The sequence below is a fragment of the Azolla caroliniana genome, unplaced genomic scaffold (genome assembly GCF_043228905.1).
Source record: "Azolla caroliniana isolate FFs.n. ecotype wild unplaced genomic scaffold, voAzoCaro1.0.p SCAF_12, whole genome shotgun sequence".
Classification (NCBI taxonomy): Eukaryota; Viridiplantae; Streptophyta; class Polypodiopsida; order Salviniales; family Salviniaceae; genus Azolla; species Azolla caroliniana.
Genome location: NW_028230447.1, coordinates 20,935,147 through 21,079,325, shown reverse-complemented (window position 1 = coordinate 21,079,325; position 144,179 = coordinate 20,935,147). Strand labels below are relative to the sequence as shown.

At 39.6% G+C, this 144,179-nt stretch overlaps 7 protein-coding genes and 1 pseudogene across 11 annotated transcripts in view; 4 read left to right on the top strand and 4 right to left on the bottom strand.

Annotated features, from left to right (window-relative positions):
- Nucleotides 1-33,366: 33,366 nt before the first annotated feature.
- Nucleotides 33,367-37,468, bottom strand: LOC147857473 (uncharacterized). Of its 2 annotated transcripts, XM_087328061.1 has the most exons (7): nt 37,416-37,468; nt 37,228-37,370; nt 36,148-36,322; nt 35,793-36,045; nt 35,324-35,585; nt 34,804-34,967; nt 33,367-34,016 (listed from the first exon to the last, which is right to left on the bottom strand). In XM_087328061.1, the coding sequence occupies exons 1-7, from the start codon at nt 37,457-37,459 to the stop codon at nt 33,813-33,815; spliced, it is 1,245 nt and encodes a 414-aa protein (XP_087184187.1). In that variant the 5' UTR covers nt 37,460-37,468; the 3' UTR covers nt 33,367-33,812. The 2 variants fall into 2 exon arrangements, with proteins under 2 accessions (XP_087184187.1, XP_087184186.1); XM_087328060.1 differs by having other exon boundaries at nt 37,228-37,468.
- An 8,492-nt stretch (nt 37,469-45,960) lies between these two features.
- Nucleotides 45,961-49,139, top strand: LOC147857472 (mitogen-activated protein kinase kinase kinase 20-like). Its single transcript, XM_087328857.1, has 4 exons — nt 45,961-46,005; nt 47,566-47,997; nt 48,085-48,791; nt 48,937-49,139. Exons 1-3 carry the CDS (start codon nt 46,003-46,005, stop codon nt 48,775-48,777), a joined length of 1,128 nt encoding a protein of 375 aa, XP_087184983.1. The 5' UTR covers nt 45,961-46,002; the 3' UTR covers nt 48,778-48,791; nt 48,937-49,139.
- An 8,440-nt stretch (nt 49,140-57,579) lies between these two features.
- LOC147857471 (mitogen-activated protein kinase kinase kinase 17-like) lies at nt 57,580-60,046 on the top strand (annotated as a pseudogene).
- Nucleotides 60,047-64,209: 4,163 nt separating this feature from the next.
- Nucleotides 64,210-66,151, bottom strand: LOC147857470 (uncharacterized). Its single transcript, XM_087328931.1, has 3 exons — nt 65,858-66,151; nt 65,228-65,368; nt 64,210-64,618 (listed from the first exon to the last, which is right to left on the bottom strand). Exons 1-3 carry the CDS (start codon nt 66,107-66,109, stop codon nt 64,481-64,483), a joined length of 531 nt encoding a protein of 176 aa, XP_087185057.1. The 5' UTR covers nt 66,110-66,151; the 3' UTR covers nt 64,210-64,480.
- A 2,344-nt stretch (nt 66,152-68,495) lies between these two features.
- On the bottom strand, nt 68,496-72,513 carry LOC147857469 (binding partner of ACD11 1-like). Its single transcript, XM_087328859.1, has 5 exons — nt 72,260-72,513; nt 70,337-70,440; nt 70,168-70,243; nt 69,994-70,074; nt 68,496-69,111 (listed from the first exon to the last, which is right to left on the bottom strand). Exons 1-5 carry the CDS (start codon nt 72,293-72,295, stop codon nt 68,677-68,679), a joined length of 732 nt encoding a protein of 243 aa, XP_087184985.1. The 5' UTR covers nt 72,296-72,513; the 3' UTR covers nt 68,496-68,676.
- A 1,544-nt stretch (nt 72,514-74,057) lies between these two features.
- On the bottom strand, nt 74,058-100,553 carry EMB2771 (E3 ubiquitin ligase). Of its 3 annotated transcripts, none has more exons than XM_087328852.1 (37): nt 100,261-100,551; nt 99,266-99,329; nt 96,159-96,243; nt 95,808-96,034; nt 90,564-90,669; nt 89,214-89,377; nt 88,957-89,129; nt 88,805-88,871; nt 87,222-87,392; nt 86,621-87,114; nt 86,059-86,524; nt 85,648-85,950; nt 85,094-85,186; nt 84,827-84,919; nt 84,677-84,736; nt 83,895-83,993; nt 83,679-83,819; nt 83,526-83,606; nt 82,911-82,982; nt 82,252-82,323; nt 81,060-81,153; nt 80,898-80,986; nt 79,063-79,152; nt 78,833-78,910; nt 78,629-78,750; nt 78,375-78,547; nt 78,210-78,286; nt 77,975-78,088; nt 77,775-77,876; nt 77,494-77,634; nt 77,088-77,261; nt 76,947-77,010; nt 76,731-76,870; nt 76,532-76,647; nt 75,071-75,149; nt 74,868-74,978; nt 74,058-74,599 (listed from the first exon to the last, which is right to left on the bottom strand). In XM_087328852.1, exons 1-37 carry the CDS (start codon nt 100,470-100,472, stop codon nt 74,171-74,173), a joined length of 5,436 nt encoding a protein of 1,811 aa, XP_087184978.1. In that variant the 5' UTR covers nt 100,473-100,551; the 3' UTR covers nt 74,058-74,170. The 3 variants fall into 3 exon arrangements, with proteins under 3 accessions (XP_087184978.1, XP_087184979.1, XP_087184980.1); XM_087328853.1 differs by having other exon boundaries at nt 79,063-79,149; XM_087328854.1 differs by lacking the exons at nt 74,058-74,599; nt 74,868-74,978; nt 75,071-75,149; ... (2 more) ...; nt 76,947-77,010; nt 77,088-77,261 and having other exon boundaries at nt 77,525-77,659; nt 100,261-100,553.
- Nucleotides 100,554-104,069: 3,516 nt separating this feature from the next.
- B73 (molybdopterin biosynthesis CNX1 protein / molybdenum cofactor biosynthesis enzyme CNX1 (CNX1)) lies at nt 104,070-116,891 on the top strand. Its single transcript, XM_087328215.1, has 13 exons — nt 104,070-104,280; nt 107,063-107,189; nt 107,631-107,761; nt 108,718-108,819; nt 109,706-109,789; nt 110,578-110,805; nt 112,717-112,907; nt 114,607-114,711; nt 114,797-115,105; nt 115,410-115,567; nt 115,681-115,787; nt 116,115-116,171; nt 116,565-116,891. Exons 1-13 carry the CDS (start codon nt 104,107-104,109, stop codon nt 116,805-116,807), a joined length of 2,016 nt encoding a protein of 671 aa, XP_087184341.1. The 5' UTR covers nt 104,070-104,106; the 3' UTR covers nt 116,808-116,891.
- A 25,083-nt stretch (nt 116,892-141,974) lies between these two features.
- Nucleotides 141,975-144,179, top strand: part of LOC147857466 (bZIP transcription factor 1-B-like) — a 4,217-nt gene continuing 2,012 nt past the window's right edge. The window contains exons 1-9 of one of the 2 annotated variants that reach the window (XM_087328627.1): nt 141,975-142,108; nt 142,194-142,252; nt 142,472-142,531; nt 142,998-143,102; nt 143,193-143,279; nt 143,455-143,630; nt 143,710-143,764; nt 143,964-144,012; nt 144,138-144,154. In XM_087328627.1, coding sequence (XP_087184753.1) covers nt 142,196-142,252; nt 142,472-142,531; nt 142,998-143,102; nt 143,193-143,279; nt 143,455-143,630; nt 143,710-143,764; nt 143,964-144,012; nt 144,138-144,154 — 606 coding nt within the window. In that variant the 5' untranslated portion in view covers nt 141,975-142,108; nt 142,194-142,195. Of the gene's footprint in view, nt 142,109-142,193; nt 142,253-142,471; nt 142,532-142,997; nt 143,103-143,192; nt 143,280-143,454; nt 143,631-143,709; nt 143,765-143,963; nt 144,013-144,137 lie in introns of both variants that reach the window. The other variant, XM_087328626.1, reaches the window with a different exon arrangement.

The following is a 144,179-nucleotide window of genomic DNA, read 5'->3' as shown; positions in this document are numbered from 1 at the left end:
CCACCGGTTCCTGAACATCTCCGATCTTTACCGGGGTCTCCGTGGTCGCTCGGGCCCAGTGCGGCCTTGAATAGTGGCTCTCCGCCCACTCATCTTCCAGTGCCATCTCGTCGATGTGCGTCGTCCGCACCTCCACCAGTCTTTCCGGTTCCGTCTCCGTCGACAGCCTCTTCCGTTTCACCAGGTCCACAATGGAGTCGTGGAACTCCTTCTTTGCGATCCCTAGCACCTCTCGCAATGACAGCTCCACTTTGCTGTCGAGGATCCGTTCTTCTAGGACCTTTCGTAGGTCCGTAGTCCTTTCTATTTCCGTCCCCAGTCGGTATCCGCCCTTCCTGGGGTTATCTTGCGAGCTGGACCCACCGGCATCGTTCCGTCGTTGCCCGAATCGAGTCTCGTACCGTTGTGAGGGCCCAGCCGCTCCGGCTTTCCCCACCCATTTGTCTTCAACCAGAGCCTCGTAGTTCTGGCAAGCGGCTTCTACAAAGCCCGTCTTCTCCTCGACCGGATCGCTCCACCCGGTTATTTCCCGGACCCCTCTCTCAGCGCGGTCTGTTTCATCTTTCCTTAGCCGTACGCCGGCAAGGCCTTCCAGCATTGCCGACCAGAACCCGTCCTTGCTCTCCTTTCGGGCCTCGCTGCCCCCGACCCGAATACCGGCCGACGCCGAGTAGTGGATGGCCTCCACGTGTCGGGCCGCTGCCTCTTCCATCAGTCTCTTCATTCCTCCTTGCCCGTCGTTTCGGTTAAGGGCCCTCCTGGTGTCGCCGGCGTGCACCCGGCCTTCCCACAGGTACACCACCCGGTTCCTCAACGCTTCTGCGACAGCGCCGCAGTCCTTCCGGATGTGGCCGACCTCGTCGCACCACATGCACCTGTTCCCTACTGCCGGCCGTCAGTCACAAGCCGGTTCGCCGCCTTCCCTTCGAGTCTGGGCGATCTGGAGATCCTTTATCGCCCGCGTCAACTCCTCCAGCGCTGCTCCTCCGGACGAGCCATTAACCATGCCGGTCGAAGCCGGACCGGTTTCGAGCCATTCCCGGGTTTCTTCCCTTCGCACTTGCGGTGCCGGTTCAAGCCTCCTTGCTGTGACAGAGCCCGCACCGGCCGCCCCGTTGTCAGCCCATTCTCGCCGTTTGTCGAAACGGCCACAGACTCTCTTAACCGCAGCCCATTCGGTTGTCAGCCCGTCTTCGGTTTCCAGCAAGGAGCCGACTTGATCTTTGTCCCGCTCGTCCACCGACTTGACGAACAATAGGACCCGGCTCGTATCCAGAACGGTTCGGTCAAGCGTCGAAAGGCGCGCAAAGCGTTCTTCGAACTCCCAGAGGAGTGCCGACGCGTTTCTTCCCTTGCCGGGGGACTCCACCCATTCCATGAAGTCCCGTTTCGAAAGCCGGAGTGCGTCGTCCAGCCCGTATTTTTCTAGGAGTCGGCCTTCGAACTCCTCCCAGGTATGGCTCTCCGCCCGCACCTCGAGCACCTCCGCATGGATGCTTGGCAATGCCACTCGAGGAAACACGGCAAGACGCCTCTCTTCCGGAATGTCCCGCATCAGCATTTCTGCCCCGTAGGACGCCAAATACTTCGTGGCATCCTTTCCGCTGAACCGGCCGATCGTACCGACGACCGCCTCAATGGCTCTGTCGAGGGCGTCGGTGCCCTCGCGTGCACTCAATATCTGATCCACGGCCGAAGCCATGGCCTCTGCAAGATCCGACCCCTTCATCTTCTGCTCTTTTGCCGCCTCTTTCACGTCGGGTTCACCAAGATGTCGAGGTTTTCCTCGCGGATGCGTGGAATGAGGTGGGACCTCAGGGGTCCTGTACCGAAGAGCAAGAGAGAAAAGACAAGAGACCCACTACGTGCGAGCGTAGATTCACAGGGACACGGCCCTTCGACACAAAGACGCGAGTGGGACAGCAACACAGAGAGACACGAATGTATGTATGTATTAACAAAGAAAACAACAAGAACACGGAAGCAACAAAAACACGAAGTCGGTTACAACCGAACAGGCCAGCGAACAGATGCCGATGCCTGTTCGTAAACGCACAGAAAGACAGGAGCAGGTTGGAGGTGCTGCCGGAAGCACTCGGGCATTCCTCAAAGCAGCGCGAGCCTCCCAAAACCTGCACAGAAGGAAGCTATGGAGTTTGCGAACCAGAGAGAGAGAGAGAAGCCTTCGCACGCAAACCGACAGCACTTCGTCCTCGACTCTCCGCGATGCCCTCCCCCTTCTCGTCTCCCTCCTTTTTATAGGCAAGGAAGGAGCCGTTTCCCCTTTACTTCCTACCCACTAAATCTACTCGCCTAGGATCTTCTATGGACAACATTCGAGAAGAGCCGGTTCCTACGCTCCTGTGCACCGATTCCGCTTGTGGACGGTTTTCTTCACGACAGTGTGCGATAATCATGTGCTAGGTCCTCGCGTACTGCCACAATGCCTCCTCATTGAGTTTGTAGAAACCTCGGCCTTCTTTCCTTCTGTTCTCCCAGTCCGCCCGGTAGGTATGCAACTCCGCCACTTGTGTTGCCCGCGTCATCCAACCTTTGTCTAGCATCATTTTTAATTGCGCCGTAAACCTCTCCCGATTTGTTTGAAGAAGTATGCGTACGTTATTTGTTATCACTTGGGAGCAATTTTGCGCTTCTTCCAAGGTTTTTTTGAGGTTTTCGATTTCTCACTTATTAAGCGCAAACGCTTCCTCATAATGGTTTTTCATCTCTACCCATATCTGGGATTCTTTCAAGTGTAGTTCCTCCAACCGGCCCATTTCATTATTCAGGCGGACTTCTACCTGATGCTTCATCTCCCGTTCCCGTACGAGCTGCTCATCGTACCACGCTTTCTTCTTTTCCAGTAACTCCCGGAGTCCTAAGATCGCCGCTTTCGACTTTAGGGCTTCCTCCCATAGCTTGTTGTTTTCTTCTTTCGTGCTGGTGTGCGCTGCTACCTCCGCTTCGAGTTCCTTCACTGCCCTTCGGCCTTTGGCCCGGATGTCCGTTTCTCTATCAGAGGATTGGCGGAGTTCGGCGCGGAGGTGGTAAATCTCGGACTCCGCAAGCTGCATAGCCCTTTTTGCTTTAGCGGTGATGGCCTTTTGTGCTGCAATCTCCTCTTGTAGGGTTATCGATGTGTCTTCGCCGGATGCTGGTTTATGGTTTTGCAGTGCCATAGTGATGTTGTGTTCTAGCTTCGTAATGCGCTCTTAGGCCTTCTGTAATTGGGCTTGAGTTAGCTTGACTGTTTTCCAAACGTTTTTATTCTTGATAGCCATATCCTTGGCGCCCATACTGACTCTAGCCAATTCCCGATTTGCCTCGACAAGGGCCGCATTCAATGGGGGTAGTTCAATGCTCATATGCCAAATCCCCGCGTTCCGCTGCCTACCTACCTTGGCTAGAGGCGCCTCATCCTCGCTTTCCGCTGTTTGCGTTAGTGCGTGCTCCACCATCTGCTACTCGGCGTGTTCTTCGGCCATTCGTTGTGACACCTTGATCTAGTGAGTCACTAAAAATTCCATGAGCTCATATGTGGTACCATACTACAATAACGCACTGAACTCATGTGTCGTGTTCCGAATGTCCGGATATGTCAGGACTTCCCTTTCCGCCGTAAGCACTCCTTTGCCCCGTTGAGATTGTGTTGTAATGATGGGTTGCGGTTCGCGGAATATCTCCAGTGTCGTAGTGGGCTCTGCAGGGGCGGTCGTTTCGGTGGTGAAGGCCGTATCTTTTACCAATCTGCGGCCGTCCTTTCGGTGTAATTGTCGCCATTTGGGTCTGGGACTGTCACCGGCGGGCTCTTGCTCCGCTGTTGTCGTGGAGGGTTGCGTCTCCGTGTCTTTGGCCGGTGGTGCCTTCTGTGTCGTCTGCTGGGTGGTAGGAGAAGGTTGTGCTTCTTCCTCCCATTCGGTGGTAGCTAACTCTGCTAGCCGTCGTTTCGCGGATCGCAGCGGAGGTGTCGGTTCGCTTGGTGTGGGGGCGGGGAGTTCGCGAGGAGGAAATAGTATGGTAAGGTATTGTTGAATGATCGGCCAGAGTTTTTGTCTAGCTTGATACGCGTAGAGTCCTTCCCTCATTACACCCTAGTGTACGACACGTCTTTCAAAGGTTTCGATGATGACGCTTGGTTTTTGTTTAGGCATCCCGTATGCATTGATGTGTACGCACTTGACCTCTAGTAGGAACTTGGCGACTTCCCGAAAAAATGGATTTGGAATATCCTTCATTCTGTATGCTTTAGCCAACGTAGAATATTCTCCAAAATATTTCCTGAGCATTTCTGTAGGAGAAATGTCGAAGTGCTTTTCCCCTATCGCCGATAACCCGAGTTCCTTCCGAACGGTGGCGTTCGTCATTGTGTCTATATTCAACTTCTTGGCTATGTCAAAAGCCTCAAGGTGCAGTGACGCTTCGGCGACCCTGATATAACCCTCAAACCCCTTTTCTAGGAGCCATTTGTGTAGAGTTGTAGAGATAGTGATCGACATCGGGGGTGGATGGGGCTCGTGAAGGCTAGTTGAAGATTGCAAGTTATGGTGAGCGCGAGCTCTGTTGTATGGTGGAAAGCGAGGCGAGCGAGAAGAGCGAAGAGAGCGAGGAGAGGTTTGTTGTCTGTAATGTGCAGAAAACCTTCTGCTTTCCTCTTTTTGTGGTTTAGGGTGCATTGGTTTGTGTGACATCGTAGTGTCGCGTGTTCTTGCCCTAGAAGTTTGTCCATGCATAAAGCCCCTTTTAATAGTCATCACTACCTTCTCTTCTCTTTCTTTCTTTTTTAACGGTTAAATACATGATTATTGTTTACAGTATTTTACAAGTGGCCCCTAGCTTATTAATTAATGTACGGGCCCCTCTGGTGTGGCAGTCACAATGTGGAATGGGTTTGGAGGCGTAGGTCCCAGATAGGGTTTCAACCGGAACCCATTTACTTTCTGTCGAAGTACCTCTTTGGACAAGGTGTCTAATTGAAAAGTGTTGTTTTCCGCTCCAACTATCCAAAACGGCCCCGTCCAGCGGAATCTCAATTTTCCGGGCATTTGACCCATGCGTGTTTGAAAGACCAATACAGTCTTTCCGACTACGAAGTTCTTCCCCCATGTGACTCGATGTCGATCGACGAATGCTTTACGTCGTCTCTATTCCTGCTCCAGTATGTCCATACTATCTACCCGAGCGTCTCCTAATTCGAGGAGTTGTTGTAACCGTAGCTACTCGGATTAGCCTTCCACTAGTCGGTCTCGCACTTGAATCCGCAGACTTGGCACCTGGAATTTGACGGGCATTACGGCTTCTAACCCAAATGCCAGCCGGAATGGCGTAGACTGTATGCTAGTCTTATAGCTGGTCCGATACGCCCATAAAGCGCTGTGTAATTTAGTATCCCAGTCCGTTCTATTTTCATTCACGATCTTCTTCAGTATTGTCTGCAAGGTTTTGTTCGTGGACTCTGCTAGTCCATTCGCCTGTGGATAGTACGACGTGCTTTTCTTATGGACGACGACGTAACGATGCGTGAGGTCGTGGATGACTAAATTCAGAAAGTGATTCCCTTGATCACTGATGAGCTCAATGGGGCAACCAAAACGGCACCAGATGTATTCATACAGACATTTTGCCGTAGATGCCGCCGTGTTATCTCGTAACGCCTTTGCTTCCACCCACTTAGTGCAATAGTCCGTGGCTACCAGAATATATCTATTACCTGTTCGCGCTGCTTCCGGTGTAAAGGGTTCCACAAAATCAAGACCGCACTTCTGGAATGGATCTAGCGGAAGAACGGGTTGATGTGGCCTTCTCACACCCTCCATGGGCTGACCCAATCGTTGACATAAATCACACTGCTTGCAATAGAGGTGCGCGTACTTTTGCGTGGTAGGCCACCATAGACCAGCTTGCCATATTTTTCTGGCCATAACATCTCCCACATAGTGCCCCCCTGCCGTACAGCAGTGAGCTTCACGCAAAACAACTTCCTTCTCATCCTGACGTACCCCGCGTCGCCAGATTCCATCGATGCCCTTGTGATATAGTGTTCCTTCAACCAGGCAAAAGTTACGGCTATGGACAACCAATCGCTTCTTTTCATCCGTCCTTAATTATGGCGGAGGCACTCATGTAGTCAGAAAGTACGTCATTTCCATCAGCCATCGATCTGGAAAAATTTTCTCTTCCTGTAATGCTATCATCGCGACCCTCAGCACATCTGCATCGGGAAAGTGATCGTCATCTTTCCTTGCAGTTTCCTTGTTATCCACCCTGCTTAAGAAATCTGCTACAACGTGTTGCGTACCTGGGCGATGCTGAATTTTGAAGTTGAATTCTTGGAGTAATAGCATCCATCTAGCCAGTTTCCCTGCCAGCGCCTGTTTCTCCACAAGGTAGAGCAACGCCTCATGATCTATGTGAAACGTTAATTTTCGCCCTAGCAAATAATGGCGGAATTTATTGATGTTGTATATCATTCCCAACGCCTCTCGTTCTGTTGTGGAGTAGTTACGTTCAGCCGTTGATAGCTTTCAATTGGTGTAATAGACTGGTCTGTACCAATTCAGCTCCGTGAGCTACATCAACGCGCTGCCCATTGCTATATTTGAAGCATCCACAAAGACATGGAATGGTTTCACCCAATCCGGTGGTTGTACGACCGGTGGTTGTGTTAACATTATCTTAAGTGTGTCGTATGCTTTTTCTTCGATCGCCGTCCATTTGAAAGGTGTGAGGTGTACGACGGCGTGTAGTGGCGTAGCGAAATCTGCCAAATACTGTAACATACAACTATGCCAACATATTTGTCCTAGGAAACGACTAAGTGTTTTGGTAGTCGTCGTGTTTTTGCTTGAATGATCGCAGAAATTTTATTCGGGTCCACCGCTATCCCCTCCTTGCTTACGATATGGCCGAGGAGGACTCCACTGGCGACGCCGAATGTGCATTTAGCCGGATTCAGACTTAAACGTGAAGTACAATAGCACTCCAGACAAAGCCGTAAATGACTCAGATGTTTGCCTGTTGTCCCATACACCGCGAAATCGTCCAGAAAGACTTGCATAAAGGCGGGTATGTATTCCCAAAAAAATTCCGTAATTGTCCGCTGGAATGTGGCAAGTGTCGTCTTTAACCCAAACATCATGACTACTGCGACATAAACCCCCCAGTTAGTGACAAACGCCATTTTCTCTTGGTCGTCAAGATGCATGCACACTTGATTATATCCGCTGAAGCCGTCCAAAAAATTGTACATGTCATGCCTTGTGACTGCGTCTAGTACGCTGTCGGTGAAAGGTAAGGGGAACGCATATGTAATTGTTACAACGTTCAATTTCTGATAGTCTACGCAAACGCGGATTTTGCCATTTTTCTTCGGTACTATGACTATTGGGCTTAGTCATGTAGCTTGCTTAACTAGTCGAATAAACCCTGCCTCAAGAAGTTTGTCAATTTCCTCTTTTATGTGAACCGCGTAATTCGGATTCATTTGACATCGACGTTGTTGTATGGGTTTTGCCTCGGTAGCTAAGTTGATCTTATGCTGGTAAAACTTCGGGTCCAACCCCTTCATGTCTTCGTGGGACCAAGCGAACACATCTTTATATTCCTTGAGCAACATTATCATCGCTTCCTTCTGACTCAGGGGTAAATCCTTTACAATCGAGAGTACTCATTGGATCTGTTGTCGTTTCGACGTTGATGTCTTCTAATGCTGAGCCAGAGACTCGCTGTGAGATTTCCATTTCCCGGTCAAATGTTGCTCGTGCCCTACTTAGCTCTAGTAACGATTCTGTATCCGGCTCGTACGCCTCTTCCTAAAGCGTATTACTGGGCGCGTAATCCGCAACGGTTTCTATAATATCAATTTCAAATAATGGGACTATCTGCAGGTGATTATCAAGGTATGCTTCCAGCTCCGCATCATCTACCCCTTCTAGCATATTTATGTCTTCTGCATATAATGGTGTTATGCCCTTGGGTTGTGCAACCATTTCCTGAGTGGGTAGGCGGATTTTGCTGCGTCCTCGTCGGAAACTGATACAATTATGCTGCCAGTCCTGTTTGATGTTAGCCGCCCGAAGCCACGGTCTGCCGAGCAATATTGGGTACACTCCTGGCACGTCAAGTGTTGATACCACGTCTGAAATGTCAAAACGATGACCGCCGAAGATAATGCCTAATTTCTGGATCAACCCTAAGGGTCGGACATATCTGGTGTCTGCCATGCGAAGCCAAAAAGGGAAAACTTCCCAATTCGAAATTCCTAATCGTTCGCATGTAGTCGTACTAATGACATTGACGCCGGAAGCCCCATCGACTATACATCCATCGACTTCTTGACCCTGTATCACTAGTTTAATGGCGAGGTTGTGATGGTCTACCATCGTTGGACTGGAACTGGTTTCTGCAAAATTTGTCGACACATCTATCCCAGATGTTTGTCTGCAAGAAATCATAGATCACCGGGCGTGCCAAACGTGTTACCAATACGGGACACTGTCTATCTCAGTCCTTCGAGATAGACCTCAAGGTGATTGCGTGGCAAGGTATGCCGTACTCCGTTGGTGGCGTAACAATGTGTATCTATGGGTGAAGGTTCACGGCTACGACCGAGAACCTGAGTGCGCTACTACGCTACTCGTGCCCTATGCTTATAGAGACATACTTACAAATAGTATAGAGATTACACAAGACAACACGGGTATCCCAGACACATAAAATTAGAGAAGATAAGATACTGTTAGAAAAGAAAAACCTCACGCTACCTCTTATAGAGGATTTCTGCTCTTTATATACACAGGGCGTTTAGCCGTTAACGCTTCCCGCGTGAACCGTTACATTTCTTTTCTTAATGCTTCTAATATATTTACGCATTTTGTCTGGCGGTTACAATTCCGACGGATAACAGAATGAAATGAGAATCCCTAAGGCCTAGTAGCATTTTCGTGCATAACAAGGGGTGCAAGTAAGGTTTGAACCTTGCACCTCCAAGTTAAGACACAATTGACTTACCATTAGGCTAAGTTGTTACTTGTTGTACTCTCATCATTGTATTTTTCACATGTAAATGCTCATACATCAGAGCTTGAATGGGGGACATGGTCATCATGCACGGAATGGCAATCATGCATTGCATGCATCTCATGCATTGTATGCATGTCTTACACCCTCACATGCATCATATGCATGGGGGCATCTATATAAGAAAGAATGGAAGGGAAAAGAAGGGGGTGATCAATCTATGAATCAATCAAGCTATGTATTGAATCAACATCTTAATATTAAAAAACCTAGTTATCTTATTGGTTACTTGTCTTGTTTCTCAACATTAATGTCAAGGGTTCAAACCTAGAATTGGAATTTCCATCCATATATCTATCTAACTTAAACACTTCCTGAATTCCCGTCTCTCTCTCTCTCACACACACAGCCACATTAGTGCGTCACTTCAGCTACTACAATTTCATTTCGTGTGGTCATTCACTCTATCTCTGGAATTGTCTTCAAGAAGGAAATAGCACCGGCAAATATCATTTCGTCGTCGTCGTCGGCCGCTAAACGTTGCACACCACCACATTACTGCCGCTTACACATCAATCCACCGTACTACGGATTCTAGTTCGGGTGCGTCTTCGAACAACAAAGAACAACCCGACAATAAACCTAAAACAGCTAATTCATCTCCTCCATAGCCATTAGCGGATAGAGGCCCAGTGCTTGTCTGCACTTGTGTGACACGCACATCGTAATGTTTGGCACGTGTGTCATGCGCCACGCGACAACACGACAAAAGCTCGACCCGAAGTCGGAGAAATGTATCTTGGTGTTGTACTCACTCGAACAAAAGGGGTGCAAATGCTACAACCCATCTACCTGAAAAGTTCGAGTAAGTTGAGACGTCGTTTTCGACGAGTTCGCATCTTGGTACGCACCAGAGTTGATTCCGATTTCAACCCCGCACGACCCATAATTTGTCGAACAAGAGATACAAGAAGAAGATAAACTCGGACACATGTACGAAGATAGCGGTCATACAACATAGCTGAGTGGCCCACAAGATCCCCCGAGTGATCACAACACATCTCGACCGAGTTCAAAAGTCGACAGAGGGAAGGACAAGATGTCTAAATATGAAGATCTGATGGACAATGAGACAACTCACTCCCTCGATAGTAAGTTTGGAGGCCTCGACATCTGGACCAATGGAGCGAAGAAAGCATTAGGCTTTGCGAACAAGAAGCTACGCCGGTCCACCCATGAAAAGAACCATGTATGTCGATTCGATTGTGATGAGTACTTGGCGTATCATTACACCTTTATTATGAAAATAGCAACTGTCCGAGAGGCGGAAGCATTTTTTGAAGCCATGAAAGACCCGCGATGGGTCGATGTGATGCATTAAGAAATGCAGGCCTTGTGCAAAAACAAGACATGGGATCTTCTTCCCCATTCACCTCACATGAAAGCGATTGGTTGCAGATTGAAAACGTGAGTGTTTGCGGAAGCGTAAAACAGAGAACAACACAGAGAGACAGAGACAGAGAGACAGAGAGAGCAGAACGTAATTTCAAAATTATTTTCAGACTCTGTCCACACACTCTGCCTCCGGTAGTTGACGTGGCCTATCCGCTTGTGCCACAGGTCGATGTCCGACTCGACCTTCTGTCGTTTCGCGAACAGAGCGGTGCCAAAGTCATTGGTGTTGAGGATAAACATCCTCCCGTCTCTGCGCCCTTGCGCAATGACTTCGCCCTCATCCTCAATGAAGCACCCGAGGTGCATAAACCGCACCTGCATCCCCTGGTCGACAATCTGACCGACGGACACCAGGTTCTTCGTGATTGTCGGAACGTGTAATACGTTCATCAGCTTCCCTTTCTGTCCGACGTGGCTTAGAGGGACTTCTCCAACGTGCACGATTGGGTGAGCAGTGTCGTCTCCGGTTTCGACTACTCCTGGTTGATCTGGTTTCTCCAGAAAGGAGAACCACTCTTTGTGGCTCGTCATATGGTTCGACGCGCCAGAATCAACATACCACACTTCCTCCGTTTTGGAAGTGGTCTTCTTCATTGAGTTTGCCTTGTGATTCATCACCAAGGCTGGCCCCTTACCGGCCTTTCCGGTTCCGGATCCTCCTGATCCGTTTGCGTAGTGCAAGTTTTGCCGGCCATCCTTACCGGCCTTGCCGGATCCGAATTTGTCCGAATCGGCATGCTTTCTCCAGCACTCGCTTTCCCTGTGGCCTTTTCTACCACAGTACCAGCATTCCGTAGCGGATTTGTCTTGCCGGCCTCCGGCACCGCCTTGACTCCCCCTGCTTGTGGAAGTCCCGGAACTGCTGTCGGCACGCTCATAGTGCCTCCGTTCCTGCTCTTGCCAGTCGCCTCCACTGCGTGCCGACCCACCTCTTCCACCACGCCCATGGAGCCGATCCGTTCCCGTGTATAGCATTCGGTTGTCCGGGGATGCACTGGTAGATGCACCGGCGTGGTTCTCCTCTACAAGGAGCATCGACTGTAAGTCGAAGAATGAGGGGGTATTCTCCCTTGTACACACCGCAGTCCGGAACGCTCTGAACTTGGACGCCAGGCCTCCGAGACATACCTGCACCATCTCGTCTTCCTCTACGGTAACATTGATAGAGGCGAGTGAGTCGCAGATCTCCTTTATTCGGCCCGTGTAGTTTGCCACGGACATGTTCTTCTGTCGAACATTGCTCAACTCTCGTCTGAGTTGCAGCTTCCGGGCAGTGGTGCTTGCAGCGAAAACCTTTTTCAGGTTCCCCCAAGCATCCTTCGGTGTCTTGGCGTCACGGATGTGGCTGAGCAGCTGATCGCCGACACTGGACGCGAAGCAGTACATCACCCTGTTTGCCGCCTGTTCCCATACCGGGAAGTCCTTGTGTGCCGAGTCGGGCGCCGCATCATTCGCTCCTTCGACATAACTCCAGTACCCGTGTCCAAGCAGGTACTGGTGCATCTTGTAAGACCAGGATGCGTAGTTGCTCCTGTCGAGCTTCTCCACCGGGAGCGACGTAGCCATGCCTCTATCCATGTCTTCTACTGTGTCTGTTTTCGACCTGTTAGGGTTTTCTTCTCAAGAGTAAATGTCTGCAGCAGAGGTTCTCAACCCTCGCGCTCTGATACCATGAAAACGTGAGTGTTTGCGGAAGCGTAAAACAGAGAACAACACAGAGAGAGAGACAGAGACAGAGACAGAGAGAGCAGAACGTAATTTCAAAATTATTTTCAGACTCTGTCCATACACTGTGCTAAGTAGCACTATTTATACAAGTCCTCTTGGGACTGACAGAAGTACCATGTACTTCAATGCTCACACGAGCATCTGACACTTACTACGAGACTATAGCTACCTAGTAGTCTATCCTATACTAGGCTTCCGATTGGACTTCCGGTTACGGATTGCACCCGGCCTCCACTGCTTGACGGTTCGGTTGCTCACCGTCATACCGATCCGTTTCGCCCGATCGGTCTCGCTTACCGGCTCCGGCTTATTCAGCCGATCCAGCTCCGGTTGAGCTTGCCGCTCAACATAGATGGATCTATAAGGTCAAAAACAATGTCGATGGCTCTGTAAATCGCTTCAAAGCACGACTCATTGCAAAAGGCTACGCACAAACGCACAGAGTTGATTATGAGGAGACCTTTGCCCCGGTGGCAAAGATGACGACTATGCGGACCGTAATTGCACTTGCAAGGGTGAAAGGATGGCATCTCCACTAGATGGACATAAAGAACGCCTTTCTTCAAGGAGAATTAGAGGAGGAGGTGTGCATGGTACAACTACCCGGATTCGAATAAAAAAATCATCTGAAAGCAGTATGCCGACTCAAGAAGCCGCTCTACGGCCTTAAGCAAGCACCGCGTGCTTGGCATTCGAAGATCACTCAGTATCTTCATCAAATTGGCATTCGAATGTCGAAATCGGACAACTCCCTCTACATTCGAAATGAGTCGAACAACCCAATTGTCACCATCCTATACATGGATGATCTTATCATCGGAGGAAAGGATCTTGCCAGGATTAATAAGGTCAAATCATTCCTATCCTGCAGGTTCGAAATGAAAGACCTGCATGAGCTCCACTACTTCCTCAGTATCGAAGTAATTCGGACACCAGTCGGGATAATGATCTCTCAACGACACTACATTCTCAACATACTCTACAAGTTCGGAATGACCGAGTGCAAACCTGTGTGTACCCCTCTCGACCATAATCTCAATCTCGATGTCGATTCCTACTGTCATTCTTGAAGCGTAACTTTTTGAATAATATAGTTACTCTATTCGTGCCTCTTGGTGTCTTTGTCTCCCTCTCTCTTGTTGATCTATTCATTTGATTCTTCTGTTTTCACTTCAACTCAGTGATCGTCAAGACTATGATGTTGTGCTTGTTTCACCACTAACGGTCTCTCGTTACAACATCACCAAAACCAAAGCACTATATTGTTTGCCAAATGCAAAAGAGAATCCTTGGGCCCAATCAAAGGGTGAATGAGAGGATCTCGGGGATAGAAAGTTTGGTGTCTCAACAAGTTCCATTAAAACTTGTGCTTGTGAAGTACTTGTTCATATGTGTCACTGCTAATGAGGATATCAACATTGGTACTAAGGATGCAAGTGTAGGAACAAGAGAAGAGGACACATGAGAGATCACTAGAGAGTTAAAGCCTTGTGGCCACATTAGTGTGAAAGGGCTAACACTTCGTAAAAGAGTCAAAGGTTGCTCGTTTAGAAATAAGTAGCACATCAAGGTCAATGACACAAAATGAGATCAAGAATCAGGGAATGGAAAGTGGGGAGAAAGAAATCACAGAAAATAATAAAGAAGACAATGATGGACTCCACATTAACCTAATATGTGCATCCCATACACATGAGACTATCACCGACACCAAAGCACTATATTACTAGGCCAGATAGAACTTGTGCTTGTTGAGTACTTGTTTGTATGTGTCATTGCCAATGAGGATATCACCATTAGTACTAAGGATGCAAGTGTAGGAACAAGAGAAAAGGACACGATATGGATCGCGATAGAGTTAAAGCCTTATGGCCACATTAGTGTCAAAGGGCTAACACTTTGCAAAAGACTATAAAGTTCATTTAAGTTTTTCTTCTTCATCCGTAAGACTTAGTCTCTCACTTTTCATGAGAGTAATGTTCAATTCTTTTTTCCAAGTCAAATACTAATATTCTTAGGTGTTATCTGGTTTCTTCTAACTAATTTGAGATGTGGTTTTCTCATGTGTGTACTTTGCATGTCGTTCGCTATTAGGTTTGACTGTAAGTTCCAATGATGCATTGATTAGCTTCTTAGGTATTATTATTACTATATAAGAGAGAAGAGGGAGAGTTTGATTGAATCACAATATAGGAATGTTAGTAGCTCGAGGGTGCTTGTCAACCAATCTCTTATGTTCCCCAAAGAAAGGGTATACAATGACATAACATCCACATATGATTTTCGTAAGCAGAAATAACTCTGATTGAAGGGAAGATGTGTGCTTGATGAGACATACCTCAAGGTGACACATCTTTTGGTGTTGGTGCCCAAGATAGAGGTAATTAGTTGAAATTATACACAAGCTTTTTGTAAGCTCTCGAACCAAATGTTTCTAATATCTATCTTAAAAGTGCATACTTTGTTAAACCTACCCCTAAAAATAAAAAATTTTAATTAGATTGATATAAAAAATGAATTTGCATGAATATATAAATATTAAGAAAAACATATCTCTATGCATTTCCCTATTTTACTCATGCACAACTAGTCGGATAACATGAAATTCTGGTAGATTGCCTAGGAATGCACGATAATGGCTAATTAGAGACACAAATAAAGGTTCCCATTGAGGATCAAGCTCAAGTCATGTGAACATGTGCTTATCGAGAAAAACACGATGTGTGAAAAGTTGCATGAGCATACATTGTTGTAATCCATGCGAATTATCTAGTTACACGACGAACTATATTATGATATTTAGTTAGTTGTGAATTATAAATGTGGTAAAATAATATTAGATATTCTTATGATAGAATCATACTCGAGTGGATGTCTATGAGTAGACTTCACCAACACATTTAATGTGGTAGTCCCTTGGGTATTTGTATATAAAACCCACTTAGCCCATTGTGTTTTGTTGATGATTTTTTAATGATTAATGTAGTTTTCTCTTCAATGCGTACGTTCTCATCCCCGCTCATGTGTATTCTATTATTTTTGGTTCTCTTCTCTAATTCCTTCTCTTGCTCATACATGCACTAGCACACATGCACTATGTTTTTGCACACCTCAACTCTTTACATAGTACCAAAGTGTGCGGGTTGGAGATCCTCCACTAAGCTCTACCTACTAACTATTGTTGTTGCAATGTTGTTACACAACTAGACATGTGTGTCGAGAGGAGCTTAAAAATCAAGCTAAATTAGCAAGATGAATACACTAATGGGTAGAATGTTTCCAACAAAGAAGTCAAACAAACACAACTACACATCATGGGAGTACAAGATGCACTAGTACATGGTCAGGCAAGGTTATCATAGTTATATCGAGGCTACTCAAAAAAATAGCCCTGACCTCATAAACCTAGAACAATCCATGTGGCAATAAGGTGCCAGTGAGGTAATGTACTACTTGGAAACATGTGTGCAAGATCACACGTTAAGTTGTATTCAAGATTGAAAGGCAATGAAGGAAGTAGGGGAAAACTTGAAGAAGATTTTATGGCTTCGACCACGACCTAAAAACTTCAATTCTAGCAATAGTTAAACAATATTTAACCTACTAGCGATATGTCAATGACACACAATACCCTTAGGATTAAAGACTTGTAGTGCAATTCACTTGGCTCCATCAACATCATTGCTTCAATTTTGGCAATAGTTAAAACAACATTTGGCAGAGGGATATGTCTGTGACAGACAAGACCCTCAGGATTTAAGACTTACAATGCAATTCACATGGTTCCATCAACATTGTAGTTGACAAAGATCACGATGAGATGGTGGTGTATATTTACCACAACAACCTTTCACATACATATGACACATTTTGGAATGTCATAACAACAAAGGAGAGCCCCGCGAGATTTTTGGTCTTGCAATCCATGTTGATGGTGGGGGAGAAGCATATGTAGTAAAAAAGTGCAACATATGATGGGCAAATACTATATACACAAGAAGATCCTGATTGAGGTAATCTGTTATGTACACATGACGTAGGTAATGGTAGGTCACTAATATTTACATAAGTGAAGGGTATGTTCACTAATGTTAAAAAGGGGACTAATGTGATTGGATAGAAGGAATGATAGGTGCATTCACTATCATGATTTGGACAACCAATAAATGGAGAGCCTTTTAAAAAGGCACATCTATTCAAGGGGCCTAGGAAGAGGTATAAATATGAGGCTTAGCTACCCTCATAAGCTCATTACGTCGGAAGGCTACTCTCTTAGACACAAGTGATGTGGGCTAGTCTTTCGTCATAATATCCGGCAATATGGGACGTTGGTGGTAGGTTGGCTATGTCTAGATCATAGCTCGAGGGTGGTTGGGTGGAACGGGTTCTTTTATCCAATCTATTTTCCTTCTTTTTACTTTATTTTGGTCTATTGATTAGTAATAGACTCTTAACAGTGGTATCAGAGCATTTACTAACAATGTTTTTTTGTTGTTTTGATGTTTTTTGCATGTGAGCGATGGGGATCTAACAAGGCTCGCCATGCTCTTCTCAGGATCAAAACAACATTCTAAATCCGATATTCTTCTTTCTCAATCTCTCTTCTTTTCTATGATGCATTATTCTTGGTCGCATGGAAATTGTATTACGTTTTCTTTTCTTTTCTGTCTTCTTTCCACCATGATACAATTTCAACTATTATTGTGCATCGGGTCGAGCGTGTTTGCACTAATCACACACGCTCAACTCATGGCCCTTTTGCATATTACGTTGTCTATCCCACTCTCCCCTAATGGCCCTTTTGGGTCACCATCTCTTACGATAATAATTAATCTTGTGCATCGGGTTGAGCGTGTTTGCACTAATTGCACATGGTCACCTAATGGCCCTTTTGTATATGATGTTGTGTATGCCACTCTTTCCTCTATTCAACCATCTTTTGGCTATTCTATGGGAAGTTGTGGTCTTGATGAGGTGTATGTCGATTTCCGATGCCACTAGACTAGTCTCTATTGAGCCATTTCTTGGACGATTATATGGGATGTGGTCATCTTGATGAGGTGCATGTCGACTACCCTAGGGTTTCTTACCTTAAGGCACACTTAATGATACATACATCTATTTTATTATTATCCTAAGTATTTTCTAACTATACAAATGATCTTTTCATTTTGTGATGATTTTCTTGTAATTGTCATTTACCCACCCACAATTAACTCTCTTTCTTACCCTTATTTTTATGTTCATCTACACTACTTATGTACGTTTAATGGTGTAATGATTCATGTAGACTATTTTTTCATATTGAGTGGGCATCATGCTACTTTTTGAACATTGTTTCCAAAGTGTTCTCTACGTTTAACTCATGCTACATGAGTTCCCCTATTGATGTTTTACTCATTAATTTGAGTACATCTTTGCACACAACACCACCACCATTTGTATCAATTTGTGGCTTATGTCACAATTGTGCAAATTACAATCACCATATTGGGATGGATATGTGCATACCTCGCACCATCCATTTATTTGTGGCACTTTTTTTAGTAGGTAACATATGGTTTTTTTAACCTTGTTTTCGTCACTTCTTGACTCTTTTATTTAGTGACTTATTTTTATCTCTTTTTTCATTCATTTGCCTCTTACTCGCAAGACTAGCATATTACTTGCGAGCGCACTTTATTTTTGCGTGAAATACACTTTCTTGACCATATCAATACATGTTGGTTTGACATTTTAATATAAGGATACCTAGGAAATTATGTTGATGCTAGAACCATGGTTAAGCCTCTGGGAGCCTCCATGATTATTCAAGATAGAGATATGTGAAAGACATCTTAACTATGTTTTCCCCCATGGTTTTTAAAACACCACAGTGTTACAATAGTTATCAGGATCTCAAATCACATCTCATATGTCTAGAGGGGTAAAGACATGAGATGCTTTCTTGGATAAAGTTCTTCCAATAATAATTTCAAGCATTCATTTTTCTTGTGTATTTTCTGAACCTCCTTTATATTGCGTACACACAACTTGCATCATGGACCAAGTTTTGAACACAATTGGAGCGATATCTCCGACTGAGACCTCTCAACTCCAATATGCATCTCTCTCTTGTGACCGCTCCTTGTCGAATGCGGGTCTCTAATGGACGTATTCACATTGTCCTATTTGTGCACACTAGGTTTAGGCCATCTTTTTAAATACCAAGAAGGGAAGTTGCCCTAAGCTAGTTAGTATGTAAACTGACTTTGTAACCTAGAAGTGTAGTAGTTCATTTTGTACATTGAGCCGTTGAGCTTGAGTAATAAAGTTTATCTTGTGCCTAACTTTCTGCGCTCTCCTTCTTGCATTCATGTTGATCTTGTTACATGCTTTAGTTGCTTATAATAATTAAGGTCGATTCGACTTGTACCTACTAATGATCTTTCACTAGAAGGTTGTTGAGATTGTTCCGCACTAGACAGCCGCGATCTCAACATCTAGTATCAGAGCCTGGTGTTTCTGATTATGTTGTCGCCATCTACTTAGTCCCATCAGCAACTCTTCCTCTGTACACCTACAAGATCTCGGTTGGAAACTCTCTACAAGATCATTTTTGTGAAAGAGAGACACCTGCAAAACCTGCACTTCATTGTTCTAAATCACCATTAAAGTAAACAGTTGGTTGTACTTTACCCTTGTGATTGTAGCCACTCGGAGTACGGTTTTGTTTTGAAGGCTCTGCCTCAATCGTGTTACATCAGATTAGATGACAATCAAATAGGTCAATCGACGCTATTTACTCACTCGTAGTAGCTTGAAATCCAGGGAACAACCCCAATCCATGCTTCACTCGGCTGAACGACATTTAGGAGGACCAACCGGCTCCATCCCTCTCATCGCTGCAGTCAACCGAAGCAGGATCAGCTTGGATAATCAGCACATAATCTGTGGTCTACGCCTTAAAATCGACCTTCGAAATTGAATCGACAAATTCTAGTCCAATTCGGCTAAGTCGATTGACTATAGTCATTTCAAACAAAATCTGCCAATAGTCGAAATCGATTCGACTTGTGTCCAAATCTGACTAGACGATATCGGGTGAGCAAGTTGGCTGCACCACCACTATTCTTAGTCGACTATTGTAACCGATTACTTGTGGAAGCGTTAGAAAATAGAGAAGGTAGGGAATACACAGAGTACACGGGAGAGACAGAGAGAGTAGAACTTCAAGGCTATATTCAAAAACGATAAAAACACTCTGTACATACAACTATGCTCAATAGCATTATTTATACAAGTCCTCGTGGGACTGACAAAAGTACCGCGTACTTCAATGCTCACACGAGCATCTGACACTTACTACGAGACTATAATTTCCTAGTAGTCTACACTAATACTAGGCTTTCGGTTACTGATTGGATCCGGCTAACCGGCTCCCCAGCTCACCAGCTCTGTTGCTTGTCGGCTCGGTTGCTCACAGCTTACCGATCCGTCTCGCTTGCTGGCTCAGGCTTATTCAGCTGATCCGGCTCTAGGTGAGCTTGCCGCTCAACACTCCCCCTCAAGCTCAACTTGAGGTTGGATCTTAGTGTCAGTCTCTGTGGCAGTCGGTTCTTCCAACCGACTTCTCCTCGCGTCGCTTCGCCTTGCTCGCGCTCCTCGTCCGGTCCCCTCTTGTTCTGCGCGCCTCGACCTTCTCGGTTGATATGTCTGCTCAATAGGCCCCTCTCAGCTCCTTCGTTGCTATGACTCCGACGCTTATCGATCTGTTGGTTCCTCCGCGATGGCATCGACTTCTGCTGCATCCGTGTCTACTTGGCCTTGAATTGATCTAGTTATTCTGAATCTGTCTTTTGAACCGAATCGATTGTCTCCGATTCGTTCCAGCTCTTGTTCGAATCGGTTGCTCCTGATTCATCTTCTAGTTCCAAGCCCATTACCACATTGGACCATGTCCGGGTCTTGGCCTTCTTCCTTCGGTCGGCTCTATCCTTCTTGACTCTGCCGCCTTCTGTTCTTCCCTCACCGGTGCAATCGGCAGTCTCTTTGCCTTTGCCCGTTTTGGTGTCTCTGCCCGTTCTCCCCCTCAAGTGTAGCACGTCGAGATGTTGAACACCAACCATGTTGGTAAAGTGATGCAACTTGTCCGATCCGAGCGGCTTGGTGAAGATGTCGGCAACTTGCCGATCCGTGTGAACATACCGTAGTTCAACTTCATCGCTCAGGACCCACTCACGCACAAAGTGATAATGCACTTCTATGTGCTTCGTGCGAGCATGGAACACAGGGTTCTTGGCAAGCTGCATGCTGCTTATGTTGTCGCAGTAGACCAGAATCGGGGTCGGTACCTCAATCCATAAGTCTTGTAGCAGTCGCCGAAGCCAAATGGCTTCATTTGCCAAGTCCTCACACTGGTTGTAGTATACAATATTGTCTGAATGTTCGTTTTCTTGGATATTCACATTGTGTTCTATCTCTAGCCTCTGTAGCTTCCATGGCTCCACAATTGATAGATTGGTGCATTCATCCCAAGCTTCATCTAAACACGTGGAACAAAAGCATGATAAACTACGGAATAACAATTGTGTTGTGTCCTTGCAACTAAACCATAAAACATAATGGGTCTTGCGCGTCCCTTTCACGGTTTTACAACCGTATGATTTACTCCTATCCACCTCATTAGCATGGACCTCAATAAACAATCCATTCTTACCATCATTTGACATCTTCCATGTGAGCCACTCCACAACATCATGTGCATTTTGTAGCTTAGCACCTTTATTATCCAACTGCTCCGATGTAAGAGCACGCTTGATCACAGCCCCTGCACCATCGTGCTCTCCCTTTCCATGTCCAGACCCGAAGTAGTTCCATTGCATCCTAATGTTTGTCAATGAGAAGTATCTGGGTGTTTTGCATGACAGTTAGCCAACAAACATAATTAATTGCATGACTTAAACCATAATTACTACTTATGCATGAGTGAACAATACTAATATTTGAATCAGTATAAATGAATAAGAGATGATAGTACTAAGTTATTGATTAGTACTAATGCACGAGAGAGGATAGTACTAAGTTGGAGATTAGTACTAATAGGCGAGAGAGTGAAGTGGTAAGTTATTAATTAGTACTAATGCACGAGAAAGGATAGTACTAAGTTGGAAATTAGTACTAACAGACGAGAGAGTGGAGTGGTAAGTTACTAATCAATACTAATGCATGAGAGAGAACGGCCATAAGTTATAAGTTGGTCGTAATGAACAAAGTTGGAGAGTACTAAATTATTAATTAGTACTAATGCATGATAGAGGACAGTCCTAAGTTATAAGTTGGTCTTAATGAACAAAGTTGGAGAGTACTAAGTTATTAATTAGTACTAATGCATGACAGAGGACAGTCCTAAGTTATAAGTTGGACAGAACTAAGTTAATAATTAGTACTAATGAACAAGGTTGGATAGTACTAAGTTAATAATTAGTATTAATGAGAGAGAACAATCCTAAGTTATAAATTAGTACTAACGAACAAAGTTGAATACAGCTACGTTATGAATTAGTACAAACATTACTGAGAGGGGGCAATGTAAGTATTAATTAGTGCTCGTGCTTGCCAGATGGCAGTCCAAAGTTATAAATTAGTACTAATGAACGAAAGAGGATAGTACTAAGTTATTCATTAGTACTAATGCACAAGAGAGGGCAGTGTTGAGATATAAATTAGTACTCATGCCAATGAAGGAATACAATCCTAAGTTATAAATTAGTACTTGTGCATGTGGGATTTGAGTACTTAGTTGTAAACCATTGACAGTACTTGTGCATGTGCACCTTTGGGGACAATACTATGTGGTAAATTACAGATACATTACAAGGCCTCAACCTTAATTAGTACTTGTACACGTAGGACGACAGTACTAACCTGTAAGTTAAGTTTACTTAACATGGTTATTACCATAATCAATACTAGTGAATCTAGGAGGAGAGAACTAAATGGTCAATCAGTTCATATTCACATTCCAAGACAGTACTGGTGCATGTAGCTAGAGAATTACTAATTCAGTATTTTATACAAACATTTATAAGTACTATGGAGTATTACCAAAATAGACTTCCATTTATAAGTACCAAACATATGAATTATTTCCTCACCTTGCAATGAAGTAGAAGGATCAGGCCGCCTTAAATTGCGAGGCAGCACCATCAGACCAAACCCAATGCCAATTAAAGTTAACACCCAAGGATAATAAATCTACATGATGAAGCTTAAAACAATGTTGAACAAATTGTGTATCATGCTTTTTATCATCTGAAATGTAGAATATTGATTTCTTATGTAACTCACCGTCTTTTCTCCAATAGCAAATATGTACAAGTATTGTACATTGGTCATTGTACCAATGCATTGATTGAACCTCATTTTGAACTTTAAATGTATAGTTCTCTGCAAAGTCAATAACATATACTATAACATCTGGTGGTAAGTTATTTATACATTCCTTGAACTGTGAATTTTGCCAATAACTCCTAAAGTTATGTGGAATGAACTCCTCGAGTTGGTTCTTAAACTCGGAGGCAAGGGTAGCAGCACATGTCTCCTTATATACTTCCTTGATACGCTTACTAACAAGACACTTACCTATATTTTCTGTCACATACTCTAAATATTTCCATTTCACAATATGACAGTTATCTACATCAACCTCTTGTCTACAAAATGGTGGTTGTGGGCAAACTTTACATGTTCTTAGAAGACATGTACGATTATGCCACTCAGATGATGGTTGTTTTTCACAAACAAAAGACCTCCATAACTCAGAAACCGATGCATAAGTCATGTTTCGCACATTACATCTATTATCATTCCCATTTGGTCTACATACCTCACAAGTGCAAACACACCCATCCCCGTGTAAACCCTTAGAATCAGTATGCATAGTGTTCAGGCCAAGCCTTAGCATGTCCATTTTAATGTGGTACACACAACAACATGTGTTCCTCTCTTTTAACTTTCTAACAAAAAACGATTTCAAACCTTGGAACTTGCGAAATCCAAGATTGATGTTAGGATGTTGGTCTTTGAAGTTCATGAACAATTCTGCCTACATCACTCAATAAATAACAAACGGTAATAGAATCCTTTAGTAAAAAAAATATTTAGAAACAAATAGATAAAAACAAAAGAATTACCTCAGTCATCTCCAAGAAGTATCTAGGGTGAATCCGGTACCTACCCCGACTTATATGTTGTCTACATACATCTTTTTTATTTGGTGAGACACGAGTGTTTTTTGTCCAAAAGGAATCCACTTTTTTCAATAATCTCATGAGACAAGGCATCACATCGTCGTCTACGGCCTAACCCCAACCACTTAAATTGATTTGATTGTATATTTGTTAGATGATTCCTCAAGTTTCTTCTTTGAATACCAAGGGCTAAGGCAACTTTAGTATCACTATTTATTTTTTTCTTGTACCATTTATAACCATGTGAAGGGTTGCTCTCTTTGCACCAAGCTTATCTATGCTCTCTACCCCTTTCACTAAGTGTAGCGATGACTTCATAGACTCTACAATATCCTCTAAAACACATTGGTCCCTAAACTTAATATTCTCCATGCACTCATTCAAAAGCTGATGGTGTAACACTCTAGAGATAATATCCCTACGATCTTCCTTGGTAAATCTCTCAATTACTTCTAGTAAATAACTAACTATGTGAAGAACCACCCGTCTCTTGCTCCTCTCAGACATAGAATTGCTACATGACAACTCACTCTCCTTGACATCTACCATTGTCACTCTCATGTATTCCAGCACCTAATTTCTTGTTATTTTAGTACTTAATTAATCAAAATAAATGCTTAATACATCGTAGAATAAACGTACTTAATACGTCAATGCAAACCACATCAACCAGTTTTCGAATAAACATGTACGATAATACCACACACATATATTCCTTTAACAAAACAATATAATACTAAGAAAGAAAACCATACCAATAGGCTAATATAAAAGTCAAGTTTTAGGTGTTATCCACATGTGCCTAACATCATTGGCAGAAGATTATCATTCTATTAAGATCAGGAAATAATACAAATAACAATATGCTCAACGTAATATGGTAACAATGAACAAGTAGATGGAGATGATAATGACAATAATAATCATGTTGATGATGAAGACATTATCTTTTCAGCATAAATAAATCTTAAAGTTTCCATTTGAAAGGATAAACAATAAATATTAAAGCTTAAAAAATAGTTTTGAAGACATACCGAGGGAAGGAGAAGACATACCGACGGAAGGCAAAGATGGCTCAGATGTGTGACACAAAGAACGCTTGATCATTTTCACGTAGGTTTGATTCGTAGATAAGGAATGGCAAGATCCCAAATCTTGGGGACATTCGCGTGCTGTGAATACCTGAGATGCAGAGAACGACAAACAGTGAATCTAAGATGGGCTCGGTTGGAAGGAGGAAGGGGATGCGCCAAAATGGTGAGAAGCACCAAATTCAATTAATGCGGCATGCTAAATTAAAAGTGAGGGGGAAATAGCCCCCAAATCAGTCTTGACTCCTGAAAACGCAACAACTGTCTCCCCCCATAAAATGAAATGTGTACTACCCCCACCCCACTCTCTAAAAAGATTATAAATTTTTTCGATTTTTTGGAAAGCTTTTTTATAATTACTTAGTACTAAACATACTCATGTTTTTCTTGGCCAAAAACAATACTTTTTTGGTACACCGTAGCATGCTTCAACCCCTCTTCTTCTTTCTTTGCCACCCCATGTAATAGAATTGAGACTCTTCTTGTTGTATTTACTTATTTTCCATGAATTTGGTGTTTCTAATCAATTTAGTATATTTAATGAATAATTCCTGTCAAATGTTTCGTGATCAAATGAGGAACGTGTTGGATTTTTCGATTTAGAATTCCAAGCTCGAGAAGCAAAGTTACAAATTTCTGGGTGAAGTGGTAGAAAATGCATTCACCGAACAACCGTCTCAAAAAACTCCCCATGCCAAAATGAAGAATTCTCTTGGAGGGTTGCGATGGATTTTTTGGATCTCGATTTAGATCTCCAAGAAAAAATATGTGTGAATTCAAAGAATTTCAAATGGTGAGAATCAATCCCGCTACTTTGATGGCACCCAAAGAGGTCTACAATCGTAATTTTAATATGTTTATTCCTGCGCATAAGCAAGGGCTATATTTGTATTGTATTAAAATAATAATAATAATAATAAACGAATGTTCGCCTCCCTCTAGGCGAACATAGAACATTCACATACATGTGAGGTCACATGTCTCACTTCTCTCTCTTTTGCATTTCTCTCATTCTCCCTCTTTTCTATCTCTCCCATTCTCTCTCTTCTATGTCTCTTTCATTCCTCTAATGCTTATCCATAGTATGATTGCTTGATTCACCATGCTTTAACCCCTCTTTGGGGATTCATTGGTCGAAATTCATCTTATCTCATGTCCTTCTTGTCATATCTTTGCTCTATCCTTCAATCTTTTATATATGTTTAGATTAACCCATTTCCTCATGTGTGATCCTCACATCACGACAATGTGTTGTTGTGGAGGCATCATTGGAGTGACATCACAATAGGTAGGTTGTCTTGCTCGCCTATTTCATGACTATGAATGATACCAACTATTAGAGTTATGATCTAACGTAAGCATATGATAAGGATTTAAAAATATAGATAAACATAAGAAAGGAGAGAGAGAAAGAAGGGTGTTGATCCACCCGACCACCCCTGAGCGAAGGGATCGAGACGGACTCGAGCCTCGATCGGCGTCCCATACCACCATCGTGGCGTCAAGTCGTACCTAGTGCTGGTGCGGACGCTACAAGAGTTTACCCACCACAACGTAGAGTCTCGACGTTGTCAAAAGAACCGGTGTACCAAAAGTTTACTTGTGGCATTATATGGGGAAATAGATGAGGGTTTGATCACCTTATGTACGTCAAGTTGTGGTGCCCCCTATCATATGCCTTTTTCTATTGTTGTTGCCTAATGCTTAGGTTATCATGGATTGCTCGTTATAATAAGGCTTGAGTTTTTTGGAGGTTCAATTGTTTGGTCAGGTCATTGCTTTATGGGTGGTAGGGGACATAAAGTTTGATAGATCCAAAAATATGCTAAAAGAATGTAGAGGACTTTAGGTAGGAATTGAAAACCATGACCAAACAATAGTTCTAGTCTGCATCCATGTTAGAGTATAACACATTGTCATAATTCAAAGGCAAGTGTTAAGATCTGGGAAGCTTCACACCAACATGGTGGGCATTCAGTGATCACTAGAATGCACTTGTTGCTCAAATTGGAGGTGGGAAAGGACCCATAAGGTCTCAATCTTGAATAGTTAAGAGATTGAAATAGGGATAAGGTGGCCAAATGGTTTGAGATGTTGGTATGTTTTGCACTATTAGAGATTATCAAATTACTTCTTCCACATGTATGGCGAATAATATCGAAGTCACAATTTTTCTAGGACTTTTTGGAATACTAGGTGGCCTGACATTTGATGGTTTTGGTAAAACTTCAAGTAAGTTTGTTGATGCACTTGAGGGATTTATTCGCAGTGCTTGGAGTTGTTACTGACAAAATAGATGACTTGGTTTTTTATGATAAATCTTTCTTTATGCAAGGATTGACTTGGGGAACAAAGTGGATTGGTGATTTCCTTTATTGTTGGATCTTGCAAGATTTTTTTCTAAGCAAGATTGAAGAACCTATCGGTGACATTGAAGAGGATTTTGTACAAGGTTGTGTGTGGAATTATTATAGATATGGTATGATAGTTGACGTGTTGGGGTTATATAAGTTCACAATACACATTCCATCTCTCAATCATCTTTCTCTAGGACTCATGAGATTCAAAAACAAATCTAGCTTTAGATTTTATATACGAACTATGGCAAAACTTTATATGTGTTATTATTGTCGGTGTCATACTTTCGATACATGTTAAGTTGCAAAAGAACGTGGAAGTTGGCACAATCATGTTCATCTTGCCCTCCAAATGGGTAAGTTCATCCGGTTAGAATAATACGAATAACGATCACTTGACAAACAAATATAAATATCTCCATACTATATGGTTTTCTTAATTAAGAACTTTGAATCGATATAAAATAAGTGAGACATCTATTGGGAATGGACGTACACGCTATTCTATTAAACGTGCTAGTTGCCCACGTCGTAGTGATCCCTATTTTGCTTCTAATAACATATCTTTCTTTCACGTATTCCCAATCCATTTGTCTCTTTTGAAGTTCTTATGTTTTCTAGCAAAAGTCATAATATGTATGACAACAAGAACAAACCAAACATAATGTATTAAGGTTGCTTTGAAGTGGTATAAATATAGAGAGAGGGAGCACATCATATAAAACAATTACATATATAACATACTTCTAGGGTGGGGGCTAGATTTATTTCTAAATTTTTATCAACTTCTTGACGCTAATTGTCTGATGTACTATTCTTATGCTAATTTCGAGTCATTTTTGTGAATGCCTTCCAAGTTCTATGGTTTTTAACTCAATTTGGGTGTATTAAAGTAAACCCAAGTTTCTAGTCAATGTTTATCCTGAAGGTAATGGATTAGTTTCGAACTTCTAAACTGATGTACTCAACAATTGTTTTATTTAAATTCTTTACTGGAAGGAAAATGTCAAAGCATTTGTTTTTTAAATTATGCAAATGATTTTACTTTGACACATGTGAAACCATCGTGGTGCATTTTCTCGCATTCTTAAATAGTATCCAAATCGTGCTGTATTTTTAAGTTCAGAGTTGAGAGGGGGATGGGAGAGAGTAGATTCTGATGTACATTAAAAGACACATCTACAAGCCACACTAAACGAATTCGACAATTATGATTTTTCAACACAAGGTCAAGTTGTTGTAAGTAGACAAAGCCAGGTGCTCTTATTTTATAAGAATAAAAAGGGTTAGTTCCATTACCGATTGAGAACACACCAAATTCATGTGCAATCTCATTCGAATTGTCTCATTTTTTATTTTTAACACAAACTTCATTTCTAAGTTTGACACTCGTTTTCATTCAACTTGAATATGTACATGTATTAAGAGTGTTGAATAAAAGGAGTCAATATACAATCCTAGTATGTTTTAAGGTTATAATTAGTTCGAAATGTTTCTTGACACCAATGAAAGAACCCATTTAATAAATGTATATTGTTTTTACCCAATAGATCTTCTCTTATCCATAATGCATAAAAACAACATGCTCACATGCTCCTTTCATTGATAAGTTTGATTAATTACATTGCTTTCAATATGTTCATTATTGAATTAGGATGACCAACATCATTATACTTAGCCCCATAAACAAATTCAAATTTACTATATGGGGGTGTATGGATTATAGCATACCATGCATTATATGAACATTGGTTTCTACTTAAGAGTGTCGTCAAAACAAATGCAAGTCTTAAAATAAGAAATCATGATAGATAGTGAGTCAAGAAACATGTTCATTTCCCAAATTCTTATAGTTGAAAACCAAACATAATAACATGTGTTTGTAATTGCATGTTATTACTATACTTCACTAGCTAGAAATGATTAAATCCCAAACCTAGAAAAACAACATAAATGTTCAAGATACAAAAAGTCCAAAATATGCAATATACAAACTAGAAGATGTCGTAAAATGTGTCACTAGTAACTTTATTGATGTATTCTATGCAAGACAAGTAAGTAAATTTAGACATAGGATCCTTGGATCTTGGGATGCTACACATTATAATGCAATAGAAGCTAGGAAGTCATCCAAGATGAACCTTGAGTTAACAAAGGGATCTTATAGAAATATAAACCAATTTTATTCAAGCGAGCATAAGCATTTAGACCTTGTATCTTGACATTGGACACCCCCTCATCATCAATATGCACATAAGAGTTGCATTGCTTCTTCTTCATCATCTTCCTATTAACCTAGAGTATGATGGTTTTGGATTCTTCACAATAATAATAATAATAATTGTCATAGAGACAGTTAATCATACACCATACTATTGTGATGTATGAGATATTGACACGATTCAACCATACAACCATTCTAGAGGAGTCGCTCTAGCAAGGTAGTTAGGTTGAGTCGTGCCAATATCACATCATTTAGTTAAGCTAATGTATTCTGATTGCTTATCCTTTATTCAAATAATTCCTATTCATCACAATAGTGTTAAACTATGTTGAACTCAATTATAAAATTTCTTGTTATACATATGCATATATAAATAGATAGATGGATAGGTGGCATTCTTAATTACTCATTATGATCATGGTACCATCTATCCAAACATTGCATATTAATATGAAGCCATAAGTATCCATTGTTGTTATAAAACTAGTTCTTATTTCAATAAAAATAGTAGATTAGTGTAATAATGTTGAATTAATTAGCGTATTATACTAATTACCCTAATTTTGCATTTTTGAATAGGAGAAAATATTGATAGTAATGGTAAGGTGCTTGAATGAATTATACATGTAGGATTTGAATATTGGTATTAAATGTGATTCAACAACTAATTTTGTTTGTTATAGTTGATGGTATAAGGAACAAAGTCAGAAAAAGCAAACAATTTGAGAAAAGCCAGAGGATGGTGTCAACACCAAGGCCATAAGGTTTTGGACATATTAAAGCTATGATTTTATAATTGCATTATGCAAGAACTCTGTCATCATCACATTCCAAATGAACCTTTGTATGATGAAGCATTTTCCAATTATAATCAATAATTTTGTATGTAGAGATTTTAGAGCTAGTGGTTGTTTAAATTTTATTGGGCACCCCTACATTTTTAAATTACAATTAAACACCTGATAGTTTATAACTTCATAACACTTTACAATTATCCACTATCACATTCCAAATGAACCTATTTGTCTTTGTATGATGAAGCATTTTCCAATTATAATCAATAAGTTTGTATGTAGAGATTTTAGAGCTAGTGGTTGTTTAAATTTTATTGGGCACCCCTACATTTTTAAATTACAATTAAACACCTATAGTTTATAATTTCATAACACTTTACAATTATCCACTTATTTTTAATGAAATTAAAAGAAACTGAATTATTGATTGATCTTATCGTAGTTAAGTCTTCTCATCAAATTGTTTATGATTCCATTAATAGACTCTATAAATCATATGCCAAAGATTTGGTTTTGTAGGTTATTGGTAGTTATGGGATCTTAATGACTCCCAACTTGAAGGGCTTAATTCTTGGAGTGATTACATGTGGAGAAGTGTCCAAAAGGTAATCAATGAGGAGTGTTCTTTGTCACATGTTGTCTATTCAGTCATCGATGAGATAACATCCTTGGTCGTAGTATCGCATCTTATTTGGTTTAGACTTCTTGAAGGTTATGGAGGAGGGACTTGCATAAGAGATGTTGACATTGTTGCACCTATGGCTTATAAACAAAGATTATGTAGCCTTGAACATCAAGTCAAGAGGGTCTTGACTCTTGAGTATAGAGTGATTGGAATGGGCATTTTTAAATATTGTGTTATGGGATATGTAAATAATAGGGAATAACACTACGTCTCAATGTTTATGAAGTGGCTCAACATGTCAACTTGATATCATTATTTGCTTGATGGTATGGTCGAGACACATACTTTGTCGTTACTAATCTTTTGTCTCTGAATAGTAAGGACTCATGAGATCTTCCAAAGAACTAATGTTGTACTTTGTTTAACATGGCTTGTGAATGATTGCCCTCGATAATATAAAGTGTTGGATGGGACAATCATGGTCAAATAAAATAAAATCGATGGAAGGATGAGGTGTTGTCGTACAATTGAGAAGGGGTGGATTTTCATGATCAGCATGTTATATAGATGATGATGACCATAATATATTGTTGCCTATGTTTATAGTGGGGACTAGTCCTATAGCACAAGTTTCTAAAAGGCCCTTTTGGTTATGAGTTTCGATGCTTCTGCATGTGTGACTTTTATGTATAAATGTTGAAATTATTTTTGGTATGTGTGGCCCCATGCAATTGTAGCCATAATGTGTAGTGTTAAGACACAAGCTCATCGTGTGCAAAAATAGGGGCTTACGTTCAACACAAAGTTTTGATTGTTGAATATGTGTGAACATTTAATACATATATTTTTAGGAGTTAACATTCGATATTGTGCCTTCTTTAAAAAATATTTGGAATGCATAGAAGTTAGGCATTGCATACTAGTAGAAGTTTGTCATTGTTTTTTATTCTTTCTGTGTTCCTATCTCTTCCTGATTTTGTGTTTCTAGTTTTTGGTCCAATGTGGTATCAAAATATTGAGCTAGATAGGCAAAACTTCATTTCATATTTATTTTAGTAACACTTTTATTATTAGTGGGAAAACTCAAAGTGAGGTGAAAACCCACAAAGAATAAAGAGAAATATACAAGTGTCTATTTGACACTAAAGAGCTTAGAAGCACTCAAAGTAAAGAGTGTAAAGAGTGTAAATTTGCAGTGTGATGCAAAACTTCCTACATGGTAAACCAAGGTTTGGTGAAGAGTGGAGCTTAAAAGTTAATTGAGAAGAATAGGTTGTGGAAGACCTTACACAAGCGATTCTTAGGTCACATAGTTGAAGAAACCTAGTGTGGAAAAAAACATGGGGAAACTTTGGTGTCTTAAACTAGGGAAGACTAGATTACATAGTGTTCTACTTTTATTTTCTTTTGAAGTTAAATGGGTGATGGCATATGAAAGTACATCTAGCAATTTCCCTTCCTAATGTGTAGGAACACTTAACGTTGGGTTAATAAACACAAAAGTGTGAGTTTACGCGTGTGTAGACTTAAGAATGTACATGCTCAAAGAGGTCCAAATATAGTTACTTATGTATTATTGTGTTTGTCTAATTAGATGTGTGTAAGTATGCATGCAAGTATTAAGAATGTGTAGTTGTAATTGTGTGTGAGAGTTGTAATGTATGTGTTTATAAGTGTTTACTTGTGCAAAAATAAAGTGGATATTATGGATTAGGATGATATTAGCTATTTGGTGTATGGTTGTGTTTACGATGTGAGTATTGTATTCTCATCATTTTAGTAAATCATAGTTTTCTTGTCTCTCTTCTCTTCTTTTCTCTTTCTCTCTTTCTTTTTTATTGTAATTAGTTTACCCTAGTGGTAAGTTGATAACACTACAAGCATTGTATCTTCAGTTTGAAACCCAATTTCCTCACCTCTCTATTATATACTTCATATATATCTCTATTTCACTAGATGCCATTGTGGAATGTAGGGGTTGAACCCATGACCACCTGGTCTCCATTGGGAACCTTACCAAGTGAGCTACATATCTCTCTCTCTCTCTCTCTCTCTCTCTTCATCACTAAGGATATGTTAGGCATCTAGGATGATTTTGTAGTGTGGACTCAAGGTAGGGTGATTGTGTTGGGTGTTGGTAGCATTGACCTCATCTTGATCTTGATTTTCTAGGCTTATATCATTGCCATTTAGACTCTCATACGCGGTGTCAATAGCTGAAACTCAACCCACTATGCCAACATAGGCCTCCTCAAATAATGTTACATATTCAACCATTGGATCTTTGTAATCCAAAAGACATTGTTGCCCTTCCTCTGGCAATATTGCTAGTCAATTGAGAGCCTTCATCGAGATGTAAAAATCTTCATCTTCAATTACCATTGCTGCAAGAGTTAGGAGAACTTTAGGGACAAGAACCCTTCCTCTATGAAACATTATTTCTTCATAAAACTACAATGCAAGTTGATGCAGAGTCTGAATGGAGATGAAGAATCCACGTTATATGGTACTACGTTAATATCAATTGTTTCAATTCTATAGATGTTCTAGATGTTCTAGAAGTTCCATTTTTTTAAAGTGCTCCGCAAGTGACAACCCTAAACTAAAACATGGAAGGGAGGAATGCAGAGCATAGTAAAAGCTTGTAAAATCAAGCAAAATACAGAATAGATGACCAAAAATGAGCAAATAAAACTTATTAAGAATAATGAAGCAAACATAATGAATAGATAAAGCCAGATAAAGGATAATGAACCAAAACATAATGAATAGCTATCTGCAATTTGCCTTTCGAGATTGAAAGACATGAGAATTCACCACAAATAATTTTTTGGGCAAAGAAAAAATATACGGAAAACATTACCAATTTTGTTTCAGAATATTCAATAAATTGTAGGGTCCATAAAAGTTTATGGTTTAGGGTTACATCAAGTCTAATAATTCATAATAAAACTCTCCCATCGAAGAACCGATTCAAAACTTTCCACTACTTTCCACTCCATTACTGTAACCAGCTGTAGTCAGTGTCGCTAACATCCCTTGGCATTTTAGGGTTTACCATAAACATAAAAACAAATACTTACAAGAGCCTTTAGAGGGACTCAAGGGGCTGCATGTTCATTAAGACCCACTAGAGAGTCCTTTCAAGTAAACATTTACAGTAGGAAACACCTGATCTAAATACCCAAAACGTATTTCGTCCTACTTCAAGAAATATGGGTTTTTCTCAACAAATTGCACTGATAATTATCCCTCATTGCAAATCAAAGAAGAATTGGGGATATTCATTGAATTAGTGGCCACGATGAGCTGCGGTGTATTTGATGATACCAGCATTCTCTTCCAAATGTGATATTTTTGACATACCCACAATGGCGGTTGTTACACCAGGTGTATTTCTAGCAAATTGGAGAGCACATTGTGCATCCGTACGAAGGTCTCCAAGCTCTGGGAATTTATCTTTCACATCTTGAGATAAACCTTTGACAAGAGTCCCCTATACCCAAAAAAATGAAAACAAGATTGTTTTAGCAACTTCAATAGCCATCACAAAGAATTTATACATTGTTATGAGCATATGCATAACTAGGTAATTACGATTTAGTAGAAGCCACATCCACTAGTTTTGGAATTTATGTTTCACATGACATTGTCGAAAGTTATAAGTTATAACCATATCCTATCCACGTAACAAAAGGTTCAAAGTTAGTTAATAAACGCTCCAAGTGGGTCTATTTGCTTGAGAACTTATGTTTCACATCGTGACATAAACCTTTGGTAAGACAAGCGTTCATGGCATGCATTGTGCAAGTATGGAAATGATTTATATAGTTTCTTGAATATCCATCACAAAGACCTTGCCTGCAGTCATGACCATACTCATGACTCTGTAATTAGAAATTCGAAACTAATGAAAGCTGGAATAAGTTACTAGCCTGGGAATTCACATTTGGGTAATAAATTGGGAATTCGATCACATAATTCAATAATTAGGAATACATAAAAATTAGAGTAAGTTCATTAGCTCGTGGGCCAGAGAGAGTCTAGGTGTCCATTCCCTAGATATAGCCTTACAGCTTGGAGAAATATAAAGGGCTAAAATCTCATTCTTGATTCTCTAGAATCATGAATCTCCTCCGTGGTAATGGTTGGGTAGTTATCATTGGGTGGTGAGTGAAACCAAGCCATGTGTGTTAGGTTAACCTAATTTATTAGGCAAGAGTGTCCACGTCAAACAATGATGTTACTATACTAGGACCAAGATGGGCAACCGAAAAACTAACCTGAAAGAATGGTGCCGATGTTACTACATTAAGACCAAGATGGGCAGCTGCATGCAAAAGAGGAAGTCTTCTGCCCCTGATGTTCTGTACAGGTGTACTTGCAACTTCTTGCAAATGCAAGTTAAGAGGTACCATAAGCACTTTGAAATGATGATCCTCTCCTCCTGTGTATATATATGCCAAGAAATAGGAGTTATCAGATGGTTGATCAACACACTGTAGGTGTATTTAAGTTGGGGAAAACTGTGAAATACCCTATAATAATTTTGAGGAAAAGTCCAACGAGTTTTTACCCCCTCAGGTTTCCTCAATTCCCCAAATGCTCCTGGTCTCTCCTCAATCGAGGGAAGACGAGGATGAATTGACCACATAATTTCAGAAAGACCACATATCATTGTTCAAGATGGATTGCTCAAGGCCATTTGGGGAGATAACTAAAACATAGGGCATATGTGAAAATAGCAAAAAAACTTAAGAGGTATTTTGGATGTCTTCCCTAGTTTTAGTGAAAAAGCATTACCAGCAGCATCTTTCGCAAAGTTCACCAACTCTTCAAGCTGTAGATAGTTTCTGCCCCCAGAAGTCACCTTAAAAGCATGCCAAGTTGCTAACCCATACATAGAGATTAGACCATCAGTTACAGCTTTTTCAAGTGACACGAACAAGGTTTTTATTCTTGAGAGAACAGTCTGCCGAGAGACAATATCAAGCTCCATCTCTGGGTTATGAAGGAAGTAGCAATCGATAGTTTTAAGCCCCAAATTCCTCCTGCTTGTCTCCAGCTGCATTAGACAATGAATCTCTCTCTCTCTCTCTCTCTGACAGTAAATTATGCCAACTTTCTAAGTGATATACCTTCTTATAAAATACACCCAGAGGGAACTAGTATCTACAGGATAGATAATGAAGGTGGAATTTATGCCAATGAACAAATAGTTAACTGTATCAATAGGTAAAATTGTATCTGGAATATCTATCTTGCTTCTTACCTGATTCATTATATATGGCACCGAGAGACAGTGCACACCTCCAACAAATTCATCCCACTGAAAAAGACCTGTTTTTATATATTTATCCTCAATGTGAGTTCGGGGTTCAACTTTCTCCCTGTAATCATAAGAAAGGAATCCTCCCTTTGAGCAGACGATAACTTCATTTCTCTTTACTATTCCTTCATTTATAGCCTGCTTAAGGGCTCGTCCAACAGCAAGTTCACTTCGCATACTGCGATAATTACTTGCCCTACAGGAACACAAACTTATTCAATCTCTACCGACTTGACTAAAAAAGATACATTCTCCAGAGTAAATTTTAAGAATGATATAACTTGAATGAAGAACTTACGTGTCAATAAAATTAATACCATGCTTGAATCCTCCCACTATCGTGTTGATATAACCTCTGTCCACCTCTTCATTTTCACTACCACCCGATGTTCCAATACCAAGAGAAGAAACATTGAGATCCCCAAGATTACCTCCAACTTTTAACATTCTAAAATGACCAGGTCCTGAACAATGTAGATACAAATAGCTTAGATAAAAAAACATAAGAGTATCACAACCAACTATTATAGCATTGCTCCAAACCTATAATATATATTTGTTGTTTCAGTTATAACGCCACAACAAGACACTAGTACTACAATCAAGCAAAAGAGCTGTCAGGGCCAATTATCACCTATTCTTTAATAAAAGCAACTTAGCAATCCCTATGTTTATGGAACTTAAAAGTGTCAACCCTGTGAACCAGCAAAAACTACAAAAACTATGGTGCTGAAAATGGATAAGCAGTCTAATAGGACCAGGGTATGAAGAATGACTATCATTTAATTTCAATACATATGATTATCATATTGTCCATGAGGTAGTCTAAACCCATCAATGACAAGGCAAGTCATGTCATGGGCATTAAAAATGCCACAACAAGACACTAATACATTTAGTCAGCAAAACAATCAAATCCAAGAATTTAAGCCTATAAACTGTGTTTATTTATAGGATGAAACCAGTAATAGTAATTCACAGAGTAACAAAAGCTAAACAACTAAAGAATGAATTTGATCCATTTAGGGTTATTTAGGCTAAACAGAGGAATCTCTGCCATCGTTGTTAGATGTGCATACATTGTCCGAATGCATGGAACAAAAGAAAGAGTAGGAAGTGCCATAAAAGTGAAGCTGAATATGCAAGAAAGAGAGAAATTCAACTTATAAAACAGTAGGAATCTGAATATGCGAGAAAAAGAGAAATTTACCCTAAAGCGCCAAAAGAACGACAGTATAAGATGGTAAATGCAAAGGCAAAATAGATCCTTAGGAGGCAGCAACTAAAAGATAAAGTAAAAGAGGTGCTGGAAAAATGCCGAGAGACAAAAGAAACACAGGAAGCAGGAAGCGGCGATGGAGGAACTTGCCTGCAGCAGAGCCGATGCGCTGCGCGTACTTCAGAGTGCCAGAAGCATCTGCACGTCCAGGGATGAGGTCATCAGCAACGGAGGGCTCTGCGAGTGGCTCAGCGGGGGGATCTTCAGCGAGCGACTGGGAGGAGGTCGAGAACGGCGATCGTCTGCTGCTACTGCTGCTGAGCTGAAGCAGATCTGAGAGGGAAAACAATGCTCGTCTGCTGCTGCTCCATCGCACCAGCGCCATCGCCATCACAACAGAAATTTCTAAAGAGATTAAAAAGAAAGAGACCTATTAGAAAACAGAAATAAAAGAAAGAAAGAGAAACGTGAAACTTCACAACACATTCTGTTTGCATGATAGCATTAGCAGCTGTAGTGATCTCTGGGTTGCTCATGCACATAAGTCTCTGACAAGAAAGAATGCAAGAAAACAGAATTCTACAATCAGTGTTTTCATAAGAGAAAACATGTGTAGTCAGCAGAGATTTTTAACATGGAAGTTTCCCATGTGAAAGTGAAACCAAACAAGTAAATATGTCAAAAGCATAGACATCCTTGTGAGATTTTATATACAAAGAATTTCTACCACAGGTACTCTTACATAAGAAAGTACACCAGAAAGTACAGTAAAGAAATCAGAATCACAAGATTTCTTCCATCAGTCCCCTTATAAGAAGAAATGATGATTTCACAAAGGCATAAGTTTTACACTAAAAAATGCATGATATATAATCAAATTGGGCTGCTGCAACCATTCAACTCATGCAAAAGCATACAAAGAGGAAAATATGCCAGTTGACAAAGAATTCTATGAATATCCAAAGATTCCATAATGGAAGAACTGACAAAAGATATCTAGATACACTACATTTCCACCATCAGCATTTTCTTTAAAACAAGTACACTGAATCAAGGAGTTTTCTGGATTAACATTACTGAAAACAAATTATATTGAACTCTTCATAATCATGCAAGCAATCGTCTGCATTGAAGGTCTGAGGTATAGACTATGGATTATTAAAGGACAGAACCTAAAAGAAGTGGAAGAAGGTGATGATAAACCTCAGGATTTATGCAACATTGCTCAAGAAATGGACTTTGAAAATATTAAGAAAATTTAACATTTACATGTGGAAAGCAGACTAGCTCAAAAGAACAAAGAAATTAACGAAGAGGAAAACAGTAAAATGAAATACCACAGTTCAATACTTACATGTGGAAAGCAGAATAACTCAAATGAACAAAGAAATTAACGAAGCGGGAAACAGTAAATGAAATACCACACAATCACTCAAAAAGCACAATAAAGAAACAAAACATAACGTGAAAAAAGGGAGCCAAATCCATGGATCAAAAGCGTCCATCTGGGTTTTCGGGAACGGTAGAAATACATCAAGAAGAAGAACAAGGAACTACAAAGACATGACAGAAATACACGCTCCAAAGGGCACAAGAAAAAAAGAAATAGAAACAGAAATCAAATATGAAGAAAATACTGTGGCATGAGTAAATCATTGATCAAGAGATTCTGGAATTGATCTGGACGGAAAGAAAACACGCATGTAGAAATGCAGCAAAGGACTGACGAAAAAGAAAAAGCAGATAGATGATTGAAAGATCAAAGGAACGAGAGAGACAGAGACAGAGACAGAGAGGGAGGAAGAAAAGAAGAGACTTACCGGGTAGGGGAAGAGGAGGAGTTGCGGAGAGGGAGAATCAGAGCGAATGGAATGAGACCATGCCAAATCCTGCAGACAGAGAAAAACACAGAAAGAATACAGAGAAACCCGATTTTTTTACTCTGTGCTGTGCATACACAGACACAGAGTAAAAAATTTGGGTTTAGGGTTTAGGGTTTAGGGCTTAACGGTTCGGTTCGGTTCGGTTCGGTTCGAGCCGAAACCGTGCCCATTGCTATCTCTGTTTGTGTGACAAAAGTGAGACAAAAGTGAAGAAGGAGAAGAAAAGATTTATATCGACAAGATTTATTTATTTTTTTCTTCTTCTTTTTGGGTAAAATCACACAATTGCATGTAAAAAAACCCAGTATTACATATCTACAAACCATAGAGAGATACATATTCATATCATTACAAACCATGAATATGTCTCGCAACATCCCATAACCTTTCTTATCAGACCAAATGACGAATGTGATGCCCGACTAACTTACATACTTGTCTCTCTTCATGATTGAATATACTACTTGACATCTCCAACAATGAAAATTGCCATAAAAGGAACCCTTTCAATCTCTAACACATAACAATGTACTTCCCCCCCTTTGTTCATCAAATATAAAAGCATTTCGCATATGCCAAATAAACCAAAGCCCATAATACCTCATATAATCCAAAATAATCTGAAAAGAAGGTGAAAGACCTCCTCATTCCACTTGTGCTAAAACCCCTTTGAAAGGAGATTTTATCACTCCTATCAAGGACATCCATATTGCATTAATAAATCTCCAAACCATCTTCGTAACATGACATGAAATAAATCGATGTCGATTGTGCTCTACTTCCACCGTACAAAAGAAACAGAAGCCACTAGCTATTTTTCTTTTGCATAAAGCATCGCCCAATGGTAATCCACCAAACATAACCCTCCAAATAAACACCTTGGCTCTAAGTGACAAATGTGAACACCAACCCTTCTGGAGTACATTTTTCCACCAAATTGTTGGCCTATGAAAAGACCATACCTTAATTACCCTTTTTTCTAACCACATATGTTTCCCAATAATTGTATGATAAACCGCATTCGTTGAAATCATACTTAAGTTGTTCCCCCCTACAAATGTCCAATCAAGATATAGAGAATCTTCATTTAAATGTGGCACACGCCCTTGCAACACTGATAATCCTTGTAATGTATCCCAAATGCGTCGATAATTGCGTGGAATTCCAAATGTTGACCTAGCAATACAAAAAGCCATCAACCTTTTTCTAGAAGACAAATTTGCATCTTTTAGTGATACCAATCCTAATCGAGCCATTTGATTAAATTGATGTTGCAAGGATTACTTACTTTCCCAATCCAACAACCTTGATGTTGCCAAAAACTCTAGTTGTAGGGAATTTGCATGCTCTCTATATGATGGGGATCCCACTTGACAAATTCTAACACATTCTGCCAAGATGATAATAATTGATCAACAACCCAAGACATTGAACACTTCACTTGCCTTTTGGAATTGACTACATTCCACCAATGTGTTTCTACTCTTACTTTTCCAAACTTGATGTCAAATTTCTCAATAAAGAGAAAATCATCGTTTCTATCCATGGTTGTGCGTTTGCAAACATAGAAATGAGTAATGAAAACCTCCGAGCTACCATATGCTCATATACATTCAATAATCTGCTCCACCAAGCCATTTTGGAGTACAAATATGATCCCATGCCAACCAAGAAATGCCATGTTTCCCTTTTTTCTCCCGTAATAATGAACGCATTGGTTGGGTAACCTTTTCAACAGCCTTCTTAGACCATGGCAACAATGGAGGATAATAAGAAACCATGGGCATCATAATGGATTGCACTTCTTTAACCCTTATATGAAATGGCCATGGCTGAGATCTCCAATAGATGAACTTATTTTCAATCTTTCTCGACACCCAATCAATTAGTTTAACATGTAAAACTTCTACTCCAATAGGGTAACCCAAGTGTCGAAAAATTTCCCCACGATTAACAATCTTTCATGGCCACCCAAGCTCCAATATATTTTGTTCACTACATGAAATAAGAATTGATTTATGCATATTAATCTTCTTCTTCTTTTTTCCAAAAAATACTACTTCGCATTAGTTAGCAAACAAAATTACATCATAGAACTCTCAAATTCCTCTCAACAACCCTCACTCTGGCCTTCCCACCAAAGCGGACATAGTCCCCACCTCATTTTCAACAAACGTATCCTAACAACTCCAATAACCTAGTTATTTGTACCATAACTATACAAATTTACAACACCTAGACGCTGTTGGAAACTATTGAGGGAAACAACCATCGGGGTGCTTGGTAGTGCCATTGAGGCCCTGATGATGATCTGCCGACCATAGGAGAATTACCCCATTTCAATAAGAACTTTGATCAAGATCTTTCAGCTGCATCAGATTCCCCCTTAATCGAGTCGTATCGTCCCCGCAGCCAAGAGACCAACTCAAACCAGATATTTATGAATACCTCACCACTAGGGATCTTTTGTTGTTGAAAAACAAACTTACAGCGGTTGGTCCAAATGTGCCAGACCGATAAACAAGCCACCATCCTCCATATCTCTTCAAAAAGTTATGAGTTAGTGCCAGGTCAAACTCCAGCCCGTTGAAACACCTTGCCACCTTGCACTATAAATCCATGTTCGTGAGGGTTTAACTGTTCAGCCCAACCTTCCCCTGTTAACTTTAGCCCCTGTACGGACCCCCATACAACTCTCCCATTCACGCCGCATGCTGCCACTATCCGGAGACTTCTACCCCAAATGTTAATAGCCTCGTTACAATTCCAAAAACAATGAGGAATTGATTCCAAAGGGTGACCACAAATCCTGATGCAAGAGAAAACAATTCCCACACCTTTGTAGCCTTTGTAACATTATTATTACATGTAGCTCCCAAAAACATAAAATGATCATCTACTAGCACTTTAGCAATACACTGTCTCCCAAATGGCAATCTTAACCCAACCAAATCTCCATCCACTGCCATATTATGTAGCTTAACAAGTATAGAATGAGTGACAATAGTAAACAAAAGTGGACTAAGGGGGCACCCTTGTCTAATTGACCTTCAAACCGAAATAGGTTGTGTTACTCCTCCATTAAGCATGACATGTGACATTGAATCATCCCCCAATGTATATATCAAAATTGACAAACGATCACCAAACCCCATTCGACACATCACCTGACATAAAAAAGACCAATTAACATGATCATATGCCTTCTCTAGATCCAATTGCAACATCACAATCTCGTGTTTAGTTTCCACAACAAAATCTGTTGCTATCTGAACATTTAAAATATTATGCAAAATATCTCTTTTGGCCAAAAAACCATATTGAGCATTAAATCATCCCCCAATGTATATATCAAAATTGACAAATGATCACCAAACCCCATTCGACGCATCACCTGACATAAAAAAGACCAATTAACATGATCATATGCCTCCTCTAGATCCAATTGCAACATCACAATCTCGTGTTTAGTTTCCACAGCAAAATCTATTGCCATCTGAACATTTAAACTATTATGCAAAATATCTCTTTTGGCCAAAAAACCATATTGAGCATTATGGATAATAGTTGGCAATACTGTATGTAATCTATTAGCCAAAATCTTTGTGAAAATCTTATAGATTCCTCCCATCAAAGATATAGACCTCCATTGAGCAAAAGACATTGGAGATGGCACTTTAGGTAACAGTTTTATTAAACCAATCTTCCAAGATTGTGGCATGTGCCCTGTGGACCAAGCATTCTGGAATAGAATTGCAAAGGACCTCTTCAAGTTTGTATTATATTTCTTGAAGAATTCATTTGTTAAACCATCCCAACCAGAACTCTCACCATTCACAAGATGAGAAATCACATTTTCTACCTCAACCTTTGATATATCTGCATCCAAAACATTAGAAACCTCTATTGATACATGATTTGTAACTTCCTTCAAGAACACCTCTCGAGCATAATTAACAATTTCGTCAACATGAGTTTCTACATCTAACAATTGCTTATAATAATCCAAATATTTTGTCACAATCATATGAGGATCCATAATCATCCTCTCATTTTTCTATAATCACACCACATTATACCTCGCATGTGATTCATGAAGGGCATGAAAGAAATTGTGTGATTGACAATTACAGTCATCCACTTCTTGTCTCAACTTATGTAGTCTAGCTTGTTGATAACTCTTAACTTTCATATCACATAAAGAGGTTGATAATATTTGTGAATATCCAATAATTGCTCATCCATTGGCCAATAACTTAGCAATGCATTACATCGTCCCAACAATGTAGACAAAGCCTTTATTTTTCTTCTTCTCTTAAAGGCATTATACATTCCATAAAATCTAGATAGCTTTTGCACATTTACAACAAAAGCCTCAAACCCAACATGTAACCCAACATGTATTAATCGGGATTACTAATAAAATAATGCTTTTGGCTTTTGGCGGTACGCTTGAACATGTAAATTGAATTTCTCAAACAATTGACACATGTAACCATGAAATACTTCATGTTCTAAAAAAGATGAATTAAAACGAAGAGGAGGTTGTCTTAAGAAATATTTAAATAGGTCAATTGATTGATGCGCAAACTCAAACACTAATGGAAAATGGTCTGAAAGAACCAAGTCATAAGAAATGGAAATATCCAAAATCTCTGGCAAGAAAGAATCAGTATGCATAATATACATGCGATCTACCCTACTCCAAGTCGATGTGTATTGCGCTGATCGATGTGTATTTTTATTTGTCTCTCGAGTCTCATCCATAAAGTTCCTTTTTAATTAAAAAGAAACCCTAAACTCTCTCTGAACCCTAAACTCCAACATGTCTCACCAAGTTATGACAACCCTTGCGTGTATGTTGCCATTGTGTGCATATACATATATCACACATATCTCGCCAAGTTATGACAACCCTCGTATGGATGTTCCATGCCATTAACAATCGTCAAGCTTCTCATGTCTTCCCTCCTCCTTTGTGTCGTGCAAGCTAAGGTGCCCCTTCTCCATCATCACATGCATGGTGTCATTGGTTCAATTCCCTAGACATGTCGATATCATTGGGTTATTGATCCATTGGAATCATCATATCTCTCTCTCCATGTTGTTGACATGGGTCATAGGTGGTATGGGGGCATAGTCTTACAAAAGTGTGCCATATGGCATTTGAAAAGAGATGTTGGGAAGATGGTTGTCCACTACAAACCCTTCATGCATTAGGTATCCCAATAGAAGGGATAAAATATGGTATCATGTTGACAATAACGCACTAGTGATGATGGGTTGGTTACATTTGGTGCGGAGATGAACACAAGAGTTCTTTATATTTTGGCATTAGATGTAACAACAATCATGAGAGTTTAACTAGAGGATAGAATTTATCAATAAAGTTACGATATTAATCATGCATAAGACATGGTTATCAAGCAATACTTGGATGAAAAATGAGGAATTTGGGCCATGTATTTAGAGACAAGGGGATCTAACGGGAATCTTGATTGAGGTTGTAGTGAGTTTGATAGTATATTATTGATGGTAATATTATATTCCATCGATTATATTTCAACTTCCATAACTCATACATTTACTATTTAGTATTAGGGTTAAAAAATGGAGCCATGTATTACAAGAATCGAACGTGTTACCAAGCATGGATAAAAAGTACATTCAAATCATCAAGGAATTCCCAAAATATTGGGAGGGATGAGGAGTATAATTCAACCAACATCCCACAAGCTTTAGACTGAGTAAGAGGATAGACGAAAGAAGTTGGCGAGAGATTTTGTGTCACGTTTGGTGGTTGGCTACTACCTTTGCTTTGACCAATTGTCTTACCTTTCCTATAGACGCTCCGCTCTGCTCCCATCACTTTGATCCTACGAAAGGATTGATCCAGAAACACATGTCTACTTTGTCGATTTGTTAGTGAGCTGAGCTAGGGGAGATTCTATCCAAGTGGATGAATAAATCGGCTTCTAAACAACAACGTTTGGTGGTGGCACGTTGAAACTATGTTAAGTAGCCTGGGATTGGCTTACGAAACAACATTGATGCAACTTAATTTGCATTCCCACTAAAAGTAAATAAAATCCCCAAACCCCAAATTCAAAGGTATCAAGGGATTTCATTATTGTTGCATGAAAATGGTTAAGAATATTCTATACAAAACAAATCATGTTCTTTGAACGTGCCAACAAAGGAATAACAACATATTGGAAAGGAGATAGGAAGCCCAAATGGGTTGTAGTTCATTAGGTTGGGTTCTCCAACGGAGACCCAATGGTCATATGTTCCACTCTTACATACATTCTACAATGGCCTTGAAGGCCTCATGTTGGTAGTTTAATATATAACTAATTTAATAACTAGCTAACATTCACATGTGCCAAGTGTTTGTTCCATAACACCAAACATTGTTGTCACTGATTATTGAAGAAGAACCGTTAATTGATGACTTCCAACATGATTCGTTCCTCCTCCTCCTACATATTATCGTCAATTACATATTTTATGTACATACATACATATATATGTATCTCTCGTATGTTATGTACGACCTCTCCTTCTTCTTCTTCTTCTTCATATCATCGTAGCTTAAACTCTATTTTATATTATTTTTATTTTTACTTTCGATGAATGGGTAAATATCCCATTTTTGTTGTACACCATTTGTCTCATGGGCCAATTTTGGCCTTAGAAGACGTTAATATATCTTTCTTTCTTTCTTTCTTTCTTTCTCATGTGTATTTGGCGAGCACATACGAACAATTCATACGCTATACGCTATACGCTATACACTATATGTATGTATTTGCAAATACGCTATACGCTATACACTATACACTATGTATATGTATGTATTTGCAAATACACACGCTATACGCTATAGACTCTCTTCTCTGTGTGTGTGTGCAATAAAACGCAAATAACTCCACGTTCTTCTATTCTTGTATCGCGCGCAGAAGCATTTTGGAGTCTCTGAAGAAGCATTTTGCAGCTCCATCTCCATCTCCATCTCCATCTCCATCTCTGCAGCTCTCCTCCTTTCGCCATGGTAACCTCTCTCTCTCTCTCTCTCAGTCTTCTTCTTCTTCTTCTTCTTAATCCTTAATCCTTCTTCTTTCTTATTAATCCTTCTTCTTCATTCTTCTTAATCCTTCTTCTCCATCTGCCTCTCCTCTCTTCTTAATCCTTCTTCTTCTTCTTTCTTCTTAATCCTTCTTCTTCTTTCTTCTTAATCCTTCTCCTTCTCCTTTCTTCTTAATCCTTCTCCTTCTCCTTCTTCTTTCTTCTTAATCCTTCTTCTTCTTCTTTCTTCTTAATCCTTCTTCTTCTTCTTTCTTCTCAATCCTTCTTCTTCTTCTTTCTTCTTAATCCTTCTTCTTCTTCTTTCTTCTCAATCCTTCTTCTTCTTCTTTCTTCTTAATCCTTCTCCTTCTCCTTTCTTCTTAATCCTTCTTCTTCTTCTTTCTTCTTAATCCTTCTTCTTCTTCTTCTTCTTCTTTCTTCTCAATCCTTCTTCTTCTTCTTTCTTCTCAATCCTTCTTCTTCTTCTTTCTTCTTAATCCTTCTTCTCCTTCTGCCTCTCCTCTCCTTCTCCTTCTCCTTCCGCTTCCCCTTCCCCTTCTTCTCCTTCTCCTTCCCTTCTCCTCTTCCTCTTCCTCTTCGTTTCTTCTTCTTTCTCTTTCTCTTTCTCCTCCTCCTCCTCCTCCTCCCTCCTTTCTTCTCCTCTTTACTTACATTTCTTTGTGATAATGTATGTACTCTTCCTCTTCGTTTCTTCTCCTCTTTACTTACATTTATTTGTGATAATGTATGTACTCTTCCTCTTCGTTTCTTCTCCTCTTTACTTACATTTATTTGTGATAATGTATGTATGTTTGGTAATAGTGTACGTATGTTTGGTAATAGTAATTGATGGAAGCGTTACCTCTTCCTCTTCTTCTTCATCATCAAAATTTCTTCTCCTCTTTACTTACATTTCTTTGTGATAATGTATGTATGTTTGGTAATAGTAATTGATGGTAATAGCCAGATACAAGATATGAATAGACATATATATACAAGATACCAAAAGGTATTTGGGATACGGTTATTTCTGGATTCATGTGAGTTAGTGTTCACATTCATGTGAATTAGTGTTCACATTCATGTGAATTAGTGTTCACATTCTCCCTATTTTTTTAAGAATTATAAGCTATGGCTGTTTCTATTTGAAGTTACATTAATAAGTCCAATAGCTTTGCAGCAAAACTCAAGTTGTTTGGGTTTAGGTACTGTTTTTGTGTGTTTGTTAATTGATGACGAGGATTGGTTGATATTCTTTGTTTCTTCTATCCTACTCCTTTTTATTACTATTTTTTATTTATTTATTTTGGGATGTTTAGAATTGTAAAAACGACATCCTTTCTTGCCAAAATGGTCATCACAGTCATATACATATGTATATATTATTATACATGTAGCAATCATTGATAGAGTATTCATTTTTGCTTTTTTGTATTTATATACACACATGTACATTGGACGTATCATGGCATCTATGTTTAAATCAATCATTTTTTCACTTAACTTGACATAATCAATTGTTGTTTTCTTTTGTCTCTTTCCTCAGGCCCTTCACCTCCTCACCAATGATGACAGTGCAACAACACTTACCATTATTGCTGAGAAGAAGAAGAAGAAGAAGACCTCTTCTGTCTCATGTTCCATCTCCCGATGGACTCATCAGTCTACTCTCGGGTCAGGGTCGTGTGGCTCTGTCTCTCTTGCCATCGATCTAGATGACGGGCTCATGTTTGCGGTGAAGTCTACCTCTGCAGAAACCATGTATTCCTATCGCAAGTCACCGGAGCTAACAGCCATGGAATCAGAGATCTCCATCCTCCGAAGCTTGAACTGCGCTCAGGTCATCTCGTATCTAGGAGATGACACTTCGTACGACAGGAGTGGCCATGCTTCCCGCAACCTCTTCTTGGAATACATGGAGGGAGGAAGTGTTTCTGACCTACTAAAGAGATGCGGCGGACGCCTCCAAGAGGAGCAGGTACGGAAGGTTCGCCTCGCCGTGTTCATAAGAAACAGTTAATAACTATACTAATATTATTTATTTATTTTTCGCTTATTATCACAGGTACGGAGGTTCGCCAGGGATGTTGTGGAGGGTTTGGCCTACCTCCACGTTCAGGGGATCATCCACTGCGACATTAAAGGACAGAATCTTTTGATCGGTTCTTCCTCGGTGAAGATCGCAGACTTTGGTTTAGCCAGAAAGCTGTCGGATGATGTGGGCGTTGATTCCACGCTGCCCAGCAAAATAGATGCACGTGGAACCTCCAGGTCTTCATCTGATTTCAAAGGGACACCGTTTTGGATGGCTCCGGAGGCATTGCAAGGCGTGGAACAAAGCTTCCCCTCGGATATCTGGTCTCTTGGTTGCACCGTGGTGGAGATGTGCCAGGGATGCCCACCTTGGGTGAACTTGCCGCTGTCTTTCGTCTCTGTCATATCGAAGATTGCCTGCTCCGATGAGAATCCTCCCCTACCTGAAGATCTCTCTGAAGAAGGCAAAGATTTCTTGGACAAGTGTTTCCAGAGGGATCCTCGTAAGAGATGGACCGCGTCTCAGCTTCTCCACCATCCATTCCTTAAGGTGCCCCCCGCCGCTAATGATGCTCCTGGCCTCTGCCTATATACTTCTCCTCCTAGTCCCAGGAGCACTCTAGATTCGGGAGTGCTGAGTGGTTCGCTGTCCAAGGACAGTGAAGACGACGAAGATGGTTTTGTTACGGCGATGTCTTCGTTCTACATGCCAAGCTGCCAGTAGACCGAGCTTCTAAGGTATAGCTTTGTTTTCTTCTTTTGCTGTAAAGTAAATTCTTCATGCTTTGCTCACATACATTGGATGCTTTTCTCATATAAAATAAGGAAGTATGTTTTTGTATTTGGTTTGAGAATGATCGTGGTGTATTTATCTATCTTGCAGGTCTACGGAGGAGTATATGCATCGTGACCATTCATCCATCATTGTGAATCTTCAGATAGCCCAATGATGAGACGATGCATGCCATCACACTCACTCTATCTCTTTCTCTTGTGCATGCTCAATCCTGATGATGAAGAAGTAGAACATCTTTTTCTTCTTCTTCTGCACATGAAGTTGGGAGTGAGTACATAATAAAAAGATGGCCATCAATCATCCCCACACCCATGTGTATGATGAGAAAAGCAGGTAATAATTCCCTGCACCTCATATGTAAAATGAAAAGAAACGCAGGTTAAAGAGTCATCTCAACTCTGCCTGCCATACACAAATCTAATAATAAAAGCACATGGTCGATTCTGTGGGAAATATCTGTCTGTCTGTCTGTTCACTTCAATTATGTCTTGTTGTCTTTTTGTTATTATCACGATATTATAATTATTCCGAAGAGGAGGTGGAGTTTATCGCTCTCCCTCTCAACGGAAACCAAAAAAGATGTGAAAAATGTAAACAAATACAAAATGTAAACGAAATTTATAGTATATATGTATAGTATGGACATATCAAATTCTAAAAGCCAATGTAACTCATTGTTTGTCTTTTAGAATTTGATAACGTTAGTTGACTGACCCATCCCATCCCATCTGTGAACACACTTCCAACCTTAAAATGGTAATTTACCCTTCTTAATTGAAGGGGATTCTTCGTTCCTATTATGCACATATATATAATTGTTTTTGAGAAACGTTTAGGATGAAACAATAGATGAAAACAATGCATTACCTTCCTAGTTAGAGTTAGAGAAGAGCTATGCACCCATACTGACTATCCTTTACTAATTGAATCCATGAGAATCCATAATGCTAACACATGAGTGATGGCTACATCTCCTTTTCTATACTCAAATGATGACATATCTCACTGCCAATGCCAATGAATGGTGCACTTTTCCATTGCTTATATTACCATAAGACTTTGAAATTGATTCTCCATATGTACATGCTGGGTTTTCTTCCTTGATCTGAGCCCCTAATCCTGTTTAAGCGTGCCCCTAATCACCCACTACTAATCCAGATTGAGCATGGCAAATAGGCACGCTGTAGCTTCCCTAAATTTCTGGTAAATTATGTTGGATTGGTATGGAGCAGAGGATTATATATCAACACCACCTAACCCTGATTTATCTTATTTCGATTCCTAACCCTAATACGGATCATATCCCTAACGCTAATACTAATGCTGCTCAGAATCCTGATCATCTCTTTGCATCGAATAAACCACAATTCCACCAAAAAAGCGTTGATTTTGTTAGTTCCCTTTCTTTTTGTGTTTGATCATCACATGTGGAAACACCTACCTCTCTTTGCTTTTGTACTATCCATTTCATACCTACACCTAATTTGCCATGGTCGGAGATTTAATCAAGGATTCGCCGGTTTTACGTTGGCATTCACATCAAATATTTACATTCAGTTGATGCCCACTCTGCTCTTCCATGTTTGACAATTAACATCACATGTCACTTAATTCCATGGATAGCATCATGTATAACAAGATTCAAACAGTTACAATTTATTCAATTGTTTCCTGAATATGGTTCCATCTGGCACACTATTTTATGTCAAGCAACTATTGATTCTGTACATGTGATTACGTATGTTTTTTTATTTGTGCATTTGTGCCTCCCAAGCATTTTGATGCATGTCTTGTACAATTGTCTTCATAAGATATATATGCTATGTGCTGTCTTTTTGCTTTTCGCTGTTTCAGTACAAATGTTTCCCCTCAGGGTTTACTGTGAGTGTCTCACCTCTTCTTGCGAACTTATGGATTGAAAATTTGCCGAGGCTATTCGTGTGTGAACCTTTGGAACTTGGAGGAACAACTCGGTAGGAGAGGAATGAAGGTGTTCGTCCATCTGTCCTAGTATCCTATTATCTACTTGGTGTAACCAGTGTGTTGGTTGGTTCTTCATTCAACTTTCGTGAAACATTGTATCCAAATTTCTGTGCGACACTTCCTTCTAGGCCAAAAATGCTTGACATTCACATGAGCATTTCCCAACATGTCATAGCGATCCTCAAGAAAAATATGTTATCTTTGTTGGATCTTTTCATTGACCAAGCCGATGATCATGGCTAATCAAGGGTTTGAACCTGACCACAGAGATCGTCAACCCTGTTCACTATTGCATACACCTCAGTTTCTTCGATCCTTCGGATTGTATTAGACTTGCTCTTGGCTGCTAGTGACAATTTATCCTTTAGTTTGGATATAAAGGATCCAATGAGCCAGTAAAGAAATCTGAAAGCTGGAAGGCTCATGGCCATCTATCAAAGGTAATGCATACAATCTCATTCTCACCAAGTTGGGTGTATAAGGCGATTAATGAACTCCATGCCATGACATTTGGGCTCAAAACCTTATCGAACACAAGTTGTGATTCTTCGAACAATCTGCAATTTGCATACATGTCAACTAAAGAGCTTTCAACACAGAGGTCACTTTCCCATCCTTGTATAATCACTTTTGAATGTATTTCATGTCCATGATAAAAGGCTCCGATGCCCCCGCATGCCTTCAAGATGCAAACAAGTGTAGTGATGTCTATCAAGAGACTACCCTCTCTTTGCATTTGTGTGAAACAGTGGAGTGCTTTCCCATCCTTGTATAATCACTTTTGAATGTATTTCATGTCCATGATAAAAGGCTCCGATGCCCCCGCATGCCTTCAAGATGCAAACAAGTGTAGTGATGTCTATCAAGAGACTACCCTCTCTTTGCATTTGTGTGAAACAGTGAACAGTGGAGTGCTTTCTCACCATACCCATGCTCTACATAGCCGGAAATCAATACTGTCCATAACACAACATCTTTATGCACAAGTTTGTTGAAAACGTTTTCAGCTTCTGCAAGAGAGCCACATTTAACATACATATCGACCAATGTGCTTGCTACAATGCATGAATCCCTCAATAGAAACCCCTTTTTCATCATATCTAAATGTACTTTTTGGCCCTTTTCAATGTCTTATATACTCCCACATGCTTTTAAACTACAAATGTACATGACTTGATCTGGTGCGAAACCCGAGTATTCCATTTTATCAAACAGATAGAGTGCCTTTTTACCCTCGCCACATTCGGTATATCCCGAAATGATGGTTGTACATGATACCAATGTCCGAAGAGGAAGAGTGTCAAATACTTGCTGTGCATGGCAAAGACATCCAAGCTTAATATACATATTGATTAAGCTATTCCCTACAAGAGGTTGAATTTCCAATGCTTTTATCACAATCTTAGCAGGTAATTCTTCTCCTTTCACTAAGGACCCTTGCTTACCACAGGCTTTCAATCTATATATGAATGTAACAACATCTGGGGATATACCTTGATACTGCATTTATAATAAAAACAAGATAGAACTTTCTCATTATCACCACTTCCAACATACCCACTAATCAATGAATTCCAAGCGACCACATTTCTCACTTCAAGTGAATCAAATACCTCTTCTGCTTTGTGAAGAGATCCACATTTAGCATACATACCAACCAAAGCACTACCCATGAATGGATCTCTATCATTCGCAGAACCCATCTTCCTCACCATATCTTCATGAATTTTGCAACCCATTTCTATCTCTTGTGTTTGTGCGCAAACCTTCATATAATGCCACAAAGGTGTTTGAGCTAGGCTGGAAAGATGAGTTAAACTCCTGCTGATGCATCTGTTGGTATAGTACCAGAGGTTCTTCTCCATCCTTATGCTTAGCATAACCACATATGAGAGAATTCCAAGAGGAATCATCGTGATGAAGAAGCTTATCAAACATCTGGCGTGCATAGCACATTGCATTTCCAATACCCACAAATGTAGAGAGAAGTGGGTTTACAATGAAATCATAGCTTTCAAGGCCATGGCTACACACATATATCTGGAATCTCAAGGCTTCAACTAAGACTCCTCTCCTTACTACATCTGTATAGAATGGAAATGAAGTCTTCAATGGGGGGTATCATCTCTTGAAATGAATCTATGGTTATGTGGGGACAAGACAACAAACACCTCAAGTTACCATATTTACAACGATACCCCTATGTTTTCTTTTCCAGGGAAGTCAGGAAAAAAACTCTGAAATGCCCAATGTTTATTTATTTACATAAATACCCTTCTGACAAGAGCATTTCCTTGTGGTATTTGGGCAGCAATGATATGGTTACTTGCTGTTCTCTCTTTCGAGGATTGATTAAGGGTATTGTGGGGGAATAAGCAAAAATCAAAGCGATATGGAGGAAACAATTTAGGGCATTATGCCAGGTTATGTAAATTGTTACAATGTGAAAGGGCCACCCCAATGTGAAAGGCAACAACCTTTTTGTACGTGAGCCATAAAACTCACCATTGTGCCTTTTTAGCTCCTTTGTGTGAATTTTTAGTTTTCTTCCCCCATATGATAATCTACAATAGAGCTCTCTCTCTCTCTCATACTTTTGAAGTGAGTGATTGGTGTTAAGTGTTATTTAGACAATATCTGTGCTCCATTAATTTACGTGCGGCGAGTTCAATTGCTCGTAATGTATTTACTTGCGTAACAGTGTATGTATATAATGCTCGGGTCTATTAATACACTAGTGAGATTCTTAGTAAGGTTAGTGCTTTTGAAAGAGGTGAGTGAGAGTTCGCAATATTAGGATAAGTGAGGCTAGAGGCTCAATAGTGTTTGACAAACACCATCACCCAACTTACTATCAATGGGGAATATGGTTATCCGGACCCTTCAGTGAATGATATTGGCATGGAGACATATAAATTCCGCTAATCCAAAGACATGCATTCAAAGAGAGCACCTAATGTCGACAAGTTATGAATGGAAACAATATATATAGCAATGTTTAGGACAATGGGGCACATTTAACTTATTTCGTAATGACTTAATGGATTCCCTAGTGAATTTGAAGATGTAAAAAAGAGAGTTGTTGAATCTGATGCACCACACATTATAGTACTACATATTACACCAAACTACTAAACCATCTTCTTCTCCAAAGGGGCAATGTGCATGCAATTGTAACCCATTCAGCCTCGTATACCATCCAAAACATTTATTCCATTGATTTTCTCCCATTAGTACTCAATGAGTGACAAGGTGATTGATGGTGTTATGGTGTTTTCGAAAGCCAAGGTGTTCACAAGCTCTCTTACCATTTTTGTTCGACCCATGCACTCACTTACCTTTGGTTTCATATTATACATACAAATAGTTTTGCCATTAGTAAGGTGACCACGATGGCTCGAATATTGTTTTGGATGTTACTGTTAGAGCATGTGGGGATCATTTCTTCAAGTGCATTTTTAGGTTTTCTTATGGATTTACAATATATTCCTCTCTCTACGTAGGTAGGCAGAGTAATAAGTTGTAAAAAGTGGGTTGTACATTCAATTAATATATTCATGTGCTCTTACCATAGACATGTAAATGGAGAGTATAGTATATAATAGATGTTTTATCATCCATGATGAGGCCAAATTTGACCTATGCAACCAAATCAACATATCATCTATGTGATTGCTCTCTAAGAAGGGAGTTGCTACTATGTAGTAAAAAATATGTGAAAATAATGCGCACACATATGTGCTTGCATTTCTTGGTGGACATTTGAGTATGAGATTTACATTACCAGGCCCATCTAAAAAGTCATCATATTTTTCGTAAATTACCTTATACGTCAAGCATGCGATAAGTAAGTGATATTTATCCTCCACCAAAATAAAAGATTTCGGTTTTCTAAATATCCATGATCATTACTTGAATGCAATGTGGTGGAATGAAAATGCCTCGCCCATAGTGAACAAATTGTGAGAAAAAGAGCGCTCGGCCACAACCAAGACTTAAACAACGAATGGAAGAAAACAGACTCACACAGAGATGACACAGGATGTTTACATGGAAAACCCTAATAGGGAAAAACCACGGGAGCCCACATACCCCAAACTATCACTATATATGAAAGGTACAAACAGAGACTTCGAGGGCAACGACCTCGAGCTCTGTATCTTTGCTAGCCGGCGGTTACAACAGAGTATCTCACTATATCTCCTCTCTCGCTACTTCTCTCTATATCACAATAAATCAACACCCTAAAGTGATTGCCCTAAGTCATATTTATACTTATATGAACTTAGGGCTATTTACAAATATAGCCTCAATAGGCTTACTCAAAACATATTTACAAATATGTCTTCACTTCCGGCTGACTAGGTCCATCCGATCCGGTTTCTGGATCTCTTCATTCATAACCGGATCCCATCCGGAGGTACTGATTTCCCAACACTTTCTTCATTTTTTGTCCCTCTTAGACTTACTTTATGTAGTATGCTAGGGTGATATTTAACATATAGTTGCATTAATATAGTTAGGGTAGGGCAATACGAGGATGCATCCTACATCGCTATGAATGGTGTATCCATGTCAAATGATAAGGAATACAATTTTTAATATTTAAGTTTTGGATTGACCTTGTTTGTTCAGTAGATTTAAATGGGTAGTTCAATAATCACAATTATGTGGGTAAAGAAACCTTGGCTATTTCATCCTCCAATACTACAAAGCATAATGTGAATGTCAAATGTTTGTCGGACATTGGTAACCCTCAAGATCCATAAACCTTTCAAATTCAATTGATTAAAACAACTCGAGAAAGTTCCATGCTCATTACAACATTTAAAAAAGGACTATGGAGATTTCTGGTTAGGAGAGAGGGAGGAATTCTCTAGTAGATAGTAAAATGTGATGCACATTTCAACTCATGCACATGTTTGCTTCATGAAGGTTCCATGTTCATGACGAAGCATCATATGAACTTGAAATTCAAAAAGAAATCATGTTGCTTTATTAATAAGAGATACTAAATTGAAGTCATTGTTGACTTGACGGGATCCCAAATAAATGATTAACATGATGCAAAAGACCCATTATTATCTTGCATGATGTAATAGAGATGTGTCACAAATGGGTAGATATAGAAACAATGTGTCACAACCACCATCACAATGACATGCTTGGTTATATGGCACACGATAACACCTTGAATTTTCTTTTCTAGGATTCCTCTTTCTAATTTCCAACATAGGGTTGGGGTATTGAGGCTAGAGTTAAAATCTAATCTGCATGCGGAGATGAAAAATACACATGGAGCAATCCATAGCTCGAGTTCTAGAAGCTCGATTCTTGTAAAAATCGAGCACACAGGAGGTGTTACGGAACTCACATCGTGGGTGGGCTCAGAAAACCCACACGATCGACCGAGCCACATTCATGTCCGAATCTTTGTCCGGCCATTCGCGTTGGAAACGCTATTACGTTGAAGACATTCTGCTGTCGTGTGAATCGATGGGTCGGGACATCGTTAAGACGACGATGGACGTTCGGGATGTTCCGGAGAGCTCCCCCCCAATAGGGTTTTCTGGAAAGTTCCAGAAGAAGAAGAAACAACAAAGAGAAATGATTGAGACTTTAGAAACCCACACCATTGAGTGAGCCCACATTCATGTCTGAATTTCTGTTTCCTGACATGAGAGCTTGATCAAGCTACCCACCTACTCACTAGGCTCAAGACTTCTGCGAAGCACCATCACAAATTTTCCTGAAAGTTCGAGAAGAAGAAACAACACTGAAAAAAGGATCTAGAATCATCCCCACCCCTTTTTCCTTCTTCTTTTTAACTGATGCTTATATGCTATGCTATGCACCACTTCCCTGATGGCAGCATGTTCTACAAGAAGAAGATCAGGTAATGCCTTCTCTCCTCCCCATTTTAAGAAATTTATTTGTATAACCTGATTTTAGTATAATTTAATTCTGATCTAATGGATTAATAAACTAATAAATTTTGCTTTTAGTTTTTCTCATGCTTAATATTATTTATCGCCTTTCATAGGACGTGTTTTGTAAATTATAATGTATATCTTGCATCATTTTTTCCTCCTTTCTTTCCATGAAGAACGTCCAAAAGGATGCACTACATTTGGGTGTGATTTAGTATGCTTTTGAATGAATTTACATTTAGCCTTTGATGTGCCTTGCCTTTTTAATTTGGTCCGTTTCTTAGTGATTTTATCATATGAATGGAAGTCCTTGCACCATTTCCTTAATCAATATGAAAACTTTTGAATAGCATGGAACCAATCCTTGTTATAAGTATTTTTTTGGATGGAACATAATAAGCCTATTGACCATGGTTATGCCTTATGTTGATACTACAGTTCATTTCCTAGTGCTTTCTATATTGGAAAATTCAGTTGATTTTAATCCGTTTCTGTAAGTAATTTGTGGCCTGTGTGCACAAACAGCTAAAGGACCTGCACTGTCACCATTGCCATTGCCTACATTACTTGATCTTCTTTCTTCATTCTCTACATTTCTTCGCCTTCTTCCCCTTTTGTCTACATTAACTCCTCCATCCTCTTCTTCTTCCCTTTGCCTTGCATTTTTTTCTAACCTAAACGCTTCATCATTGTCTTCTTTTTCATCAACTAAGCATTTCTTCCTACGATCATCTTCAACTAAACATTTCATAAATATATTTGTCCCTCTTGACTTACATTTCTTCATTCCGTAGTGTTCTTTCTCCTCTTTTATCCCATGTTTCTTTCTAAGGTAAATTTGTCAAAGTCTTCTTCTTTGCCTTTCTACTTCTTCTTCTGTACATTCAATTTCTGTTTCATCCCAGGTAAAACGAATTCCATTTCATGCCAGGTATTTCTTTATAGTAGATAGCATAGTTTTAATTCTTTTTCTCTCCCCTCTTCTTTCTAACCTTAACGTATCATAATCATCATCTTCCTTTTCTGTCTTCAACTAAACTTTTCATAATCATCTTGTTCCCTTTTGACTTACATTTCTTTATTCGGTAGTGTTCTTTCTTCTCTTCCGTCCCGTGTTCTTTCAAACGTAAATTTGTCATCATCTTTCTTCGCCTTAAATCTCCTTCTTTTTCTGTACATTCAATTTCTGTTTTATCCCTAGTAAAACTAATTCCATTTCTCCCCTCTTTATAGTAGATGGCACAGTTTTAGTTTTATATTGGTTGCGTGTGTATATTTACATCGAAATGTTTGTTTAGTTTAATTAAATTTCTCCCACAGTTTGTTTTCTTTTTTCATTTCTGCTGCTTCAGACATCTTGCTCTATCTTATGGTAGTTTTTTCTTTATCGTATTTATATACACACATGTACATTGGATGTATCACGACATCTATGTTTAAATCGATCATTTTTTCCCTCAACTTGACTTAATCGATTATTGTGTTCTTTTGTCTCTTTCCTCAGACCCTTCACCTCCTCACCAATGATGACAGTGCAACAACACTTGCCATCATTCCTGAGAAGAAGAAGAGATCTATCTCATGGAGGGAGCCATCCAAAACTGTGTCCCTTTGAAATCAGATGAAGATCTGGAGGTTCCACGTGCGTCTATTTTTCTGGGCAGCATGGAACCAACGCTGACATCATCCGACAGCTTTCTTGCCAAACCGAAATCTACAATCTTCACCGAGGAAAAACCGATCAAAAGGGTTTGTCCTTTAATGTCGCAGTGGATGTCTCCTGAGCATGAAGGTAGGTTAAACCCTCGACAACATCTCTGGTGAACCTCCGTACCTGCACCTCCTTGAGGCGTCCGTTGCATCTCTTCAGTAAGTTAGAAACACTTCCTCCCTCCATGTATTCTAAGAAGAGGTTGAGGGACGCACGGCCACTCCTGTTGTAGGAGGTGTCATCTCCTAGCTACGAGATGACCTACGCATAGTTCAAGCTTCGAAGTATGGAGATCTCCGATTCCATGGTTGTTAGCTCCGGTGACTTGCGATAAGAATACATGCTTTCTACAGAGGTAGACTTCACCATAAACATGAGCCCATAATTTTTTCATTTCTGCTGCTTCAGACATTTTGCTCTATCTTATGGTAGTTTTTTCTTTATCGTATTTATATACACACATGTACATTGGACGTATTACGACATCTATGTTTAAATCGATCATTTTTTCTCTCAACTTGACTTGATTGATTATTGTGTTCTTTTGTCTCTTTCCTCAGGACCCCCCTCACCAATGATGATAACGCAACAACACTTGCCATCATTCTTGAGCAGAAGAAGAAGAGCTCTATCTCATGTTCCATCTCCCGGTGGACTCATCTGTCTACTCTCGGGTCAGGGTCGTGCGGCTCTATCTCTCTCGCCATTGATCTTGATGATGGGCTCATGTTTGCGGTGAAGTCTACCTTTGCAGAAAGCATGTATTCTTATCGCAAGTCACCGGGGCTAACAACCATGGAATTAGAGAACTCCATCCTCTGAAGCTTGAACTACGCGCAGGTCATCTCGTATCTCGTATCTGGGAGATGACACCTCCTACGATAGGAGTGACCTTGCGTCCCTTAACCTCTTCTTAGAGTACATGGAGGGAGGAAGTGTTTCTGACCTACCCAAGAGATGTGCAGACACCTTGAGGAGGTGTAGGTACGGAGGTTCACCAAAGATGTTGTGGAGGGTTTAACGTACCTCCATGCTCAGGAGATCTTCCACTGCGACATTAAAGGACAGAACATTTTGATCGGTTCTTCCTCGGTGAAGATTGCAGATTTTGGTTTAACGAGAAAGTTGTTGAATGCTGTCGACATTGATTCCATGCTACCCAGCAAAGTAGACGCACGTTGAACCTCCATTTCTTCAGATGGTTTCAAAGGGACACAGTTTTGGATGGCTCCAGAGGCATTGCAAGGCATTGAACAAAGTTTCCCTCGGATATCTGGTCTCTTGGATGCACCGTGGTGGAGATGTTCCAGGGATGCCCACCTTGGGCGAACTTGTCGCTGTCTTTCATCTCTGTAATATCGAAGATTGCATGCTCTGATGAGAATCCTCCCCTACCTGAAGATCTCTCTGAAGAAGGCAAAGATTTTTCTTGGACAAGTGTTTCCAGAGGGATCCTCGTAAGAGATGGAGAACGTCTCAGCTTCTCTACTATCCATTCCTTAAGGTGCCCCCCGCCGCTAGTGTTGCTTCTAGTCTCTGCCTATATACTTGTCCTCCTAGTCCCAAGAGCTGAGTGATTCGCTGTCCATGGACAGTGGAGATGAAGATTGTTTTGCTACGGTGATGTCTTCGTTCTGCATGCCGCGCTGCCAGTTGAGCTTGCTTCTAAGGCATAGCTTTATAGGGTTTGTTTTCTTCTTTTGCTGTAAAGTTAGTGAATCTTCATGCTTTTCTCATCATTGGACGAATCAATAATATAAAAACAGTAAGTATGTTTTTTGTACTTCGTTTGAGAATGATCGTGGTGTATTATGTATCTTACATGTCTACGGAGGAGTTTTTCTATCGTGATCATGCATCAATCCATCATTGGGAAAATAAATAAACATGAGTCTTCAGATAGCCCAATGATGTGAGATGATGCATGCCATCTCCATCTCTCTCTCTCTCTCTCTCTCTCTCTCTCTCTCTTTGCGTGCTGAATCCTGATGATGAAGAAGTAAAACATCTTCTTCTACACCTGAAGTTGGGAGGGATACAAAATAATAAAGATGGCAATCATCCCCACAGCCATGTGTATAAGAAAAGCAGGTGATAATAAATAATCATATCCCTGTATTGCATGTGTAAAAAAACAAAAAACAAAAGAGAAGCAGGTTAGAGTAATCTCAACTCTGCCTGCTGCCTCACACAAACACGAGTGATGTCTACCTCTCACTCTAATTCTATACCCAATAAGCTTGGGAACACATCTGAACTTGGGCATGTCCAATTGTCTAGACAATTCTCCTAGATCAAAGACTTCACTCTCAGCCTTGATCGTGGCACGGAATCAATCACTTTGTCTTTCTGGTTTTCAATGATTGTGGGTTAGTTGAATGTATTGGATAGTAGTACAAATCTTGCGACATCTTTGAGAAATAAAACATCTTCACTTAGCAAATGATTACCAACTCTATGTGCTGAGAAAATCTTCTTTAAGTACAGTCATGATAAAGATGGCAATTATCTGCAAACAAATTGTTTTCTTTGGAATAGTTGCATTCAATTGTATTGTTCCTATGTGTGACATTTGCACACAAATTTTATGGTCATCATTGCAATTGATTGTCAAGATCATGCCTCGATTTTGGTCATTCATATTTGTTCTTCTTGGGTTGTTTTCAATTTCAATGACATTCTTCCTTGGGTTGATTCTTATGTCACTAACATTGCGATACCCCAAAAGTGATGACATATCTCACTAGCAATGAATGGTGCACTTTCTCATCGCTCATTTTCTCGTAAGATTTTGAAATTAAAGAAAGAACATGGACTGCTTTCTCCATATGTACATACTACATGTTGGGTCTTCTTTCATGGGCTGATTCATATGTCAGTGACATTCTAGTTTTATGTGTGAAGTACAACACGATAACCCACAAATGATGACATATCTCATTCACAATGAATGATGCACTTTCTCATCGCTCATTTATTGTAAGATTTTCAAATTGAAGAAAGAATATAGACCGCTTTCTCCAAATGTACATGTGGGGCTTCTTCCTTGGGTTGATTCCTATGTCAACGATATTCTAGTTTTATGTGTGAAACACAACATGATAACCCACAAATGATGGCATGTCTTATCGGCAATGAATGATGTGTTTTCTCATCGCTCATTCATTGTAAGATTTTCAAATTGAAGAAAAAATATGGAGCTACCATTGAAAGCTTATAAATGGAGAAAAGTGGCATGTGTGCATGTCTACTAAGGAGAATTTTGTTTGTTTATAGAATAGGGAACTACATTGCATTTTACGTGAAAAGAATAGCCACATCAAAGGACAAGTATATTCAGGTAATAAAAGTATTCAAATTTCATTCAATTCTCTCCGACATCTATTTTGCATAACCTCACACTCTTTCCCCCAACCATCACATTTATTTATATGTTCTCCTCTTGAATAAAATCTTGGCAATTTGATTTGACAACCATGACCTACACTAGAGCGATATACCAAGAACCCAAGACTTAAAAGTTCCCCAAGTTCCCCAATGGATTGAGCCAATGAGGGACGAGGTGCGAGCGTTGGTCGACAACAATACTTGTCCGAAGCTAAGAACAAGTCAATCATTTGTGTTTGGGCATTCAAGATCAAGCACAATGTGGATGGCATAGTTAATTGGTTTTAAGGCTCATTTACTTTCCAAGGGGTATGTCCAAAACCACAACGTAAACTGTGAGGAACATTTGCCTTGGGGAAAAAATGACTTATCGTGCAGGCACTAAATGCACTCACAATACCAAAAAGGTGCCACTTGCATCAAATGGACATGAAGAACACCTTCCTCCAAAGCTAGCTTGAGGAAGACGTTTACATGATGTAACCATTGGGCTTTGAATCAAGCAAAAATTTGGACATGGTTTGCCGGTTGAAGAACTTCTGTCTATATACTAAAGCCAAACCCCAAAATAAGCCCTCTCCTCCCCTTTATATACTGAGAGAGGAGCCCCTTTCATCAAAATGCTAGAAAGGGTAGTTCGGTGACGAAAAAAAAAGAGGTATTGCATGATAGTACCGCCCATAGACAAATGCTAGGCCTTCAAACTCCAAATGTTCTCCCACACAATCAATAACCTTAACCACTAAGCTATTGACACCTATTTAATACAATTTATTTTAACATTTACATATTGGAATAAATGGGGAGTCTCCCATCATCCATGGGATAAATTAATATGAGATGTTTGGATAGGTTCATGAAACAATCTAGGTAGTTGGGTAAGGATGTCATGAGTTTGTATTTGTGTCAAGAGAACTCAATTATGTGGGCAAAATTAGGACCTATTTGAGAAATGTCATGACAATGGGTTATGAATTAGATAATGAGAAGATGGTTTGTGTAAAAAATCTAACTGCACTTTTGTGACTTTACAAAGTAAATAATGTGATGGTTGTACATATAAAATACCCATATCATTGTCAATTTTCTATGCAACATGTGATAAGCGATGAGCGCAATGAATTAGTGTATGACAATGAAATAATTATTTATTATCACCAAACAAAAAAGATATGGGTTTGGTGATGCTAGTACATATAGAGTCCTAATTGCCTAGCTAATTTGTGATGATTAATGATATGGTGCTTCGTTTGATCCAGTGATACTTCATTACTTGTGTTTTTTTATGTGGACAAGCATCTGGTATATAGCCTAGCTATCGGAAGAGTTTGAAAAGCTATTCGTAAAATTTGGTTCATTGTCGTCGTAATTTGTACTAGATATTGATGGTGTTGGCTCTAAAGAATGGAAGTGTTGTAAAGTTGCTTGAGATATATTCTTGTGTACAAACCAAAAACTATTATGAGTTTACACTTGGCAACCAAATTATTGTGAATTTTAGTTACATACTAAAAAAGTCTCTCATGAAAAGCTCATTGTCATTGTTAGTAATTTTGAACAAGAATGCTTAATTAGAGAGAGAGAGAGAGAGAGAGAGCAAACGCTTGTAGTGTGCTTTTATCTTTAAGATGCTAGGCATTTTTACCTTTTAAACCTTAGTATGATACAATTAGTAAGATCGTTCAAGAGACACCAAAACATCATGACTTTAGAACCTATATTTTGTGATAGTATGTACGTAGATAGTTTTACTTGTCACGATCAATCCCTATATTATCTAAGAACCTTTCTCCGTGTTTACATCCCTCTCATTATATCATACACCTTATTGACATGATACCCAATTACAAACTTGTATGTAAACTGCCTTACCTCTTTCCCTTGAGAGAGTCCCAATCTCAAATGTTAGAGAAAATGGCACACGATCATTGTGTTAGAAAAAAAGGCACAAACATTTTGATTATCAATTATCAAGCGTGGAATGGATTCAAGATATGGAAAAGCACAATTTCAATGCCTACCACAATATGCATTCATGATATGGGGCAGCTGAAACTACTATGAGAATGAGGTACTTAAATGTTCAAGTGTGACTAACAATTCAACACCTTTTGCTGGTCTAGTTTTCAATCATATAAAGCCTCTTTTCTTTCTCCCTTCCTCTTAAGGTGTGATGGTGACATAAAAGAGATGCAAACAGTTTCCCTTGCTTTTCGAGCTAATGAGCAGTTCGACTCCTCTTTACTGCAGTTACTTATGCCAAGTAACTCAAATGCAAGGTTTCTCAAACATAAGGAGAACCACTTCAACATACAAATATATAGGGGCAATGGAAATATTGCCAACAAATAGTTGGTCGTTGGCAAATAATGAATCATCAAATTATGCTTACAGAATCCAGAATATTTCGTTCAATTTTAAAGAATGATTTGTGGCTTTGTAATGTGCAGTAAGTTCTCATATTCAATATTGAGCGACCTTTGGAGGCAATGACCCTTAATTTGCTAAGCAAACTTCTTGATTAGGGTTAGTGGTGATGAGTCTTAATGATTGAAAGAAAATCATGATTAGTGAGGATTATTCCCTTAATAGTAGCAATTGGAAAGTTGAAAGCCAAAACTTAGAGCTTGCTCCAATAGTACATGGTGTGCCGACCTTGAGCAATGATCTTCCCCGTACTCTTATTTGTAAGAACCACAACCGCTACACCAATAGGGTTTGCATAATTCAAAATCTTGGCTTCGATCATAATCTCATCCTTCAAATACATATAGCCAAAATTCTCTCGATATTTAAGACGATGTTCACTTCAAAAATGTGTTTTAGCAAATATATAGAATGATTTTGTCATTTCATTTCCAGAGTCAACGAGGATATTGCATGGCATTTAGGTATTTAACTCTTTCAAATCCAATGCAATAAACACACACACGCACGCACATATATATACATGTTCATTTTCTAGTATATATTAAACAAGGATATATAATGCATTTGATTTCACTCTTTCACATCCAAACCGACTGAGAAACATATAGATAGGTAGATAGATCAATAGATATGTTCATTTCTATGTATTAATAGTGATGTATGCTGCATTGGAATTTCAATCTTTTGTATCCAATATGAGGAATACGAATATAGCTTATATTCATTTCTTATGAGGAATACAAGGTATGCCATTTGGGCTCCTTGCTTGTTTTTCATATCCGATATGAGAAACCATAGCATGAAAGCAAACCATTAAATCGAAATCACATCAACAATGATTGGACCAATCCTCTTAAAGGCCATAAGGTATAACGACTACAGTAACATAGATGGGTAAAGAACAAAGAACCTTGCAACAATCACAGGAATAACTTACATCGATCTGTGCAGAAGACACGTAGGAGACATTAATGTCAACGGAGACCCTGATGTGTCCATCGATTGATGCGAATGCGGCCACCCCAATGTTATCCACAATGCTTGCAATGACACCCTCGTGCAACATTTGGGATGAATTCTACATCAATTCCACCAGCTCGGTATCAAAACAAAACCTACACCGTATTGAGTTTCTTGAATCCACAGAAAAAAGCCCTAATTTTTCCAAAACAAAAAGCCTAATTCATAAAGACCCCAAACTCCAAATTGAAAGCCTTGAATATTCAAAATATCCTAGCCTTTCAAAACCCTAAATTTCCAGAACTCCGAATTTTCAATTAAAATTTTTCCAAACCCTTAATATTCAAAACTCTAATCTTCCATAACTACTCAATATAAAGGAGGCTTTAAAATCCCAAGGAAAAAGCCGAAATTCGTAAACAGTATGAAAACCCTAAATCCTCAAAAACCTACATCCTGGAAACTCTAAATTCTCAAAACCCCTAAAAGTTTCCATCAAGACCCTGATTTTCCTAAAAACGAAGAAGCAAAACGAAACTCTAAACTATTTAGTAAAACTCTTAAGTTTCCCCAAAAGACGAAGAGCAAAAAAAAGCTGACTACTCACAGTAAGTGAAGCTGGGACGCGAAGGGAGCAGACGACGCGGCCAGGTTCGATGGTGTCGACGCGAAGAGGGCCGAGAATGAGACCCTCATGGATCTGATGAGTTGTGGGAATGTGCTGCACCATGGTGTGCTTCTGAGAAAGCCATAGCTCCACGATTTCCTTAGGGTTTGGTATAGGAGAAGAAGATGATGACGATAATGATAGTGATGGTGATGAAGAAGGAGAAGAAGAAGAAGAAGAAGAAGAAGACATTACCACAATGAGACTTTCTTCTTCTGAGATTCCTTCTGTACTATCTATCTATCTGATACAGTAAAAGATGGTAATGGTCATAGTCTTTCTCTTTCTATATTTATCTTCTTCTTCTTCTTCTTCTTCTTCTTCATTTTCTCCATCATGAAGAGTGAGGTCATCAATTCCTCTTCTCTGTTTTGCTTGAAGGGAGGAGTATGTACAAGTTCTCTCTTGGTCCCTAAGAAGGCTGCTTGCTGTGTGAAGAGTCAAGCAAAAGTCAAGCCCGGCCGTCATTGACCCACGTTAGTCAAACCAATGCTTTCCCATGAGTCTGGACCCCACCAGTCCTCATAGACCCGGCTTTAGGATTCTACAACCCTTTTTCCAGAGCGAGTCCGTCTCTCTCTGGTCCCCAAGCTATGCTCGAGAGTCAAGAAGACAATTCTAGTCGGGTTCACGTTAGTCTTCCAACGCTTTTCTAGAGTTGGACCGGCCGGTCCTCATTGACCTGACATTACGACTCGATGGCCCCTTTCCCGGAGCGACTCAGTCTCTCTGGTCCAAAAGTTGTTCCGAGCCAAGAAGTCAAGTCCAATCTAGTCCACATTACTCTTCCCACCTTTTTTTGGAGTCGGCCAACCAAACCTCGTTGACTAGACAATAGGATTCGATGACCCGTTTCCAAACCGAAAGAAAACTGTCGTTCCTCATTGACCAACACTAGAGTTTCGGGATTAAGCCCTCCGAAAGCTCTTTCAAAGTCACGCAATTGGTCCTCATCGAACTCGAGTGGGAAACCTTTACCCATTCGCATACAATACATGGATTGAGTTTTTGGGTGGAAGTAGCATATGCCTATTGTTCGTAGACAAGCAACCTTGTGGAGCGGTCATCCAAAACATGTAAGTTATACCATAATCCATCTCTTATATCCATAAAATATAACAACTATAAACTACAACATAAGTTGCCAATTGGTAGGAATTAATAATGAGAATGAATCTAGCAATCAACAAATAATGATTGAAAATACATACCATATACATCTTTGATATTGGCTCATTGTCTCGTTATGAGGTGCAACTTATTTTCAATTTTTTCCACCGATGTGCAAGGACGACTAAACATATTGAATAGTAAATTTTCACACAACATATCCAATTGTTACAAGCATTGCAAGACAACTTGAATCAATCGGTGGAACTCTTTTATTTGCCATTCCTTGGCAATAGATTTACTGCATGTGCATTCCATATTGCACATCCTTCATGAGAAAGGTTTGGTTTGTTACTCCCTAGTGTGATCTATGAGTTGTATTGACCTACATGGTAACCATATGCAGCTCAAACTTGAGCAGTACAAAGATGTATTAGGATAGGTACTATACCAACTTGAAGTGGAACGTTATGTAGGCCCATTAGTGATAGCAAGAATATTATGAGGGCCCATCGATGAACTTATTCAAACTCAATTGACTGAAGACTAAATGGCTCCATAATAAACGGATCACAATCCCATGTAAATCAAGTTCAAGAACAACATAGTGAATTGTGAAGGGTTTTTAATCATTAACATCACATTAAAAATCAATTTAGTAGAGCCCACACAACATTAGTGTTGCTTTACCACTACACTATCACATCAATACAATATCGAGGATCAAACAATGCAGCTCACACTACCATTGTGTCACAAACATAACACGGGAACACAATCAACTGGTCCTTCAAAGAAAGTATTGTGAACCCATCTTTTAAGACTCAACACTGCTCCGAAGCCTCTTTGGAGATGTTGATCAAATATGAGCAGAAACATACGTGTGTGTGTATGAGGACCTGTCGTATGTGTTCAGCAAACTACACAGAATGGAGGCAAGAAGATACAACAAAAGATAGACATGGTTTAAGTTTTAATGGAAGCTCTGTTATTGCATTCATTCTCTCTCTCTCTCTCTCTCTCTCTCTCTCTCTCTCTCTCTCTCTCAGATCGCTATACAAGACGATCAAGAAGTTCTCTCTCTTTTACACCGTTAGGTTATTGCTTATATGTTAAGCCCTAACCCAACTAGGATACAAATTGGAAGGAGTCAGCCTTTTATGCCAACAGGAGAATGAAATAAAATAAAAAACTACTTCCCTAACCCAATTAGCTAGACAGATATCGGTCATGACGATCTTGGCATAAATTCTACTACTTGAAATGAACCCATCTAAACAAGTCATGCACATGGACATATCACATCTAAAAGCAGAAAACAAGGTAAAATAGAGCAGTCTCAGAAGCTCTTAGTGTGCCACCGTTACTAGCTTCATTTACATATACATATCCATATCCGTCACTCAAAGCTAAAAACCTAATGTGCTGCTAGTAAAGACCCAATAAATTCAAGGCAGAACACAAGTCCTGAAGAAATGGAAAATATATATATACACACATACACCTTGAATCATTATTGGCTCCAGATAAAATTTTCCAATTTCTAGCTTTCACAATGATGTGAATCCCCACATTCCAAAAAAATAATAATACAATAGCATGTCAATACTATTATCTGCATACCTAACTAAGCCTTCTTTCTTGCTTCTTCATCCAAAGTGTTTCTGGCTTGTTTCTCCTATTGCTGTTTTAGCCACCTTGTTGAAAGCTCCCGTGACCCAGGAAGCTCCAGAGAGCACATAATTATTATTGAGAATAGCTGAACTAGCATTGGTTACTTTCTCTTCAGCGAAAGAAAAAGCTCGACGAGTTTTTTCAGATACTTGATACTTCTCATCTAATGCTTTCACATGTTGGTTAACGACCGACGTACCAGAGGTGATGGTTTGTGTAACACCAAATCTGGAGTCTAATGAAGATATCGTGGTTGTTGCATTTGATGAAATTCGATGCCTCTCGTCAAAAGATTTTGCATTACCCATTGCATCTTTTCCAAGAATATAACCCGTTGCGAGCATTGAAGTCACCACATCTTGTACCTTGGAGATAGCACCCAATACTGGGCTGGCTTCGACACCAGCAGGCTGTAGCATCAATAAGATAGACGTAAAAAAGTGAACCCTGAATCAAGCAAATGGATAAAGTTGAGGGGAAAAAACTCATACTAGACCCTAAACATTACAGAAAAACTGAGGCACCCTTTTTTTTTTCTTTTTTTCCCCAAATTCTCGTGGTTAACCCCAAAAGAGTAATTAAGTGTGCTATCTGAGCAATTACACTGTCAATTCATCCACATCTGGGCGAAAAAAAAGGAAAAACTTGTTTTGGAGTTTTTCCCTTGAACCTATATTAGAATCCACATTCAAAAAGCTGTATATGACACATCTTTGCATTTAGGAAACCTAACACATTGAGCTGAATGTTTTTTGTATATTTAAAAAGCCATCACTTTAGAACCCACAATCTGAGCTCTCTCATCTCAGATGAGTATACACAAACCACATTAAAAACACACTGGAAAGAACTATTTAACAACTTACGTATGTGTTTAAACACATCACTAGTAAGACATATATACAGTAACATGCTCTCTTATGACCTTTGTTTATTTAAAAATGACAGAAAGAAATGTAATAAGCGTGTATATGAAAACATAAATCACATAACAAAGAGTTCTCTTACAACCGATTTTTGTGTATTCGGAAGCAATCACATCAGATACACTTCGAAATAAGCTCTTTTTATGACAGATTTTTGTGTATCTAAAAATCAAACCCCATTAAAAACACACAGCGATGAACGCTACTGTCACATATCTGAATATTAACATTATACAAATACATCAATGAGCTCTCTTACAAACGACTCTCATGTTTCATCATAAACACAACAATAAATACTCTTATGACATATTTCATATGTGTTTTAAAAATCACATTAAAAACAATTGGAATGAGCTCTCTTACAACAGATGTTTGTGTATTAGCATCCTCAGGAAAATGATCAACATTGGTAATGGTCACAACTTGGTTGACAATTGTTGCACCCTAGAAAAAATAAATAGAGACAGACATATTTAAGCATTTTCCAGTGTAAAATGAAACTAACATGAACGACAGATAGCAAAGAAAGTATTATACAGATAATAGGACAGCAGTCTCCAAAGCATGTGCATGCCTGAAAGCCACATATGCAACTTTTGACTCATTTCCAGCACTATCAAATGTAAAAGGATAAATACTTAGTATGATAATAATATGGTGTTGATAAGAGTTTACTAGTGTCGTAAAAACTATGAACAACTCTAACCTCTGAAGAGCAATACGTTCGATATCCCCACAAAACGAGAAAAAGTCGTGGATGTCACGTTCAACGGTATTTGGTGATAGGTTGCTCACTTTCACAGTCCTCACCTGCAAGAGAGAATGATTTCACAAAACAAATAATTGAGCAATCGCAAATACTTATCATCCTGAAATGTAGAATTTCCAAACTAGGCTTCTTGAAACAGTAGGGATAATCCTCTTTGCCCCTATAGAGCTCGAGAGCATATTTTATATAATGCAAAAGAAAAAGCATGATGTTCCTAGTTCATGGCTGTGAAGAGGATACCTACAAATTCATTCTGAAAATCCTTACAGATGATGCAGTTTATTTTGTACATTTTTAACAAGATCAAAACAGAACTCATACCTTTGAACAACGTATGAAAATGATTAGTTCAACATAATGTAGCAGTTTAGACAGAGTGGGATTAAAAACATTCCAAAATAAATGTGAATGATGCAAATAAGCGAGGATATATATACTTTCAATCCACAATCTTGTGTTATTTATCACAAGTGTTTGCAATTACAAACATCTACATAAGATGTCATTGTGCACCATTCAAGAGAATATGTAGTATGGAAGAAAGTACTGCATGATTACATTTACAATATAGGCAAGATCTTAAACAATATTCCATTTGACATGGTCGCTAGAGTATTAAGTATATACAGTTACCTGAATCAAGGTGATATATAACATAGAACATCTATCAGCACATAATGTCTGTATATTAATGTACACATGCAGCATTTATGTGCCCTGAATTTTAGAATATAGATATATGTTTGCAGACTTTATAAGCATGCATGTGAATAAGTTCATGATGTAGAGTAAAAATATATCTCTTTAGATCATAGTTAATCGTATCTTCCAATCTAATATCTATTTTATTCAATCTCATAATTAGAACTTCTTAATGTAATGAGAATATCAAGTTCAAGCTTCTCTCTCATTAGAAAGGCATATTATTCAACATTTACAGAAATGTCATCGATGTGCATCTATCAATGCTTAATCATTTCTTATAATGCATATGAAACATCAAACAAAATGATGCATCAAACAAAAAATCTATATATCCTTTGCAAAATAGACAGCATATTTAGTGAGCTTTTCTTGCAAGAATCTGCAAGTTCAATTCACGATATAGATGCTGTTACTGTATTATGTTGGCAGAATTTTACCAAAACATTTATAGCAAGAATGTCCAATTCCACATAACAACATAGACACCATTACAATAAAATTTCTGCAAAAGATTCCTGAATCCGTACATTCAAATGTGAGGCATCAATGGATAGATAAAGAAAGAGCACATTAAATCACCAAAAAAGAAGGCACTTTCTGAATTTGATGAGATACTTATTATTTTTGGCAAGACGGTGGACATTCTCATCAAAGGAAAGAGTGGATTGATCAACAAAGGCAGAATCAAATCACAGAAGAAATGGAACTTTTTCCTCAATTTCTCTGGAAATACTTACGATGTCTTGCTTTATTGTGAAATCCACATGAAAACTAACAAAATCAGTAAAGAAGCAGTGGATCAAGCGGGAAATCAAGGCAATACGTGGAAAACGAAATAACATTCTTCTTCTGAATGTTTCAGCAAATACTGAGCATTTTGTACCAGATAACATTCTGCCGTAAAGTGTGAAAATTCAAATCTAAAGAAACATTGGAAGGATCGGATGGGGGGGGGGGGGGGGGGGGGGGGGAGAGGGAGAGAGATCAAATCAAGAAGAAAGAAACGCCAATATTCCTTCTTCGGGCAGCACATGAGTAGCAATGCCAGCAAGGAATGTGTGCAAATTTCCGGCACCAAAAGAAGTTCGCAAAGGAAAACTCATTCAGAAGAGACATGGCGTAGATCCAAAGAGGGAGAGAAGGGAGGAGACTTACTGCTCGAGATGAGATCGAATCGCCTGTAGACGCCATGGCAGAAGAATGGATGGATAGATGTATGTATGTATGTATGAATTAATGGATGGATGGATGGATGGAAGAAGAAGAAGAAGAAGAAGAAAAGAGAAACAGTGGAAATGAGGCTTTCCTGTGTGAATGGAAGCTGCCTTTACTTTCTTCCATTCATTTGACTGTTGTAAGCCAACATGAGAGAAGCATACCCTTCCCAAAGCATGGGAGATTGAGACCCATGTATGTATTTAAACGTATATACATACATACACGTATATATGTATATATGTATATACATATGTACGTACGTACGTATGTGTGTATACGTATATGTTTATGTATATGTATATGTATGTAAATATTTATATGTGTTGTATATGTATATGTATTTGTATTGTATTGTGTGTTTGTATGTATTGTATATGTCTATGTACGTAAAGTAGCTAGAGGCATGGGGTTACTTTCCACAATTTGGACACACAGACGCAGACTTCTTTGCGGACATCCAAACACAAAGTGCACAAATATATTCTAAGAGCCGATAAAATGAGTGGGTTTGAACCAAAATAAAGAAAATGGAAATGAAGGCAGGCTCAGACGATCGCACGAGTGGTTCGTGTCCTTACCGTATTGAAAGAAAGATATATTAATATCTTCTAAGAGAAAGAAAGAAGCAGAAAGATATATTAATGTCTTCACATGTTCCCACGAGTCCATTATTTGCCCATATGATCATATTTTATTCACGAACATGCAAATAAAACTCATCGTTCCTCCTTGAAATATGTGTACTCTTTTTAGAGCCAGCATGTTTGTGAGCAATTGCATTAACTTCCGTTATGGCAATGACAAAAGAAACATAACTTCCATGTTCAAAATATACACTTTTATGTTTTTCTACTTTGCTGCCACCTACAACATGAGAATACAAATTTGTGAGAAATTCCTATTTGTCGCACCACCATTCAAGCGGAGGCTTTATGCATACATGTGACAATGTATAGATAGCCTATTTATTAGCACTCCCAATTTTGAGAGACCTAAGATGTTTGAATAGTTATTAATGATTTTACTTGATTAGCATTGAATAATCATTAATGATTTTGATAGTTAGTTAGCATGGTCTTTTTTTAGAACTTTGATTAGATTGCATTTTTTAGAGGATGGGACATATAGTTATGATTTATAAAAAATATGACGAATAACTTTATGAATTATGTAATATGTAATAATATTATTAAGAAATTTTAACTTAGTTTCTTTATTGAAGTGTTAAAAGTTGAGCGTACAATTACCAATGATTCGATTTGACTGAAAACCAAAATATGAACTCATAGCTTAAAACCTTGAACCATGTCATTTTACCAACAATTTTGAGATCTCTTGAACCATGTCATTTGAGCATAAGAATTCTTCAAACTGTTTTGGTTTAAGGTTTCACAGTCTTGACTCCAAACAAATTTTTCAAGGAACTATGTGTGAGCATATGCAATAATAGGTAACCAATATCTTGTCATCCCTCAACACCATCTAAACCACCCCACAGGAAAAGACAGCATGTGACAATTTCCCATATGCTTCCACATTTGTCAGATGAATTGAGGATGTGACTCAAGGATCTGTGATGCAAGGCAACTTATAATCGGATTACGAGTATGTGACATGTACCTTGTTCAAAGTCGATACACTGCACAGCTTGAACCATCAAACAAAGACCGTAAATTGCACATAGGTTGGGAAAATATAAATACAAGTATGTTTATGGGCAAAAAGAAAGACGAGCTTTGTAAAAATCATGGCAGCAAATATTATTATGATAGCTTATTGTCAGTAAGAAAAATACACTTCCGAATCAAAGAACCATTGATATGGCTTTTTCTTTTTTGCCTAGATGGCTCAAGAGCTACTACACAACAACGGAGAGATTTGCGTTAGAGCTTTCGTTGCTGATCCAGGGAACAATAAAGCCAAGAAAGGCAAAAGGCTTGCAGTATCTGTACTGATGGAGCTAAGAAAAGGTAGGCAGCCCAGCAACTGATCGAGGCCATTGCTGATTAAAGACGGCCGTGGAATGTCGTACCACCGCAGATATTGCGAAACTAAGAATGGATCTTTTATATTTTTCCAGCCATCTTCACTGATGAAGTTCTTCAAATACGTTTGAAGGTCATTCTGTAACCAGCCACCTTTACTTTGAAAGAAAGTGGCATCCAAAATGTGATCTATCTGCTTTGAAAGAGCCAACAGAAAGGTCTGCTGTAGCAATGGTCCTCCTTGGAGTTGTAGCGCTCGGGATACGACTGCCTCACTATATACTAGTGCAATCTGACAAAAAGAAACAGAAAGGTCAATTCAATTTCTACAATCTCACAAAAAATGTTGGGTTCCTTTCCACCTTCCTCAAATTCTGAATATTTTTCTGAGTGCCTAGATTAACATTGACTACTGCACTGGGGAAGCCCCTCTACTTCTGAATATAAGCAGATAGGTACAGCAGTGTCACGTTGGTATTCATCTGATTAAAATTTTGCCCTAGGAATAATTATTATATTCTGTTCTGCAAGGACATAAAGAAAAAAAGCAAGCAACCTACTTTCAGGCTACAAAGTGACATAGATCTACACCAGTGGTTGCTTGATGTTAAGGTATGACCTCTTGTACTGTCAATGAATTCTTCAACAGTAGTGTAAAAAGAAAGGTACACCTGAAAATGAAAAGGATTCACAAAAAATAGTGCTCATGTCAAAGATAAGCTCATGAAAGGAATCCATTTAAACTTGAGGTTTCAATACATACATGTAAAAGTGCAGGCTTGTCTGAGCTCACACATTCAAGCAATGCCTGTAAGCAGAACTCCTGAAATTGATTGTCCGTTCTAGAAAGACAACATACACCATTAAAACCCTTAAGACCAATACCAGCGCCAATATAGGAGAAAACTAGCTTACCAAATAGAATAAATGATCCTATAGAAACAAACATTCAAATAACAATCTCAGCAACTCCAGAAAGGGTGATTATATTGGAGTGAGCAATAGTTCCTAAAATACGCATACAAACAGCTGTTGTATTAAGAGCAAATGATATCTCAAATCTATTAAGAATTTTTTAAAAGTGTTACACCAATGTGTCCCTCAAGTAGCTTTGATGTGAACCATTTCACTATACGAGGGCACTTTTTACATGTAATCACATATACATGATATAATCATATGTGGTGGTACATAGTACTTAGGCAAGTTAGCATTTTACATGTAACTCTAACTTCATTCTTACTTCTAATGGTTGTTCATATTATTAATAGTGAGCTCTTCCAGTCATCCAGTTTTGCTTACTGTGACCCCCTTCTCCGCTCCTGTATGTGCTTCTATCCGTGATCATTCACTCTCTCACATAACTAGCATAAAGAACGGACTTCTTTATCGCAAGCTTACTCCTCCCATTTCATTTTCAGGAAGATATTAAGAATAAGGTTATTCACAAGGCCTTAAATACAGTTATCCATTTGTTTTAAATACAGTTATCCATTTGTGTTTGCATACATGTTCATTTTATACATCCATTATTCTTCTCTCACTCCCTATCCTCTCTTGGTCTGTCCTTCACCTAAGAATCAGCAACAGTTCTGTTTGGGCCAAACCGAGCCAGTTAAATGGCTTAGCCGGTTCAGTTCAGTTTGGTTCAGGTTCGGAGATTTGTAAACAGTTTGATTGGGTTTAGTTTTGATTGGCTTGGGGGTTCAAGGGTTTAAGTTTAAAAAAAATTAATAAGCATTTACTGAAAAATTAAAATTGAGGAGTACAATCACCAATAATTCACTTTGAGCCGACAATCAAACTGAGAATCCTTGGCATACAATTTGTAAATCTTGTGAACCATTGGGTTGAGCTCGAAAATCCCTCAAATTTTTTTGGTTTAAAGGTTTCAAGGTTTGGTTTGGTGTGTAAGATTCAAAAGTTTTAAATTATTTGAGTTTGCGACTCCTGGACCAAATTGTGGTCAATTACTACCTTCATCCTCATCTTCATTCTCCTCTCCACTCTCATTTAAATGATCATCTTTCATTAGTTACATAAGTAGTGTTCGAAATCTATAGCACATAGTGCAGAAGAATTAGGGTTCTCTTCTGTGTCTCTCTTCTTCCATGTCCTATGTTACACCACCCCATGAAGGGAGAGCCACCAATTGTATCTTTCCCTTCAACATATTTGTACACAAGCCTTTTAAATATAGAATCATAGTTAGAATGGTGCATACCTTCTCTGGCGATATGTGCAGAAGAACTGAGCAAATGCCAAAAGGCTCGGATCGGCGGAGAATGTGCTCACTAACTTGTCTACCTCTTTGTCTCCATCACTATCATCCTTCAAGTTCTGAAAGAATAAAGATATAAATCTACTTACTTTTCAAAAACCCCATATGAAAAAAAAGACTAAGTGGTTTGTGACCATCTTACCTTTTGCAATGTACGAGAAAGAAGCGAACGCCTCCCTATTGGATCATCACCATATGTTCTTGACGCAACCTTACGCTTCACAAGAATTACACCCTTTGGAAAGGGATGACTCATGTCAGTAGAGTGCCACCATGGTGAATCTGTCAAGTAAGATTAGAATGTCATTATCAGGATAAAAACTGAAACTTCTGTCAAATCCTTAACTTTTTTGCTCACCACAAGGAGACAGCCTTATATCCTGAGGCCAATAACGTGGTCCACAAATACGAACACGTTTAAGCTGGAAAGGGCAATGTTATATGTTGAATTAAGAAATGTACAAGTGTTCAAGAATTGGAAAATGAAAGAAAACCGTACCAGGCAACGTTCTGGCAAAAGACAAGGAGAAACTTGGCAAAATGTAGTTTCAGAATGTGACAAGGTCTCTTGCATTGTTATTTCAAGCGGTGCATATACTGGAAGACCTGTGTCAACATCAATTGTCTGGATACACCGTGGCTCTGTGGCCAGGACATAAAGGTGCCGAAAAGCCTATATATGGAAAAAATAACCTTTTATACAAAAATTTGTCATACAAGTTCATAAATTAGCAGATACAAGTCTTTGGTACCATTGATAATGATACAAGTATGTTTTAGACTGAGAGAAATATGAGTACTTTCTTACCATATTTTTCTTTCTTTTAGACAAAAACGGGATGCATATTAATAGAGTCACATTTAAATTATTACAAGCACACTTGGGAAGTTCAAAATGAAGGAACCTGCAGATGACATCGATGATCATTTGGAGCTGTTGGAAATCGGGGATATAATGCAATAAGTAGAGCTGCAACTGCATTATTATTTGTTGAAAAGGTTGCAGTACCACCTCCTAAGAATAGGAATCCAATAGCCATGCTGATCTGAGAATCAACCAGTGCTTTTGAGCTTTTCAAATGAAAAAATTATATGAAACAAAGCCACGGAAAAGTCAATATAAACCTAAATGACAATACTGCACATCAGGTTGGAAACAAAACACAGCTTAGTTGGTGGGACTTACAGCTGTATGATTTCCATAACTGATTGCACCATCAACATCATTTCTTCTTCGTAAGTATCGAAGGAGCTTAAACGTACCTACATGACCAGTACCTGCCATTACCTGTAAAAATATAATGTCAGATATTGTTCCAAGTGATCCCCATAAGTGCAAGTTTTCTTCATAATAGTTTCAAAAAGTTGGCAGTAGGATCCCATTACCACGCTGAGAGATAAGATAGTAACATTCAAGCATGTTTCTAATGTGCCACGATCAACATAAGAGGATCTGCCATTTGGACCAATTGTACCTCCTAGGACAGCAGCGGACCTTTTCTGTCGTGATGAATGAGATATATAAATGAGTGAGATACTACTACAAGCTCTTGCATTCTACAAAATGTTTACAACAAAGATTGGAATTCATCTTTGAACATAGAAAAGCTCTGTATAGGACCTCTTTAAGAAAATAAAGGGCATAACGATACAGTAATTCCTGAGCATCAGCGCTTGCAGTCCCAGCAAACCTTAAACCTGAGAAAACAAAACACAAAAATTAGTATCTTGCTTAGAGCTTAGTCTATCATTTAATAATAAAGCTCATAAACACATGGAATCATACCAATAGACAAGCATGCTCCTGCTAGAACATTCACATGTGCTTGTGCTAGGGCTTCCATGTCTACATCCCCAGCAGGAAGTTCAGAATCTTCTTTATCCTTTGATGACATGGCAAGATAATCCTTTATTATTGCAGGTATTTGTGCTTGAACCCACTCCTCTGTTGCCTGAACACTATTTCCGAACATGTTTATTTGATGGTAGATATATATTGGGAACCAATTTATGACAAAACTCAGTCATGAGGTATGTTACCTATCCCATAAGATCAAATTGCGTGCAACAACACGGATAAGTATGAAGTCCGGGCGAACATATTCCAGTGCGAAATGAGTGTCAGGTGTTGCAAGTCGAGCAGCCACTTCCTGGTTATTGGTCTGCCATTCAATCCATATAAATACTATTTTGCTTTCTCTGGAGAAATCAAGCCATTTAGAAGTTCAGGAATTCAGACATCACCTTCAAAAACATCAGACCAAGTGCAAGGGTTGCTCCGGGTGCTGTGACATCAAGGTTCACTATTGAACCTTCCATGACCTGCAAAAATATAAAAGTATCAAAACAGTACACAACCAAAGCAAATGGCAGAAGTCTTGGTAGGCAAACATCTAGTGTCCAACATCTAAAAGTAGATATTACAAGAATCCAGGTTTTCCCTTTCGAATACTTTTACAAGTTTAGAGAGATACCTGCCCATTATTTTGATAGAGATCGTCGACGTTCTTAGCATTATTCACAAAACTATTGAATAATCCATCATGCTTATAGTGGCATCCCTGCTACAAAATCAATTTTAAAATGCATAATAACATTAGGGACATTAGCAATCATAACATACTTTACTTCAATACAACTTCACAGTATCCTCCATGGCCATGATTTTCAGTCATTGTAGTTTTCCAAAAAGAGTAAAATGATGTACATAAAATTTATAACATAGAATATTTGCAAATACATTCATATAAATTTGAACATGCTATATACTAGCTAAACTCGATAACCATATTGTTGGACACGGAAGAGTACCTACGTATCGAGGTTCAAAATCAAGACATGTGAACAGCATCTCCATTGTATAACACGTCGCAAAGAGGCTGACAGTATGTGTTGGTTTAGGGTTTAGGGGGCAAATCAATAGAGGGCCCCAAAAGATACAATACAAGAAAATGAAAAGCAGGGGGCACCTGGCTAGTGCCCCACAGTTGCATAAGGCACCAAGAATGCACATTCCTTGAGTTCTAGTAAGAAAATCCCCAAGCATGGTTGGTTCTCAAATTCCATTACCTTGCATACAGGACTGAAGCCTTGCTTGAAGAGGCAACTGGTATCTCCCCCTTATTTCATAAAAAACAGCACAATCACAAACATAGAATTCTTCCAATCCCACTCCCTGATGACACAAATCTTCTAGAGGTATTCATGCATATTTGACTACCTCAAATCTTTACCTTATTTGAAGACGTTCGCAACTGCCCTATCACATTATGCAGCGCATACAATAGATGTATGTCCATATAAGAGGGCCTCATGATGAATTCATCCTCCAATGTGTGCAAAATGTGTCTTATAGTGTACTATCCTCCTACCAAGTGATCCATGTTATTTTGTTTTACATCTTGATAATATCAGTTCAGATCACTCTATTGTTTTCCACTTTGGTCATGTTTAAATGGGGACAATCCAAGCTATATTGGTGTAGGGGTAGTGGATTAATGTTTATGCCATGTGACTCTTAACCATTATTGCCTTTCAGCACACCAACAATGAATATCTCCATGTTCAGCAAGTTGTTCTGACAACATAAGTACCAATATTAAGTACCTTTGTTTAAGGAACTCCCAAAGCCATTGGATATTGGTCATTAACCAAAATAATGCCTCGGTGATTAATGGGGCATGCCCCATCTCTGCTCAGATTATTTTGTTTTCAAAGTTGATAACATCAATTTGGATCACTCTATTCTTTTCCACTTTGGTCATGTTTAGATAGGACAATCCAAGCTATGTTGGAACAGGGGTAGTGCATTTATGCTTATACCACGTAATTCAAACCATTGTTGTGTTTCAGCATACCAACAATGATTATTTCCATGTTCAGCAAATTGTTTGGATGACATAAGTGCCAATCTTGTCTATATAGAGACCAAAGAGAGTAGGTGATAGTAGAGTATACAAAAAAAGCCTACCCTAATCTCTTCTCACACTACGTAGTGTTCAGAATTTGACTTCATTTTCCTGGAATAAAGATCATGAATGAAGCCTGAAAAGATTCATTTTTGCAGGCATATAAAAATAGAGTATGGATGAGGATAGCTTAGAGAGCAGCTAAATTTGATAGAAGTATTGTAAGCCATTTGCTTACCCAGCTGTGTTTCTTATCAACTGCAATAATATGAGCATCTAAGATGGAAGACATCTGCTAGTTCATCTAACTCGATCTGTATGCACACACTTACGATTTGAATCGAAAAATCAATTTGGGTAACTTTATTTTTGAAAGCATGTATATTTAGATTTCCGCTTACCTCACCAGGCTCCGACCCACCAGCCATATAATAGAGCAAGTGCTCTTCAATTGAAAGATCAGCTAACCCCCAAGCATTTTTTCCCTTTCCTGCAATAGAAAAGTGATCAAAATATGCTTTCTAAAAAAAACCATATTATATGCCAAAACAAAACATGTTTACCTAATGTCACTAAACCCAATGCCAAACCTGCCGCAAGAGCATAGCCTTCTCTCTCAAGAACATTATCACTGCCAGGTTTACGGCCAATTTCTGCCTGTTACATAAAAAAAGAGCAAGAACAAATTTATTTCAAAAAAGTCAATAAGGATTTGATTAGCCTCAATGCTAGGCAGAGATTCCATAGGGTACTGGCTTATTGCCATTGCAATCTAAACATCAGTTTCAATGCAATTGCAGTGCCACAAGGAGGAAAATTGTGTTCCCTCCTTAGGACTTGGATAAATACTACCCTATATCAAGAATTGTCACAGTTTTTTCATGACATTCAATCCACACCACTACATGCTGATGGAGGTACTACCTCTTGCATGCAGCTCTATTTAGTGTCCACTCCCAATAGATCTCTACTCCATATATTATACATGATTTCTTTAGCTTCAGTAATCACTTTTGTACCCCAAGCTTTTTGGTTTAGTATTTCTCAGGTCCTTAGATACATGCTCTACAATTTTCATTTATGGGTTTTTGACATAGTGCTTTAACATTTGCATTGTGCATACATTGCAATATATAATTCAACTGACATGTAACACACAATTCAGTCATTCAATATAAGTATACCAGTTTCTTTCGAATTGAGGGAGATGTTAGAAAGCATATTTGTAAGAAACCCACAGTTTCCTACCTTTTCAAATGCATATGAAACATGAACGAAGCCCATTTCCTCTGGTTTCCATGAACAATGCTAAGAATGCTACTCTCTAGCATCAAAACAGAAGGATACCTTCTCACATGCAGACTAAGGTACAAATTTCATGACAAAAGTGGTGCCGATGCAAGTATCATCCTTGTCATGTATTATTTAGTCATGGTTGATCCACTTTTGGTCTTCCATTTGTTCTTCACTGAATTGTATTCTTCTCACCTATATCTTTTCTGAATTGCTTAATGCCTATCTACTTTCAATTATGCTTGATAATCAATGTTCTAGTGAAAACATTAATTCAAGATACTGAGTGAACGATAGTTACTTTGCTTTTACAAAGTTTTGGGTGCATCCAGGTGTCTTTAGAGACTATAACTTAAGGATACCACCAGAAAAAATAGTATGCGCCAGAAACCACATTTTTCATTGGACAAAGGGGGTCATTTTACAGTATTCAACATAAATCCACAAGAATTGGAAACTTACTAGCAATATTTCTGTTGTCAACCGATGTGCGGACCCTTGATAAAGCATTCCTACAGCCATTAGAGCTGCAGACTGGTACAAAAAAAAAGCAGTATATAGTTTATTTTGCACAGTTCTGATGGATTCTCAAGCTTAATTGACATGTGCACTTTGAAAAATAAATTAAATCAAAATTCCAAATGAATACCTTGAATTTGTGTAAAAAAATCATCTTTATCCAATTTCTTATATGAAAGAAAACAGAAAATTCATAAAATAAAAAATAGCACACTAAACACAGTACAAGCATGCATTATTCTAACTTCTAAGATAAGATTCTATTTCAAACAAGAGAGTGCTAATCATAAAATAAAAAATAGCACACTAAACACAGTGCAAGCGTGCATAAATAAAATGTAAATAGTGAATATTGAATATCCGTAGCTCACCCATCACAAGGCACTGTTCTAATTTCTGAGTAGTGCTTTAAATACAGTACAAGCGCACATAACTCAAATGTAAATGGAGAATATCCGTAGCTCACCCATCACTAGTCACTGAGGCTGAAACTTCTTATTTTGCTATAACAAACCCTCAGTAAACAATTTATGCTTTCAAGTGGCAGCAAACAATCAACTAATGTTGACAATAGATAAGTATATAAATGACATAGACTTTACCTGCATTAATGTCGGAAGCTCTAACTCTGGGAAGGAAGGAGGGTGCCGTGCAGGAATATGGAGATAAAGTATCTGCAGTAAGGAAATGAAGAAAGAAAGATATATTAATGTCTTAAAACATGGCAAAATGGTCCATAAAACCAAACAAGATATTTACATCTTAAATGTTGTCTCGTTTTTTAGAACAATAAAACAAAATATGTGTAACTACGAAAGAAAGAAAGATACATTGACGCCTTTTAAGGGGCAAAAATGGAATATAGGACGAAACAAGAGATTGCATCTTAAAATGTTGTCTCATCTTCAAGAAACAACCAAAATAAATAAGAGAAAACCACATATACATAATCAACCTATGCCTGCAAACTATTTGGCTATGCATTCAAAGATAAAATGGTCTTCATTAAGGATGCACCATACAACTATATTAGCCAACACCAAGAATGATCGACATATATGCATTCAATATATAAGGAAAATCATTTTCAAAGACATACAGCAGTGAATTATTTCACTACATATGGATAGAGCAACCAATTAGTATTATACCATATACGAGCAGATGGCAATGCTTTAAAGAATAAACTGAAGTAATAAAGGAGTTTTGAGAATAGCCTTTGAGATTGCAGGATCCATCGTTCCCCTATAAGCTGCAGCCATCCCGAGCAATATGCCAACAGTAGTTGCTTCATGCTCCTGGAATGAAAAACAGGAGTCAACAAATAAATTTAGATCACTGGATATCAATCTATACCACTGGTTACCAACCTGTGAAAGATATCGATATACATCTGTTGCAGCAAGAACTCTTAGATGACCCTGAAGACCTAGAGACATGAGCAAGCCAGCATGTGCAAAGCTTGGTTCCTCTGGTCTGTTATACACAATCCATGTTCGGGTAATCTTATCCTGAAAAATAATAAAACGTTAGAAAGAGATATCTTGATGGATTCCAATTTGATATTCTGAACAATTAGAATTCACCTGACATGGAGCTAATCTCAATCCAGCAGCAACACCATTATGAAATTCTGGCCATAATGTTAGGTCAGACAAATTCCCTGTGCTAGAATCTAAGTTAACCTACATATATAGCACAAATAATAGACTCTTACTCAAACAATATAATCAGGAAAAGCAAACACAGTTCACATCAGTTTTTATCAAGTTGGACAAAAATAGATGTGTCTAATCATTGATGAACATATTCATTTTTAAACTTATCATGAATGCCAACATACTTTTTACAACAGCTTTTTTTATCACTACAAGAAGGCCTTATGTAATGAGAAATCACAAAACTCACAGAGGTTACCAAGAGGATCAGAATTTTCGCTAATTACAAGCAGCTAAATAAATGCTAAACATTCTCTTTAATAATTGTTAAGAAATTCTAGGCAATGATCTGGTGAGGCAATTCTAGGGCAGTTGCACCTGTTCCACAACTCACTGGGGAAGATAGTATAATTTCGAGCCCAAGTCTAGTGAATAACTATACAACTTATACAAAAAGGCTTCTAAGTATGACATTTGTTCAGTGGTAATTGTTATCCTCCATGTGGCTGGTTGGAGTGAGGAATAAGGTTCAGAACTCAATATGATTTTGTTTCCAGTACATTCTGCGCAATTACCTACAACATGTATGCATCACAAGCAGTCAACAAGCCAAATGCCTAACCATTGCCCAAATGCTGAACAGAATTGCGTTGTGGTTAATTTCATATGAACATATCATGTTATTCATGAACTTCACGTTGTATACATACAGTAGCATCATGCTGTGAAGGAAGCCGTCCAGCCAATATTAACTTTGGAATAGTTAGCACCTGACACAAGACAGAAAAGAAATTATGGTTTGAAAGCTCACTTTGAGATGACATGAATGCACACTCCAAGTTATAACATTCAGTCAATACCTCTGTAAGAACTGTCCGCATAGTTGCTAGAGTAAAAGCTCCACGACCAAATGATAATGCAGTTGTCCTCTGAGCAAGCTGCCATAGTTGTGCCTGAACAATAGTACATGATACTTGAATAGCTATGAGCGCGATAAAGAGAGAGAATCAAGAGGCATAACTAGGCTAAACAATGTAAACCACTAAATTTAGACAACAATTTTCCTTATGAGAAGACAATCTCATAGACCTCATCAATCAGGATTAAGAAACATGACAGACACATACCTGCTGCTGTGCAACAATATCCGGATCACTAACATCAGGCGGGTTTGCCATGCGAACTGCAACTGGTCTTGATGAGCACAATAGACGTCTAACCTGAATAATACATCCCATTGTCATTACACTAGCAGGAAGATTTGATCATTTTCATGAAATTGATTTGCAAACAATTTTCCAACCTTTTCTTACAACAGGATTAACCAAATACCCAATGTTATGATTAGCCAGATACACAAGCACACAGACATCCATGTAGATAAAAACCACATTCTACTCTAGATGAGACGACATTTTAAGATGTAATCTCTTGTTTATCTTACAGGCCATTTTGACCTCTTAAAATATGTTTATATATATATATATATATATATATATATATATATATATATTTCTAGGAATATTTAAGATACTGTCTTAGTGTGAACATCATAATCTTCAAGTTCAATCATGCAATCAATATAATTTAAAATTCATTTCTAGATAGAAATACCACATGGAGAACAAAATGTATCTCTCTATTCATTTCTATAAACCTCTGTACAGTGAACATTCTGTACCTCATTCAGACGAAGGTCAGAGCCAAACCGAAGCTGGGCTGTCCCATTAAACAAGCTTTCCATGCCATCACTTATATTGTCCACAGTCGTGATGGATTCTGTGTTTGCATTCTCGTATGTATCAGTTTCAGATGAGAACAGAGATATTGGGCGTAAATGTAGCATATATGGTGCTGCCATTTGTGATACATTGACATGTGAATGCCTTTTATTGCACATAGAAGCCAAGTCTTCACGACCAACAAGAACAAATGCAGATTCAGGCCAATCTTGAGGAGGTGCTTCTCTGCAGTTGTTCAAAGCCTGTAGAAAGCATGGTTGACAAAATGGTATGATCAGTATTCATCATCTTTCTCATCACATGAAAAATACAAAATTATGGCATCCAGCTGAATGAATTGATGTAATTACATGGCGCAGAGGAAGAGAGACCCCTGCTGGCAAACGGTCAAGATCTGTCAGACCAAAGTTCTCTCCCACCATTGCTAGTACTAGTTTTTGCTCAGCGGTTTCAAAACTACCAGCAGCAATGTCAATATGTACTCCGCATGAGACAACTTTTGAAACAGCTTCACTGCAACAAAGTAACCCATAGAATCCAATAACCTTCCGAGAAAAATTTATACATGTAGCCTCTCTATTCATGTACAATGAGGGTAAGCTATCAGAAAAAGGAGAATTTTGTGCTCTCATGCAATTCGCCAGCCACTGGAATATGTTGAAAGGAACTTTTAGAGACTGCCAACTTCTATCACATTTACTCGCTTCAAAAAGTCCAAACAGATCAGGGAAATCTCGGGCATAATGATCCAGATAATTCCATTCACGCAAAGAAGCTGCTATATGACCTAGCAAAGATCCAAGAGTGTGCAATTCCCTGCTTAACCAAAAACCTTACTAGTTATTAAGAAATCAACCCAATCGACAAATTAATAGAGAAAACAAATTTCAGTCCTTTTTTTTAAAACTTTACCTCCAATGCAGACAATCTAATTTGTGATCTTCATATACTATGTGTAGAAGCATTAGTATTTCACCCAGCATACTAGCATATTCTGTGCATTTCTCAGTAAGGCCTGCTCTGTGACCTCTAAAATATGAATCTGATTTTATTGGAATAGAAGGCAGAGAGAGTCCAGGAAACATGTTCCGGTTCTTTCTGTGCATGGTGCTATGTAATAAATACTCCCATGCAGGATATTCGGGAGCAGCCTCGAGAGGCTCAGCTGCACTATTTTTATTGCACCACAGCATCAAAATGTCAGTAAAAGAATCCCATTCTGAATCACGATTCCCACACACTCTGTTTTGCATATTGGCAGGACCATTCACTGATGAATTATTATGTGCCCATAGAGAAGAAAGAAACTGGTCATATAGAGAATTTTCCAATCCTTCGTCCAATGCTCTAAGGCATGACATAGTAAGGGCAGAAGCTGGTGGACAACTAACTGAACACCGATAAAGCTGCAATTAAAACACAATTTATGATTTTCAAACCATCAGGCAAATCTAACATGACAAACAAGGATTAAGATAGTTCAAAATCAAGACACTGGAGCTAGAATAAGCACCTGACCAGTAGAAGTTACTATATTCACCCGACCTTGAACAGGATCACAAAGGCCTATTACTTGGTCATTTGTAACAGGAGATTCAAGGTTTCCACCATCCACTGCTGATAGTCTCAATGCACTTCCAAAATTCCAGGGAAAACGAAGCTCACAAAGACAATACATTCCCCTCTGCAAGCAAACAACAAGTTTATACCCCCAAATGAGGCTCTCAACTTTAGTATGTATATGCAGATAGACAAACAAAATGGAATGAATTAATGCTATTGTCTGGCCCATAAAGCCAAACATCACAAAACATGTTTGGTGACTGTTATTCACAATTACATATGTTCAATTTGTTTAGTTTTACAAAGCTAGAATACAAAGACATTTTTCTTTAGCCACTTGCACTGACAAGTTACCATTAACAGTTAAAACCTTTCCTAGGTCTCATATGCCACAAGGATCCTTTCTTTCTTTCTTTGTTATTGACTTAGTTACTTGTTCAAGACTAGCAAAGAATGCATTATCTTTCTCCTGAAAGTACTTATGGGAAGAGATGGGTATGCCTCCAGCACTAGCCAGGAAACAAGACCACTTGTAGACTGGCAAGATGTTTTTCCAGACAAGAGCATTCGAAGATATTGCATTTGTTATTGTCTAGAACCCTCCAAGGTCTAAAGGGGAGTGGTGTATATTATCATAACAGACCACATGAAGAGATTGCCAGCATGAAGTATCATTCACTCCCGTACCATAACCCATGTTTGGGCAAGGAGTTTCCAACATTTTGATTGAAGTTGCAAACAACTCATTAATTCCAACATACTGGTAAAACACACAAACTCAAGTACAATTAACTATAAATGGTCTCGTTCTAGTCGGGTATTCTGTGGTGTATATTATCATAACAGACCACATGAAGAGATTGCCAGCATGAAGTATCATTCACTCCAGTACCATAACCCATTGGGCAAGGTGTTTCCAGCATTTTGGTTGAAGTTGCAAACAACTCATTAATGCCAACATACTGGTAAAACACACAAACTCAAGTACAATTAACTATAAATGGTCTAGTTCCGGTCGGGTATTCTAATGTATTGATAGGAATTTGGAAAGAAACATTAGAAACAAACCAGAACCCAGCCCAATGTTTATCTTGTAGCGAGATATTTCATATCAACACATTTGCAGTCATAACATTCAAGATCTACTCCCTGAGACGATTTCCCTGGAACCCATGTAAGATTCCAAAAATGAATATCCTTAATTGATTTCTATAAAATAAACAATCCCTTGTTCAGGATTACTTATGAGTTGATCATGAATTCGTTTAACCAGATTGTGAGATCTTTAACTGAACTGAGGAAACATACATTTGAAACTAATTTCATTAGGAAGTAACCAAAAATTTAAAAACTCAACATTGGTTTGGTATCACTCCATTTCCAGACAGCAAAATTAAATCTTCAAATAAACAATCCCATACATGAAGCTGTCTGTACATGGCAGGACATAGAACTTAAAAACCCATATATCTTCTTTTAATGCCGTTTTGAAAATGAACTGCACCATTACATGATGGGGATCAGATGATGTACGTGTAAATAAAGGTTTCCCTCAGCTGTCAAAATTATCAGGTCGAACTGTTTATGTGATTGCCGTAGCCTACATCACCATAAACACATCCAGCATTAGCACTGGTTAAGGTTTAGCTGCAGAAGGACATTCAATAAAAATGTGTTCATAATACCAGGGTCGTGTAGCAATAATAGGCGCGGCTGCAATTGCAGAAATATTCCATGTCAAGCTTCCCTCTAAATTTGTCATCTCCCCCCTAACAAGCCTAAATGCAGAGAGATTTTGCAGCACTTTCGTCAAGAAGCAGAGGATTGGCACACCATCACTATCTGTAGCCAAGAAAACCTGTAGCAAAAAGTAAAATGCATCAGAAAAGAACCTATAAATATCTATTCCTTGCTAGTTGAAAACAGACAAACGCATAGGTACCTGATCTGCAACAAGTTTACCACCCTCACCCTGCCATAGACGCTCTAGGCAGACAGTAGCACCACTATTGAAAGAATGTAGTTCCACTAGTTTCTTGCTCTCAAATGAAAACTCGCCTTTAGCTTGAACCAATTTCACATGCCATATTGAATGTTGTAATTTCACTGGTAGATAAAATGGCATGTCATTAATTTTACTGGTGATACACATGATAATAAAATATTACAGGTTCGTGCACAGTAAATACTGCAAAATCAATATTGTAAAACGAGCTTTTACTTCGTTGGCAACAGTATGATAGTTCTCCGAGTAACAAGACAATAAATAAAAAAATTCTCAATAAGATAAAGCTAGCAAAACAAAACAAAAAAATTCAGGAGAATGGAACTATTATGGGGATAATTCAAGTCATAATTCCTAGTGGAAATTTTTATAAAGCTAATCATTGTTTCACATGCAATGAAACCATTCTCAACCACTGACGATGGAGCAACATGTAGCTCTTCCAAAGCACTTTCACTGCAGTTTCTGGGTACAATATGACAGATTAGGTACAATTGATGCATGATGAAGAGGAAGGCCATATAAACATTTGACCAACAAGAAGTAATGGTATGCTATTCACCTTATACACACGAACTCAAGGAATTGATGATGCTGAAATTGTTTTTTTGCAGATTGCAACAGAGAATAGATAAAATAGTTGACACAAAAATCAAAAGAGATATAATTAATCTGCAGAAGATTTAGCAGATCTGACAGGCATTAAACTTCATAGTTCCATAAATCCCAGTTGCGTGGATGCGACACTCAGATTGGAGAAACAATAATACACACTGTTTAACAAAAATAGATGACAATAAATGCATGGTCATTATAGCAAAAATAAATCTAGGTGCTGGTTCTGCAATCTGAAGGTGATAAGTACTATTTTCTGACATATTATAGGAGCTACCCCACCTATGTTGATGGGAATAAAAACGGGGTTTTAGAAAAGGTAATACCTCTTCCCATCCAGCAGGTTATATTGACTATATTCTCAAAGGCTATCATATATACGATGCCTTTCTGTGAGCATGCTTATACTTATGTCACAATTTCCCTAGAGGACAGTGGTAAAAATTTATACACTTTCAATTTGTAATATTATCTTGATGTCAGTAACTGCAATATATGCTGTATTGCCTCCTTTTCTTTAGTCGCGAAAAGGAAAGGCATCACAAAGAATCTCCAGAAGACATAGCTTTATTTTATATTTACCATAATAGTCTATTTTATGTCATTATTATATCATACAGTAGTTCAGGAATAAGTTTAATCTCTGAGGGATCATTAGAAGATCTGGCATACCATTGTGATAAGATACAACATAAGGCACGTCACTGCTAGTCCAAATAATTTGCTCTTCTGAACCAATATTACCACATAAAACGCTACCTTCCTCCACTTGCAATGCCTGTATGATTAGTAAATATTTATAAGACATCACGAGAATAACTAAGCATAGAAAAAATGAATAGTCTCTCCAAAATTGCAAAACGAGATCAACAATTAATTGCTTGCTAACAAAAACAATAGCCACAACAAGTATCCACCCATTCATGCATGCATGAATATCTTTGCATAAGTGAAAAATATTTTTCTATTGATGAGTAATAATTATACCAACAGGATAAAATTCCATAAACACTGCAAGAAACAACAGCAAATACTTTTGACAGCACATTATTGATCTCATTTCACTTCAACTGGAACTTAATGCTAGATGGTGGAACATCAACTGCCTTCTTACCCTCCAAATAGATTAATTGAGGATCTCATATTCAATTATCATGGTTTGACATTGGAAATGTCCCTAAAGACTTCCTTGGTGTATCATCCCTTGCAATAGGAACCAATTCTGGTTTGTTGTTTGCTTGCATCGCAAAAGGAAAGATTGTGTTAGCCATTTGTGTGCATACGCATAAGATTTATTTTGGTCTTTTATTTTCTCCTGTTAACTTTGTCCTTAGGGGGGTTTCCTTTATTTCTTTACTTTTTTTCTGCTCTCCTTTCCAAGAATTCTAAGATTCAACTATTACTTGGCCTTATGATGCTATAGCAAGCATCAATCACCAAAGATGTGTGACTTTGCAAGAAAAGAATCAAAGTTCCCAGATAATTTTTGTTCTTTTCCTCCCCATCACTCCTAATGCTAGAAGTCAACCCCGGGATGCACAAATGGGCTTCAGACCAGGACATAACAAAGGGGTTACAATTGATCGGGCCTCGGCCCCATGGACCACGATCTCAACACCCTTGTCATCAACAGATAAAAGCCATTATCTCCCGCCATCGTAGGTGCTTCCCTTGCTTCAGAGACATTTCCATTCTGGATCGACCTATGCTAGAGATCTTTCGAAGACAAAAGCTACAATATACCTAACTTGAGGATCTCACATGTGCCAAAAACCAGATTCCCTCATTAATTTTCTTTTCATGTTATTTACTTTTATATTTACTGTGTAATATTTATTTTATTTTGATTTGTTCTCAAAGACGAGACAACACTTAAGATGTAATCTCTTATTTGGTCTTATAGGCCATTTTGGTCTCTTAAAAGACGTTAATATATCTTTCTTTCTTTCTTCCTAGGGAATAAAAAGAGGGGATCTTAGGGAGTTATATATTGCACTTTGCTACTTTCCACCTGCCTACTCAAGGTTTGCACCTCTAGGTGAATCACCATATCTACCACTATATGATGATATCAGAAGATTTGCTACTATGGGGGACATAATACTATTAGGAGATTTTAATGCACAAACCAAGGATGAACAAACAACTATGTTTAACACCAACGAGGCTGTTCATGGAGAAGTTATGGCGGAAGAGGTTGGTCTAAAGCGACAAGCTCAAGATATGAGTGCTATAACTGAATATGGAAAATACTTTCTACTCTTGGGAAGCACGCATGGATTTGTGATAATAATGGCTTGTCATAGTGGCCTGGATAAGATGCTTTGACATGTTGGAACCCAAAAGGGGGTGCAAGCATAGTCGATTATCTAATGGGATCTCCATCTCTTAAACCTGAAATAATAAAGGCTTGTCACAGTGGCCTGGATCAGATGCTTTGACATGTTGGAACCCAAAAAGGGGTGCAAGCATAGTCGATTATCTAATGGGATCTCCATCTCTGGCTTGGTAGCTGATCATGCATATCTACGCTTCGAGGTAAGGGATGGATGCACAAAGGATGTATATGCTAAGGAGAGTGGTCTGGCTAAGTATCTATTTACTCACGAGACAATTGATGTGTATAGTTGTGGTGTATACAATGGCATGCTAGATTTGGATCCTTTCGCACCCCTTGAAGAACTTACCCAAGGATTACCAAATCATTGCATAAAGCAACCACAAATGCTTCCCTCACACAGCGGCCAATCCCCCCAAACTCGGTAGAGTAATACAAAATAGTTGGTATGATGAGGAATGTCGGGATACAAGGAGATGCTTGCAACGTGATGTAACTCGGGGCATTTATACACACAACCAAGCGAGAGCAACCTTCCAACGCCTCGTAAGGAAGAAGAAGAGATTGTATTTGGCTAAATTTGAAGATCATTTGTATCGCTTGTTTCTAGGACAAGAGAGTAAAAGAGCATGGAAAATGTTTAATGAGAGGCAACCCAACACACAACTGACCTCACCTCAGGTGTGGCACGAATATGCAAAGGTTCTATATGATATCCCAGGGCAACCTCCTCTTCCCCACCCGAATGCCTCACGCCCACATGAATCAACCTTCTTTACACCACAAAATGTTAGAAATGCCATTGATCGGCTACAATTTGGGAAGGCCCAAGATCATGATGGATTGGTGGGTGAGCACTTTATCTATGCTCGTGACACCTTGCTCCCATTGCTAGCACACATCTTTAATAGAGCCATGTGTGAAGGTTTCCCTACTAGATGGACTCAGCATACCATTGTGCCAATTCTCAAGACTGGAGACCCCATGATTCCAAGCAACTATAGGACAATCATGATTGGCCATTACTTGGCTAAATTATATGGCTTGATTCTAGAATCCGAATTGAGTATATGGGCAGAGCATAATGGCTACCGTTCAATTGGACAGGTAGGCTTTCGGAAGGGGTTCACAACTTTGGATCACATATTCACCCTCCGAGCCCTTATTGAGGAGGGCAGAGCCCACAACAAGAGGATTTATTGCTGCTTTGTGGATTTCCGAAAAGCCTTTGACACTGTGCAATACACACGCTCCTACACATGCTCCTACACATACCTAGGAGTAACATTTACAGGACCTAGGTTCTCCTTATAGGAGGCTGCTTGTGCCCGACTTTCTCATGGATATGCAGCCCTTGGTGCCCTCGAGAGAATGTGCACATCTGCAGTTCCAAGAGCCACAGACTAAGCTATGGTTATTTGATGCACTTGTCACACCAACTCTTCTCTATGGAGTAGAAACATGGGGACCGAGTCTTAACAAGGCAAATCATTGGAAAGATTTAGAGAGACCTTTAGTGTCAATGATTGCTCGCATGATAAGGAGCAAAGCATCGGTGCCCCACGATATAATCCGGGCAGAGATGGGAGCAGCACCTATAATAACCGGGCATTGTTCCGATCAGTGACATTTATCCAACGTCTTTGGGAGCTCCCTAAACGAAGGTACCCAAGGTTGGCACTTCTGTCATCAAGACAACTGGCTGAAAATGGAGACACTCATTGTTAGTATGCTGAAATGTGGCAATGGTTCGAGTCACATGGCATGAGTATAAATGCACTACCCCTGTTCCAATATAGCTTGGACTGTCCCCATCTAAATATGACCAAAGTGGAAAAGAATAGAGTGATCCGAACTGATATTATTAACTTGGAAAAGAAGATAGCATGGATCAACCCCAGCATACCACTTGGTACAACAATGGCCCACAATAAGACACACTTCTTACATACATCGTAGGATGGATTTGTCATCAGGCCACCTTATATGGACATACATCTATCCTATGCGTTGCGTAGTGTGATAGGGCAACTACGAACTTCATCACATCAGTTACAGATTGAGGTAGGCAAATATACACGACTACCTCTAGAAGAGAGAATTTGCCAATTGTGTCATCAAGGAGTGGAATCTGAAGAACACTATGTTTGTCATTGTAGCGTCTTTTATGAAATCGGAGGGAGATACCATTGCCTCTTTAAACAAGGCTTTGGCCCACTACGCAAGGTAATGGAATATGAGGACCAACGATGCCTAAGACTTTTCTCGCTAGAGCTCAAGAGACATCGGGAAAAGTTGTTGAAGAATACAACCACACAAGCTCATCCACAAAGAACAATCACAACTTTCTTTAGCCCAATCACTCCTACTAATGCTACAAGTCAATCACAGGATACACAAATGGGCTCCAAACCAGGACATAACAAAGGGGTTACAATTGATCGAGCAATGGCAATTTGTTGTGCACGTAGGCCCCAGTCCCATGGACCACGCCATGGACCACGACCTTGACACCCTTGTCATCAACAGATAAAACCCATTATCTCCCGCCATCATAGGTGCTTCCCTCGCTTAAAAGACATTTCCATTCTAGATTGACCTATGCTAGAGATCTTTCGAAGACAAAAGCTACAATATACCTTACTTGAGAATCTCAATGTGCCAAAAACCAGATTCCCTCGTTTCTTTTCTTTTCATCTTATTTACTTAAATATTTACTGTGTAATATTTATTTTATTTTGATTTGTTCTCAAAGACTCAACACTTAAGGTGTAATCTCTTATTTGGTCTTATAGGCCATTTTGGCCTCTTCATAGACATTAATATATCTTTCTTTCTTCCTTCAGTAATACATTATACCATTGGTGAGGTGAAAAGCCACAAGAAGATAGTGAGAAAGAAAAAGATATATTAACGTCTTTTAAGAGGCCAAAATGGCCTATAATACCAAACAATAGTTAGAATCATGGAAAGAATGCCAAGATTTGTCTGCACTGCAAATTACAATACTTCTATTTTCCAATAATATAGAGTTCTTCTATATATTTTGGCCCCAATGCTTGATTTAGTATATAATATATCCAGCATCAAATTATTAAAGCAATTACTACAGCATCCAGTTATTATCAACGAGAATTGAAATGTCTTTAATTGCACATGCAATGGGTAAGTAGAGGCTTTCTGTTATTCTGATTTTCCTTTAGAGTTTCAGTATGAGATGCCGTATCAGCTGACATTGGATTATTTTTCCTGAATATGGAAGGGAGTGCTCTAAGTGAAAGAAGCAGGCTGGATTCAAATTTACAGCTTCCATGGCAAATAGCTTGAGTGTTGTTCCTTGGGGTAATAAACCATATGCTGTCGTTTTAGTAGCACAATTGTATCACTTAAACTTCAATGTGCTCGAAGTTATTGATAGCAGCAAAATAAAAAATGAGATGTGGAGATACATAAGAAAAGTGAATGAAATCTTAGCAAATAGCAAAAAGAAAATAGGAACATTTAGATATAACTGCCACACATTATGTAATGAAATAGAATAGGGTAACAAGAACAGAGAAATGAAAGTAATTCGTAACCTGAGGCTCCTCAAGGGGATGCTGCAGAGCAAAATGTGTGAAATTGAGATTATTTACTGGTATACTGGAATGGAGCAATGAATTCTGACCCACTCTGCATTCATTGGCAAGGTTCATTTTATTCCAGGATAATACATTTCCTATCGATCCACTCTGGAGCAGAAGCCCAAAAGGTACAGGCCATAATGATTCCATCGCATGAGGTAGTGGTACAATGGTCATCTCACCTTTGTAATCCATCAACGTTTCATATTACAATATATTAAGAACAAATGTTCTTTTAACGAGAAAGTTCAAGCATATCAATCATCAATAATGTGAAATCAAGCTGAGAAAGGAGAAACAGCTTACCTGCTGGTGTGAAGGTTGCTAAACATTCAGAATACAGAATGCACAATAATGGCTCCATGATAGAATCAAATCGGCACCAAGAAGCCTGCTAGATTCAATCTCATAGTCAAATAAAACCAGAATTTTACTTACATAAATAACCATCAAGTTTTATATCGCAATGGCCCTCACAACATTCAAATTGCATTCAATGTGTTTATGCCGAAAAAGAAAGATAGTTACAGCTTTTATGATGCTAAAATGGGCAATAAGAGTAAAAAAGAGACTACACTTTACAATGTTTTCTCATCTTTGAGAACAAACCAAAATAAACATAAGAAAACATAGGGTACTAAAGAATCTATATCCCTCTTATTTAATGACCTTGCATAGCAATGCAATGCCATATTTGACGAGGCAATAATATATCCTTCTCATTTCATAAGAAAAACCACAATTGCAGACAATGTTCTGATTCCATAGGTTTGCACGCATGTCTTTGTATCCCAATTTATAATTTATGCAAAGAGGTCAATCCAAAATGGAGAGATCTCCGAAGTGCAAGAAGCACCTTCGATGGTAGGAGATAATGGCATTTACCTATCAAGCAGGTGGTGTGATAATGGTTCACGAGGACAGGATCTACAAGTATGACAAATTGCTATTGCCTACTCTATTGTCACCTCTTTGCAATGTCTTAGTCAGGAGCTCACTGTTGTAGCCCTAAATTGACTTATAGCATAAGGAGTGATAGGGATAAAGAAAGTTGTGATTATTCTTTGTTTGTAAGCTTGTGTGGTTGTATTGTTGTCCTTCAACAACTTTTTTCCCTATGTCTCTTGAGTTCTAGAGAGAGAAAACCCATGCATAGTCACTCCTCATATTCCATTAACTTGCACATTGGGGTCAAAGCCTTGCTTACAGAGGCACTGGTATTCCCCTCTTATTTCATCAAAAGCAGCACAACGGCAAACATAGTGTTCTCCGGATTCCACTACTTTATGACACAATTGGCAAATTCTTTCTTCTAGATATATTCAAGCATATCTGCCTATCTCAATCTCTAATTGATATGAAGAAGTTCACAATTGTCCTATCACAGTACACAATGCATGGGATGGATGTATGTCCAAAAAAGAGGGCCACGTGATGAATCCATCATCCAATGTGTGTAAAAGGTATCTTATAGTGTGTCATCTTCCTATCACGGGATGTTGTGGGGCTGATCCATGTTCTTTTGTTTTCCAAGTTGATAGTATTAGTTCTGATCACTCTATTCCTTTCCATTTTGGTCATGTTTAGGTGGGAACAATCAAAGCTATGTTGGAACAGGGTAGGGCATTTATACGTACACCATGTTACTCCAATTGTTGTTGCATTTCAGCATACCAACAGTGATTATCTTCGTGTTTAACAAGTTGTTTCAATGACATAGCTTCAAAGTGCCAACCATGAGTGCCATTGTTAAGGGAGCCTCTAGATCGTTGGATACCAATCACTAATCGAAATAATGCCTCAATAATCCTCATTGCCTTTCCGCATACCAACAGTGATTATCTCCACATTCAGCAAGTTGTTTCAATGACGTAACTTCAAAGTGCTAACCATGAGTGCCATCGTTAAGGGAGCTCCTAGAGTCGTCAGGATTACATCATGGGGCACTAATGCTTTGTTCCTTATCATGCAGGCAATCATTGAGACTAAAGGTCTTTCTAGATCTTTCCAGTGTTTTGCCTTGTTAAGACTTGGTCCCCAAGTTTCTACTCCATAAAGAAGAATTGGTGTGAAAAGTGTATCAAATAGCCAAATTTTAGTTTGCGACTCTTGGAACTGCAAATGTGCATGTTGCCTTTCAAAACCACCAAGGGTTGCATATCCATGAGTAACTCAAGCACAAGCATCCTTCATAATTATTTGTAGACAGATTGCTTGTATAGATGACTGCCATGTCCAAAGAGTTCGAAATGTTTGATGTCGATTGGGGTGATGCATATCACAGTGAAGGGAGGTATGGCACAATCCATTTTTTAACAATGTATTACCAGACTACAATGAACTTAGAGTAAGTCAAGCACAAGCATCCTCCCTATGAATGTTACTCCTAGGGATGTGTACAATCGTGTGTGCCACCTTTTCCTCACCCAATAAGAATTCTGCTTTTTGTTACCCATCCTTGAGTGGTGTTGAATACCATTACTTTAGTTATATCGTTTACCAACAAACCTTTGTCAATTTAAAATACTTTTAAGGCGTTGAGATGTTTTTGTTGTACCTCTGCATGTCAGAGATCAGCACAATATGATCAGCATATAGTAATATTTGTATGCCTTCTATGGCCCTAGACATGCTCCATGTAATGAGATGCCTCATCTATACATAGACCAAAGAGAGTGATGGAAATGGGTATCCTTGGTTTACTCCAATTGTGCAAGCCACCACCTCAGACGACCGATTGGGAGGGAGGTTGCATTTTTCCTATCATGGATTCATATAATGCATAGATTCCCCATTGCATATCTACAGGGACACCAAGGGTGTCTAGCTACCATATGAGTTGAGTGTGCAGTACAATATCAATGGCTTTAAGAAAATCCCCAATGCAGCAACATATCCTCTTATTATGGGCTTTACCCTCCCCAATAAGGACTTGGAGGATCAATATGTGATCCAAAGTTGTGAACTCCTTACAAAAGCCAGCTTACACAGCTGAACGGAAACCACGCCTCTCTGCCCATACGCTCAATTCTGACTCTAGGATTGAACCATACAGTTCTCCTATGATTCCTCAGCATTATGAGGTCTCCACTCTTGAAGATTGGCACAATGGTATGTTCTATCCACCTAGTTGGGAAACATTCATGTGTAGCTATATTTAAGATGTGTGCTAGCAACAGGAGCAAGGTGTCACAGGGATATATAAAGTGCTCAAATACAGAACCATCATGATCCTGGGCCTTTACAAATTGCAAATCAGCTTGAATTGTTTGCGGAAGAAATCAGAACCCAACTAAAAAACTACTATTCATTATACATCCTCCAGAATTGGGCCACACAACAATTCTGAAGGATCAAAGACAATATAAACCTTCTTTTCAAAAAATAAAACCTATCAACTGTTTTCAGATGACCTGTATGACCACAGAGGGTGAACTGAATCGTTTTCGTACTTCTGAGCCAGCACTCCAGATAACACTGTCCAAACAACCAAAAAAAATGTGTGGTAAATTAAATAGCTTGGGAGCAGCAGCAATCAATTTTCTGAAAGGTTTCATACTACAAGTGTAAAAGTGACAAATTCTCAAGTTTAAACAATAATAAAGAACTACTTTCTAAATCGCAGAAATGGCAATGGTAGCCTGCCAGCATCATATAGAACGGGCATTTCTTGTTATCATAATTTACTGCCGCCAAATGCTTGACATCTTATCCAAATTTAGCAAGTGATCTATTCAAAAAAGGGTGTCCTAATTGTCACCACAGATTGCCACAAAATTCCAACTTTCTTACTGCAAATTAGCCAGTCTTTGCTTCACAAAACAACACACTTTCACTAAAAAACTGGCAACAGTAAATAGTCACATTCAAAAGAGATGCCTTACAATTATCATAAAACACTATCATCAAATTCTCAACTTCTTATACCGAATTAGCAAGTGATTGCTTCACATGAATATGTTCCATTCTCATATGACAATACACTGGCATTGAATTCTAAACTTCCTATACCAAATTTGCAGGTAATTTCTTCAGTAAAAAGATTCCTACACAATAATACATTGTCACTGAAACAAGTTATAGTAAAGTTCTATCATCGATTTTAGCACCTAGAATTACTGCATTCTCAACTTCTTATCGGGCTAAGCAAGTGACCAATCCAAGAAAAAGTTCTTTTTTGAACATATGATATATTGTCACTGAATTCTGGATTTCCTATCCCAAATTGGCAAGCCATTGCTTTATATAATATGCATAATTCTTGTTACCACGACACATTGTGACTGGCGTATCAACTTCTTACGTAGCACCATTCCAAGCTTATAACACAGAAACCAAAAGTCTTGTAGTAAGGATTTGCGAGCATAGACAACACGAGCGAACAAACAAAATCCAAGAATAAAATTACCAGTTTCCATGGATGAAGAGCTCTTCGTCGTAGTTGTCATCAGGGAGAGGTTCGACATTGTCAGGGTTTCTTCTCGCGAGGCGAGGGTCAAAAAGAGTGTACGAGGATTTCTCTTCTTTTGGCCATTGTTCCACGGTGAGACCGAAGGGCTGGAAGGCACCCAGGACACAGAGGGGGCTCTCCTGTTTCTTCGTCTTCGTCGTCGTCGCCATTCCTTCCTTTCGTCTGTCTGTCTGTGTATTGTGTATCTCCCGCCCTTCTCTCTCTCTCTCTCTCTCTCTCTCTCTCTTCTCTCTCTCTCCTTTTCAAAACCTGCTGAGCTTCGCCGGTGGGGATTCTTCCCAAATTTGAGCGAAGAAATGAATGACCGGGAAACCGGCAGGCCACCGGCGGCAGAAATTCTTCATGATTTCGGTGTGACCGGCAATCCCTTTAACAAGAAACCTTCTTCCATAACAGCTCTTCCGATACATCTATACTCATCATGGTAGCAAGGCGCTCTTATTGTCTATTTTCCGTCTCCATCTTAGCGTTTCGTATAAAACCAGCATTGCAATATTGTAGAAACAGTATCAATAGTTGTGAGAATCGGTCGGTCGGCCGGTCGGTGCGTGATCGCCCATCCTGCCCCCCACCACATCCAATCTCCAGGTTCTTGTTCTGCCTACCCTTTCTGACCACCCGAATTGATTGCAATTAGTAAGCTACCTACCCGAACTTGGCCCTGCTACACCCCGCCTACCTGCTTGCCTACCCATGATGCACACAAACACATCAAATGATGTATCTCAAATAGCGTGGACCACCACGAGGGACACTTGTTACAAGCAACAGACTCGATTTGCTTTACTTGAGCCTAAGCTTTTCTTCTGGTTGCTTTTCTTTTGGTTCTACAGCTCACCCTTTTTTAAACAATGCTCGAATCATACAAGCATGCAAAAGAACAATACCCTAGATTATGTAGCGCTTTTCGTTCTTGAATTGTAAAGAAAGGTTGTATTTTGGACAATGTGAATGCCCCCATGTAGTTTACCAACAATAAACTTTTGTTTGTTGGAGTAGGCTTGCTTAAGTTTTATTCTACTTGTTCCACTTCCCTAGTTTGTCCGCTCAAAACAATGTTTTTGGACAAGGAGTTTTGTGTGTCTCGTGTTTCTTGCGATTATTTTATGAATTTACACCAAGACAATAAATTGTAGTAAGTACCTTCCTTGACCGAACCATGATGCAAACGAGGCTATCAAAAACTGTATCTCAAACTATGTGGGCACTCAAGAGAATCACTAAGAACAACAAATTTGATTGCTAACTTGGGTTTAAACTTGTCTTTTGGTTGTGTACCCCCTCCAATTTTGAAAACAAACAAAGTTCGTGCATTCACAAAAACAACAATACTCCACATACATAATATTTTGCATTCTTGACTTGCTTTGATGCAAAGCCCCATCAAACAATGTTGATGACCATTTGGTTACTACAAACAAACATTTGTGGTGTTCATTAGGCTTGCTTGAGTTTTATTGTTATTGTCCCCCCCCCCTTGTTTGTCCCCTCAAAACATTGTTTTTGGACAAATTGTGTGTTTGTGTTTATTGTGCATGTTTTATGACTTACACTAGGACAAAAAGCTTCTTGCCTCAAGTTTTTTTCCATGCGTTCTAGGGTTGGGAAACGTATTGTTTGCCACACTCAAAGGTTTGTGAAAATTCAAGTGATTATCTACATAAACTTTAGCGATCGAAATGGCTACATTGTCCACTCAAAAACACATTCTCCAAGTCAACAATATTGATGGCAAACATTTATCTTGTGCAAATTGAGAACCCTTTTATTGCAGATCAAACTAATGACAAACAAAATAATAAGACATTAAAGGTGTTTGACAACACCGACCAACCCTACGTGAAGGACACGAGACAAACATAACATGCCATTGATGTTCCATAACACCAATATTACTTTATGCTACACCTTGCTTGTTGAATAACGAATACAAATAAGTGAGATTAGCCGTACCAATAGAGTCTCAGGAGCATTTCAAGATGCCACAAAGAATGGGATAGCTAGTCCCCTTTAAGTAGCTATTAGACACCATGTATGTGTCATATGTCACCATGGGTTTGGCATAATCCCTACAATAACTAGTTTCCAAACTATCATACTCTAACCTATTAAAATTAGTTGTAGAATTGGTCCACAACGTCATGCACAAAACATCTTTGTAGTGTTGTTATTTTCATATTATAATTCCTGTTAAAGCATATATTATCATAAACCACACCTAAGCTCATGGTATGAAGACAAAGTGTGTTGGCAACTTGATTGATGTGTTAGCTCAAAAGCTATGATCATAGATGATAAGTTGTTAAACCCATCTCGTTTGTGCACATCAACATAGATTTTCATCCCAATCTTCAATCTAAGCTTAATTGTATATATAAACCATCCATAAACCCCATGGTTGCACGAGAAAGTACGTGACATTACATGATTACAAAAGAATAACATAAACAAAGTTATGGGAGTTTACAAAGAGAAACATGTAATGGTATTAAATGAATGGATATGGCAACACTTTAGGCAATAACCATAAAGTTGGGCGAAAATTTGAGGTATGCTGTTGAAAGCGATGATCACATGATTAATGCTATCTATACACACATACCCAAATAAACACATGGTTAGATAGATAGATAAATACACACATACATATAGTCTCACACATTATTAACATGTATAGTATGTATGTCCGTTTCATGGATGTTTTAATATACCAAATAACACGACATGGATGTTGTAATGTCCATTCATGCAAACGAGTGCAACATTACATTGGATTGACATGAGATGTTTCACCAACTTCATTTCAATGTCGGGATCAACAAGGTATCACTCGAGAAATTCTCACAAAGTTTTGGGTTAAGCTATGGGAAAGAAAACAATGACATCAAATGCTTCGCGTGCAATGGATGCTTGTGCATCGAGCGTTGCCTATTGGTACATGGATGCACAAAATGGGCATATCCTCTAATTGTGGTCATTGTCATTTACAAATTGAATCACGTAAACATTGTCCGTGGGATTGACTTCAAACACAATTGGTTTGGAAACACCAGCTCATAATATTTGCCAATTACTTTCTCCCATCATTATTCACATCGGACATGGTGGTTTGAACATCACTTGTCCGCTCTATTTTACCTTATGATGTTGAGTTTCTGAACCATGCTTTCAACAATAATTTCAGAACAATTAACGTATTTCCTTTAGTGGCCATGCATTTTTTAGGAAGAAGGCGATGCAACCATTATGGAAATTACTGAGTAGTACCACCATGTGCTACATGTGAAAGGCTCGTTGTTCTTTCATTTTCCATCACGTTAGAATCTCACAAGTTGTAATGGTATTATGTAACATTTGGTTGGACATGATCCATATACTTTAGAAGGACAATGTGATTGCCTTATTGGAGATTCAAACGCTGAATAAGTGACTCCGGTTTATTACTCCGTGGAAAGATACTCCACATTTGTCCATGAAAGCTGGTGACCCGTTATGGCATTTACACTTGCGAAGATGCCTATACATGTATTACCTCGGCCTGGTCACTCGAGAATCACAAATATGTACATAAATTGCTTTATACTAATGAATTAACTGAATGGATATCTTAATTAAAGACAAAAAAGAAAACAGTATGTATGTACATAGGGTCTACCCACACAAGACACAGTAATGTATTACAATTTACAAGGACCTAAAGTTAAAGTTAAAGTTACATACTCCATTGGACTAACCAGACACAGACTCAGACTGAGAGAGAGAGAAAGAGAGAGAGAGAGGGCCATGGCATCCCCAGACCCTGTCCCCGTCGCAGAGGCTGTACGCACCGTCCTCTCGTTGGCCCGCCGTCTCCGTCTCCCGCCTGTTCCGCTACCCCTCCACCAATCCCTCGGATTGGTTTTGGCAGAAGACGTCGTCGCCTCCGATCCCCTCCCTCCATTTCCTGCTTCCGTAAAGGTAAGCTTTTCGCAGTTTCTATGAAGCATGACGCAGAACGCGTATCTTTTGATGGAGAGATTGTTAATTCTTTTTCTTTTTAAGGTTGGAAAAAGAATGTTCCTTCATTTCACCTAAACACGGTTTGTTTGTACGCACGAAGAAAACGAGTTTTAATCAAAGGAGATGAATGTTTTGTTTATTTACCCTCTGCATGTTTTGTATCAAAGAAAACAAGTTTAATCTCGCAAATGAGTGCTTTTCCATTTAGCTATGCACGGTAAAAACATTCATCATGTGAAGGAAACAAGTACTAATCCATGATATACATTGAAGCGGAAAATAATTCTAGTCTTTAATTTGACATATATGTCATGAGGGTACCAAATTTAGTCTTGCAAATGGATGTTTTTTCATTTACATAAGCTCGATGTAGAATATGCTTGATGAAGAAACTAAGCTTAATGTTGCGAGTAGATGTTTAGTTATTTCTCAAAGTATGATGCAAAATACGTCATCATATATGTTGTCGAGTGCATGTGGTATGAAGGCATACACATAGCTATGCATCCATTTTGCAGCGAATTTAGGTTAGAGATTGGCTGAACCATAACTATGCATTAGAGATATGCCCAATCGGATCCATGCATCTTACAGATATTGCCAATTTCAAGTACAATGCATGGAGGAAGTAAATAAAGGATCAGTATAGGCCCCATGTTATTTTGGAGGCTATATTACTGCAAAATACAATACAGTTGTACGAGTGCAGTCATGTGATCATGTCCTGCAGGGATACTTTCCAATCCGTACACATTCTTTTTATCATGAACTTTAAATTTGAGCTCCAAATTAAAAAATCTTAAGCTTGGGCTTCTAATGATCTAATATGAATTCAAAGCTTAAAAAAATCAGGTTGTAAAATTATCTTGTACAAATTTTAAGAGATATTATCTTGGATTGTCGTAGAAATGATGCAAATTTTGTGACAACCATGCTTAACGATTTCTTGTACGCTTGTCCATTTGTGATTAACCTTCTGCAGCTACCATGTAGTGATTAAGCCTTTTACAAAATGACAATTGCTCCTCTTCTTGTTGTTCCTACAAGATGAAGGTTCAACATCAGACTGAGAGTTGCATCACCTTTCCTTTAAGTTTGAACTATAAGAGCTCGACCAATCCCACCATGGGAATAGATCTATTGCTTGTCTTTCACTCTTCTTGCAATAACAAGCATACAAACTACTCAAGTGGAAGCGATTCTTCCATGCTATGCATTTATAGTGTACCATTATGAAAACCTTCTTAGGAAGGTGGAAAGAGTCCAGAGTCTTGTTGAACATTTCTTTATCTAGGATGATATCGTTGATATTGAGTAATTACTCTTGTAGATCTTGCAGTACCACTGCATTAGCGATCATGCTGTTTTCTTCCTTCACTAGGCAATCTATTTGGTTCATAATAGATTGCTAATATTGGGAAGATGTCATTGATATTTCTTTATTGATTATTAATAGAATATGATTTAATATGGCAGGGCCAAAACTCCAAAAGCAGTAAACCGTTTAAGATTCACCTATATGTAGAGCTTTGAAGGTATACTCTACTGAGCATTGTTGAAAAGAAAGCAAAGAAGCTATAACATCTGCAGATTTCAGCACTCTAAAATGATTCTGTATCTGCTCTAAATTTGGTTTGTGTATGAAAAGAGGTTTCTTTGTCACTCTATCCATTCGAAAGCAGAATTTTGAGGTCATGCTGCCAAGTGTCATCTCTTCTAAAAAATCCTAACTCACTCTTTTGTACGTCTTAAGTGACCTTATGTCAGGTCCAACCTTAAGTGACGTTATCAAGCACACAAGTTTACAATTAGATGTGCACACCTCTGCACACATTGGAATCCAAGTTTATTGAACTGGCCATTCATATTAGCCATGGTCATCTAATGTCATCTTTGCTGATTTTGAGAGTTCTGACAGAGTAAGTAAATAATGTTGTAAAAGAACAAATGAACAAAATAACAACTTCTTGGTGATATGCACATTAAAAAAATGTATTTTCATGCTTCTCATTTGCATGAAAAGAGATCAAAAGGTATTAGCAGACTAGGAGTGCATTAAGTGAGCTAGTTACTCATTCCATGACTCCTTGGTTCTATTTGTCTTTGTGTGGAAAGGAACGAGAGATATTTGCAAAGATTGAGATGCAATAAATGTACTTTTGGTGCTACAACTTAGCAAACTATGAGTGCAAGGTTCTCATTTCATTATAGTTGTCATTTTATTATTCGTTGATAGAAATGGCTATAGATCCCATCTATGTTTGTGTGCAAAAAGGGATGGGAAATAGGGGCAATAGTGGGGCACATTAGATAAACATATGGTGCAAAACAAACTGGGTATACGTGATCTGATTCCTAGATGGAAACACCCATTGGCTCATTTGTGAGTCTGAGCAAAGAGGAATAGAAATTTAGTATTTTGAAGATGTTCTCAATAACGTAGCCCTGTGCAAGAAGAGACTGGAAATTAACATGACTTGATTGCATTCAACAGTGTACACATTTCATAGCCATATTTCTGCATTTAGCAGTCATATTTTTCAAGATCTTTACTGCTAAGATTTTTGTGCTTTAATTTGTGGAGGTAAAGCTGGTAAGTACTTGGTAGAGCATTGAGATACGGTGTCATTGTTGATGGGCAGAATACGATCTTTCTTGTTATCGCCAGCCTGTCATCTTGTCTATCATCGTTAACACAAATGCAATCCTAATTATTTAGAGTTGCATTTTGACTTTCCAGGATGGATATGCTGTTGTTGCTGCTGATGGACCAGGTGAATACCCGATTATTGCAGAGGCAAGGGCAGGTTATGACGCTTCAAATATCGTTCTTCGACCTGGACATGTTGCTTATATCACAACTGGAGGTAGTGACTGTGATCTTATTTGAGTTTAATGATATTTTTTCCTAAAAGAAAAAGGCCCATCCTTATAGTCAACATATCCATCCTTTTTTTTCTATGTTGTGGGTGCAGTATTTACATCTCCAGTGTGTAAGTGCTTTTGGGTTGGTTCATATAAAATTTAACCTACACAACACATGATGAAGCCTGTCTTTACATTGCTTTCGGTGCATAGGCAAGCAGTTTGTCTAAAAGGTCACAAAATAGTGGTGGGCATGCTGACCCTATTATGATGTACCTGGCCTTCCTGTGTACTGTTGCACGTGTTGGTGCACTTTGTAAATTGAAATATTGCTAGTTTTATGATGTCTTATCTCTTGTAGCCATTTTCTTTTTAGGGCAACGGCAGATATCTAAGTTGTGGGTGCAGTATTATGAAATATATGTATGTATTTTCACTTTTAGGACCAGTACCTGAAGGTGCAGATGCAGTTGTGCAAGTAGAGGATACAGAACAAATTGAGCACAAGCCTGATGAAGTGAGAAAAGTTCACATACAGAAGAAAGTATCGGAAGGACATGATATTCGTCCTGTGGTTTGATGCCTACTCTATGGCTTATGTCATTCTCTATTTTAGGGTATTCAAGTTTTCAATTTGCAAGTTCTATGTTGGGAACTAACAAAAGAGCATACAAGGCAAAATCAAATTTCTGATACAACCCTGGAACATTTCATATGCAAGCATGGACATTAAATAGATCATATCATTATCGAGTGCATTTAATATTTCATGATCAAAATATGTGCTTCAAAATTCATGTCAAAATGTTGAGGTCTCATTTTAGGTCTTTATTCATAGCTACGTTTTCACAGGGTAGATGTATTCTAGATAAAATGATCACACTTTTTATGAGGCTGCAAAGATATCATATACTCTCAGTAGACTTTACAAATCGTTTCTTGGTTTTGAGAAAGCTTATGGTAACATTGAACAGGCTTCTTAGAGTGTATGATGAATATGATGTTTTTTGTCACTGGGACGCATGGATCTGATGAGTGTCTTTCTTGTAGAAAGTCTCCTATTAGCTCTGTTGACAAAATATGTATTTCTGAGGTGCTGATTTCCACTCAGAAAATTATTTTTAGTACCTTCAAGATGGTCTTGGACCATCTATGATCCCATCATCTCCGATAGCAGGTCTGAAATTAACTGCGTGAGATCTCTTAGAAAATGATCCTCATCTGGGCTATTTTGCATACTTGTACAATCGTTCATGCCCCTTGGCATAGATGTAGTTGTGCATGAAGAAAGGAAGAAAGAAATATTATCGTCTTTTAAGATGCCAAAATGGCCTATAAGACCAAACAAGCGATTACATCTTAAAATGTTGTCTCATCTTCGTTGAGAACAACAAAGCAAAATTCATGTGACTAAAGGAAAGAAAGCTGTATTGAAATCTTTTATGATGCCAAAATGGCCAGAATGTGTATGAAGGAAAGAGACAAAGGGATAAAAACAGAGCATGAAGAGATCAATTCATTTTTTTATAGGGTTTCGACGTTGCTCAAGGTCAGACAATCTTGAGAGCTGGTGACATACTGGGTGCATCTGAAATTGGGCTTTTGGCTACTGTAGGTGTTGTTGTTGTGAAGGTGAGTCTTACAGTGATATTCCTATGCTATTTAACTGTTGGATTATTGATGTTTGCTATCACATAAATGTTTCCTTTTGGATATAATTATGATTGAAATAATTATAAAACCATTATTGTTGTAGAATTATAAAACCTTACTGTGTTTATGAACTTGATTCATGAACTAACTTTGTTCACTCTACCATATGGCTCATTGCATGGAAGTTCCTCAAAATGCATCAACGTCAAACTGATCCCTGTTATCTCCAGATCCTGTCGGCTGTATTTCATAAAAAGCCATTTTCATTGATTGTCACGTGCTGCACTTTCCACCTAATACTCAAAATGAAATGTGCAACCTGTCATATAGGCATGCAGTTTGAAGCATCCGTAATCTGAACGATGCAAACTATCAATTCTGCATAACATTGTCCCACAATTTTGCTTATTTTTATGCTCTTTTCTAGAAAAAATTGCCTGTGTGCCATATAGATTACTGTATGAAGTTATGAATAGTATTGGTATGGCATAATGAGGCATTAAATACTGGGTATAGACTGCCCACATTCTTGACTCAATGTCTTCATACCTCTATTCTGCATTACCTTTTACTGCAGAGTTTCTGTTTTTTTATGCTTGTTCTCATCTAGATTGGTTGTTATGCTGATGTTATGTATGTCTATAAACTATCTTCATGGTTACCATGTAAACAGTCCTGTGCATGTAAGATTCTATCTTTTTTGCTGGTCATACTCATCGCATTTGAGTCTTATACACACAGGCATATACGTATTGTAAGGGAGTGGATGTTATCTGTTGTTAGATGATTTCAGACTGCTTAGAGCTTGTATCATTGAATATATCATCTTTTTACAAACACAAAGATAATATATTGTTTATGATAGGTATATCCACGACCACTTGTTGCAGTTCTCTCGACAGGAGATGAGCTAGTTGATCCAATTACTGTATCTCTTGGTAGAGGTCAGGTGGCTTTACTTTTGCCCTTTCAGCTATTTTCATTTCTTCACTAATTATCTACTGTTTTTTTGTTCTGTTAACATAAAGCTCCTCTAGACTCAATAGATTCATGAATGCGTTTGTTTTATTATTATGTTTTCATGATGAACTATCTGTTATCCTGTTGTCCTTGCTGGGTTTACACTCTCTCGGGACCCTCCAATTATATTTCTTTCGCTCTACATAATTCTGCTGTGCGAATATCGGATATGCATTTGAGACGGATGAACAGCTCACTTTACCAAAACCAATGGATATGTTTGTTCATAATGTTAAAAGAAATAAAATATTTATCCATCAGAACCAAGACTTCCAAAGGGAAACTTGAGAAGAAGCTCTTTAAGTGCAGCCCAATTATAGATATCTCAACTTCCAGGTTTATGGTAAATCAGAAGTGATAATCAGAAACCCATAATGATTGCTATAGTAAGTGTCTTCTGGGAATTAATTGGGAAGAGAGTTGAGAGATTCAGGTGAATTCGGTTTCATTCATTGATGGGTTTATTTTTATAAAATTTCTGTAATTAGAACAATGCTAGATTGATCAAAATCAGATATAAAATTCTCGAGTGGAAGTTTCATCATGAAGATTGGTTTAAGGTTACACCATCAAGATTGGTTTGGTATAAAAGAGTTTGGCAAGTTATTTATAATAGAATCAAAGACTTACACCATAAACTTCATCAAGGTTGGAAGAGGAATGGAATTCTTTGATATTGTTGGTACTTCTATAATGACATGGAGTTATTGCATGCAGATCCGTGACTCCAATAGAGCTATGCTACTTGCAGCAGCCATGCAATATCAGTGCAATATTTTGGACCTTGGTATCGCAAAAGACAACAAAAGTGATATTGAAATGCTATTTGACAAAGCCCTTGCTGCTGGTGCACATATTCTCTTATCATCAGGCGGGGTGTCTATGGGTGACAAGGACCTTGTTAAACCCATATTGAAAATGAAGGGAAACATTCATTTTGATAAGGTATGTATCATCATATATAGTTTGTTTAAGATATTTTGAAATGATCCATTTATCTAAAGCATATAATTGTGCCTTAGGATAAGATCCACTTTGGTGTTACAGAAACCTAGGTACTCTGTTCTAAGTTTTCATTAATTTAGATTGAAGACACTGTTTAATGGTACAAACATTATTACAAATAGGTGTTTAGTGGTGCAAACTTCGGCACAAATAAACATTGTAAAAGGTGAGTATTTGATGCAGCTAAATGAAGTCATAATACATATTCTAACATAACATAAAACTTCAGTGATGTATCACATAAAGCAACTTTGAGAATGACAGTCATGTATTCATGTTTAGTTTATTGTGACCTTAACTAAACCTACAATGGAAGTTTATCTCGCCAAATTGGATGGTGTGTAACACCCTAATGTTGGGTGGATGGGTGAGGAAGGGTGTATCGACGGGCTGATCTAGCATCACTTTATGAACCATCCTCTCACATTAACTCTCAACACCTTAGTAAAACATGTTTAATGAAGGGTTTAATATATGTCTGAAAACTATTTAATCATTTAATTAGTGTGTTTAGTGTGGGGGATTGGGGCACATACGCTTTGTTGGAGTATGTGAGTGATTAGTGACATTGCAAAGAGGCTACAATATATCGTGCAATAGCAATTTGTTGTTGTATGTAGACCCTGCGAACCACCCTTGTCAACGATAGATAAAATGCATTATCTCTTGCCATCGCAGGTGCTTCCTGTGCTTTGAAGGATCTCTCCATGTTGGATCGATCTATGCTTGAGATATTTCGAAAACAAAATTTCATTTATCTCTCCATTTTATGATGTAATCTCTGGTTTGGTCATGTAGGCCATTATGACCTCTTAAGAAGACGTTAATATAGTTTTTTTTCTTTCTTTCTTAGGAGATCATATCTTTGTTTGTCTAAAATTCGTATATTAGTATCAAAGTCTCTTCATCTAGGCGTTACCAGTGTGAAGTCTAATGAAGGAATGTGTTTAGTCTTTGAACTTGAGCCAATTAGGTAGACTATGTGGGAGCAATCCTCAACCAGGATCCCTTGTATGTTGGACTGTTTTTGTTCTGTTGGTGGGCTTGATGATCAACATCATCCTAAGAGGGTGGTTGAACACGGAAATGAGTAGCCTAAGAATTTATTATCTATTACATTTTGCCTCACATACTCTTGAATGTTGTGATTAAACAATGCAGACAGATGAGGTTGGAATCAACCGCGCATTAACTTTATTGTATGTCAGATTCACCTTAGCTGTATATTGCATGTATTTGCAAAAATGAATATTTGAAAGAGCAAAACTACCAAAAAAGAAAGGAGAAGGGTTTAGATATTTCTTGTATGCAAATTTAGAATTGGTTGGGAGAGATATATGAAGTCTCTAGCTATGTATATACCTGTGCCATAATGGCTATGCATATGCCTACACTTTGTTTATAGTTTTGTTAAACATACCCCTTCCTTCTATTTGAAATAAAAAATATCTTCTTTATTCTACGACAAGTTTAAAGTTGAATTTACCTTGTTGAAGTGACTCGACTAGTTTAAAGTTTACTTTCAACGAATCATTGTAGTGGGGGTTTGCTGAAGTTGTGAGAACTTGCCTAAATGATTTTTTAGTTTCAACAAGCCAAAGTAAGTTTTTTTAGCATTGACAAGTTATCAAAGTTTGCTTGTCAATGCGAGTTTTTTGTTTCAATGAATCATTGAAGTTGTCTTCATCAAAGTTTTGTGGACTCATTGAAGTGAGTTTTTGGCCTCACAGAAGAAGTTGTTATTATTGTTTGTAGTTTTGATAAATTGCCAAAATTGTGGACCTGTAAGCCCAATTTGTATATAAAACAAATGTAAGAAAATTGTTAAAAACTCATTAGCAGCTTCTATAGGTTCTGATGAAGCCAGGGAAACCTGTAACTTTTGCAACAATTACCCATCAATCGGGGGGTTCATCTACTGATCAGCAATTGCTAGTTTTTGGTCTACCTGGGAACCCTGTCAGTTGTGTTGTTACTTTCAATGTTATTGTAGTACCAGCAATCCGTGCACTATGTGGATGGACGAACCCCGCCCTGCCGAGGTAAGTTTACTAGGCATGTTAATTCTTTAAAATCAGAGTTTAGAAGTTAAATTTATGCTGTTCGTATAACCTGTTAGTACTTGCAATATCATATTTTTTGCTTTTCTTACTCATACTTTGTATAGGTTCCCATTCTGTTTCTATCCTCTTCTGCAGCATACCCAACCTGTTTTTGTGTATTCGTACTTTAACATAACTTTCTTCACATTTCCCTTGTCTTATGCATTAAACGGAAACTATGAAGCATTAATGAGTTGCTAGGCTCTGAACATCTTCTGCAGCATACCCAACCTGTTTTTGTGTATTCGTACTTTAACATAACTTTCTTCACATTTCCCTTGTCTTATGCATTAAACGGAAACTATGAAGCATTAATGAGTTGCTAGGCTCTGAACATCTTAGCACACAATGCAGAAATATACTGGTCTTTCCTTTCTAAATATTGATGGTAAAGCGATGCATATGTAAATATCTTCGATTGTGTGCAAATATTTCCATGGTCCTCATGTCTAAGGACATAGTTACTAAGGCCAAATACGAGAGCCAACTAGAAATGGACCGAGTTTCCTCCCACCTGATAGAGATTGAAGTAGCATGAACATTTCACATACCTAGAGCTGAAAGGTTCTGCAAATTATTTTGAAGATGTCGAGAGAAAGTAATAATTTGAGGCAGGTGCCTAGCTTACGAGCAAATTGGAGAGAAGTATGCCACCTCTCTGTGGACTTGCCACCATTTGACAAACGATAGAGAAGGCTGGTCTACAACACTTGGCCAAAGCTTGGTTGAGCTTCAAAAGGATAGGGAATCAACTCTTCTGTTAGCACATGACAAAGCACATTACTAAACTTTGTCCAATACCCAGACCTCCACTGAAAATGGGCCAAATTGTCAGCTTAGCTTCGTCAGAGGATTGCTTATGACAATGAAGACTGGGAGTACTGGGATATAAAGCACCTGGGCCATACCATCACCAGATTGTGAAGATCATTGCTTGCCATGTCCTATCTGCACAAGGACACCTTAATGCACCCGGTGAACTTCATTGTAGCCCCAATCCGATGCACCAACCAACCTTGGATATTATGTCCCCTCACAATCAGTGAACACATACATAATTAGTTCATTTATTTTATGCTTGTAAATAAACTCCAAAATCATTCCACTCTGCATTAAGATCATGGTCATGGATGTCTAGGAAATGTAGAGCTTTTACTTTTGTTTCATTGTGGACAACATGAATTCACCCATATCAGTAATCAAGGTTTGTCTCCAACGGCACGGGCATTTATCCTTAACTGTTTTCTCATTTACTGTGTAGATTCGCCATAGTGTGAGAGGTAAGGATAGCATGGGGTAGGTACGTAGACAATAGGAGGGCCAGGTTGATGATGTGACTCTATGAAGATATGCTTCCAAGTTTGGAACTCTTGTAATGACATATTTGTGCTGAAATAATACCCTCATAAAAGCATTTCGATTCTTGAAGATACTTATATCAGTTCCAATCAGTCCTTCAACACATTGAAGCTTATGTTTTACATAACAGGTGAAATGTTGAATATATCTGGAAATTTGATTCAAATAAGGGTGTATTATCTGAAAGAAATCTTTTAAGGACAAGTAAAATGATTCTGAAATGCTAAATCTATAAGAATCAAGGAAATTTCGCGAGCAAGCAAGTATGTTACATTTGCAGGATTCATGCTAGAGTAGAAGGATCAATTAAGTTGAACACGACTAGTCCAGAATATCACTGTGCAACAGTCCATTGGAATGGTGATATTAAACATGGTGGTCCTAGGTAAATCAAAATACGAATGCATTTCATTTGATTGATAAGCACTCATAAACTCAACTGCCATTTTTTATTATTATCCTAATCACAGTTTTATTGCCCGGAGTACTGGTAAACAAGCGAGCAGTCGATTGCTCAACATGAGATCGGCAAATGCATTATTGGAACTTCCAAAAGGAGATGGTTTTGTTGCTTCTGGTGAAGTAGTACCTGCGCTCCTGATTGCAGATTTTATTAACTTGCCTTCAGAGACATATCTACCTCCGGAGACAACAAAGAGTTCGAGTCATGGTATAGAAAAACAAGTAACAGATGATATTATAGATGCTCAACCCAGGATGACGGTTGCAATTTTAACAGTGAGTGACACTGTTGCATCTGGGCATGGTGTAGACCGCAGGTAAACTTTTGACAAACTGAAATTCAGTCAGGAATTAAGTTAATAGTTTGCTTTTTAAAGGTGGTTTCTCAGATTTTTTCATTAACTTGAAAAGAAGTGGCCAATGATGGATGTAAGCATTTTCAACCAATAGCTGTAAGAGATTTTCAGAGCCAGGTTAACATAGCTTGATACCATATAACAATATCTACCGGTGCCTTTAACCAACCAACATGATCCATTATTTGGAAATATTTCTTTATGTTCAGAATTTTTGTTAAAGAGGATGCGTTATTCGTTAATTAAACTCATATTTTTCCTATAGTGGACCAAGGGCAATAGAGGTTATTAAAAACAATTCAGATAAGCTTGGTGGGGCAATGGTAATTGCAACAGCTGTTGTACATGATGATGTTTCTGAGATTCAGCAAATTCTAAAGAAATGGAGTGATGAAGACAAAGTCAATCTTATAATCACATCAGGTTTCTTAATATGCTTATAAATTCTTGAGTGAAATTCATGAGAAAAGTTGATAGTTGTGTATATGAATAAGCAAATGGGACAGATCATGATTCATTGTATAACCTGACTACAGGTGGAACAGGATTTACAGAACGTGATATCACTCCTGAGGCAACGAGACCTTTATTACATAAAGAGGCACCTAGTCTTGTACAAGTCATGTTGTTAGAGAGTCTGAAGGTGGTGTATAATGTCATTAATCTTACGAGGAACTTAGAAAAGCTTTCTTTCTAAATTGACAGAGTTTGCTTTTGATCCAAGAAGTGCTAGGATGTATTGCTTTACAAGTTTTCTATTTCATGCATAACATGATAGTAAATAATGAGGATTTACCACAAATTTGTATGAGGAATTTCCAACTGGCAAGCCCCCCCCCAAAAAACAGCCTTTTTAGTGAATGAGGGAAGTTTTATCCTCAACATCTGATGATGCATACACAACACACTATAACCTGGATATTTCTCAGTACTGTAGCACCTACTGATTTTCCAATTTCCTCGGTTCCAGGTGACACCAACTGCTGTATTATCACGTGCTGTTGCAGGAATTCGTTCATCTACTTTGGTAAGAGGAAAGTTTTAACAACAAAAGCTTGATATAAGTTGGCGAGAAATTGGAATAAAGTAGATAAGCAGTAGCATGTGACTGATTTGGTCGTATAACCATAAACGTGTGCACACACTTGGCTGCAGCTTGGTATAATCGTTTAGACTCTGATTAGATATATTGAGATATAGTTACTGTACCCCTCAACCTCATTTAGAATAAATCCTTTGAATTTTTTGAGATATTTAATTAAAAAATTCAACAAATCTAGATGAAGGCTAATTATCTTTTTGGTCATTTTATGTTTCTGAACAACCCTTACCTGGTTACAAAATCAAGAGTTGGAAAATCCAATTACAAGGCTAAGTTGAATGCACTAATTGAAACCAAGTTTATTTTGTTAAAAAACAGATCATTAACATGCCTGGGAACCCAAATGCAGTAGCAGAATGTTTGGAAGCGTTGATGCCATCTCTACCACATGCCTTGAAACAAATCAAAGGTGACAAGAAGGAGAAACATCCATTACATGTGCCTCACTCTACACTAACCCATCCACAGAGTGGTGCACCTCGTGATGTATGGGCAGCCAGTTATAAGGCAGCACATGGTGATAATACTTCAAGTTATACTGACAAAGGCTGCTCTTGCTGATATTACACCTAAATGATAAAACCCGAGTTTAGTGTATTTGTCATTCGAGTTATTTTGGAAAGTAGTCAAGAGTTTTAGCTTGTTTGACACTTGCATTATTAAAAAAATAAACTTGCTTGTGTGTATTTATCACATGCATTATTGGAAATAAACCTGAATTTTGAAATTGAAAAGTATCCATGCCTCTAAATTATGGGAAGGTTTTAATGAAGTTAAATAAAGAATTTGAACAAAGTTTGATTTGAGATTTACTCCATTATAATTAATATTTTCAGATGTTTGAAACAAAATAGGATGCGTACAATAGGTGAACTTTAAGAGAAAATTGTGTCTTCTCTCAATGAGCTTCTTTTGTTTGATTTACAAGAATGTGGATGATAGTTGATCTTCAAGAATGTTGATGATAGTGGATGTTCAAGAATGTGGATGTTAGTGGATCTTCGAGAATGTGGATGATAGGGGATCTTCCAGAATGTGGATGATAGTTGATGAATTGATCTCCATGGAACGTAGCACTGGCAATTTCTTTTGAGAACATCTAAATTTATTTACTGAGGTGATTAAGTGATTGGTTGGGTTGTCTAAGGAGCCTGAGAAATGAGAAGGGAAGATTTAGTGTTGGGCCAAAGAGCAAGTTAAATGTTTCTCATAAATTTTTGCATATTTAATCTCGACTAGCTTTACGAAGATCAAACCTTCTTTGTTAACAATGTTTCTAATTAATGTTCGGATATTTAATCTTGACATGTCTCCTAATGGAAATCTTACCCTTCACAAGGCAAATGCAAATGAGAGATGTACTAATCCATTATTTGAAGAGATTCTTGAATTACATAAGTAATATGTTCTTTTTCTCCTTCGTAAAAAATGAACTAGATTTGTGCATACTTTGTAGGGAAAGCTTCAATATCCTTAATAGTAAGAAGGAACTAACTTTGTGAAGACCAAACTTTCTTTCTCAATGAGCATACTAATCCAAGATTATTGTGAATTTGTGCTTATAGTAACATTTGACACAATTGCTTTTATGATACAATGGAAAATTAAGGTTTCTTAGTAGCCTATAGCAAAAATCTTTGATCAATTGTTGTAGTCATCATTTGTTCCATTGTTTGATTTTGGGAGGAGCTGTGGTAAGTTTGTAAATATGAATATTAAGTTTATTTTAGGAAAAACTCTTGAATGTGTTTATAGGAAATACTACATAATGATCTAAAAAGTTTGGATCCACGATCAATTAAAGCCCTACAAATTTCATGAACTATACTTCTTGTAGGGTTTGATTTGGGGCAAACAAACATTAAAGATTCTCAATCTCAATGCAACACAGTCACTGATGAATATTGGTTATGAATTGTTTGGTTTTTTTTACAAGAAACCATAAACAAGGAAGGTTGTGTAGAGATTAGGGCACTCATGAGAAAGATATGAAACTAAAAACTAGCTTGGTTAGAAAAAATGAGCATTTAAACAAGATTGGGCTAAAGGAAGCATTGAAGGAGGAAAAAATGGGCAAATGAGGTGATATGTGAGTGATGGAAAAACTTTGTTGTGGGCTTATACATGTGGTGTGGTGTTGTCTCTAATTAATTTATTGTTGCATATGATGAAGCAAGGAAGGATGTATCATTTTCGAATACGAAAGCACGTATGTACGTATGGCACGTATAGAATTTCGAAAATTGAAAAAACTTGAATAACAATAAAAGAACTAAAGAGGAGAGGGACGGAAGAGGAGAGTATATAAACAACCATATCCCTTGGAAAGGTCATTAGAGAATTCTTCAGTATACATTATGGCATACCAAGTGTAAACTTGTATGGAGCATAAGAAGTTGTATTCAAGGTTCTAGCAACTATAACGTACACCCACGTGTCAATTATAAGACATTGATGAACATAAAAGCGACATATGGCATAGAAACACAAATGAAACCCACTTTTGTTGTTGAATTCTACATTCCTCACCAAGGTTTGGACTTTCAAGTGTTTGGATAGAGATAAACCTTGTACCAATCTAGAATTAGATGATATCTCTTATTTCAAAGACAATGGGGACATTACTGTCTCTGGTGATGTACATGACTGTACAAGAAGTTTGCAACTTGACACACATCAATATTTCATGACACATATCTGAAGGATGTAAGAAGATATACCAATGTACAATTGCTCTTTTATGGATGAAAATAGGAGAAGTTACTCGCAAATGTGCAATAATACTAGAATTATTGCTACAAATGGTGTATCTTTATGGCTTGGCACGAAAGGATTTTATATGCAGAAAAGATAATGGAAAAAGTATTTGACAATATCTTACTTTCGAAAGGTATTTTGCATGTCACTTGGCGAATGGACACCAGAACTCGATATAAAAAATATCTATATATAATACCAATTTCACAATGCAAAAAAGGTCATAAATGGACGTGAACCCATGACTTTCTATTATGTATATCCAAACTTTCAATTAGATCCAAGATAGCAGAGGAATCTAATAATTTGGCCTGAAAGGCCTAAGTGATGCGAGGAAGATTCTCCAAGCAAATGTTACACAAAACTATAGTTTCTATTCTCTAATAATGACTCAGGTTCACCATTCACACTTTGTATATTGCCTATGGTAACCCTTCGAAGAGCTTAGTGACCTATTCGAGCAACATAAACATTAGATAGATTGATAGATCTTCCTTGGCAAAACAATTGAGGAAGTATCCGACTACTTCCACTTTTCCTTCCACGAGTTTGTTGATGCCAATATACGAAGTAGATTAACAAAACCCAAAGTTACCTCTCACTCTCCTTCTAGTTTACCTACTGTGGTTTGAGTTTGAGAAGGTAATTGAAGATAACAAACAACCATATTCGAGAGTAGACCTTAAACAAGCACCCATGTATTCCATGTTGGTTGCATATATGTTACAAATGAGAAAGTTATAATATGGCGAAGCTTTTAAGAAAGTAATTGTCTCACACACAAATTAATGTTTTTTAGCCAAGCATATACCTTGCAAAGGCACCAATGATTGAAGTTCAAAGTAAAATGGTTTGATAATGAATGCCATGAAGTTCGAAAGTGCTTTATGAGTTTGGATGTACAAAGGGAAGGAAAATTAGCAACAACATTTGTATGACTAGAAAAGACTTAATAAAAGAAAGAGGGGAATATAGGAAGTTACTCAACACTTTCTCCAAACAAAAGAGAAACGCATTCAGGTGTTGAATCCTAAAGAAATGTGTTGGGAGTTATGGTGACCAAACTCCATAGACTTGCCTATGATAAGAACTTATATCATTACCAAAAAGCCCAAAAGATGATGTGTTATGGTTCTCTTTCACATATGCTCTCTATTTTACGATTAAATATGTATCTATAGGACAACGGGCTTAAGAAATTGAAAGGTAGGAGATACCCAACATATAAAGGTGGAAATACTCAAATGGATAGGAAAGGAAATACATGCATGGATACGAAATATGTTAATCATGCCTTGCAACAAGGCACACCTTACAATTGGAGTAAAATTGGAACAAACCGTTACATAAATATGGAGATGTAAATAATGGTGGTGTTACTTATGGCAAAACTATTTGGATGTATAATGAGCATGAGCTAGAAAAAACAACAAGAGGGCTTACAAACAAGTGGGCTTTTGAAAACACGATTCATCACCTTGTCACCTTTCAAGTATTAATGGAAGAAAATTGAATGTGAGGTAAAGGTTTACATTGTATCTTTGTAGACTTTAAGAAAGGTTTTGATATGGTACTTCACTAACATCTTTGGAGGTTTATGGAAGAATACCAAGTAAATATGATTGTGTTTCCCAAATCTATAAGAAGGTGGTATGTTGTTTGTGGATGGGTAATTAAATTTTGGATTTTTTCAATAGCACTTTTGGTGTTAAGTAAGGATTCCCACTCTCACGAACTCTTTCTGTGTTGACAAATTAGAACAAACGACTGCCAAGTTTGTGAAAGAGGAAAGCATTCAAGAAGGGTGTTCTTTATAAATGTTGTAGGAGATGCACAAAAGTTTTTAAGGGCCTTTGAAGATGCATACTAAGTTGAGTAGCTCTAAAGTGAAGATTATGCTTGGGAAACACCAAAATAAAGATAAACCACTTAAAGTATTTTAATGTTGATGATGATGGTAGGTTGTGGCATGTATACTCTGCATCAGATGTGTGGATGTCTGCTAACACATTGGCCATTCGAGTAGTCGCAAGATCGGGGAAAAAATGGTCTTTGGATCTGTTGAGCGACAAGCTCAAGTGGAGCCGGATCGGCTGAAAAGCCTGAGCCAGTAAGTGAGACAGATCGGTATGCCGGTGAGCAACCGAGCTGGCAAGCTATAGAGTCGGTGAGCAAAGAGCCGGTTAGCTAGATCCAGCAGTAACCGGAAGCCTAGTAATAAGTTAGATTACTAGGTAGTTATAGTCTTAGAGTTAGTGTCAGATGCTCGTGTGAGCATTGAAGTACACAATACTTCTATCAGTCTGCGTAGGACTTGTATAAATAGTGCTACTGAGCACAGAGTATGTACAGAGTGTTTACTATTATTTTGAATATAACTTTTACGTTCTACTCTCTTTGATTCTCCCGCGTACTCTCGACATATTTTCTGTTTTCTCTGCTTCTCTAACGCTTTCGCAAGCAATCGTTCACATGGTATCAGAGCTCGAGGGTTGAGAACCTCTGCTGCAGACATTCGCCTTGAGAAGCAAAACCCAACAGGTCGCAAGAACAGACACTGAAGCATTTATGGACAGAGGTATGGCAAGTTCACTTCCCACAGAGAAACTTGACCGGAGCAACTATGCGTCCTGGTCGTACAAAATGCATCAGTACCTACTGGGGCATGGGTATTGGAGTTTCGTGGAACGAACGAACGAAACAACACCTAATACGACACATGAGGACTTCCCAGCGTGGGAACAATCGACAAGCAGAGTGATGTATGGCTTTGCGTCCAGTGTCGGGGATCAGCTGCTGAGCCAAATCCGAGACGCCAAGACGCCGAAGGAGGCTTGGGGAAACCTGAAGAAGGTTTTCGCCGCAAGCACTACAACCCGAAAGCTGCAACTCCGACAAGAGTTGAGCAATGTCCGACAGAGGGACTTGTCGGTGGCTGACTATATGGCCCGGATCAAAGAGATCTGTGACTCGCTTGCCTCTATTAACATCACCGTAGAGGAAGACGAGATGGTACAGGTCTGTCTTGGGGGCCTAACGTCTAAGTACAAAGCCTTTCGGACGGCGGTTTGTACAAGGGAGAATATGCCGTCATTTTTCGACTTACAGTTGATGCTCCTTGTAGAGGAGAACCACGCCGGTGTGTCAACTAACGCACCCACTGATAGCCGGATGCTGTACACGGAGGCGGATCGGTCCCGTGGGTGTGGTGGACGAGGCGGGTCGGCACGCAATGGAGGCGGCCGACAAGAGCAAGAATGATGACACAGAGATCGTGCCGACAACAATTCCGGACCCTCCGGGAGCAGGGGGAAGTCAATGCGATATTGGAGGCCGGAAAAACAAATCCGCAACGGAATGCTGGTACTGTGGCAAGAAGGGCCACAGAGAAAGCGAGTGCTGGAGAAAGCGCGCCGATTCGGACAAATCCGGATCCGGCAAGGCTGGCAAGGATGGCCGGCAAAGCTCGCACTACGCAAACGGATCGAGAGGATCCAAGAACGGTAAGGGGCCAACCTTGGTGATGAAGCACAATGCGAACTCAATGAAGAAGACCACATCCAAATCGGGGGAAGTGTGGTACGTTGATTCCGGCGTGTCAAACCACATGACGAGCCACAAGGAGTGGTTCTCTTTGTTGGAGAAATCGGATCAACTAGGAGTAGTCAAAACCGGAGACGACATTCCTCACCCAATCGTGCATGTCGGAGAAGTCCCTTTGAGCCACGTCAGACAGAAGGGGAAGCTGATGAACGTGTTACACGTTCCGACAATCATGAAGAACCTGGTGTCGGTCGGACAGATCGTTGACCAGGGGATGCAGGTGCGGTTTACGCACCTTGGGTGCTTCATTGAGGATGAGGGCGAAGTTATTGCGCAAGGGCGCAAAGACGGGAGGATGTTTATCCTTGACACCAATGACGTCGGCACCGCTCTATTTGCAAAAGGACAGAAGGTCGGGTCGGACATCGACCTGTGGCACAAGCGGATAGGCCACGTCAATTACCGGAGGCTTCAAGACCTGCAAACGAAACAAGTTGTTTTTGGTTTGCCGAAGTTTAGCGGCCGGAGAGCCCAAGTATGTGAAGCCTGCCAACTCGGGAAGCAACACCGGCTTCCATTCCCCACCGAACGAAACCGGAGCCATAACAAGCTCGACCTTATCCATTCGGATGTGTGGGGACCGACACAGAATGTTAGTCTTGGCGGGCGTAAGCCGAACTTAAGACACCTGAGGATATTCAGTAGCATTGCATATGTGCATGTGCCGGATGAGAAGCGGAGGAAGCTGGATGCAAAATCGGAAAAATGCATCCTCGTCGGCTATGCTCAAGAGCAAAAGGGTTATAAGTGTTATAACCCCCGAACAAAGTAGGTCCGAGTTAGCTGAGATGTCGAGTTTGATGAATCAGCATCATGGTATTCCTTACCAACTCCGACTTCCGATCCCTTCCCGATGCCGGAGGATGAGGCTAGTGAGCCAGAATCGGCCCAAGTAGAGGATGATGAAGCGTGGACTCAAGATGAGAGTCCGGAATCGTTTCGGTTGAGCGGACCAAACGAGAGACTGAGTCAATCTGACCAGTCCGATGAGGAACCAACGAGTAGTGGAGACTCTGCCGTGCTCTCCTCGCGCAAGGAACCGAGGAGACGGTTCACGCGTAAAGAGAAAGGGAAAAAGAAGATGTCGGAATTCGAAACCGGCAACGATGAGTCGGATCGGTGTGCATCCAACTCCGGCAAGGAGGAAGGCAGATCTTCGGCAACGAAGTCCGGACCGGCCAAGAAGGGCCTCAATACGGGCAACGGTGAATTACGCCGGTCCACCCGCTAGAAGGATCCCGTCAAGTAGTACAGGTACAATGAGTACATGACGCATCACTATGCGTACATGACTAAGGTGGCGGAAGTGCGTGAGCCAGAGAGCTACGCAGAAGTGGCAAAGGACGCAAATTGGTGTGCCGCTATGGAGGAAGAAATGCAGGCACTGGATGCCAACGAGACATGGGACCTGGTTGACCCTCCCCGTCATTGCAAACCGATCGGATGCAAGTGGGTATACAAGGTAAAGTACAACACCGACGGTTCAGTGAACCGGTACAAGGCCCTGTTAGTGGCGAAGGGGTACGCGCAGACCCACAGAATTGATTACGACGAGACCTTTGCTCCTGTCGCGAAGATGACGACGGTTCGTGTGGTGTTGGCGGTTGCTGCGGCAAGGGGGTGGCATCTTCACCAGATGGATGTGAAGAATGCCTTCCTTCAAGGAGATCTTGAAGAACGAGTCTATATGATCCAACCCCTTGGTTTCCAATAAGAGATGAACAAGTCGGCAGTATGTCGACTGAAGAAGTCACTTTATGGCTTGAAGCAAGCCCCCCCGATCTTGGAATGCAAAAATCACACACCGGTTGTGTAAGATGGGATTCACGGCCTCCAAGTCAGACTCTTCATTGTTCATCTGGAAAGGCTCAGATGGTCCGGTATGTATACTGATGTATGTTGATGATTTAGTCATCACCGGACCGGGCCTTTCTGAAATCGACCGGGTCAAGTCTGAGTTGTCGGACGCATTTGAGATGAAGGACATGGGGGACCTTCATTACTTCCTCGAGATCGAGGTGATCCACACCCCCGACGGCATATTGCTCTCACAACGGCATTACGTGTTGAATATGCTGTACAAGTTCGGCATGACAGAATGCCGACATGTCTCCACACCCTTGGATAGGAACCAGAAGCTCCGTCCCAACTCCGGACCGGCCTGCAATGAGAAACGGTTCTGACAAATCATTGGAAGCCTTATATATTTGACCATCACCCGACCCGACATCAACTATCCGGTCGGAGTGATAAGCCAATTCATGCAGAAGCTGATTGTGGAGCACCTTCAGTGCGCGCAATGAATATTGCGATATGTAAGCGGCACGAAGGACCGAGGACTGTTATACCAATGAAGTATAACTGAAGAGTTGGTCGGCTACACGGATGCCGACTGGGTCGGTGATGCGTCAGATCGCCGATCGACTTCTGGATTTATGTTTTCTCTTGAGAGTGCGGATGTTGCGTGGAGCAGCAAAAAGCAACCAACAGTGGCTTTGTCTAGTACTGAGGCTGAGTACCGGGGCGTGACCGTGGCTACCTGCAAAGCCATTTGGCTTCGGCGAGACTTGCGGATCGAGGTACTGACCCCGATCCCGATTTATTGTGATAACATCAGCAGCATGCAGCTCGCCAAGAACCCTGTGTTCCATGATCGCACGAAGCACATAGAAGTGCATTATCATTTTGTGCGTGAGTGGGTCTTGAGCGGTGAAGTTGAACTTCGGTATGTTCACACGGATTGGCAAGTTGCCGACATCTTCACCAAGCCGCTCAGATCTGACAAGTTGCAGCACTTTATCGACATGCTTGGTGTTCAGCATCTCGACGTGCCGCACTTGAGGGGGAGAAGCAAGGGCAAAGACACTACCGAAACGGGCAAAGGCAAAGAAATTGTTGAACCCGTCGGTAAGAGAAGAACCGGAAGAAGGGGAGACAAGAAGAAGAAAGAAGCCGAGCCGACGAAGGAAGTCGACACATCCGAACAAATCGGAGCAAGCGGCTGTGGTGGCAGAGTCAAGAAGGACCGAGCCAACCATAAGGAAGAAGAAGTGTGCACTCAGGAAGAGAAGTGCATGTTGTGCGGAGGTCATCACGACGGTAATGACCATGATGCGGAGTCAAATGAAGAATTTGATTTTGGTGAACCGGCTGAAGAAGCCGAAGGAAGCACAGAGAAGGCCAAAACCCGGACGTGGTTCGATGTGGTGAAAGGCCTAATGCCGGAAGTCGAATCGGAGGATACCGATTTGGACAAGACCTGGAACGAGTCGGAGACAGCCGATTCACATCAAGAGTTGGATTCGGATGAGTCGGATCAACCAAAGGCCAAGGAGACACGGACGCAACGGAAGTCAATGCCATCGCGGAGGAACCGACGGATCGGCAAGCGTCGGAGTCATAGCAGCGAAGGAGCTGAGATGGGCCTGATGAGCAGACATGCCGACCGAGAAGGTTGAGGTGCGCAGAACCAGAGGGGTCGCGGCAAATGGGACCGGGCCGAACGAGGAGCGCGAGCAAGGCGGAGCGACGCCAGGAGAAGTCGGTTGAAAGAACCGGCCGCCACAGAGAATGACACTACAACCCGACCTCGAGTTGAGCTTAAGGGGGAGTGTTGAGCGGCAAGCTCAAGTAGAGCTGGATCGGCTGAAAAGCCTGAGCCGGTAAGTGAGACAGATCGGTATGCCGGTGAGCAACCGAGCCGGCAAGCTACAGAGTCGGTGAGCAGAGAGCCGGTTAGCCGGATCCAGCAGTAACCGGAAGCCTAGTAATAAGTTAGATTACTAGGTAGTTATAGTCTCAGAGTTAGTGGCAGATGCTCGTGTGAGCATTGAAGTACACAATACTTCTATCAGTCCGCGTAGGACTTGTATAAATAGTGCTACTGAGCACAGAGTATGTACAGAGTGTTTACTATTATTTTGAATATAACTTTTACGTTCTGCTCTCTCTGTTTCGCCCGTACTCTTTGCATATTTTCTGTTTTCTCTGCTTCTCTAACGCTTCCGCAAGCAATCGTTCACAAGATCCACCCTTTCAAGAATTCTTGTTGTATTGCTCATTGTGGGTTTCCCAAAAAAAACCTCTTCAAAATTTAGATTGGGATCCGTCTGATTATCAATGGAAAAAACCAAGTTATGGTGGAAATGGTAAACATTTGGAGTTTTTCCAATATTCGGTTAAGGTAGGTAGAAATTTATTGTTGCAATCAAAGTATAAATGCGTCACAATACAATGACATAAAATCTATAGTTGGTGAGGATTGAACTTACAACCTCACATGAACAATATACCATGCTCAACCATCTTCATACGAGCATTGTATGAGACATAGTTGATCTACATATCATTATATAAGATGTACATGATCTAGGTATACTCTCTAGACATCTACAAAGTTCTAGAAAGTTCCAAGGTTCTAGAATATTCTTCAAAATATTCTAATGCATGTACTTCAACTTAGAGTATAAATACTTGTAACGTTCTGGGTCCCATTCAAGGGATTCAACACCAATCACTGACACGTCAATCTAGTATTCTTGTTTAGCCTCATCTTCTCTCCTTGATTTACATGTTTGTCTTTATGCTCTTGTATTGTTCCTAGCGTCTTAAGTTCCTCGTTTCGTTGCTCCCAACTTCCCGAGTTTCTAGCCTCATCACGTTTAGTTTCACGTTCGTAACCTTATCGATCGTATCATCGTCATTCGTGCTCCGTCGTAGTCTAGGGTTGGTGTGTCCATGACAGTTTGAATCCCGTCCAACTAGAAGCATCGCCCATCTTCGTCATCGCCCTTGTTTCTAGAGTTACCATCATCATCGTCCTTGCTTCCAAAGTTACCGTCATCAACATCCCTTCGTTTCCTATCTTCCTCGCCATCTCTATCTCCTAGTTCCTTCTCATCGTTGTCTCTGTCTTTTAGTTTCTCCTCATCATCGTCTTTGTTGTTTAGTTTCTTCTCATCCTTCACATATCTATCTCCGTATTACTTATCATCATCATCCCTATCTTTGCATTTTTTGTCATTGTCATCCTTCTCCTTGTGTTTCCTACCGGTTTCATCTCTATCTATGTGTTTCTTATCATCATCATCCCTATCTATGTGTTTCTTATGATCTTCGTCCCTGTCACTATGTTTTCTATCATCCTCTATATCTTTGTGTTTGTGTTTCTTTTTATCCTCAACGTCTCAAATTGTGTGTTTCTTCTCCTAACTTCATCTACGTCTCTATTTCCATCATTGCAATAGTCACAGTCACTGCTTCCAGAGACGCTTCCTCAACATCATTGTCTTCATTGCTTCGTCTTCGACATCATCATCTTCAACAACTCTTGGTGTTGTCATCAACACTACTTTCCCTAGCTTTCATCGACATCAAGTGTTCGAATTCACGGTGAGGACCGCACATGGTCGCCCACACCCATTGGTGTCCCGTTTCCCGGTGAGGACCATACAGGGTCGCTCACGCCCGTTGGTGTTCATGTCTCTAATGAGGACCGCACATGGTTGCTCACGTCCGTTGGTGTTCGTGTCTTCGATGAGGACCGTACAGGGTCGCTCATGCCCGTTGGTGTTCCAGTACCCAGTGAGAACCACACATGGTCGCTCACGCATGTTGGTGTTCCAATTACCGGTGAGGACTGCACATGGTGGCTCACGCCCGTTGGTGTTTGTGTCTCAGGTGACGACCACACATGGTCTCTCACAACCATTGATGTTCGTGTCTCCGGTGAGGACTGCACATAGTCGCTCACGCCCGTTGGTGTTCATGTCTCTAGTGAGGACCACACGTGGTCTCTCACATCCGTTGGTGTTCGCGTTCCTAGTAAGGACTGTACATGGTCTCTCGTGCTCGTTGGTGTTCCAGTGCCCGGTGAGGACCGCACATGGTCACTCATGTTCGTTGGTGTTCGTGTCTCCAGTGAGGACCGCACATGGTCGCTCACGCCCGTTGGTGTTCTAGTTCCTCGTGAGGATTGCACATGGTCGCTCACGCCCGTTGGTGTTCCAGTTCCCCGTGAGGACCGTACATGGTCGCTCACATCCGTTGGTGTTTTAGTTCACGGTGAGGACCGCACATGGTCACTCATGCCCGTTGGTGTTTGTGTCTCTGGTGAGGACCACACATGGTCGCTCACGCCCCATGGTGTTCGTGTCTCTCGTGAGGACTGCACATGGTCGCTCACAACCATTGCCGATGAGGATCGTACATGGTCTCTCATGCACGTTGGTGTTCGTGTTCCCGGTGAGGACCGTATATGGTCGCTCACATCCGTTGGTGTTTGTGTCTTCGGTGAGGACCGCACACGGTCGCTCACACCCGTTGGTGTTCTAGTCTCGAGTGAGAACCGCACATGGTCACTCACGTCCGTTGGTGTTCCAATCTCCGGTGAAAACCGCACATGGTCGCTCATGCCGGTTGGTGTTCCACTCTTCACTCACTCCTACACTACACTTTCGAAAAGGCGGCCGTAAAGGGGAGGATAATGTCACAATACAATGACATAAAATATATAGTTGGGGAGGATTGAACTTACAACCTCATATGAACAATACACCATGCTCAACCATCTTCATATGAGCATTGTATGAGACATATTTGATCTACATATCATTGTATAAGATGTACATGATCTAGGTATACTCTCTAGACATCTACAAAGTTCTAGAAAGTTCCAAGGTTCTAGAAGGTTCTAGAATATTCTTCAAAATATTCTAATGCATGTACTTCAACTTAGAGTATAAATACTTGTAACATTCTGGGTCCCTTTCCAGGGATTCAACACCAATCACTGACACGTCAATCTAGTATTCTTGTTTAGCCTCATCTTCTCTCCTTGATTTACATCTTTGTCTTTATGCTCTTATATTTTTCCTACCGTCTTAAGTTCCTCATTTCGTTGCTCCCAACTTCCCGAGTTTCTAGCCTCATCACGTTTAGTTCCACGTTCGTAACCTTATTCGTCGTAGCCTTGTCATTCTTGCTCCGTCATAGTCTAGGGTTGATGTGTTTGTGACAAAATGTCCTACTACCATGAAGCACTGGTTTGAGAATAATGTGTAATAATTACAACTTGCAAAATTTTGGAAATGGTTGTGGAGCATGCAATTGCCGAAAAAAGTCATTTGCTTTCGATGGTTGTTGATTCATTATGCTCTTCCTGTTGGTGATTGGTTGAGACAACATCAACAATATGCTTGTGGATTGCATTGTGGCGAACCTACTGAATCGATTTTGCATGTGTTTTGGTTATGTCCCAAGATCAAGAAATTTTGGGGTAAGTTGTTTTTATTGTTGAGACAACACTACTCTCGATCAATATTCTCTTGGGGTGCAGTATGGTGGGGTGTCCTTCATGGAGAGGTTATGAGGTATGAAAGTATGCATGCTTCTCATGTTTTTCATTTTTCTTATGGACACCTTTCTCTCACCTCGTTTCCTTCTTCTATTCCATGGTTCAGAATTAAAAATCTGGTTATTTGGCGTACAATTACGTCATTGGCTCTTTGGATAATATGGAAAGTGAGATGTGATTCTGTTTTTAACAATGCCCATGTACAACTCAACACTATGCTTATTGAATTTTGGATGTTGTTTGTTCACACACTACATGGGCAATATGATGATTTGTAGGGTTCAAATGATGTTTTGTGGCAACGACGAGTGGCCTTTAAGAACCGATGGCAAGTATTGTAAGTATTGTTCTACTTGTTCATATATGACATCATCTGTATCATCAGATGTACTAGCTTTTGTATCTTACAAAAAGAAGTGAGATAAAATGTCTCCTTCTGTTTTTCCTATGTAGACTTTTCAAGTAATATACTAAGGTGCATCTTCCTTTAAATAAAAAAAAAAAAAGAAAAAAGAAAAAAAGATGTGGAAAGCTTATAGAATGAATGTGCTATCCACCACTTAGGGGCAAGAAAGAGAGCATATTTTGCATTTGAGTAACTATGCAATAATAGATAAAGTGTTGGGTCCTCAAGAAATATATTTTCGACACTTTGGTTACATCTTGCTTCTCTATGGAGTTGAATTATAGGGTGGTAACATCGTTGAGTTCAATTGGAAAGAGTTTGAAAATGCCCGAAAACATTTCCCTCCGACATTTCTCCAAGTCAAAAAACAAATGTCATACGCCCTCCTACTTCTTGAGATTAGATAATGTCCATGGGAGGCATTGTTAAGTACATGTTTATAGTTTAAAAAAACTCATCACATCAACTTCCTATAATTACATGGGAAGTAGGATGAAAGATCCAAGAAACACATAATGTTACTCCCTCATGGAGAGCACCTTTGATTACCGTCTCGAGTAATCGGGTCAAGGAATTGTGGTGCGTAAGAGACTAGTGGTCCGAGTGGTGGTCGGATAATTTCCGACAGTTGAGATTGACACTCTGAGAATCAGCTACAACTGATTAGTAGTTACTAGATAGATAAAAAATTGAGACAGACACATAGATGACCCATAAAGTATAGATGTATTCGATTATAATTGCATACACTACAATGTAGTACAGTACTAAGGAAAATCGGTAACGCTCACTCACTCACTTTTGTTCTAATGTAGATCTAGACTTAGACTGCTCCAGGGACTCCTATTCAGTATCTTTTGTCTCCGATGTGATCGCCACTTCTTGATATATATAGCTTACTCGGTCGGCGCGTTCCAACTACTTCCTCCTGATATTCGGCTCTCTGTATTTCGGCTTTTTGTGGTCCTACCTGTCCCTTTCACCTTTGTCTTCGCGGTCCTTTTCACACTTTGTTCTTACTATCCCACTAATAACACATAGGAGCACATTTTTGTGTTCTAGTTGGATATAATATATGGAAAAATGGGTTGTATTCGAAGATGGATGCAACACACTTACTTCCTGATGTATCTGTTTATTCCTTTGTGAATGAGGCCTCTTCACAATACCAATTTATTATGATGTGGGAAAAACATGGACGCTTATGTTTCACATATTATACTACATATGTTGCATCTAATTGCAATACCACATTCTTTGCCAAACGAGACAATATACACATCAATACATGGTAGAGCCCTCCCCATTATCTACCATTCAAAGTATTACCTCCTTACTATTGAATACAGTGTCGTGGTATTCTGCGAGTACGTGTAGGATCCGAGGTGGAACCATGGGGGTCTTGGACTAGGGAGTAGAGGAGAAGGAATAAGACACAAAATGGAAGCTTAGCTCAAGAGGAGAAGAGGAAGAATAACACATAAACATAGAATAGAATAGATGGAGGCAAGATACACAACAAGTTAAATTAAGATTATGCGAATGATTACAACCAAGACCGCATAGGCCGCACCAAAATGATTACAAGAAAACCCTAACTGGATAAGTAAAGTAAAGAAGATGATGAAGAAGCAACCCTAAGCAAAACCCTAAACCCGAAATGGTATGAAGAAGAAGAAGAATAGTAAAACCCTAGACGAAACCCTAAAACCTCAAAAAGAAACCCTCAACCTAAGTGGTATACCTCTCTCACTCAAAATAGGCAACCCCTTCACAAGTGACCCCTCACTCCCTTTTATAGTAGTAAGGGGTGAGCACATTACAAGAGGGAGTCAAATCCCCTTCCATTTAATGGGGAATATCTCCCTTGATCTTAAATTGGTGGGCCTTAACTCTCTCTCTCTCCTATCACATTCACTCTCAATGCCCACTACTCATTTTATTCTACAAAGTGCACATCACATTTATGCCTCTATGAACTTCATGGTGCACCTTTAGCACCTTAGATTATTACCCTTCCCATTACATTTATTTACTTATTCTTATTACAGAAATTTACAAGTGCATGTGCATGTGCAATGTTGCACATCCCTATTTTATTTGTCCCTCTTGGTTTTCTCACCATAGCCAGAAATCTTCACGACAACGGGCTTCTATGCACGTATTCACATTGTCTCCTTTGTACACAATAGTCTTAGGCTACTTATGTAAATAGTGAGAAGTGCAATTGCCCTAAGTTAGTGAATATATGAATTGACTTTGTAACCTAGTTATACAGTTGTTGTTCCTTGTGGCTATTGCAATATATTCCGACTTGTGCCTAATTGTTTCTCTCTATCTAACCCACTAGTTGTGTTTGTGTTTTTCTGTCTATGTTGCAATCAATCCATTGTGATCTTGTATCTACTCAAGATCTTCCACTAGAGGACTGTTGATCTTCTTTCGCATTAGATGATGGCACTGCCAACATATGGTATCAGAGCCTGGTTTTGTTTTATTCTGCTGCCACCATCTATCTGTTGGTAGACGGGTCCCTCCGGATGGGAAGGTAGAAGAACAGTGCCGACGAACAAACTCGGCTGAGGCCGATAGGCCGAGGCCGAAACGGTATGAACCGGATCAGGAGTACCCGACTTCGGAGAGTCGGATGGTGTAGGCCCGGTATGAACCGGATGAGGAGTACTCGACTGCAGAGAGTCGGATGGTGTAGGCCCGGTATGAATCGGATGAGGAGTACTCGACTGCAGAGAGTCGGATAGAGCCCATCGAGGCTACATTTGTAAATAGCCGAAGAGTCATATTAGTATAAATATGACTTAGGGCAAACCTTTTTGTGTAGTGTTGTCGTTTTGTGATTATTCTTCGTTGTTGGTGCAAGAAGAAATCAAAGCGCGTAACTGTACAGAGAGAGAGAGAGAGAGACGAGGTCAAAGCCTCTGTTGTAACCGCCGCCTGTGGCGAAGATCTGAGAGCACGAGGTCGTTGCCTCAGTGATCTCACTGTTGTATATTTCTGCATAGTGACAGTTTGCAGCTTGTGGGCTGCCGTGGTTTTTTCCCCTATTTTGGGGTTTTCCACGTATACCTCCTGTGTACCATTTCTCCTCTTTTGTGTCGCGTTTCATTACCTGTTTTCTGTGTGTGAAAAGAATCTCGGTTGTGGCCGAGCGTCGGACATAAAGAACGTCGAGTTCCCAACACTATCTAACCTCCATCAACAACTCTTCTCCTGTACACCTTGAAGATCTAGATTGGCAACTACTCTTGAAATTACATTTGACGAAGAGAGACAATTGAAGGTCTGCACTCCACTATTCGAAATCATTCTTGAAGCCACACCCGTGCCTCACTCGGTTAGGCGGAAATCACTCGTCGTAACCACTCGAAGCAAACACGACTCCAGGGACAACCCCAATCTCTGTTTCATTCGGCTGAACGACTTTCGAGAGGACCGTCCCACTCATCGGTGCAATTATCCGAAATAGGATCGGCCTGGAGAATCACACATAATTCGTGTTGGGAAATCTCGGAAAATCGATATTCGAAACTGACACGACTTTTGCCCAACTCCAGCTAGAACGACATCGAGTGAGCCTAGCTGCTGCACTCCACCACAGTTCGTAGCCGACTCCAGACAAAGTTTATTAAACCAACACAAATGACATCAACATCTGGCTCGTTAGAGATGAGTCTAAGGAAGTTCGACGGATCGAACTTCAACTTCTGGAAGGAGCAGATGCAGGACTATTTAATAGTCAAGGGGCAAATTGACCCTATTGGGAGTGAAGACCCTCGAGAAGGATACAAGCCACTTGAATGGGAAAAGCTCGACAAAATCGTCCGAGCCATCATTCAAATGCACCTATTAGAGTCTGTGTTTTTCACAGTGCAATCGTGCTCGACTGCCTTCCAATTGTGGAAGACACTTTTAGACACTTACGAAAAGAAGGTCATCGCCACCAAGATATACCTGATTCAACGTCTTTATAACCTTTGGATGAAAGAGTCTGACTCGGTCTCGGCAGACTTGAATGAGTACGAAAGCTTAAGCTCCCAAATTGCAGCCCAGGGGACAACTATTGAGGATGAACTAAAAGCAATGCTGCTTTTGATTAGTCTCCCTCCTTCTTGGGAAACTTTCGTTACAACCGTGTGCAATGCGTCGACAACTATTGTCAAATACTCCTTAGTCACGAGTGCAATTCTGACTGAAGCAGCTCGGAGAAAATCGTTTGCAAACGATTCAACCTACAACGCCTACGTAGTACAAGGTTTGACCGACCGATCGAACAATCGTGGAAGAGGTTCTTCACGATAGCGGAACAATCAATGAAGTCGGAGCAAGTCCCGAGATAATCGAGTCTGCGAGTACTGTAAGAAACCAGGACACATCAAAGCCGATTGTCGTGCACTATAGACCAAAAACGATAAGGCTCAATGAGCCGATCAGAAGAGTGGCCGACACGAGGAGATCAACTATGTCGGCTCTACAACTGAAGTATTATCAAACGACATGAACATGCTATCAATTGAGAATCCAATCGAATAAGAAGTTTTGCTTACGACTCAAGAATTGAGCACATGGTTCTTAGATTCGGGTGCGTCCTTTCATGTGACTCCTCATCGATCCCAATTCCGGCAATACACATCCCAACATTCCGACTCAGTTCAAGTAGGAAATTCGCAACACTGCAATATAATTGGAATCGGCACGGTAGAGCTCAACCTTGTGGGTGGCTCTACATTAGTACTACGCAATGTCCGACATGTACCTGAGCTCTCCAGACCACTGATCTTGGTCGGACAATTGGATGAAGACGACATTCGTGTTGGCTTCTCATAAGAAGGGTGGACGCTCCACACGGGGAACCTCCTGCTTGCTCGAGGACCGAAGATACACTCATTGTATCCTTTGCACGTCACACTCTGAGAGGGTGACCTGTTTTTGGTTGACATCCCCGTGTCATCACTATGGCATGGACGACTCAGACAACTTTGCAAGGCCGGCATCATGCACTTATGAAGAGCTAGATACATCCCCAAACTCTCCTTCTCAAATCATCAGTTCTGCGAGCATTGCTAAGACGGCAAACAGACAACCGTGACACACCCGTCATCCGCCCCGAGAGAATCAAGTCCGCTCGATTTAGTCCACTCGGACGTTTGTGGTCCTATGCCACATCAGTCTCTTGGCGATGCTTTGTACTTCGTCAGCTTCATTGTTAACTCAATTCGGAAGGTGCGGGCTTATCATATCAAAACCAAAGATCAGGTGTTCCCGATCTTCTCTGATTGGCTCGCTATGCTTGAGAACTAGTTCAATCGAACACTGAAATGCTTTCGGACCAATAACGAGGGAGAGTTCAAATCAGAGGAATTCCTCAGATTTTGCCAACAACGAGGCATAAGATTGGAATTTACGGCACCCCATAGTCAGGAGTAGAATGGAATTGACGTGCGAATGAATCAGACAATTCAAGAAAGGATAGTCTCCATGCTCCAACACTCTAGATTGTAGAATGCCTTCTGGGCAGAGGCCCTACTTACAATAGTACACATAATCAATATGTTGCCGAGTAGGCCTCTAGGACTTCGGATCCCTCTGAAATTATGGACCGGTAGTAAGCCGAATTACGATAAGCTGAGGATTTTCGGATGCGAGGCGTACGCCCTCATCTCGAAAGATGGTCGTTGCAAACTTGCACAAAGGTGCAAGAAATGTATTTTCCTTGGTTATGGACCAGATGGCAAAATTGGATACCGACTTTGGGAACCCGAGCATAGATAGATCGTCCGAAGTTCGGGCGTTGTGTTCAACGAGTGGACCATGCATAAATAGTCGAAAAACCGATTGAAGTCCGAAGGGTAATTTTCTCCGATGTGCCAACCCTTCACGAAGGCCTACCTCGCAACATGCGGTCAGCCTCACGGGTAGCTGAAGCCTCTAACACCGACTCAACAATGTCAGACACGGCACAAGCAAATGACTCGGCTTTGGACCATCCGACCACGACACCCGATGTGACTGGTCCAGTCATACCTCGACGATCCGAGAGACTGTCAGAACCCTTGGAGAGATACTCTCATGGTATCTTCTTTACGAACGCTGAAGAACCGACGTCGTACGAAGAGGCATCGGCATCAACCGACTCGGCCACCTGGCATCTAGCAATGGAATCCGAAATCAACTCCATTCGTGCAAACAACACGTGGAACTTGGTCGAATTACCGAAGAATCGACGTGCTCTTCCGTGTAAGCGGGTCTATCGAGTTAAGGAGACGTCTGATTCGACCACCCTGAAATTCAAGGCCAGATTAGTAGCAAAGGGTTTTCGACAGGAATACGGCGTCGACTTCGACAAAAAAATTTCACCAATGGTGAAAATACCACCCTTCGCTTTATGTTGGGCATAGTGGTAGCCGAGAATTTGGAGTAGATTTAGCTAGATGTAAAAACAGCTTTCCTCCATGGTGATCTTGAGGAGGAAATTTATATGGAGGAGCCGAAAGGCTTCGTGGTATTCGGCCAAGAACATCTAGTCTGCCGACTCAGGAAGAGTCTTTACGGCCTAAAACAGGTGCCGCAAGAGTGGTACAAGAAGTTCGATGACTTCATCCAATAGATCATCTTCTCAAAGAGCGATGATGACCACTGTCTCAAGTCACCATGCTAGAGAACTCGCCGAACTTGTTCAGCAACTACGGTTGAAGTTTCCCATGAAGGACCTTGGTCCGGCTCAACACATTCTTGGCATGAAAATAAGTCGGAATCAAAATAGAAGACAATTGTTTTTGTCTCAATCCGACTACATTTGACATGTCTTAGAACGCTTCAACATGCAATCGACAAAATCTGCTTCAACCCCGCTCCCCATTAGTACTCGACTGTCTCAGCGAGACTGCCCGGCATCCGGTCCGGAGGGGGAGATTATGAAGTCAGTACCGTATGCATCGGTAGTAGGCTCCATGATGTATGTGATGGTCGCGACACAACTTGACATCACTCATGCCATTGGAGCTGTTAGTAGATTTATGCACAATCCTGGCCGATCGCATTGGAATGCAGTCAAGCATGTGTTCATATATTTGGTGGGCACAAAACACCTTCATATTCTATTCCGCCCGAACGGCATCTCAAGCGTACTCGGATACACCGACTCGGACTTTCCAGGTTGCATAGACAGTCGTAAATCGAGAATCGGAGATTGTTTTAAACTTGGCAATGGAGCGATCTCATGGAAATTGAAATTTTAGGAGTGCAGTACCACATCTACGATCGAGGCCGAATACGTAACCGCGTCTGATGCGGCAAAAGAGGCCCTATGGCTTGGTCGACTAGCCTACACGTTTCGACAAGCTGAAATCGGCTCGGCTCCAATTGTTTACAGTGATAGTCAGGGTGTTGTTGCTCACGAAGGTGTAGGAAATGTATTTTCCTTGGTTATGGACTAAATGGCAAAATTGGATACCGACTTTGGGACCCCGAGCATAGACAGATCGTCCGAAGTTCGGGCGTTCTGTTCAACGAGTGGACCATGCATAAATAGTCGAAAAACCGATTGAAGTCCGAAGTGTAATTTTCTCCGATGTGCCAACCCTTCACGAAGGCCTAACCCACAACACGCGGTCGGCCTCACGGGTAGTTGAAGCCTCTTACACCGACTCGGCAATGTCAAACACGACACAAGCAAATGACTCTGCTTTGGACCATCCAACCACGACACCCGATGTGACTGCTCCAATCATACCTCGACGATCCGAGAGACTGACGCAACCCTTGGAGAGATACTCTCATGGTATCTTCTGTACGGACGCCGAAGAACCGACGTCGTACGAAGAAGCGTCGGCATCAGCCGACTCGGCCACCTGGCATCTAGCAATGGAATCCGAAATCAACTCCATTCGTGCAAACAACACGTGGGACTTGGTCGAATTACCGAAGAATCGACGTGCTCTTCCGTGTAAGCGGGTCTATCGAGTTAAGGAGACGTCTGATTCGACCACCCTGAAATTCAAGGCCAGATTAGTAGCAAAGGGTTTTCGACAGGAATACGGCGTCGACTTCGACAAAAAAAATTCACCAATGGTGAAAATACCACCCTTCGCTTTATGTTGGGCATAGTGGCAGCCGAGAATTTGGAGTAGATTTAGCTAGATGTAAAAACAGCTTTCCTCCATGGTGATCTTGAGGAGGAAATTTATATGGAGGAGCCAAAAGGCTTCGTGGTATTCGGCCAAGAACATCTAGTCTGTCGACTCAGGAAGAGTCTTTACGGCCTAAAACAGGTGTCGCGAGAGTGGTACAAGAAGTTCGATGACTTCATCCAATAGATCATCTTCTCAAAGAGCGATGAGGACCACTGTCTCAAGTCACCATGCTAGAGAACTCGCTGAACTTGTTCAGAAATTGCGGTTGAAGTTTGCCATGAAGGATCTTGGTCCGGCTCAACACATTCTTGGCATGAAAATAAGTCGGAATCAAAATAGAAGACAATTGTTTTTGTCTCAATCCGACTACATTTGACGTGTCTTGGAACGCTTCAACATGCAATCGGCAAAATCTGCTTCAACCCCGCTCCCCATTAGTACTCGACTGTCTCAGCGAGACTGCCCGGCATTCGATCCGGAGGGGGAGATTATGAAGTTAGTACCGTATGCACCGGCAGTAGGCTCCCTGATGTATGTGATGGTTGCGACACGACCTGACATCACTCACGCCCTTGGAGTCGTCAGTAGATTTATGCACAATCCTGGTCGATCGCATTGGAATGCAGTCAAGCATGTGTTCATATATTTGGTGGGCACAAAACACCTTCGTAATCTATTCCGCCCGAACAACATCTTAGGTGTACTTGGATACACCGATTCGGACTTTGCAGGTTGCATAGACAGCCGTAAATCAAGAACTGGAGATTGTTTTAAACTTGGCAATGGAGCGATCTCATGGAAATTGAAATTTTAGGAGTGCACTACCACATCTACGACCGAGGCCGAATACGTAACCGCGTCTGATGCGGCAAAAGAGGCCCTATGGCTTGGTCGACTGGCCTATACATTTCGACAAGCTGAAATCGGCTCGGCTCCAATTGTTTACAGTGACAGTTAGGGTGTTTTTGCTCTATCGAAAAATCCGGTTCATCACAACGCCTCCAAGCATATCGATGTTCGATATCATTTTGTTTGGGACTGTGTCACTTAAGGGGAAATCAGCCTTGAGAAGGTACCTATAGCCGATAACGTTGCGGATGCAATGACCAAGTGTCTCTCAGTGAATCGATCTCGATGCCTTCGGCATCAAATGGGCGTAATGAAGAGTCAATCCGATTAAATTGGACACCCAGGATGTTTCTCGGACAACAAACCTAGATAGTCCGAACTTCAGCTTCACAATCTCCGAACTCAGTCAATCCAGTCTTTTGGTCTTCGGAGTTCACCGATTCGAACGAATTCTCGATTGTTTGGAAACCTTATATCAATATGTAAGACTGTATTCTACATTCATTTCGCTTTATAGATTTTTGATGTATATGTCTATTACGGAGGAATGTTGAATACGGGCTTCTAATGGTCATATTCACACCGTCTCCTTTGTACACACTAGGCTTAGGCTACTTATGTAAATAGTGAGAAGGGCAGTTGCCCTAAGTGAGTTAGTATATAAACTGACTTTGTAACCTAGTTATACAATTGTCGTTCCTTGTGGCTATTGCAATATATTCCAACATGTGCCTAATCGTTTCTCTCTCTCTAACACACCAGTTGCATTTCTGTTTTTCTGTCTATGTTGCCATCAATCCATTGTGATCTTGTATCTACTCAAGATCTTCCACTAGAGGATTGTTGATCTTGTTCCGCAGTAGACGACGGCGTTGCCAACACTTACGACCTAGCTCAAAGTCACTTTGATGTGAGAAGCAACATTAAGGCATAGGTGATAAGAGAAGTTGCTTACACACATTTTGCCCAAAACAAGCTTAAGAGTCTGAGTATCACACTCTGTTACAATGTTCTATCTATGATCACACTCGATTTTGCTTTGCACACATGTTCCACTAAACCCAATCCTTGCACAAATTTCTCGCATAGTCATAGTGTGTACTCTCAATTGCAACGTTCACTATTAAAGTTCTTGAACTGTACTATGTGAAAACTTTAGAGGTCCTATTTGACCTCCAGAAACAAAAATAAAATCTAACTTTCTATCTCTCTTGTGATATATGTTTGAGGATTAAGTAGAGCTAAATGACATGCCCTTATAATATGGAGACAATAGCATCTTATGGTTGATTTCAAAAGCTCAATATCCCTTTTATTCACTTCCACTATTCTCTTTCTACATTCGTTGGGTTTGTTTATGTGCCTACCTAAATTTCTTGCTTTTCTTGTTGTGGGCTTGACTCCTTAAAAGTTGGATTGAAGCAAAACACATAACCACTACTAATACATTCGTTATCATTTTAGTTAGTTAATTCTTCCCCTCCTTTTCACAATTACTAGCATTATATTTGGGCAATTATATAACCAACGTCTTCATGTTTTATATTGTTTAGAGGTTGACCAAGGTTGCTTCAAGGGAATAATGAGAGTCGAGGGCATCAAATGGAAGTAAAGAAAAACTTAGGGATATTTCGGAGGTATTCCCTACATGTTAATTCCACATGCCAACAGAAAGGTTGAATACACTCATGGGGTTTGGCGCATTTGTATAGGAGCGTGAGAAATGAGATTTGGGGGTCAAGTATGTACAAAAATGGACGTCTCATTCTAATGCTATGTGTTAGCTTGGTAAGGCACTCGTCCTATTGGCAAAGTTATCAAGCTACCGGGATCACAAGGTCATGGATTCAAATCCTTAATTTTACATATGTTTGGTGTATACAATACATATATCGATTCTCTTGAACTACACGTGACAATATTGGTGTGTAGGATCGAACCAACGACGTCGCGCGGTCTTCGAGAGCATATGACACAACCATGTCCACAATGGATGGACTGGCGGGGGGGGGGGGGGGGGGGTTAGCGACTTCCCTTTTTCTCCCCCACAACACACAAGAATGCAAAATCGAAAGAAAGTGCGAGAAACCATCGTCGGGGAATCGTTGCTTCGATTTCCTATCAACTATGGTCTTAAAAGACGTTAGTTGATATCGATTTCCTATCAACTATATATGTTTCCTTCACTCTGCCTTGCTTTCTCGAAGATCACAGAACGGTCTCATACAGAGGTTAAAAAGATATGTTCTATCTACATATCTATCCATCTGAATGTGATAGTATAGATACCTGAGTTGTCCTTTTTGTAATTTTGTTCCGGAGAGATGGGCAGGGGAGGAAGTGGATTGGGTTGGCCCTTGGGGCAGTTTTGGGCGGACAGGTGTGAAACCGGCCGTCTGACGTGGCAAGCACTGTCTGTGTGTGCGCGCCTGTCTGTGTGAAAACCCTAATCTGCGTGGCTCTGTGCGCTCTCACACGACAGACACGTCTTCCCTCTCTCTCTGCTGAGTCTGCATCCATCGTGTCTTCTCTCTCTCCATTACTCTTCATCCTTCTTCTTTCATTAATTCTTCTTCTTCTTTTTCTTCTGATTCCTTCGACGATCTGTCTTCTGTCCTTCTGGAGTTTTATCTCAGATTCCTCTTGTTTTCATGTGATGGCCCCTCAATCTCGGCCTCAGATCTTCTCTTCTTCATAGCTTCTGTGTGAAAATTCACCTCTCTGCTTCAGCGATCTGTCTACAAAGGTAGAATTTGAGAGGAGACAGTTCCCTCTTATTCATCCCCATCATCAATCATCATCTTCAAATTATCTTCTCTCTTGTGTTTCAGGTATGGGCTCTGGAGAAATGGGAACTCCAACGAAAACCACCAAGACTTCTACACCTCAAGTAAGTAGGAAAACAATCATTCCCTTGCCTTTTCCTCCTTAACCTTATCTGGATGAATGTGTATATCCCAATACTTTCTCTTATTTCCCCAAGCCTCAATCCCATTTCTTTGTATAATTATCATGATTTCTCGCATTAACAGTGATTCTCCTAATCCTAAACTCTTCTAATGTGTATATTCCCATAAAATTCATCTCTTTTTCTTTTGTGTTTGTGAAGGAACAGACTCCAACGACTGCATCACCTATGCCATATCCCGAATGGGCGGCAGCTTTTCAGGTTGATTTTTAATACGAATCATGGCATTCCATTGCAGTTTATGTTAAAAATTATGTCTGGGCTATATACTTGTTTTATAGGCTCTAACATAGACATTTATTAACATTGAAATTCGATGTCGGGTTTTGTGCCAAAATCTGCCATTTTTTGACATATAATGTAATTAAAATCTGGGTATTGATTCTCAATCCGGGGATTATCTACCAGAATTATGTATGCATGGTTGATAAACTTCTTGGGACTGCATAGTTTTGATGCTTTTCAGTACAGAAAACTCAAATTTACACAATTCTCCTTCAACATATGGGTTCATTTAAATCTGGGCGTAGATTCTCAATCTTGAGATTACTTATCTAAAATATGTATATATGGTTGGCAAACATCTTTGGATGGCAAAGTTTAAAATTTTTGTTATACAGATAACTCAAATTTACACAATTGTGGGATGTTTTGTTTACATGGGCAGGCTTATTATGGGAATGGAATGTCACCATTGCCTCCACCACCTGGTTATTTCCCCTCTGCAATGGGATCAGGTCCACAGCCCCATCCTTACATGTGGGGTGGCCAGGTGGATATTGCTGTCATTGTTTTCTTTAAGGAAGTTTAATATCTAAATTTATTGTTGACTCTCAAATTGTATCCCTTCACATGAGAGAAGCCTTTAATGCCTCCTTATGGGACTCCACCGCCATATGCAGCAATGTATCCACATGGAGGAATTTATGGACATCCTCCCATGACACCAGTAAGTGTTGCAAAGTTGGGTTTAGTATTTGCTATGTTTTTTCGGTGCTTTTCATTTGGTAATATTTGTAGGTGATTGTCATTCAGTAGTGGCGTGTTATTTTCCTTCAGCAGTATTTATATGTTATTTTCATTTAGTAGCATTCTTGTATGTTTAGCATTTGCATGATTTTCAGGTCGCTGGCTCTGTAGCGGCTGATGCAGAAGGGAAATCAAATGATGAAAACAAGTTGAAGAAAAGTACGAAGAAGTTGAAAGGGAGTTTAGGAAGCCTTGGTATGATTACAGGAAAAGTGAGCGAAACAGACAAAGCAAATGTGCCATCGATGAATGGTGGTGTGCTTTCTCAGAGGTGAATTTAATGTTGCAAGTGATATTGTGAATTTGTTTCTTAAGTAGGCTTTGACGGTAACTTGTTTTCTTTTTAATAGTGCTGATAGTGGGAGCGAAGGCTCAACAGATGGAAGTGAAGGCAACTCACAAGATGTAGGTTATTTTTTAAACTCATATATTTACAGTCACAATACAATATGGCCATGTACATTTTTATTTTTGACTAGATTCAAACATGAACTTCTATATGCCTATTATTAACAAGGTGCAAATGCCATCGATACATTTATTATTGATAAGATACAAATCTGCTGTCTGTATGTTTACAATTGACAAGGCGTGTTTCATTCAGGCTGCCCAGGAAGTGCGCCAGAATGGGTTTGATCAGGCAACTTCAGAAGGTAATTTGAACTGGACCTGACCTATAGGCAGTGTGTCGTGGTATTTATTAAATTGATAGAGACCGAGATGAAACTCTTTCAACTTTTGAGTCTTTGCTCCGATCTTTGTTTGCATTGTTTTGCAGCAATGAACCCTCATGCGGTAAATGCAACTCATTATGGAAATG

What these genes read in the sequence shown, in the direction of transcription:
- LOC147857472 (XM_087328857.1), top strand. An exon ending in GACGCCTCCAAGAGGAGCAG is followed by an intron (nt 47,998 to 48,084) that starts GTACGGAAGGTT and finishes TTATTATCACAG; the next exon opens with GTACGGAGGTTCGCCAGGGA.
- B73 (XM_087328215.1), top strand. Translation starts at nt 104,107, where the DNA reads ATGGCATCCCCAGACCCTGTCCCCGTCGCAGAGGCTGTACGCACCGTC. An exon ending in TGCTTATATCACAACTGGAG is followed by an intron (nt 107,190 to 107,630) that starts GTAGTGACTGTG and finishes TTTCACTTTTAG; the next exon opens with GACCAGTACCTGAAGGTGCA. An exon ending in GAATTCGTTCATCTACTTTG is followed by an intron (nt 116,172 to 116,564) that starts GTAAGAGGAAAG and finishes GTTAAAAAACAG; the next exon opens with ATCATTAACATGCCTGGGAA.
- EMB2771 (XM_087328852.1), bottom strand. Translation starts at nt 100,472, where the DNA reads ATGGCGACGACGACGAAGACGAAGAAACAGGAGAGCCCCCTCTGTGTC. An exon ending in ATTATTGCTACACGACCCTG is followed by an intron (nt 88,872 to 88,956) that starts GTATTATGAACA and finishes ATGGTGATGTAG; the next exon opens with GCTACGGCAATCACATAAAC. An exon ending in TAGTAACTTCTACTGGTCAG is followed by an intron (nt 87,115 to 87,221) that starts GTGCTTATTCTA and finishes TTTTAATTGCAG; the next exon opens with CTTTATCGGTGTTCAGTTAG.
- LOC147857473 (XM_087328060.1), bottom strand. Translation starts at nt 37,459, where the DNA reads ATGGCGATGGCGCTGGTGCGATGGAGCAGCAGCAGACGAGCATTGTTT. An exon ending in GTACGCGCAGCGCATCGGCT is followed by an intron (nt 36,323 to 37,227) that starts CTGCTGCAGGCA and finishes ATTTGTATCTAC; the next exon opens with ATTGTTCAGGACCTGGTCAT. An exon ending in GGTATTAATTTTATTGACAC is followed by an intron (nt 36,046 to 36,147) that starts GTAAGTTCTTCA and finishes GTGTTCCTGTAG; the next exon opens with GGCAAGTAATTATCGCAGTA.
- LOC147857470 (XM_087328931.1), bottom strand. Translation starts at nt 66,109, where the DNA reads ATGTCTTCTTCTTCTTCTTCTTCTTCTTCTCCTTCTTCATCACCATCA. An exon ending in GCGTCCCAGCTTCACTTACT is followed by an intron (nt 65,369 to 65,857) that starts GTGAGTAGTCAG and finishes GAATTGATGTAG; the next exon opens with AATTCATCCCAAATGTTGCA. An exon ending in TGTCTTCTGCACAGATCGAT is followed by an intron (nt 64,619 to 65,227) that starts GTAAGTTATTCC and finishes ATGTATTTGAAG; the next exon opens with GATGAGATTATGATCGAAGC.
- LOC147857469 (XM_087328859.1), bottom strand. Translation starts at nt 72,295, where the DNA reads ATGGCGTCTACAGGCGATTCGATCTCATCTCGAGCA. An exon ending in AGACTGCTGTCCTATTATCT is followed by an intron (nt 70,075 to 70,167) that starts GTATAATACTTT and finishes TATTTTTTCTAG; the next exon opens with GGTGCAACAATTGTCAACCA. An exon ending in CTAATACACAAACATCTGTT is followed by an intron (nt 69,112 to 69,993) that starts GTAAGAGAGCTC and finishes TTGATGCTACAG; the next exon opens with CCTGCTGGTGTCGAAGCCAG.